Raw genomic sequence first — 144,179 nt, forward strand, 5'->3', positions numbered from 1 at the left:
TTTAGTGATGTTCATTGAGGGATAAATATTGCCCAGGACACCAGCAGTAACTCCCCTGCTCTTCTTCAAATAGTGACATGGGATATTTTTCATCCACCCGAGAGAGCAGACAGGGCCTTGGTTTAATGTTACATCTGAACAATGGCATTTATGACAGTGCCGCACTCGCTCACTACTGCAGTAGTGTCAACATAGATTTTTGTGCTCCAGTCTCGGAGTGGGACTTGAACCCACAACCTTTGGACTCGGAGACAAGAGTGCTACCTGCTAAGCCAAACTGAAATTTAAATTAGCTCAAAAAAACAGCATATTTGACAAATACAATTAGAAGTTTCAATGCTTTAAGTAAGCACAAGTACCAATAAGATTTTAATTAAATTACAGATATTATCTGAAGTTTCTTCCTGACCTGCAGGCAGTACATAATTTCCAGGACTGACAATATATGACATACAAGCAAATCTCTCATAAATGTCAATTAATTTGAAATGCACCATTTCCGAAAACTTATACATGGAGCTCCTCGTGCTTCATCTCTTAGCAGCAAGTATTATCTTTGAAATACATTCTTAAAATTTTAAAAATAATGCCAGAGTTGATGAGGATTAAACATCTGCAAACAACATCTTGCATTTATACATGGCCTTTAAGGTAGTAAAAGGTCTCAAGTGCTTTCAGGAGTGCAAGACAAGCATCATTTAAAAATTAGGAGGCAAATCAACGGGAATTACAATCCGACTTGCAAGTTCATGTCAGAGGCACAGCAACATCTGACCAGACAAGAGTCTCCAGAAAGAGATCATTTTCAATCCAACAAGGAATTTCACACACAGCTGAAATGAGAGGCACAATATATTCTCAGTATACATGGCAGAGATGAATGAACCAGGTGAGTTCACTAACTTGAAGACATTGCACTGCAATAACTGTGCAATCCCTTGTGCAAACATTAGTTTTAAGGGATTTGCGGATATTCTGCCAATGTCGCGGAAATAGTAGCAAGTGGCAGGTAATCCTGAAATATCCTTTAAAATACAAGGTTTAACAATCAATGTCTGGCAATGTCACAGAAGGAGATTCAAGAATGGAGAAGGACTGAAAAAAGCATTGTAGCTCCCACAAACCCCAGAAGCATTTCACTTCCTTCATCGTTTAATGGTCAGATGGGGAGATGGCGAGGAGAAAGCTTGCAGTCTGCAGAATAACTGTTTGCCAAGCACATTTCTAATTTTTGCCCTTGTTTGTGAATGTTATCATTTGATTCAGGTGTCTTCCCAATTCGTTTGTTCTCACAGTGGTTTATCATTTAACTCATCGGCATCTAGGTTTTTCAAACAAGGCATTACATTGGCATTCCAAGAATCCTTCAGGCCAGGGATGATTTTAAACAACAGAAACACCAGCACTTGCTGCGTAAAAACACACAAAAAAAACATCTGATTAATCTACATCTTTACAACAGAATAGAAATACAAAATGAATTAATGTCTCCTTTATTGGCATGTCCCAATTAAAGCATATTAACAGAGAAAATAATAACAATTTTAAGCAGCGCTGTTCAAAGCAACTTCATAGGCTGATTTTTAGAGAATAAATGTTTTTTCTTTATTCACATTCACGGGATGTGGGCATTGCTGGCAAGGCCAGTATTTATTGCCTATCCCTAAATTTCCTCAACTGAGTGGCTTGCAAGGCCATTTCAGCAGGCAGTTAAGAGTCAACCACATTGCTGTGGGCCAGGCATGACATATAGGCCAGACCGGCAGATTTCCTTCCCTAAATGACAGTTGGGTTTTTCCGACAATCTGGTAGTGACACGGGGCTCAATTTTCCCCAGTGATTTGTGCCGTATTTTTGGCACGCCTCACTTTTTTTGGCCTAAATTTAAAAATCCAAGTTTCCCCAAAGATCGTGCACCAGCGTAACCCAGTTAGTTACGATTTTTTTAGGTTAGCTTTTTTTTGCGTCATGGGGGCGTAACCTGATGTCTGCGGCAGTTTTTCACAATTATGCAAGTTTGGCCAACTTACATTTCTCCGAGGACAGCGTATGTGACCACTCCCAAAAAACCTTCGGGGCACTTGAGAAAAACCAGCGCACATCAAAAAATCAGCGCAGAGAGACGCCATTGTTTTTAGGCAAAGTTTTGGGAGAGTCAAGAACACATTAAATATGCATCATCAAGCTTAAATTTTTCCAACTGAAAATGCAGAAAATGGACGTTTCATGCAATTCTTTAATAAAGTTTGGATTTTTTTTAAAAAGTGCCATGCCACAACCGAACGTCTCCAAACCGGGCTCGAGGGTCAGAGTGTCAGCTGGCAGAATCGATCCCTCACCCGGACACAGGGGCTCGGCTTGAAAAGAAGCCCGGAGCCGGGGGGGGACGGACTGTGGAAGCCGAACTGAAGGCATGAGAACCCTTACACTATTCAGCAAGCAGCATCAAATGAAGCCCGGAGGGGTGGAAGCGAACTGAAGGGATGAGAACCCTTAAACTATGCCACTATGCATCAAATGAGACGTACAGGAAGAGAAAAGGCTTCCACTCCATTAATGTGCAGCTTTTGTGTGACGACATGAATCGCATCATGTCAGTTGATGCAAGATACCCTGGGAGCACCCATGATGCATTCATCCTATGCGAGAGCGCTATATCTGCCATCTTTCAGCAGCAGCCAGAAGGGCAGAGCTGGCTGCTGGGAGACAAAGGGTACAGCCTCGCCACCTGGCTCATGTTGCCCCTACGTGTAACCCGGACGGAAGCTGACCGGGAATACAACATGTCGCACATTGCGATGCGCAGCATAATGGAGAGAACATTGGCATCTTGAAACAGCGTTTCTGATGTCTGGACCATTCCGGAGACTACTTGCAATACTTGCCTGAGATTGTCGGTCAGTTCACTGTTGTGTGCTGCATGCTGCACAACTTAGCCATCATGAGGCAGCAGCAGCTGATAGTAGAAGACCCACCTGAGGTAAGAGTGGCTGATGATGAGGAGGAAGATGCAGATGAGGAGGAGGAGGAGGAAGCCGTGCAGCTACCTGAACCTGGAGCACGACGGTGGAGGAGGGCGGGTCGTCATGCCCCTTTTAACGATTGCTTGAACCATGCGCCAGCAGCCCTTCCGTGAACGCTTTGCTGCCTGAAGGCTCAGCGGTAACTATTCCAAAATGGACCACGTTTACTGTTTGGACATGTTCCGTAATGTTGTGTTGATGGAACAAATAATGGAAAGGATTCTTCTTTACTTCAAAAAGTTGTGTTAATAATGGAACAAGTAATGGAAATGATTCAGTTATAATTTAAAATATTTTATTCAAAAGTTTAATAAACATTTGTTTGTACTTAACTTTAATAAAAATATTTTTGGATCAAACTTTAAAGTTTTCAGTTAAGATCACTTAAAAACTTTTAAGTTTGTAAATTTACATAATTTACAAAAAACTTTTAATTTGAGAACAGTTACAACAGTAACAATAATAACAGCAGCAGCAGCAAAGAAAGGCTGCACCCATCACTCCTCCACCTTTTTCTAAGACCGCTCGCTGTGCTTGGTCTTGTTGACTCCACCCCTGTCCACAGGTGGCGGCGCAGCGTTTCTCAGGTTGGTACCAAACTTAATTCTTTCGAACATCTCGGGTAATGCGCACTTCTTGATGGGGGGGGGGGGGGGGGGGGACAGGCAGTAATGTGAAAGGCCTGGTTTGGGCCTCTTCGGAGGCTGGTCTGTGGATTGGAGTGGGAGTGGCAGTTGATTCTGTCAATGAGCGCGGGGTCTGGCCTTGTTCCCTTATTGCAGCAGCTAACTCCGACATTCCCTCCCTCATGTGCCCTGACAGTGTGTCAACTACCTGCAACATTCCCTCCCTCATGTGCCCGGACAGTCTTCCCATTTCTCGTGAGTGTTGTCACATCTCCCGACAGTCACTGATGTCCAGGAGTGATCGCGTAAGGTCAATGCTCTCCGCACTCATTGCCATCATCTGAACCACATCTGTTAGATCCTGCACCTCAGGAGCTCTCCTTCCCCTCCTCACCCTGGGTGTGCCTCGCTACATCTCACTGGGATCCACAGCCTCGGAGTGTGGGAAACCATGGAATGTCCCAGCAACAATCGGACCACTCAGGAAAGTGCTTGGCACCTCAATGGGCGGCACTTGCACCTCCTCCAGAGTGAGTACAACAGTGTGGGCTTCATCCATCACTTCTCTCCAGGCAGGATCCATCAAAGCAGCAACTCTGTCTTCCAAGGATGTCAGTGGGTGCAGCTTTGCCGGGCCTCCTTCTGTTAAGAGTTCTCTCTCTTTTGTTGTGTGCCACCTTCCTCTGCAAAGATGAAAACACAACTTTTTAGAGCGGGTGCCTTTCTGCTGGGTGGGATATATATACAGCTGGTCATATTTACAATTGCAATTCCATTGAATAAATTAAAATATTACTTACACTAACTACTTGACCAAGGTCCTGCCATTTCTTTTTGTACTGACCTCCAGACATCAGGGTGGTCACCCTGGAACAGTAATCTTCTGCAAGTTGGTTCCAGCGTTTCTTCATTTCTTTTGGTGGAACTTTTATGTGACCTCTGCTAGTGTCCAGCTTGTCCCATCTGGCCTCAATCACAGTAACTGTCATGTATTCCACTGTCATTGTAACCAATGTATAAACTGACCTAAGTTGTACACCATGAGAACATAGAAACATAGAAACATAGAAAATAGGTGCAGGAGTAGGCCATTCGGCCCTTCTAGCCTGCACCGCCATTCAATGAGTTCATGGCTGAACATGCAACTTCAGTACCCCATTCCTGCTTTCTCACCATACCCCTTGATTCCCCTAGTAGTAAGGACTTCATCTAACACCTTTTTGAATATATTTAGTGAATTGGCCTCAACAACTTTCTGTGGTAGAGAATTCCACAGGTTCACCACTCTCTGGGTGAAGAAATTCCTCCTCATCTCGGTCCTAAATGGCTTCCCCCTTATCCTTAGACTGTGTCCCCTGGTTCTGGACTTCCCCAACATTGGGAACATTCTTCCTGCATCTAACCTGTCTAACCCCGTCAGAATTTTAAACGTTTCTATGAGGTCCCCTCTCATTCTTCTGAACTCCAGTCAATACAAGCCCAGTTGATCCAGTCTTTCTTGATAGGTCAGTCCCGCCATCCCGGGAATCAGTCTCGTGAACCTTCGCTGCACTCCCTTCAATAGCAAGAATGTCCTTCCTCAGGTTAGGAGACCAAAACTGTACACAATACTCCAGGTGTGGCCTCGCCAAGGCCCTGTACAATTGTAGCAACACCTCCCTGCTCCTGTACTCAAATCCCCTCGCTATGAAGGCCAACATGCCATTTGCTTTCTTAACCGCCTGCTGTACCTGCATGCCAACCTTCAATGACTGATGTACCATGACACCCAGGTCTCTTTGCACCTCCCCTTTTCCTAATCTGTCACCATTCAGATAATAGTCTGTCTCTCTGTTTTTACCACCAAAGTGGATAACCTCACATTTATCCACATTATACTTCATCTGCCATGCATTTGCCCACTCACCTAACCTATCCAAGTCACTCTGCAGCATCATAGCATCCTCCTCGCAGCTCACACTGCCACCCAACTTAGTGTCATCCGCAAATTTGGAGATACTACATTTAATCCCCTCATCTAAATCATTAATGTACAGTGTAAACAGCTGGAGCCCCAGCACAGAACCTTACGGTACCCCACTAGTCACTGCCTGCCATTCTGAAAAGTCCCCATTTACTCCTACTCTTTGCTTCCTGTCTGACAACCAGTTCTCAATCCATGTCAGCACACTACCCCCAATCCCATGTGCTTTAACTTTGCACATTAATCTCTTGTGTGGGACCTTGTCGAAAGCCTTCTGAAAGTCCAAATATACCACATCAACTGGTTCTCCCTTGTCCACTCTACTGGAAACATCCTCAACAAATTCCAGAAGATTTGTCAAGCATGATTTCCCTTTCACAAATCCATGCTGACTTGGACCTATCATATTACCGCTTTCCAAATGCACTGCTATGACATCCTTAATAACTGATTCCATCATTTTACCCACTACCGATGTCAGGCTGACCGGTCTATAATTCCCTGTTTTCTCTCTCCCTCCTTTTTTAAAAAGTGGGGTTACATTGGCTACCCTCCACTCCATAGGAACTGATCCAGAGTCAATGGAATGTTGGAAAATGACTGTCAATGCATCCGCTATTTCCAAGGCCACCTCCTTAAGTACTCTGGGATGCAGTCCATCAGGCCCTGGGGATTTATCGGCCTTCAATCCCATCAATTTCCCCAACACAATTTCCCGACTAATAAGGATTTCCCTCAGTTCCTCCTCCTTACTAGACCCTCCGACCCCTTTTATATCCGGAAGGTTGTTTGTGTCCTCCTCAGTGAATACCGAACCAAAGTACTTGTTCAATTGGTCCGCCATTTCTTTGTTCCCCGTTATGACTTCCCCTGATTCTGACTGCAGAGGACCTACGTTTGTCTTTACTAACCTTTTTCTCTTTACATATCGATAGAAACTTTTGCAATCCGTCTTAATGTTCCCTGCAAGCTTCTTCTCGTACTCCATTTTCCCTGCCCTAATCAAACCCTTTGTCCTCCTCTGCTGAGTTCTAAATTTCTCCCAGTCCCCGGGTTCGCTGCTATTTCTGGCCAATTTGTATGCCACTTCCTTGGCTTCAATGCTATCCCTGATTTCCCTTGATAGCCACGGTTGAGCCACCTTCCCTTTTTTATTTTTACACCAGACAGGAATGTACAATTGTTGTAGTTCATCCATGCGGTCTCTAAACATTGACCACTAGGTGGTGAACTTGTGGGAGACACTCCTAACCTGGACTTTCAGGTATAAAAGGGGAAGCTCCACCCACCTTCATCACTTGAGTGCTGGCTAATAAAGGTTACTGGTCACAGAGTGACCTTCTCTCAAGTATGGGCCTCGTGTGCATTCATACTGTATAGTAAGGACATATTATTGGCGACGAGAAACTGGGATTTAAACCACGCGAGCATGGCCACTAGCAGCACAGACAAGAGGTACTGTGTTGGTGATGATTGGGACGATTTTATTGACAGACTACAGCAAAGTTTTGTCACCAAGAAATTGTTGGGACAGGAGTCGGCCAACAAACGCAGGGCTCATCTCCTGATGGTTTGGACGTACTCCCTGATGAAGGACCTTCCAGCGCCAGAGAAGCCGGCGGACAAAACTTTTAAAGAGCTCAGTAAGTTGATCGGGGAATACTTTAAACCGGCGAGTAGCATGCACATGGCAAGACAATGGTTTTACACACACCGGCGGCGAGAAGGGCAAAGCGTTCCAGACTTCGTGGCAGACCTTCGGCGACTGGCGAGCCTATGTAAGTTCCCAGAGGCATGCAGAGTGGAGATGCTGTGAGACTTTTTTATTGAGAGCATTGGGCACGCTGGGGTCTTCAGGAAACTGATTGAGACCAAAGACTTGACCCTGGAAATGGCGGCTTTGATGGCCCAGACATTTATCTCAGGGGAGGAACAGACCAGAATGATGTTTGACAAAAATCTTGGCTTAAATGCAGCAACTGGACAGGGAGCCAACATTGTTTACGTGGGACACAGTTCTCCAGGCAGGCTGGGGCACTCGGACATGCCCGAGCATGTAGTCGAACCCAAAGGGGGAATTCAACAGAGACAATTGTTAGCTGAATGGTGATTCATGCCATCGCAAGGGACAATGCAGCCATTAACTGGGCTATCAACACTGTTAATAGTGCGCTTAAGGACAGTTACAGAGACAGTCAGAGACGATCAACTGGTAATGGACCTTTTGTTTCCAACAACGGCTCATGCTGGAGGTGTGGAGGCAAACAACCAGCCAGAGTTTTCAGGTATCAGCAATATACTGCAGAAACTGCAACGTCAGCGGTTACTTGACTCGTATAGAAACATAGAAACATAGAAAATAGGTGCAGGAGTAGGCCATTCGGCCCTTCTAGCCTGCACCGCCATTCAATGAGTTCATGGCTGAACATTCAACTTCAGTACCCCATTCCTGCTTTCTCGCCATACCCCTTGATCCCCCTAGTAGTAAGGACCTCATCTAACTCCTTTTTGAATATATTTAGTGAATTGGCCTCAACAACTTTCTGTGGTAGAGAATTCCACAGGTTCACCACTCTCTGGGTGAAGAAGTTCCTCCGCATCTCGGTCCTAAATGGCTTACCCCTTATCCTTAGACTGTATGTACAGGAAGTCTGCAGCCTGGTTGATGTACGGGCCCAATGTAAGCCCTATGAGGCAAAATGAACACTGGGGAAATCGCTGGAAGCTGAAGTTCAGCGAGTTCCTGTGGAACACATATACAGTTCATACACCAGGACGCCACCGATAATGATGAAAGTGCTCCTCAATGGCATCCCAGTATCAATGGGGCTAGACACAGGGGCAAGCCAGTCCCTGATGAGTATCAAACAGTTCGACAAGTTGTGGGTGTCCAAGGCCAGGAGGCCAAAATTATTGCCGATTGACGCACAGCTACGGACATACACAAAGGAGATCATTCCAGTGCTAGGCAGCGCCACGGTAGTCGTGACCCACAAAGGTTCGGAGAACAGATTGCCACTCTGGATTATCCCGGGGGATGGTCCCGCACTACTGGGGAGGAGTTATCTTACTGTCATGAACTGGAAATGGGGCGATGTCATAGAAACATAGAAAATACGTGCAGGAGTAGGCCATTCAGCCCTTCTAGCCTGCACCGCCATTCAATGAGTTCATGACAATGCAATTTCTTCTGTGGAGCAAGTATCATGCTCACAGGTCCTGGACAAATTTGACTCATTATTTCAACCCAGCATTGGCACTTTCATGGAGACCAAGGTAGTGATTCACATAAACCCGGATGCCAGGCCAGTACACCACAAGGCCAGAGTGGTGCCGTACGTGATGCGGGAAAAGATGGAAGGCGAATTGGACCGCCTGCTGAGGGAAGGCATCATCTCACCAGTCGAATTCAGTGACTGGGCGAGCCCGATTGTGCCGGTGATCAAGGCCGGACGGGTCGGTCAGGATATGTGGTGATTACAAGGCCACTATCAATCGTGTGTCACTCCAAGACCAGTACCCACTACGGAGAGCGGAGGATCTCTTTGCGACGCTATCCGGTGGCAAACTTTTTTCAAAATTGGACCTGACCTCAGCTTACATGACCCAGGAGCTGGCAAGTGAGTGGAAGAAGCTGACCACCATCACGACACACAAGGGGTTGTTTGAGTACAACAGATGTCCGTTCGGGTTTCGCTCGGCCACCACGATCTTTCAACGAAACATGGAAAGCCTCCTCAAGTCGATTCCAAGGACGATGGTTTTTCAAGACGACATCCTCATCACGGGTTGCAATACTGAAGAACACCTCCACAACCTGGAGGAGGTGCTACGCAGACTGGACTGGGTAGGTCTGCGACTGAAAAAGGCGAAGTGTGTCTTCCTAGCCCCAGAGGTAGAATTCCTGGGGATGAGGGTAGCAGCAGACGGGATCAGACCTACTGCGTCCAAAACGGAAGCGATCCAGAGAGCACCCAGACCCCGTAACACGATGGAGCTGCATTCGTTCCTGGGGCTCTTGAACTATTTTGGTAACTTTCTTCCCAAATTGAGCACGCTGTTATATGTGCTCCTACGCAAAGGTCGTGATTGGGTCTGGGGGGGGGCAGCCAGGAAAGGACTTTTGATAGAGCACACAATTTGTTATGCTCCAACAATCTGTTAATGCTATATGACCCATGTAAGAAATTTGTTTTAACACGTGATGCGTCGTCCTATGGGGTCAGGTGTGTGTTGCAGCATGTTAATGCCAAGGGTCAGTTACAGCCGGTAGCTTATGCCTCCAGAGGTCTGTCCCAGGCAGAAAGAGGCTACAGGATGGTAGAAAAGGAAGCACTTGCATGTGTATATGCAGTAAAAAAAATGCACCAGTACCTGTTTGGCAGGAAATTTGAGCTGGAGACAGATCACAAACCCCTAACGTCCCTTTTGGCCGACAACAAGGCCATAAATGCAAATGCGTCGGCCCGCATACAGAGGTGGGCACTCACATTAGCCGCCTGTGAGTAAACAATTCGGCACAGACCGGGCACTGAAAACTGCGCCGATGCACTCAGCAGACTCCCACTAGCCACCACTGAGGTGCTGAGATGGTCATGGTTGTTGAAGCTTTCAAAAGCGAAGGTTCACCCGTGACAGCCCGTCAGATCAAAGTCTGGACAAAGAGACCCGCTACTGTCTTTAGTCAAGAAATGTATCTTGAATAGGGACTGGGCAGCCACGTACGGGGCATGCCCTGAGGAATTTAAACCATTTCACAGGCGCAAGGATGAACTCTCGATTCAGGCCGATTGCCTACTATGGGGAAACTGAGTAGTCATGCCCCAGATGGGCAGAGAGGTGTTCATCAGAGAACTCCACAATGAGCACCCGGGCATTGTCATGATGAAGGCAATTGCCAGGTCACACGTTTGGTGGCCAGGGATAGATGCAGACCTGGAACTTTGTGTTCGCAGGTGCAACACATGTGCCCAGCTGGGCAATGCGCCCAGGGAAGCCCCCCTTAGCCCCTGGTCCCGGCCCGCCAAGCCATGGTCACGCATCCATGTGGACTACGCATGTTCTTTCATGGGAAAAATGTTTTTGGTTGTAGTTGACGCCTATTCCAAATGGATCGAGTGTGACATTCTTAATTCAAGCACATCCTCTGCCACGGTAGAAAGTCTATGGGCAATGTTCACCGCCCATGGTCTACCAGACGTCTTGGTCAGCGACAATGGCCAGTGCTTTACAAGCATTGAATTCCAGGACTTCATGGCAGGAAATGGCATCAACTATGTCAGAACGGCACCGTTCAAGCCGGCCTCAAACAGCCAGGCGGAACGAGCAGTGCAGATAATCAAACGGGATGCTCAGAATCTAAGGGGGTTCCCTACAAAGCCGCTTATCATGCCTCCTTTTGGCCAATAGATCCCGACCACACTCACTCACAGGGGTTCCACCCGCAGAGCTACTAATGAAAAAGACGCTCAAAACCAGGTTATCCCTTATACACCCCACCATGAAAGAAATTGTTGGGAGTAGGTGCCAGTTACAATGTGACTACCATGACAGGAATGCGAGGGCGCAATGTATTGATATCAATGACCCTGTCTTTGTCCTCAACTACGCTGCAGGGCCCAAATAGCTCGCAGGCACTGTGGTTGCCAAAGAGGGGAATAGGATTCTGGTAGTTAAACTTACCAATGGACAAATCTGCCGCAAACACGTGGATCAAACAAAAAGGAGGTTCAGCAACTCCATAGAAGAAGCAGAGGAAGAACACGATGTGGAGTTCATTCCACCACAGGTGACCGAACACTGGAACCAAGTGGAGGAGAACCCAGTCACGGTGGGCAGTCCGGACAGGCCTGAGGCACCGCAAACAGCAGACACTCAGGCCAGCGCCCAACAACCGGAACCCCAACTCAGATGCTCTACAAGGGAGCATAAACCACCAGAGAGACTTAACCTGTGATCCCACTAAGATTTTGGGGGGGGGGGTGATGTCATGTATTCCACTGTCATTGTAACCCATGTATAAACTGACCTAAGTTGTACACCGTGAGAACATTGACCACTAGGTGGTGAACTTGTGGGAGACACTCCTAACCTGGACTTTCAGGTATAAAAGGGGAAGCTCCACCCACTTTCATCACTTGAGTGCTGGCTAATAAAGGTTACTGGTCACAGAGTGACCTTCTCTCAAGTATGGGCCTCGTGTGCATTTATACTGTATAGTAAGGACATATTAGTAACTAGTGCCTCCACTTCATCCTATAAGAAATGCTTGGTCCTGGAGCCGTGTTGCATCTTGTATTGTAGCTCTGATTTTTCCACTGAGAATTAAAGTTCTCACACACAACTGACTCTTTAAAAATGGCCGAAAGCAGTCCGGGAGCTGTACTGGCCATGCGGACCCATAGCAGTCATGTCAAAAACGTCCTTTTTTTTTCTGCGCAGGCATGGGGGTGGGGGCGGGGGGGGCGGATCAATTTTTTGGTGCAGACATTAGGCTCCACCACCCCGAAGCTACAGGACAGGCTGCGCGGCGCCAATTTCAATAAATAGATTGGAGAAACCCGCTAGTTATTTTTTTGTAGTAATTGGGGCCAAAAAAAAAACAGGCATAACTCTGGCAATACGGCAAAAAATGGTATTGGGGAAAATTGAGCCCCAGATGGTCACCATTACTGATACTAGCTTTTTAATTTCAGATTTATTTAGTTAACTGAATTTAAATTCCCCAGCTGGTGGGATTTGAACTCACATCACCAGATTAATAGTCCAGGCCTCTGGATTACTAGTCCAGTAACATAACCACTATGCTACCATTCTGCTGTTATATGGTTAGTATGATGCTGTAATAAATGCACCTTAGGGATAAGCCTATGGAACTCAGAGTCCAAATGAAAATCGCTAGGGAGACAATGGGTTCACAATAGATTTCATGGAATCTCAACTGAGTAAAAAAAAATGTAAGATAAAAATCTTCTCCTGTTCAACATTTAGCTTCCTGTGGTCGAAACAGGACTCAACATGTGCCATAGAGCATTTGAGAGATAGGATGAGAAACAGATGTGTTGGGACCCAACAGTCTTTGATTTCTAAAAATTCTAATATTAACAAAAGAAATGTTAAACTTTCAACACTGTTACATATCGCAGTCAACCATTAATCTCCTGAGAGAAAATTCTGTAATAAATACTTCCCAATCCACACAGGTAATCATGTAAATCCTAAACAACACTCGTCCATACTTACATCTCTACCTTTCAGCCTTGAGTTACTGTGCTTGTTACAGTATTCCCAATCCCCTCCCTCTACCGGAGAGGCACTTGTTAGCCCATTCAATCTATTTTGCTTTGCTCTTGATTTGAGCCAAGTTGTAAAGGACTGTGAGTTTGCTGAAATTAATCTCGGTTATACTTTGCAATACCTCCAGGGTCAATGATTTTTAATTCAAGAATACAGTAAGTTTTTGAATTGATAGAAAAAATGATCACAAAGGAGATGGCAAAAGAGAGAAGGGAAGGGGGGAAATTGCATTTTAGCAGTTTTCATGACGAAAATGTGTCCCAAAGTGCTTCACAGTCAATTAATTACTTTTGAAGTAGTCACTGTTGAAATGTGGAAAATGCAGCAGCCAATTTGTGCACAGCAAGCTTCCACAAATAGCAATGAGATAAATACCAGATAATCTGTTTTAGGGATGCTGGCTAAGGGATAAATATTGGCCAGGACACCGGGGATAACTCCTCTGCTCTGTTTCGAAATAGTACTATGGGATCTTTTATGTCCACCTGTGAGGTTTAACATCTCATCTGAAATACAGCACCTCCGACAGTGCAGCACTCCCTCAGTAATGCTATGGAGTGTCAGGCTAGATTTTTTGTGTGCTCAAGTCTCTGGAGTGGGGACTTGAACCGACAACTGAGCCACGGCTGACAATCAAATTTAGCATGAAACAACAGTTTGAAGCTGTCCCGGTCAAAAACGACATGTTGTGCAAGAAACTATGGAACATTTTGTGGTACTTACATATACAAGTCTCTTATTGGTTTCTGCATCTTGAAATATGCGAAACAAAATTCTGGCATTGTCCTTTCCATGGGGAAGTAAACGGAAGAGAACTGAAAGAAAACAAAACACTGGTAAAGCTCAACCTGTTGACCTCGACTCGGTAAGGAAAAGGTCGCTCCAATATCACAATTTCATTATGATACGGAGCTCATTTTTTTTTGTATTTTTGTTACAAAAAACTCCCAATTTGTAATTCACAGGGCCAGATAAGGCCGTGCAACAACATTGCTGTGGAGAGCGCGAGCAGGAATTGTAAAGAGATTAGTAAATAGATTGAGCCCACAGTAATGGTCAATCGCCACAGTGCAGTGACAGAGCGGGCTGAATCTTAAACCCCAAAAACTGGCGGGTCGGGTTCGGGGGAGATGTTAAAACTTAAAAGAAAATCTCAAACCCGACCCCAACCCACCCACTTCTGGGTTTAATGGAGGCAGGGCAAAGGGGTGGACAGCCAACCCCCGTTCCCAGGAGGCAAGTTGGCCAATTAACTATTTTGATGAGACTGGCAGCCTCAGATTTATCCTGCCTCGGGAAACACGGCAGCTCAAGGGAGAAGAGGGCAGCTTCTGGGAAATAGATAAGTGCTTCCCCCAAGGCACCCCAAACTCCTCCCCAAATAATCCCCATTCCCCGAGGTTGGGAAAAGGCTCCACCCTCGGGGTCAAGGGTCACGTCCTCTGCCACCCCCCCCCCCCCAACCACCCAAGGACAGGATTAGACCCCCACCCCACTAGCAGCAGCAGGTAACTTACCTGCGGCCTCCTCTGGAGTGCTCCCCGCCCAACTGGAAGCCAAGCCCGTCAATCAGGCTGACTTCTGGGCAGGGATCCAGTCAAAGCAAAACCACGCATGGTGTGAAGTCAAAACTCCACAGCATGCGGGTAAACCTGAACCTGCAGGTTTTCCAACAGAAACTCCACCATGATAAACTGATCAGCCCTATAATAACCCGCTGAAGGCACTTCTCAGCCTTCTGCCAATTCTCGACTGTCCCTGTATCTTCAATTCTTCCTTGGCAGAGGGAGCAGTATGAGGAAGACTGAGTGAAGAACTTGAGTCCTACCACACAGCAATGCACCGAGTCCATCCAATAATCAGGGGTCCCTGGGCTGCATCAACAATTTGAGAATTTTAACAGATAAAATGAATCAGCTATGCAGCTACACTAGAAACTGATACCTGGCCTGCGCCAATAGTTTAGCAGGTTAAGGCACCGAACACGTGACAAAAATGGTCTGTCTGAATTTTTATCTTGTATTTTATTGTATTGCTACAACAGAATACGAGGGGTCACAATGTACTGATCTAGCAAAAAGCCATGAGCTCAGAGACCAGGCCGGCTGCCTTCACAAGGTGGAATACTTTACTGAAAATGCCATAGGAGGTTGAAGGTGCTAATTAGGCCATATAGGCAAGACAATCTCAACCTGCATTTATATAGCGCCTTTAACATAATAAAATGTCCCAAGGCGCTTCACAGGAGCGATTATCAAACAAAATTTGACACTGAGCTACTTAAGGGGATATAGCAATGAATCAATATCCCATAAAAATAAATTGCATATATATATAAAGCATGTATAACACATTTTATATTATTTGGTTGTCCCAAAGCAGTTCACCACCAATTACAACAACAACTTGTATTTATATCGTGCCTTTAACATAATGAAATATCCCAAGGCGCACATAAGGAGAAATTAGGGCAGGTTACCAAAAGCTTGGTCAAAGAGATAAGTTTAAAGGAATGTCTTAAAGGAGGAAAGAGGTGTAGAGGGGCGGAGAGGACTAGGCAGGGAATCCAAGAGCTTAGGGTCTAGGCAATAGAAGAAATAGGAAATAGGAGCAGGAGTAGGCCATTTGGCCCCTCGAGCCTGCTCCGCCATTCAATAAGATCATGGCTGATCTGATCTTGGCCTCAACTCCACTTTCCTGCCCCCTCCCTATACCCCTTGACTCTCCTGGCACAGCCACCGATGGTTGAATGATTACAATCAGGGATGCTCAAGAGGACAGAATTAGAGGAGCGCAGATATCTAAGGAGGTTGTGGGAGTGGAAGAGATTACAGAGATAGGGAGGGGCAAGGCCATGGGAGGGATTTGAAAACAAAGATAAGAATTTTGAAATCAAGGTGTTGCTTAACCAGGAGCCAATGTAGGTCAGCGAGCACAGGGGTGATGGGTGAATGGAACTGCCAATTTGTGCACAGCCAGCTTCCACAAACAGCAGTGAGACAAATGACCAGATAATGTGTTTAATAATGTTGGTTGAGGAACAAATATAAGAATATAAGAACATAAGAAGTAGGAACAGGAGTAGGCCATATGGCCCCTCGAGCCTGCTCCGCCATTCAACATCATGGCTGATCTGATCATGGACTCAGCTCCACTTCCCCGCCCGCTCCCCATAACCCTTTATCAGTTAAGAAACTGTCTATTTCTGTCTTAAATTTATTCAATATCCCAGCTTCCACAGCTCTCCGAGGCAGCAAATTCCACAGATTTACAACCCTCAGAGAAGAAATTTCTCCTCATCTGTTTTAAATGGGTTTTATTTATCACAAATAATCTACATCAATGAAGGACAATTATTCAGATTATTTAGGTATGAGAGGTATCGTGTGATATGATATTTCCTAGACAGCAAGCCCAATTAGATGGACTGCAATGGTCTTTTCTGGTCATGTACATGTGCCCATCTACTTCCTGGAATGGCAGTTTTACTTGATGCCTCTGATCAAAATTGTTACTGGCTTCAAATATGATCAGTATGCACTAATGGCACTTGGCAGTGGGGTATCATTCCATTATGGGTCTGACTATGTTGCCGGTTTGATCTCTCAGCCTGTCCGTACAAGCCAGTGATTCAATTTTGCGACAGCTGTATCAACCTCTTCCCCAACATTGAAAGGTCCCAGGCCAATTGGCAAAGTTGCAGCGATGATTCAATTTCCAACACTGCTGAATCAGCCCCATAGTATAGAGAGAGATTTTTGATAGCAGGGAAACTGGCCCATAATCAGATAGTGTCCTTGGTGCATCAGGCAAGAACCATTGGCTCCAAGACCAATGAGGTAATATTGACTCATTTTAATGCCTGTTTAAATAATTCATCCCACTCTTAATGTTCAGAAATAAAGTAACAAATATTTATACGAACAAAAGATGTAGTTTTTTTTTCCACCAGTCAATCATATGAAAATGACGGGCGGAAAACGATCAGCAGGTCCATCAAGCCTGCCCCACACTCATGATGGCCGCAGCATTTCCTACCCCCATCCCCAACTCCCAGGGGAGGCTATGTCGCCACCTGAGACAGGCAAAAAGACAGTGAAAAATCCAGGGCCAATAAGGGAAAATTCCTCTTTGACCCCCTCAGTCTAGATCATCGCATTGACCATGAGTAATTAACAAGAGAATGTTATGTTGTGATTTAATTCAACTGCAAGATTGGTAGCATCTTGGAGAAGGTCAGGGGCTTTCTCCCTTGGTCAAGAAAGAGGTTGAATAGGAGGATTTGAACAAAGGGGGTGGGGGGGGGAACGGGACAGTTCTGGATCACTGAACTTTACCTGTTGCGTTCTGCAGTAATTTTTCAGCTTTTTCTTTAGCAGACGTCTTTTCTTCATTTGATCTTTCTGGCGGTGGCTCTGCAGGCTTTCCATTAGGCCACAAAATCTCCCTGAGACAGTCAATGTACACAGACATCTGTTCTTTACTGAAGAACTGGTTTAGCTTTTTCTCTAAAAAGCTATAAAAGAAATACAATTCGATGCGTCAATAAATTAACTCACCCAGAGAGAGTCAGGGCAAAAAAGTTGAAACTACAGTTTAATCAACAAAAGAGTAGACACATTAGGACCGAAGTTGCCCCATGCCCGGTATTGGGGCGTGCAGATCGAATAATCCGGAAATGTAGCACCCAGCGAGACGGGTGGCTAAATCTCCTGGAATTGGCCTCTTTTTTAAAAAAAATTTAAAATTGTTGGGGGCTAGAACATTGTTGCGACGCTCAGCACATCAGCGCTGCACTGATGATGTCACCATGGATGTGCCACTTCATGCTGACACGTCACAACGTCCCTCCCCTTCTTTTAAAGGGGAGGACCGCTGCGAGTTCTGCGGCCACTTTAGTGGCGCCCACTGGGCCACCAGGGAGGGTTTCTGCCGGGCCAGCAGCCTGGCACCCAGGAGAGGGTAGCAGTCGGCCCGGCTGAACCTGCGGCCGCCATTGTCGTGCCGACTGCAAAGTCGGCCAACCAAAAAATAAATGGCGGCCACAATGCAAACCCGTTTTTCGCCGCCGGCATCCAGGCAGGTCGCTTCCGACATCTTCGCCCAAACAAAATTACCCCTCTCAAGGCGCTGACGGGCCTTTGAGAGGGGCAATTTTGGCCCCATTGCGTTGCTAGGTATAGTCCTTACAGGAGTTTGCCTACTTTGAACATTTGGATAGGTTTTGTCTCTACATGTGACTTTATTTAGGATGCACATATTTTCATCTGCTTTATTATAACAGCTTTAGTTCATTCAGTTCCACTAATTAGGGAAAAGTTAATGTGACATAACTAGTAGCTGGAAATACATCTCACCATGAAACCTAGCATTTACATTTAAAATGCATCACCCACAATTACAGAGTTATATTAGTTTAATTCCAGAATCCCCCAAAAATAAATATATTTAAAGCTACACAACAGAAAAACACACAGGGCTTTCATTTTTTATTTTGAATGAAGTGAAATTATTAAGCTTGCTTATTTCAAGAATGTTTTTTGTGAAGAAATTGACATGAATACTGTTATGTATGTAAACATTATAACTGTGTAAGACTTGCCACCAGAGGGCGCACCTGTTGGAGGCCCAAGGGTCACCTGCACACCTCATGCAAGCGAGTATAAAAGGTCGTCTGCCATGCTGCTTTGGCACTCTGGAGTTTTACGAAAGAGACTAAGGTCACATCAGTTTTAGCTCACAGTACTCAGTCTTGTGGAGTTATTCTAAACATAACAAATACTAATGTTGTTGTTAAAATGTAAAAGTTCATCAAATATAGACCATCAAAACTGGAGCAGAACTTCAATTTCACTGCACCAACATCTACTCCAGTTATTTAAACACTGAATTCAAATCATCAATCTCATTTTATAGCGCAATCTATCTTTGCCAAGGAATTGCATTTGAAAATAGAATTATATAGTATCTTGAAGTCGGGGACCATTTTGCATATTCCAAGGTTGCTTTTCATTTTATCCTCCTGCGATGTGGAGAATGACTCCGTGACTAGCCTTTTGTTTTTCCTACCTCCCTCTGTTAGGAGGTGTTCAGCCTCCTTTGGGACCTCCCGTGACTGAGAGTGGACACACACCGTTAAAGGATTTGCAAGCACAAATCTTATGGGCTATAATTTGCTGTCAAAATAGCGGTGAGGCTAATGACGCTCGTCGTTATTTATGCGCAAATGGTGCAACAACTTCAGACGAGGGGCCGATGCGTGGTTAGAGGCGGAAACCCAGATGTTGCTGTCGGAGATACGCTGCTCCGCCGTTAGTTTCGCAAAAACAGCATCTCGCTGTCTGCCTCACTATTGAAATGCATTGAGTGATGTGAAGTTGCTGTATATGTGCGGTAGATATGAACTAAACTCGCTGCAGAAAGTTGGAGCTGGTCTGAAGTAACGCAAGGAGCCTGTCTTGGAACCATTTACGGGGCACGTATATTTAATTATGCCTGGAATGGCTGTCAGAGATTCGTTTAACAATGTGCTAAGTGTTACTTACTGCCAATCAGCCTCTGTGGCATTGTGTGGAGTTTCATTCCTTCAGCTTTTAATTGTTGTGGGAGATTTTAAAAGTGTAAAATTTTAAATTTAAACGTTTTAAAAAAATGTTTCCTTTCTGTATCTTTTTATCTGGGCTAGAATTTCCTATCAGCCCGCCAGCGCCCGATTGCCGCCCAAAAGTCCGCTAAGGCTGGGAAGATTATTGCCGGCGAAAACTTCCCTCAAAAAATGTAAATATCCGCTGAGTGAAAAACATGGGCCTTGCACCCCCATTCTGGGCAAAAGAGTGAAATTTAGGGTCGATTGGGTGGTTCCTAAGCAAAATGGTCGATAAATTAAAAAAATCTATAAAAATTTATCCCAAGGCTGCAGGTTGGGCCTAACAGCAGAAAAACAATAAAAATAACGTTTCAAAAAACATCATCTACAAAATCAAAAGAACATTCCCAAGACACTTTTAAACTAAATCACCACAACAAATATTTAAAATAATTAGTAAAAATCCAATCACTAACCTTTTTCTTGGAGAGCTACTCACCTACCCCCCAACTACACTGATCCTCGTGGGCGGTTAAAAAAAAAAACGTACTTATGGGCCACCGCTGACCCAAATATCGCGCCAGGGCGATCTCGAAACTGCCGGCGTAACTCAGGTAAGGAATTTCTCGCTTACCTGATTACCGCCCATAATGGCCAATACCGCCCAGAAATCGGGCGGTAAGCCATAGGAAATTCTGGCCTGCTGTCTCTTAATCCAATCTAGTTCCCTCTCTTTATTTCTCTATGTACCTGATTTGACATTGAATTCACCCATTCTAATTTACACTTCCTTCTCAGTCCTTGCGCTGTTAATTTCACAATCCTTCAATCTGATTGGTTAAGGAGATGCGCAGCTGTTTCCCGCGTTGCGACGTTATCAGCTCGCACTTTCAGCAACATTCCCCACAAAATATCGCCATTAAATGGGCACGGGCAAATTTAATTAACAGCAGACAGTATTTGCCACAGCAAATGATGGCCCTGTATCGCGCACAGCACATTGGAGCTCTGACATGGTGGATCACTGAGTCATAGAAACATAGAAACAGAGAAAATAGGTGCAGGAGTAGGCCATTCAGCCCTTCGAGCCTGCACCGCCATTCAATGAGTTCATGGCTGAACATGCAACCTCAGCACCCCATTCCTGCTTTCTCACCATACCCCTTGATCCCCCTAGTAGTCAGGGCTACATCTAACTCCTTTTTGAATATATTTAGTGAATTGGCCTCAACAACTTTCTGTGGTAGAGAATTCCACAGGTTCACCACTCTCTGGGTGAAGAAGTTTCTCCTCATCTCAGTCCTAAATGGCTTACCCCTTATCCTTAGACTGTGACCCCTGGTTGTGGACTTCCCCAACATTGGGAACATTCTTCCTGCATCTAACCTGTCGAAGCCCGTCAGAATTTTAAACGTTTCTATGAGATCCCCTCTCATTCTTCTGAACTCCAGTGAATACAAGCCCAGTTGATCCAGTCTTTCTTGATATGTCAGTCCCGCCATCCCGGGAATCAGTCTCGTGAACCTTCGCTGCACTCCCTCAATAGCAAGAATGTCCTTCCTCAAGTTAGGAGACCAAAACTGTACACAATACTCCAGGGTGTGGCCTCACCAAGGCCCTGTACAACTGTAACAATACCTCCCTGCCCCTGTACTCAAATCCCCTCGCTATGAAGGCCAACATGCCATTTGCTTTCTTAACCGCCTGCTGTACCTGCATGCCAACCTTCAATGAGTGATGTACCATGACACCCAGGTCTCGTTGCACCTCCCCTTTTCCTAATCTGTCACCATTCAGATAATAGTCTGTCTCTCTGTTTTTACCACCAAAGTGGATAACCTCACATTTATCCACATTATACTTCATGTGCCATGCATTTGCCCTCTCACCTAACCTGTCCAAGTCACTCTGCAGCATCATAGCATCCTCCTCGCAGCTCACACTGCCACCCAACTTAGTGTCATCCGCAAATTTGGAGATACTACATTTAATCCCCTCGTCTAAATCATTAATGTACAATGTAAACAGCTGGGGCCCCAGCACAGAACCTTGCGGTACCCCACTAGTCACTGCCTGCCATTCTGAAAAGTACCCATTTACTCCTACTCTCTGCTTCCTGTCTGACAACCAGTTCTCAATCCACATCAGCACACTGCCCCCAATCCCATGTGCTTTAACTTTGCACATTAATCTCTTGTGTGGGACCTTGTCGAAAGCCTTCTGAAAGTCCAAATATACCACATCAACTGGTTCTCCCTTGTCCACTCTACTGGAAACATCCTCAAAAAATTCCAGAAGATTTGTCAAGCATGATTTCCCTTTTACAAATCCATGCTGACTTGGACCTATCATGTCACCTCTTTCCAAATGTGCTGCTATGACATCCTTAATAATTGATTCCATCACTTTACCCACTACCGATGTCAGGCTGACCGGTCTATAATTCCCTGTTTTCTCTCTCCTTCCTTTTTTAAAAAGTGGGGTTACATTGGCTACCCTCCACTCGATAGGAACTGATCCAGAGTCTATGGAATGTTGGAAAATGACTGTTAATGCATCCACTATTTCCAAGGCCACCTCCTTAAGTACTCTGGGATGCAGTCCATCAGGCCCTGGTGATTTATCGGCCTTCAATCCCATCAATTTCCCCAACACAATTTCCCGACTAATAAGGATTTCCCTCAGTTCCTCCTTCTTACTAGACCCTCTGACCCCTTTTATATCCGGAAGGTTGTTTGTGTCCTCCTTAGTGAATACTGAACCAAAGTACTTGTTCAATTGGTCTGCCATTTCTTTGTTCCCCATTATGACTTCCCCTGATTCTGACTGCAGGGGACCTACATTTGTCTTTACTAACCTTTTTCTTTTTACATATCTATAGAAACTTTTGCAGTCTGTCTTGATGTTCCCTGCAAGCTTCCTCTCGTACTCTATTTTCCCTGCCCTAATCAAACCCTTTGTCTTCCTCTGCTGAGTTCTAAATTTCTCCCAGTCCCCAGGTTCGCTGCTATTTCTGGCCAATTTGTATGCCACTTCGTTGGCTTTAATACTATCCCTGATTTCGCTTGATAGCCACGGTTGAGCCATCTTCCCTTTTTTATTTTTACGCCAGACAGGGATGTACAATTGTTGTAGTTCATCCATGCGGTCTCTAAATGTCTGCCATTGCCCATCCACTGTCAACCCCTTAAGTATCATTCGCCAATCTATCCTTGCCAATTCACGCCTCATACCTTCAAAGTTACCCTTCTTTAAGTTCTGGACCATGGTCTCTGAATTAACTGTTTCATTCTCCATCCTAATGTAGAATTCCACCATATTATGGTCACTCTGCCCCAAGGGGCCTCGCACAACGAGATTGCTAATTAATCCTCTCTCATTACACAACACCCAGTCGAAGATTGCCTCCCCCCTAGTTGGTTCCTCGACATATTGGTCTGGAAAACCATGGCTGAACATGCAACTTCAGTACCCCATTCCTGCTTTCTCGCCATACCCCTTGATCCCCCTAGTAGTAAGGACTACATCTAATTCCTTTTTGAATATATTTAGTGAATTGGCCTCAATTCAGTGCAATACTGAGGGTGTGCTGCACTGCTAGAGGTGCCATCTTTCAAATGCGATGTAAAATCTGTGCTCTCAGATGGATGTAAAAGATTCAATTTCACTATTGAAGAGCAGGGCAATTGTCCTGTCCAACATTTATCTTTTAACTAACATCACTGGAAGAAGATGCTGTTTGTGGGACATTGTTGTGCGTAATTTAGCTGCCACATTTCCCTACATTACAGCAATGACGACACTTCAAAAGTACTTAATTGGCCATGAAGCACTTTGGGGCTTCTTGAAGCTGTGAAAGGCACCATGACTGCAATCTATTGATTTTCTGATACTCCAGTCACCCAGCATAGATATCACTCAGAGGCTAGATTTTCCATGTATTCATAAATAATAGGTGGAAAGTCTAGCTTTAAAATTCATCTTAGTTTTTTGTCAGTTAAAAGGGAACAATAGTGATACAGGTAAGGAATGATATATATCCTTCGCTATCGAGTCTTTTACTATGTTGTAAACATACAATTTACATGCATAAAAAAAGTTGGTTAAAATAGCTGTGAATTAATTGTGGCACGGAACTATTCCAAAGTATCTCGAGTTTTTTTGGTGTGGTCAACCATGTCGAATGCTGCAGGGAGGTCAAAGAGGGCAGAAAGTAATTGGTGACTTTGTCCAGGGACTGGTGTGTGCAGAGTTAAGTAACAATGACACATTCTGGAATGGGAGATAGAGTGGTGGTTGAAGAGCACAAAGGGGTCAATGGCGAGCTTTGTAAATGTGCAGCAGCAAGGACAGTCGTTTTAAAGAAGTGAAAAAAAAACAGTGCCTGAGGAAAGTGAGCAGTTGAGATGAGAGAACTTTGGGCCCAGGAAGGGTAGCTAAATGGTCAGGAAACGTATCATGGGCAGGGGTGGGAGGGTTAAGGGAGCAGGTGGTGGGTTTCATTGAGGAGATTACGTTATTGAGAGCTGAGGCAGTGAGAAGTGAAATGTAACAGAGTATTGTGGAGTAGTCGGAATTACCCTATATAGCAAAAGGACATGTGCACTTCTAATACAAAGAGGGAAGACCAAAGGAGTATCAGGAATGTTATTACAATATTGTTGAAATTACTGCACTATCAGAGTGAAGCTTTTGAGTGCAATCATGCCCACATGAATCAAAATCACAATTTCTAAATTTGCGGATGACACCAAATTGGGGGGGGAATAATCAATACTGAGGAGGTCTGCAACAAATTACAAGACAACTTGCAGAATGGGCATATAACTGGCAAATGAAGTTCAACACAGATAAGAGTACAAATACACAAAATCACTAAAAGTAGCGATGCAGGTTAATAATGCCATAAAGAAAGAAAACTAAGCACTAGGGTTTATTTCTAGAAGGACAGAATTGAAAAGTAGAGAAGTTATCCTAAACTTGTATGGAGCCTTGGTTAGACCACACTTGATATACCGCGTACAGTTCTGGTCGCCACATTATAAAAAGCATATAGAGGCATTGGAGAGGGTGCAGAGAAGATTTACAAGGATGATTCCATAAATGTGAGGTTATACCCATCAGGAAAAGATAAACAGACTGGCTCTCTTTTCTCTTGAAAAGAGAAGGCTGAGGGGTGACCGAATAGAGGTCTAGAAAATTATGAAAGATTTTGATAGAGTGGATACAGAAAAAAAAAATTCTACTTGCAGGGAAGAACAAAACTAGAGGCCATCCATTTAAGATAGTCACCAAGAAATCCAATAGGAAATTCAGAAGAAACTTCTTTACCCAAAGAGTGGTGAGAATGTGGAACTCGCTGCCACAGAGAGTGGTTGAAGCGAATAGGATAGATGCATTTAAGGGGAGGCAAGACAATCATATGAAGGAGAAGGAAATAGAGGGTTATGCTGATAGATTTAGATGAGAAAAAATGGGAGGAGGCTCGAGTGGAGCATAAACGCCGGCATGGACTGGTTGGGCCGAATGGCCTGTTTCTGTGCCGTATATCCTGTGTAATCCTATGTAAGTGAGTAACAACTTTAAAGATAGGCTAATGTATGGTTGCAATTAGAAGGTTTTAAAAAAATAAAATGTTGGGTGTGATGCTGATCAATAACTTTGGTGAAGCAAGAAAATTACCAATAATTAATGGAAAGTAAGGATAAGCTCTATCAAGTTAAGACTGTTCTGGGAACCAGAATCCAATGAACTACAGGAGTCTGCATTTTGAAATATTTTGTTTGCATCATTATTAATCAGAACCTACTGTTGGCCAACTTTGAAATACATTAATTGCAAGCCACTTACCTCCTCATGAATGGCAGGACACATTTTAGTAGTTGTAGAATACTTTTGTTCCAATTGAAACGCTCTGCAACAGAAAGATACATTTATCACAAAAATGACTGGGGATTACATTCATGCAATATCACAAATAGGCTGATATATAGAAACATAGAAATTTACAGCGCAGAAGGAGGCCATTTCGGCCCATCGTGTCTGCGCTGGCCGACAAAGAGCCGTACGGCCCTTCACCAGCAGCTCTAAAGGTTACATACAAACCCATAACAATGACGGAAAGGCAAAGAGCACCCAGCCCAACCAGTCCGCCCCACACCACTGCAACATCCCTTATACTAAAAACATCTACACACTAACCCAACCGGAGCCATGTGATCCTGGGAGAGACAAAAAAAAACAGATAAAAACCCAGGCCAATTTCGGGAGAAAAAAATCTGGGAAAAAATATTAAACATGGTTAATCATAGATTCGTACAACACAGGAAGAGGCCACTCAGCCCATTGTGCTGGGCTAATTCTTTGAAAGAGCTATACAATTAGTCCCACTCCCCCGCTCTTTCCCCAGAGCCCTGCAACTCTTCCCAAAACAAGTACATATCCAATTCCCTTCTGAAAGTCACTATTGAATCTGCTTGCAGCACCTTTCCAGGTCATGCATTTCAGATCAAATATTGCTGAAACCTTATCCTTCTATCATAAGAACTGTAACAGTGTTAACTGTAATATGTCTTCATAATACAAAAAGGATATAGAGGCACTGGAGAAGGTGCAAAAGAGATTTACAAGGATGATATAAGAACGGAGACTACTGTCAGGAAAGACTGAACAGGTTGGGATCCTTTTCTCCAGAAAAGAGAAGACTGAGGGGTGACCTGATAGAGATCTTTAAAATTAAGAAAGGGCTTGATAGGGTAGACGTAGAGAAAATGTTTCCACTTGTGGGGGAGATCAAATCGAGAGGTCCATAAATATAAGATTGTCACTAATAAATCCAATAGGGAATTCAGGAGAAACTTCTTTACCCAGAGAGTGGTGAGAATGTGGAACTCACTACCTCGGAGTAGTTGAGGCGAATAGTATTTTTTTATTCCTTCACAGGATGTGGGCGTCGTTGGCAAGGACAGCACTTATTGTCCATCTCGCATTGTCCTCGAGAAGGTGGTGGTGAGCCGCCCTCTTGAATCGCTGCAGTCCATGTGGTGAAGGTACATAACCAAATCAGAGAGATCCGATTGTAACGCGGGCCTGGAAATGTACACTAGGTGTACGTAGCAGTTTGATACAACTGAGTGGCTTGCTAGGCCATTTCAGAGGGCAGTTAAAATTCAACCACACTGCTGTGGGTCTGGATGCATTTAAGGTGAAGTTGGACAAGCATAGGGTGGGACAAGGCTCGCGTGTAATGTGTAATGTGAAACAAGTCATAACAGAGCACCAACAAAGAATGTGACAGAAGAGTAGGGGGTGGGTTTAGTTTTCCTGCATTACCATATTCTGAAAGATACTGTTGGTGGGTGTGGGCATGGAGAAAGAGTAACCATCATCGGTGGCCAACATTGTCCACCTGAACAATGGGTCTAAAAGGAGCTTGGAGAGGACACAGGGGGTCTAGTGAGACCACTAAAGAGAGGAGACAAAGGGATATAAATTGACCCCACCCTAAACGGGTAACGTTTTTTACCGCAGTTGTGGTTCAGGTCAACTCTTTCGGGAAATTCCGCTCTTTGTTTCTTTTTGTTTTCATCCGGAAGTTGGTCATAATGGGGGGGGGGGGGTGGGGGGGCGGTGACTATACCCAAGGGGCAAAACGCGGCGGTGACAACAACTGAGGGGCGGAAGTTGGGGTGGGGGCTGCGGAGTCACCACCGCGATGACATCATTGCGATGCCGTGTTACCACAGCTCTCCCCTTCACTTAAAGGGGAGAGCCTCTGTGCTTTTTAAACTTCGGTCCACTGGGCCACCAGGGAGGGGATGCCAGGCTGCCTGTTGGTGGCCCGGCCGAACCCGGAGGCATAATTGTCGGGTCGACCTGGCAGTCGGCCGACAAAATAAACATGGCGGCAGCGGCAGTGCGTCCTCCCCTTTAAGGGAAGCCGCACCGCTGCTGCAAAAGGCCACAGCCCCACTAAACCACCAGGGAAAAGGTTGTTTTGGCACTGTCGGGCGGGCTGAAGATTTTCTGAGGGGAATGTCGCTGTCGGGGGGTTAGATTGGAAGTGCGCACAATGATGACGGGCTTAACACCGATTGGCAGCAGAGGAGCGGTAAGGGGGGGGGAGGGGGGGGGGGGGAAATCGGGGCACCGCCAGGAAAACGCGGGAAGGCAATTGGGCTAGCAGCGGCCATTCCACCAAAAGTCAGCGGCCATTCCACTCCGCAGCGTGGCCGGCGATTTGTGGTGGTAACCGGCCTTAAGGAAAGGGGCAATTTCGGCCCCAAAGAGTGATTGCAAACCTTTAACTAAATAACCCAACAGCAATTTGACAAACCTTCCACACTTTCAAGTCACACACCATCCTGACTTGGAAATATATCGCCGTTCCTTCATTGTTGCTCCCTCCCTAACAGCACTGGGGGAGCACCTTCACCACACGGACTGCAGCAGTTCAAGAAACATAGAAACATAGAAAATAGGTGCAGGAGTAGGCCATTCGGCCCTTCTAGCCTGCACCGCCATTCAATGAGTTCATGGCTGAACATTCAACTTCAGTACCCCATTCCTGCTTTCTCGCCATACCCCTTGATCCCCCTAGTAGTAAGGACCTCATCTAACTCCTTTTTGAATATATTTAGTGAATTGGCCTCAACAACTTTCTGTGGTAGAGAATTCCACAGGTTCACCACTCTCTGGGTGAAGAAGTTCCTCCGCATCTCAGTCCTAAATGGCTTACCCCTTATCCTTAGACTGTGACCTCTGGTTCTGGACTTCCCCAACATTGGGAACATTCTTCCTGCATCTAACCTGTCTAAACCCGTCAGAATTTTAAATGTTTCTATGAGGTCCCCTCTCATTCTTCTGAACTCCAGTGAATACAAGCCCAGTTGATCCAGTCTTTCTTGATAGGTCAGTCAGGCAGCTCACCACCACCTTCTCAAGGGCAAGGTGAGATGGGCAATAAATGCTGGCCTCGCCAACTACACCCACATCCCAGAACCAAATTTTTTTTTAAATCATTGGTTACGCTCCCTAAGGTAGGGATTTAATCCTCGTCAACTAAGGGATTTAAATGGGAAATTGATTTGTTCCAATTTAGAATGATTGGAGCATGTTTTAGACACATGAAGATTGCTTTGAGTATATTCAAATGTATTAGGTTAATTGTAAAAGTCTGTGGTTAAGGTAGTCCAATGCTTGTTTAAACAGTGTATTGTATTTGGAGAATAATTATATAATAATTAAAAATACTTGCATTTCTATAGTCGGGGAATCCAAGTTAACGCATATTCGAAATAATTTAGATATAGTAGAGTAGCTAATGCAAGGTGTTGGCTGGATGTTACAGAAAGACGACATCTGCTAACGTAACAGGTGAAAGACATGCCTGCAGATGGCTTGCTGCAGACACACCCCAGGATTTGGGACCCGAGCACCACGCAGGATGACTTAACTTCAATACAGCGCCTAAACTGCCAACTGGCCCGAGGGCTTTACATGTCTTCATGTCACCATTACCCAGACTATAGACTTGATACTGAAAGCACATGGTTGTTCCCTTTTAACTTACTATACACACTCCATGAGCAGTCTTTGTATTACCCATTTATTGCCAAATACCAGGCAGTAAAAAGGTAGCGTATTCTTTCTGTAATAATACCATATTTTCAGCCTATCTGTACAGAGAACAGCCTCTTCTGAAATACACAAAGGTCAGCTCTCCTACTCAGGAACTTAAGTATACAACAGTACTATCCATTGTGACAGATACAGGCTCCATCGTGCTCTTCGTTATAAAATTGTCCGCATGCCAGACACGAGACTCCCAAAGCAAGCGCTCTACTCGGAACTCCTTCACGGCAAACAAGCCAAAGGTGGGCAGAGGAACTGTTTTAAGAACACACTCAAAGCCTCCATGATAAAGTGCGACATCCCCACCGATACCTGGGAGTCCCTGGCCAAAGACCGCCCTAAGAGGAGGAAGTGCATCCAGGAGGGCGCTGAGCACCTAGCGTCTCATCGGCGAGAGCATGCAGAAATCAAGCGCAGGCAGCGGAAAGAGTGTGTGGCAAATCTGTCCCACCCTCCCTTACCCTCAACGACTATCTGCCCCCACCTGTGACAGGGACTGTGGTTCTCGTATGTGGCTGTGGACTGTTCAACCACCTAAGGACTCATTTTAAGAGTGGAAGCAAGTCTTCCTCGATTCCAAGAAACTGCCTATGATGATGATAAAATGTGTGTTATATCTTTTCCATTTGAATTTTAGCACTAAGAACTTTTAAAATAGCTGCCTTTGTCTGACGTTTACTTTAGGTGTTCCTTTGTTCCTTCATTAAGCACTTGTGGGTGGAGCAAATATTAAAATCGGGAAGGGGTAGAAATGAGCTAATTGTCTGCAACTGCTGCAGCCCTTAAAGAAAAGTGTGAGCCCGACATAAATTTCGAATGGAACACATCTTTAGCCTGATCTAATAAAAGGAAGAATGAATTTATATAGCGCCTCTCATGACCTCAGGATGTCCCAAAGCGCTTTACAGCCAATTTGAACTTTTACAATGTAATCACTGTCATAATGTACAGAAACACAGCAACCGAGTTGTGCACAGCAAGGTCCCATAAACAGCAATGCGATGACCAAAGAATCAATTTTTATTGATGCTGGTTGAGTGATAAATATTGGCTCTTCTTTGAAATAGTGCCGAAAGATTGTTTATGGTTACCCGAGAGGATTTTTTTTAACGTCTCAACCAAAAGACGGCACCTCCGACAGTGCAACACTCCCTCAGTACGAGACTGTACTGTCAGCCTAGATCTTGTGCTCAAATCTCTGGAGTGAGACTTGAACCTAGGCCTTCTGACTCAGAGGCGAGAGTGCTGCCCACTGAGCCACGGCTGACTCGTGGCATCAGAAAGCCAGATGAGTTTTCTTCCACCTCCCAACCACCTGGACTAATAAAACTGATTGAGAAAAAATAACTGGGCTTCTTCAAAGAAACTTGCTTACTGAGTAAGAGTGAATTGATCTTAAGTGCAAAAAATTCCCTGGGACAGGTACAACTACCCCATTGTCTTCAGTTAATTCAGTTCTACCATACCGTGTGGCAACTGTGGAGAGACATAAAATGTGACCTCAGAGATACATGGTTATTTAAGAAGCTCATCAAAAGAGTCTGCTTAAACAAGGCCTGCAGTGAGCATAGAACAAATAGTGTTTAGGGGAGAGCTCTGAATTGCAACATCGTAGTCTTATTCAGAAAATTCATGCAATTCTGCTTCAAAAGAGAAAAAATAGAGTTCACCTGTACAAGTTAATTCTCCCAAAAGATCATGAAGTTGGTTTGTGATGCATTCTGGCTGTTTGGTAGATCTTTCAACCTTTTTCTGAGACGCCCGCTTTCTTGTCTTTCTGCGGCCAAATCTGGCTGCATCTGCACCTTCAGTTTCAGAAGCGCCCGGTATACATCTGAAGCTGGAGTCTGACTTCGAGTTTTCACGATATATTTCAGAAGGTCGGGACTTGGCAGAGTCCAAATCCTGGGTCTCTCGGTTTTCTGGATTTGTTTCACGAGGCTCAACATCTTCCACATCATCTAAATCCACGTCACATGGGCCCTCTGAAATATCACTGTCTGCATCAGTTTCCTAGGCCATATACAGATATGTGAAAAATCAGACCACTGAAATTATCATATGCAGATTCTAATGAAGGTTTTACATTTCTTTTTACAGAAATTTGAATAGTAAATTAAGCAGATATCTCTAGTTCTGCAGTATCAAAGACATTCCCTCCTTATCTATCTAACCTCCCCCAGCCCTGCAAACCACAGCTCCGCCACCCCCCCCCCCACCCAAGATCACTGTGCTCCTCCAATTCTGGACTCTTGTACATCCCCGATTTTCATTACTCCACCATCCGTACCTTTAGCTGCCTGGGCCCTAAGCTCTGGAATTCCCTCCCGACACTCCAGTGCAGTACTGAGGGATTGCTGCACTGTCGGAGGTGCTGTCTTTCGGATGAAATGTTAAACCGAGGCCCCGTCTGCCCTCTCTGGTGGACGTAAAAGATCCCATGGCACTATTTCGAAGAAGAGCAGAGGGAGTTATCTATGGTGTCCTGGCCGATATTTAACCCTCAATTAACATCACTAAAAAATACAGATTATCTGGTCATTATCACATTGCTGTTTGTGGGGGCTTGCTGTGTGTGAATTGGCTGCTGCATTTCCAACATTGCAACAGTGATTACATGTCAAAAAAGTGCTTCATTGGCTGTAAAGTGCTTTGGGATGTCCCGAGGTCGTGAAAGGTGCTATATAAATGCAAGTCTTTGTTTTTCTTTTCCTGTCAGACTGAAGGAGCTGGGCTGGTGGAAAACATTCTGAACAACTGATTTCACAGACAAGTTTTTCCTCACAGACAGGTGTTGTAAGTTAAGAGAGTTATTGGAAGTTCGAGGCAATTCTTATCATAGAGAAGTTTAAATCCCATTCCTCCAATATAGTAAAATCTGTATTTACTCTTGCTCCTGTCAAATGCTAATTCTTAACAAACCTGATTCATAGTTTACAGCCTGTCAAAAGTACTATTTGTCCATCTGTCGATGAGAATCGGAGCGTACAATGCTCCTCATTTCACATTAAGTGAGGTAAATCAGCAGCATAACTGTTTAATTGTCCATCCCGGGGATACTACCTCCCCCCAATCACTTCACCCAATAAGAATGTCATAGGAAGTGTAGACTTGTCTGTGGAAGGAGTCCATTGCATTTGAAAACGTATCGACCGTAACAGTGATAATGATCAACTATTGATTTTCACACAAAAAAGAATTGTAGCTGCAGTTTAAGTCTTTTTTGAAAACTTGTTCACACAGTAAACCTAGTTCAGAACATAAAGAGAAACAACTGCCAGCATCATGTGTTCGTACCTCACCCTCCTCGGTGAATAGAGATGTTAATAACTGCTGGAAGTCTCGAATCTGATTATTGGCAGAGAAGAAGTCAAGTATAATTGCATCACACAAAATGGAGTCTTCAGACACCAGCTTCTGCAAGAGAAATAGCACCTGGTTTTAATTCAAGGGGTATGGTAGCAGAGTGATTATGTTACTGGACTAATGATCCGGAGACATGAGTTCAAATCCCACCATAGGCAGCGGGGGAATTTAAATTCAATAAATCTGGAATAAAAAGCTAGCATCAGTATTGGTGACCATGAAACTACTGGATTGTGGTAAAAACCCATCTGGTTCGCTAATGTCTTTCAGGGAAGGAAATCTGCTGCCCTGACCCGGTCTCGGCTATGTGACTCCAGACCCACAGCAATCTGTGTTCTGCCTCTGAAATGGCCTAGTAAGACACTCAGTTGTATAAGGTGGCTCACCACCACCTTCTCAAGGCCAATTAGAGATGGGCAATAAATGCTGGCCTTTGCCAGCGATGCCCACATCCTGTGAATGAATATTAAAAAAATGTTTTTTTTTTATATTAAAATGTTTTACTTATTAAAAAAAATCTTTAGAAGGGCGTCCCACAAAGACGGATTGCCTTCCACACTGTAGAACCCAAATGGGAGTACAGAAGGTCACAACACTGCAACTGACCTGTCCCTAAAGGGCAACATTCGTGTGAAACATGCATATGGAAACTATACGCTTCAGTCACCAATGGGTGGTTTCTTTTAGGAGAAGCCAAGGGAAGAGGAAAAGGCAAGAGAATTTCTGTTCTCTGCCAGTCACTTGTACCACATCCTCTGGTTCCAGTCGAGAGGGGAGGGATGGTCTAGGCGAATGGTTCAGAGTCGGTGGCTTCAAACCCCTCTGTGGAGTCAGTGCTGCTCTGCTCCCCGAGATGCCGTTCCTAACATCCCGAAAACCTGTCGCAGAGATCCCGGCTCCAACTCATTTTATTTAAAGAGGAGTGGACTCTTGGACTAATGGGCATGGATTCCAGACTTAAGATTGTTTTTTCCCCCAGTTATTGCCAGGTTAGGAATGACTGCACCCAGCATCAGACACCTGTCTGCTCCTGGAACAACAACAACTTGAATTTGTACCGCGCTGTTAAAAGAGTAAGGCATTCCAAGGCGCTTTTCACAGGAGCATTATCAAACAAACTTTTGACACTGAGCCACATAAGGGGATATTAGGACAGGTAATCAAAAGCTGGATAAAAGTTAGGCTTTAAGGAGCATCTTAAAGCGACTCCGTTAGGTAGAAACTTGGACCTACAAAAGAAGCAATCAGGAAGGGAAGGGGATCAACTTTTTCATAGGCCTATGATCCTGCCTTTGGGATAAGGGAGCGGGATTTAGCAATGCAGGCATTAGAAGTGGGCACGCAGAGGCCACATTCCTTGATCAGAACTACAGAAGCGATCAAAGTAAGAACATAAGAAATAGGAGCAGGACAAGGCCATTTGGCCCTTCGAGCCTGCTCCGCCAATCAATTAGACCATGGCTGATCTGATCTTGGCCTTAACTCCACTTTCCTGCCTGTTCCCCATAACCCTTGACTCCCCTATAATTCAAGAATCTGTCTATCTCCACCTTGAATATATTCAATGACCCAGCTTCCACAGCTCTTTGGGGGGAGAGAATTCCAAAGATTCACGACCCTTTGAGAGAAGAAATTCCTCCTCTTCTCAGTTTTACCTGTGCGACCCCTTATTTTGAAACTATGCCCCCAGTTTTAGATTGCCCCACAAGGGGAAACATCCTCTCTGCATCTACCCTGTCAAACCCCCTCAGAATCTTATGGGCCGAAAATTGCAGCCTCGCTTGGTGCGTACAAAGTGCGCATGGACCCGGCGAGGCCTCGCAAAAGCCGATTTTCGGGGTGAAAACCTGCTTTTCCAATCTGTCAAAATTAATTTTAAATATGTGAGGTGTTTTTTAAATTTATTATGCCGTGTTCCTTGTTTTAGGAGGGTTTTCTCATCGATAATAATGGGAACTCGCAAAAACAGAGTTCCCATTCTTATCAATGGGAATACTACCTAGCGATTGGTGGTCCAGGCCCACATCACTCCAGCATCTCCCCGCACGCTGCTCAGTGACTGAAGGCCTCTGCCCACAATCATACGTTCCTCAGTGACCACCAGGTATTTTCGTAAAAAATGTTCAGGTTGGAGGCGTTCGTCCGAAGGAAACCTCCAACCGCAATTTCCCCCCCTATATGTTTCAATAAAAGTACCTCTCATTCTGCTAAACTCCAATGAGCATAGACCCAACCTGCTCAACCTTTCCTCATAAGACAATCCCTTCATCCCAGGAATCAACCTCGTGAACCTTCTCTGAACTGCCTCCAAAGCAAGTGTATCGCTCCTTAAATAAGGAGACCAAAACTGTAAAAGCAACGCAAGCTGCTTGTAACACTGCCACCAGTTTAATTCAGATTCCAGGAGACCGGCATCCATTAGTAGATGCCCAGCATTCACACTACTGAATCTGGTTCCACTATCCCACTTTGTTGTAGCTCTCCAGTTCTACCATCAGGATAAGGGAGCCAACTTAAGACATCTTTTACATAAGAACATAAGAATTAGGAACAGGAGTAGGCCATCTAGCCCCTCGAGCCTGCTCCGCCATTCAACAAGATCATGGCTGATCTGGCCGTGGACTCCGCTCCACTTACCTGCCCACTCCCCGTAACCCTTAATTCCCTTATTGGTTAAAAATCTATCCATCTGTGATTTGAATACATTCAATGAGCTAGCCTCAACTGCTTCCTTGGGCAGAGAATTCCACAGATTCACAACCCTCTGGGAGAAGAAATTTCTTCTCAACTCGGTTTTAAATTGGCTCCCCTGTATTTTGAGGCTGTGTCCCCTAGTTCTAGTCTCCCCGACCAGTGGAAACAACCTCTCTGCCTCTATCTTGTCTATCCCTTTCATAATTTTAAATGTTTCTATAAGATCACCCCTCATCCTTCTGAACTCCAACGAGTAAAGACCCAGTCTACTCAATCTATCATCATAAGGTAACCCCCTCATCTCCGGAATCAGCCTAGTGAATTGTCTCTGTACCCCCTCCAAAGCTACTATATCCTTCCTTAAATAAAGTGACCAAAACTGCACACAGTACTCCAGGTGCGGCCTCACCAATACCCAATACAGTTGCAGCAGGACCTCCCTGCTTTTGTACTCCATCCCTCTCGCAATGAAGGCCAACATTCCATTTGCCTTCCTGATTACCTGCTGCACCTGCAAACTAACTTTTTGGGATTCATGCACAAGGATCCCCAGGTCCTTCTGCACCGCAGCATGTTGTAATTTCTCCCCATTCAAATAATATTCCCTTTTACTGTTTTTTTTTTCCCCCCCAAGGTGGATGACCTCACACTTTCCGACATTGTATTCCATCTGCCAAACCTTAGCCCATTCGCTTAACCTATCTAAATCTCTTTGCAGCCTCTCTGTGTCCTCTACACAACCCGCTTTCCCACTAATCTTTGTGTCATCTGCAAATTTTGTTACACTACACTCTGTCCCCTCTTCCAGGTCATCTATGTATATTGTAAACAGTTATGGTCCCAGCACCGATCCCTGTGGCACACCACTAACCACCGATTTCCAACCCGAAAAGGACCCAGTTATCCCGACTCTCTGCTTTCTGTTAGCCAGCCAATTCTCTATCCATGCTAATACATTTCCTCTGACTCCGCGTACCTTTATCTTCTGCAGTAACCTTTTGTGTGGCACCTTATCGAATGCCTTTTGGAAATCTAAATACGCCACATCCATCGGTACACCTTTATCCACCATGCTCGTTATATCCTCAAAGAATTCCAGTACATTAGTTAAACATGATTTCCCCTTCATGAATCCATGTTGCATCTGCTTGATTGCACTATTCCTATCTAGATGTCCCGCTATTTCTTCCTTAATGATAGTTTCAAGCATTTTCCCCACTACAGATGTTAAACTAACCGGCCTAAAGTTACCTGCCTTTTGTCTGCCCCCTATTTTAAACAGAGGCGTTACATTGGCTGCTTTCCAATCCGCTGGTACCTCCCCAGAGTCCAGAGAATTTTGGTAGATTATAACGAATGCATCTGCTATAACTTCCACCATCTCTTTTAATACCCTGGGATGCATTTCATCAGGACCAGGGGGCTTGTCTACCTTGAGATTTTTAACCAAGAAGGGAATTAAGGTTTACGGGGAGCGGGCGGGTAAGTGGAGCTGAGTCCACGGCCAGATCAGCCATGATCTTGTTGAATGGCAGAGCAGGCTCGAGGGGCTAGATGGCCTACTCCTGCTCCTAATTCTTATGTTCTTATCAGTATCCCAGAAACCATACTAAAATGGTGGAAATATAAAACGGCTTTACATTGCTTATAATGGCCAGAGGCAAAAGGTGACGATTGGCATCAGCTGGAGTTTTAAGATGTGAAAGTATCTCATGGCGTTTGATGCTGTTGTGCTTTATTTAATTAATATTAATCATGCAGTTACTTCAATACATCGCTACCACTTCAAATAAGCTAATCATGACGGAGTTCAGCTTCTGATAATGATACAATTCATTTAATACAATCTGGAAAATTGAGTGTCATAAAAAAAAAGGATTTGAGCAGCAAGATTATTCTTATAACGCAGACTGTTCAGATCAGATATTTAAGTATCCATGTCATACAGAATTGAAGAATCACTGAACATATTTGGCTCTCTAACCTCTAAAAAATCATTCAGTTGATGTTTAACGTCTTCCTTGAATTCATTGTTGATCTTGTCACATGACATCCAATTGACTGAAGGGATCTTTGCTTCAACCAAAGAGCTGAATGTCTGAAAAACAGGAACAGCAGATTTAGTGGAATAATGGGTCAGAATATCATCCTTTCAGTTCTGCAACCTGGGTTCAATTGCAGCCCAAACAAATGAAATGAAAGTCTGCGATAGCTGAAAGAATATGGATTCAATTCAAGAATTCCTAGTGAGAAATTGGTCCACAACACAAAGGCCCATGAGCCCATAACCACCTCCATAACATCGCCCGTCTCTACCCTTGCCTCAGGTCATCCGCTGCGGAAACCCTCATCCATGCCTTTGTTACCTCTGGACTTGACTATTCCAACACACTCCTGGCTGGCCTCCTATGTTCCACTCTATGGAAACTTGAGGTAATCCAAAAGTCAGCAGCCCATGTCCTAACTCGCACCAAGTCCCGCTCACCCATCACACCTGTGCTCGCCGAACTACATTGGCTCCCGGTTAAGAAATGCCTCGATTTCAAAATTCTCATTCTGGTTTACAAATCCCTCCATGGCCTCGCCCCTCCCGATCTCTGTAATCTCCTTCAGCCCCACAACATGTCCGCGCTCCTCTAATTCTGCCCTCTTGAGCATCCCTGATTATAACTGCTCAACCATCGGTGGCCGTGCCTTCAGCTGCTTGGGCCCTAAACTCTGGAATTCCCTCCCTAAACCTCTCCGCCTCTCTATCTTCCTTTAAGACACTCCTCAAAACCTACCTCTTTGACCAAGCTTTTGGCCATCTGACCTAACTTTTGTCTTATAATATCCCAGTGAAGTGCCTTGGGACGTTTTACTACGTTTAAGGTGCTACATAAATACCAGTTGTTATTGTTGTTGTGGCTTGTGTGGGATCTAAATTAACTCTGCCACAAGAGGGGAGCTCGTCTGAATCTGGAGTCAATGCTGCCAATGTTGAAGCAGTGGGATTCCATTCACGCTGCATATGGGGCTAAATTTTCACCTTCACTACATTAAGCCCCGGGGATTGCCACCCACTGCCGTCCGTAATCCATTCCATACGGGTGGGCGATCCAGTCCGCCAGATTAGTACCCATGTGGTGAAGACAAAGATCTACCCCCACAAGTTCAGTGTCAGTGTGAAGCTGAAACCGTGTCGCACTGGCGCTAGAGTCGGAGCACAAATTGGCCCAAACTGACTGACGAGACTTCATCCTCCAGGAAATCACACTCTGCTGTCAGATCATGCTCCAACTCCAGCTTCAGGCTGCAGTCAGATTATAGCTACACTGACGCCACTTTGCAGTTGTAGTGTGGGTGCACCCTCCTCTCCGCACCCAGTGCACCCTCCTCTCCGCACCCAGTGCACCCTCCTCTCCGCGCTCTCCTCTCTGTACCTGGAACATGATGGTCTCCTGGCATGGGGAGCCTTATAACAAGCTTCATCTCAAGGAGCATAAAAAGTAGAATTATGGAGAAAGCCAACACAATTTAGAGTGGAGTAGCTACAAATGATATTTGAATTACTAAAGAAGGGATTTTTTTCAAAAAAAAACCCACTTTAGTTTAACCATTCAAAGATCATGCACAAACAGAACTGGAAACATTTAACAATTAACTGTCCACTTGTAAAATTTTGAATTGTAAAATTCTTAGATTTTTTTTAAACAGGAGAGAGAAAAATCACGTTGGTTTTTACACCGTACAATAGTGGCATATCCAATTTTTTTAGCATTGGTTTGGGTTGGGATCTAGAACTAGCCGAACAGAGTGTACTCTAACCTGATCACTCCAGTTAAGAATGGTGGACAACCAGGCAACTAACAGGATGCAACAGCTCCATGAACATCCCCATCTTCAATCATGGAGGTTCCCAGCATGCGAGTGCAAGACTCAAGGCTGACTGGCGTCCATTATGCAGTTTTTAATTTACTAAAGTGAAATGCAAATACCTGCATCTGGATTCCCAGTTTGTCATATATACACAACTCTGGTTAGGCCTCAGATTCAATGGTAACTTTCAAAAAGGAATTGGATAAATACTTGAAGGGGAAACATTTACATGGTTACAGAGAAGAGCAGGGGACTAATTGGATAGCCCTGCCAAGGAGCTGGCATGGGCATGATGGGCCGAATGGCCCTTTTCTGTGCAGTATCAATCTACGATACTACGTGGCTATTGGCCAACAATGGTCTACATGGCAGTTGGAAGATGTAATTATGGCCGTGCCAAATCGCCCAAATCTGGACTTCGACACGCCCTTCCATCCTTCGACCCTTAGCTCCGCCCCTGTAGCCTGCCAACATTCACTGCCTATGCTCATGAAGATTGGCCAGAGGACATTGTCAGAGGAGATGCTAAAGAGGCCACCAACATTCATGGACCTGCAGCTCAGCATGAAATCAGTGCCCTCAGGAGAAAATGGGAGAAATGTGGAGAAAAGGTGAAATAGCAAAAAAAAGGACCAGAGCAACACATGGGTACAGGGAAGCTGAAAACTGCTTTGATTCTCTGCTTCAAAACGGCAAGTAGCTCATCGAACACCAATTGGAGAAATTTCTGCGCTGGCCACAGAGTTGTGCAGCTTTATTTAACGATATCACAAAATTTCGAAGTTTTAACTTGATTTTCAATTTGCAGAAATTTTTCTGAAAACGAAATGATCTACTCGCGCGAGTTCTGTACACAAGAAGCTGATTACCTTACTAAGCTCTTTCTGAAGGGCCTCAAATTCATGGTATTTTCTTGGAACAGACCAGCAATCCTCGGCAACTTGGCAGTTTTCTATGTCTATTGTACAAGATAGATCCCCCATTTCATCCCAGAATACCTGCAAAAAGTATAACATCATCACTCAAAAATTACCTCACCTGTCCTAAAAAGAAACCAGCCAAGGTTCCCACTCTTCAATGGTCATGTTGGTTAAGGACAGGATTAGCTCAGCTGTGATACCTCCATAGAATCAAATAACCTGCAGACACTCACTGCCTAGGTTCAGATGTGAAGAATGACCATTGAAGTGAATTACAAAGTGCTACAGAGGCCAGTTAAATCATTACCCAACATGTCAGTCAGCACTCTCCCGCAGCTCTTTAAAAGGTATGGAGTCATGCAGTGAAATTATATAGTATTGCCAAGGCAGATTTTTAATACAAGAATAAATTGTATTTATATTGCGCCTTTAACGTAGTAAAACCTCCCAAGGCGCTTCACAGGAGCGTTATCAAACAAAATTTGACACCGAGCCACTTCAAGATATCAGGGCAGATGACCAAAAACTTGGTCAAAGAGGTAGGTCTTAAGGAGTGTCTTAAAGGAGGAAAGAGAAGTAGAGACCTGGAAAGATTGAGAGAGAAAATTCTGAAGGCATGGCCACCAATGATGGCACGATTCAAATTGGGAATGCGCAAGAGGCCAAAATTGGAGGAGCGCAAATATCTTGGGAGAGTTGTAGGAGATTACAGAGAAAGGGAGAGGTGAGGGCATGGAGGGATTTGAAAACGGGGATTTTGAAATTGAGGCATTGCTTAACTTGGAGCCAATGTAGGTCAGCGGGCACAGGGGTGATGGGTGAATGGGACTTGGTGCGAGTGAGGATACGGGCAACAAGAGTTTTCGATAAGCTTAAGTTTATGGAGGGTGGAAGATGGGAGTCCAACCAGGAGTGCATTGGAATAGTCAAGTCTAGAGGTAACAAAGGCATGGGTGAGGGTTTCAGCAGAAGATGAGCTGAGGTGGTGGGAAGTCAGGTGATACTGAGGTCGTAAGCTCTGGAATTCCCTCCCTAAACCTCTCCGCCTCTCTTTCCTCCTTTAAGACGCTCCTTAAAAGCGACCTCTTTGACCAAGTTATCTGCCCTAATATCCCCTTATGCAGTTCAGTGTCAAATTTTATTTGATAATACTCCTGTGAAGCGCCTTAGGATGTTTTACTACGTTAAAGGTGCTATATAAATGCCAATTTGTCCTTGTATTGAAAATAGGCGGTTTTAGTGATGGCACGGATATGTGGTCGGAAGCTCATCTTTGGTTCAAATACAACACCCATGTTGCGAACAGTTTGGTTCAGACTCAGGCAGATGCTAGGAGAGGGAAGGGGTTGATGGTTAGGGAGCGGAGTTTGGTCGAGGACCGAAGACCATGGCTTTGGTCTTCCCAATATTTTGTTGGAGGAAATTTCTGCTCATCCAGTACTGAATGTCGGACAAGCAGTCTGACAATTTAGAGATAGTGGAGAGGGTGAGAGAGGTGGTGGTGAGTTAGAGCAGGGTGTCATCAGCATACATGTGCAACCAGATGTTGTGTTTTTGGATGATGTCGTCGAGGGGCAGCATGTAGATGAGGATCCTTGGTGGACTCCAGCGGTAATGGTGTGGGAGCGGGAAGAGAAGCTATTGCAGGTGTGGAAACTGGGACATTGAATAAATTTAAGACAGAAATAGACAGTTTCTTAAACGATAAGGGGATAAGGGGTTATGGGAAGCCGGCAGGGAAGTGGAGTTGAGTCCATGATCAGATCAGCCACGATCTTATTGAATGGCTGGAGCAGGCTCGAGGGGCCGTATGGCCTACTCCTATTCCTATTTCTCATGTTCTTATGTAGGTGATTCTCTGGTTACGATTAGATAGATAAGAATGGAACCAGGTGAGTGCAGTCCCACCCAGCTGGACGATGGAGGAGAGATATTGGAGGAGGATGGAGTGGTCAACTGTGTCAAAGGTTACAGACAGGTCGAGAAGGTCGAGGAGGGATAGTTTACCACAATCACAGTCACAAAGGATGTTATTTGTGATTTTGATAGGAGCCATTTTGGTACTGTGGCAGAGACGGAAACCAGATTGGAGGGATTCAAACATGGAGTTCTGCAAGGTTATTCTAAAAAAAAGTGAACTTAACCTAATCCATTTGCCCAGCACCCAAGGTTCCCTCCTCCTGCCCTTTCAATATCTCAAAGATGTCCACTCCGCAAGGCACCCTCCCTTCTCAGCAGCTCGGGGACAGGAACACACCTTTCAAGGTGCAGGAAAGATTCACAAGCGTGTTACCTGAACTGAGAGGATAAACTTATCAGGAAAGGCTGAGCAGGCTGGGGCTCGTATCTAAAAAAAGGTTGAGGGGTGAGCTGATAGAAGTCTTTCAGATAATGAAAGGGTTTGAAAGGGTAGATGTAAAGGAAATGTTTCCACTTGTGGGAGAGAACAAAACTAGGGGTCATAAATATAAGACAGTCACTAATAAATTCAATGTGGAATTCAGGAGAAACTTCTTTAGCCAAAGAATGGCAAGAATGCAGAATGTACTATCATAAGGAATAGTTGAGGCAAATAGCATAGAAGCATTTAAGGGGAAGCTAGATAAACACACGAGGGAGAAAGGAATAGTAGGATATGCTGATGGGGTTAGATGAAGACGGGTGGGAGGAGGCTTGATAGAGCATAAATGCTGGTATAGACCAGTTAGGTCGAATGCCTGTTTCCGTGCTGTAGGCTCGATGCAACACCTTTTAAATATGAACCGCCTAGTAGTAGAGCTAAGGCTACAGGGCTGGAGACCAAGGTTAAACAAAGGAGAGAAGACAAGACCAAGTATTAATTATTAGATAACGCATGGGTTTCAAATGCTTCAAGATTCTAGGAAGTAATGAAAGGCCGAGGGGGACAAGGTATTACAGTCTTAAGATCCTGGGAAAAGACAAGTTAGAGAATGAGATTATGGCATGAGTTTCAAGTTCAACACATGTTGATATAGAAAGGAGAAGAGGGTGTAGTTGGGCACATTTGGAGTTCAGTAGAACATTTATAAGGAAGCTCAGAGGAGTATCAACCACAGCAATATTGATAAAAGTGAAAGAAAGGTTGTAAAAGCATGAGCATGGTTAGAAGCTAGAGGTGAAAGGGGGGATCAGTGATCAGAAAGCAAGTTTTTTCTTGCATCGTCTCCAGGAGTGCAAGAGATGTGTTAAAAGAGACGCCGCAGCTGTGGGAGCAGTTTCCAAGTAATGGAGGCACTTGGGCTTTATGGAGAGTTAAGAGTTGTTGAGGGGACCGGAAGTGCTTGACACAAGAGAGTCGACAGCTTTAGTTATGGAGAAGTTGTGGGAGTTCCCTTTGGGATTAGACGAGACATTAGAGACCCTATGCTATTCAAGTGGATGCAAAAGATCCGATGTCACCATTTGAAGAAGAGCAAGGAAATTCTCGCAGTGTTTTGGCCAATATATATCCCAATATTTATCAACAGAAAAAAAGTTAATTTGTCAGTTATCTCATTACATTTTGTGGATTGTGCCGTGCACAATTTGACTGTTGCTTTTGCCCAACAGTGACTGCGCTTCCTCTAATAATTCATTGGCTGTGAAGTGCTTTGGGGCATCCTGAGGATGTGAAAGCAGCTATATAAATGCAAGTTTTTCAGAAGAGATATTAAAAAGAAAAGAAAAAAATAAATAACAAGAATGTCTATAGATGAAGAAGGACTCAGTGAAAGTTGTTCATTAGACATGTAAAAGGCATGAAGAAACTGTGCCTTTGAAGAATTAGACGGGAATGAACATTCTTTACATTATCCCATGAGAGCAGGAGGAGATTTCTCCCAATATCAGCTTGCATTATTACCACTTCCAAAATAAATTATATATTTATACCTTCAATTTCTTACATTAAACTCTAAAATGGCACAGAAGTTCTTTTCATTTTAATTTACAGCACAAATGAAACCACATTAGTGCACAGTAACAACTGATCAGATAGATTATAGAGAATGTGATTTAACACCACTTCTGGAATGGAGTTTGAATTCAACCCAGGCTAGTGAGATGGAAGGACATTTATAGCCAGCAGAAAGAGGGGACTAAGTGAATTTTGACAATCCACCAACTTTCTCGTGGGTACAAGTTTGTGGACCACAAATTCACAATCTCACCAAGCTGGGCCTTAAAAGATGGCTGAGGTGAGAAATGTTAAAATTTGCACTGATGGAGTAGGGGGCAAGTTGCTAGATTGAGGCCAGGATTATTAAGAGCAGAGCATACTTCACTCTGCATCTGACTGTGTAATACTGTACCTCATATTCGGTCTCCAATGTAGGAAGTTGCTCTATTCCACAGCACTGACATACCATTCCTTTGAGGGTAAAGAATTTTAGAAAATGACAGCGATTCTATGATATTACAATAGAAGCAGGGATATCAAAGAGCACTACAAAAAGGATGAGGTTACCAAACAACCAAGTGTATGGGCAGCCTTCAGGCCCTGATTTTAAATCCAGGTGGATTCTCGCTCAGGCCAGAATTAAAATTACAGTCGGGTCTCAATGATGTCATCGGGCCGCAGCGTACATATATAAAGAAGGACCCTGTTGGCTCCGGGCACATGGCCTTGCTGCCCGCAGGTTTTGCAGATGTTGCAATCATGGCGGCTTTTGGACAGGTAAGAACCATCACCATCATCATCACAGGGTGTTTTTAACTACCCACCCACTTGGTTTCCGCTGAGCGAGTAGGGTTAAAATCACCCCAAGTGTTTCAAAACAACAATTAATACCATACCTCTGAAATGGTGATCTTACAATTTCTTAGTGACGATTTTTCATTTTCAGTTGGGGTAAAAATATATTGTTTCATCCATTCAATCATCTAAAATGAAAACATAAAGCACCATAAACAACATTTGCGTTAAGATATCATTGCCATAAACAGTACTTGTCTTTTGGATTCATTGATGACGGATCGTCTGGTTTGTGTTGAGATGGCTTTTAAACAAACAGTTTATTTTATTAATGGGAAGGAAAACCCCGTCACGCTGAAAGTGGCTAAAATAAAACTAAAGAGCGCAAGATGGGCGAGGGTATTAACCGGAAATAAGTGTGAGTAGCCTAGTGTCACAGCTTGGTGAAGTGCCAATATGCTGAGCACAACATCACCAATACACTGAGGGACTTGTTTGAGATGGCCATCAGCTGGTCCTTGTGTAGCACAAACATTAAACGCCACTTGTCAGCCCAAGCCTGGATGTTATTCTTGCTGTTTTCTGGCATGGGCTACTTCATAATCAAGGAGTGGTGGATGTAGTTGAACACTGTGGAATTGTCAATGGACAGCTCCACCACTGACCTTTGGATGGAGGGAAGGTATTTAATGAAGCAGAGGTTTGTTCGCCAAGGATACATCATCATGAGGAGGACTGAACAGAGATCATGCACCCCACCACAGGAAGGCCGTGAACACATAACTAGGACAATGTTTTTCTAGGCTGCCCTCAACTACCTCTTAGCCAGTGGATTCAAGGTCAGAAAGACTAAGACCATCCACTCAGCCAAAGTTGGTGGTTGGTGGGTAGACCAAGAAATGTAAGGGAATATATCTTAATTAGGAAGCCGGGACATGGTAAAACCAGAAATGGAATTACCTGCTTAGCCCCCCAATAAAATAATTGGGATTAGCCATTATGTGAATCCACTCACCACTGCTCATCAGCCAGCTATCATCTAGCAGCCAAACTGAATTTGCTTTGTGTATTAGATAACATAACAAGGTGTAACCAAATATAATAACAAGGTCAAGCACACCCTGGTGGTTTGCTTGGGATTGCAGAATGATTTGGAAATGTTCCTGGAGCACCAAGGGGTAAATCAGAAATTTCCCATAACTCAATTTATCTTTCTACAAGCTTGGCTCAGCTGGTGATTAACTCTGCATTTAAATGTCCATGTGTCTAGAGGCAGAGTTCTAGATCACAACATTGTCTGGGAAAGTCTGTAGAGGTGGCGTGATGCTTCGCCATTGATATTTTGTACCATTGTCTTTCTAGTACAGGTCCAGATCTAAGTTATCTAGTTTAAGCAGCAGCAATCACTCTTGTAGTGCTGCCCTGTCCATCTTTTATTTGGCAGACAGCTTCTCTGCTGCTGGGTAAAGCTATTCTCATTGAATTCACTGCTTTGCATGACGTCCAGAGTGGTGGGTTTTCTGCACCTTGGGTGCAACTAGGGCTGGAATATTCCATCACTGGCCACTTTAAAGGTTTGGAGAACATTGAAGTGGCAAATAGTGGCAAGCTTTCTTGAATGATTCGCTCCAGTAACAGTTCATACTCGATGGTGCAGAGAGAAGAAAACCAGAACGAGTACACAATTGCTTTGCAATGTGAAGAATGGTCACTCAAAATAAACCATCATCCTGGCTAAACAGGTCTCAAGGAGCCCTTCTTTCCAAAGGAACTCAGGATAAAGTTGGGGGCCCTTTTAATACATTGACATTTTGACACAAACACACCCCCGACAGGAACATTTTACAACACAATTTTTTTACATTTCTAAATTTAAGTACTTTAAAAATCTAGCCAAAGAAACAATGGTTGTCCTGTTGCTCATTATTGTGCACAGCCACTGTTTAAAATAGACTTTTGACTCTACAACTACTTTTAAAAGGGATTTCCAACAGACCTCTTGGGAGGAATTGAAATCCTGCTCTTCAGCAGAATCGCTGACTCTGTCGTCCACCTCACTGGAAGAAGAAAGTGATTTAAATTGTGGGACATCATTTCTAAATCCAGGACAACCCTGTCCATCAACTTCATCTGCGTCGTCTACCGTTGAACCAGTTTCAGCATCCGCCTTCTTTTTGGATATCTTGAAGATTTTTTTAAGATAATTTGGAACTTTGAACAGAACAAATACTCCAATCAAAACCAAACATCAATAAAACTGGTGAACAATTTCACACCAGAACAAGAGCATTGGCAGCCTAGACTGAAAACAGTACAGTGCAACCGGAGTTGAATTGATTTGCGAAAGACACAAAGAAACTGTGTTGCAACATATAAGATTTCCATTGTCCCAAAGGGCATGGAGAAGATCAAGACGTAGTGAGGGAAGTGAAACTGGTGTGTGTCGAAAGCATAAAGTCTGAAGGAAATTGGTGCATGTACAAAGGAATCACCAGCAAAAAAAGAGTTGATAGGGTTGAAAAAGGAGCAGAGAAGGTTTTTGATAGAGAAGAATGGGAGGGAATACTGAGGCCAGGGGAACCCCTGAATTAATGGCAGAGTCAGAGGAGCAACATATATAGGGCAATGAGAGTGTAAATTAGATAACCATAGTTTTTGGGTAAGATCATATGATGGTTACTTGTTTATACGTTTATGGCCCCAGACTCCATCAAAGGTTTGGAGATGTCTAAAGTGACGACAAATGTATCACTGAACTGTTTTACGATCAACTTCCCCAATGCATAAAAAACAGTCAAGTTGAACACTAGTGGAATGGCCATGGCAAAAACCAGAGAGGTGATTATCGAGTGTCAAGTTTTTCTCAAATTGTGCTCAGGATTTGGATAACAATGGCATGGTCACATTTATTGCTCGTTCCTGGTTGCCCTGCAAAGGTGGTGTGCCTTCTCTTTGAACCACTAAAGTTGTTGTGATGATGATAATGCTGCTTCCACAATGGTGCTAGGTAGGAAATTTCAGGTGGTAGAGGTCACAGGCGAGAGAGGTGCTGTCAAAGCAACCTCGGTTAATTGCTGCAGTGCATCCTGTAGATAGTAAATACTGCAACCACAGTGCATCAATAGCGAAGGAAGCAGACAATGAACCTGGACACAATTTGTTCTGTTTTGGATACTACAAGCCTTTTAAGTATCATTGCAACTGCATCCATCCAGTGTTGAGTATAATGGCTATCATACTCCTGACTTGAATGTTTTAGATAGTGGATCAGCTTTGAGGGGTCAAGAGGTGAGCCTATGCTCTGCTCTTAGAACCACGTTGTTGATATGGTGGGTCTATTCAAGCCTCTGGTCAATGATAAACCCCAAGATATTGCCTCAGCAATGATGGTATTATTGAAGATCAAGAAAAGACTGTTGGGTTTCTCTTGTTTGAGATGGCCATCACTTGGTACTTATGTGGCACTAATGTTATATGCCATTTGCCTGCCCAAGCCTGGATTTTATCCTGCTACTTACTGGCATGGGCTACTTCATTATCAGAGGATTTGTGGATGTTGTTGAATACTGTAGGATTGTCAATGAACTATTCCACCACTGACCTTTTGATGGAGTGAAGATCATAATGGAGCCAAGGTTTGTGGGCCAGGGATACACCTTTTAGGAAAGCCTGCAACAACGTCCTGGGCTGTAAAGTAGCCGCTGACAGCCACAACCATCCTCCTTATATCAGGCATGTCACAAGCCCTTGGAGGGTTTTTCCTTTGAAGCCTATTGACCTCAAGTTTTGTTAAGGCTCCTTGGTGCCATACTCGATCAAATGTTGCCTTGATGCCAAGGGCCTCTTTTCAACTCTTATACCCATGTCTGGGACAAAGCTGTGATGAGCCGAGTGGTTCTGGTAGAACCTGAACCAAGCGTTGTTGAGCAGGTTACTGGGTCGTAGGTGTCGCTTAATTACATTATTGATTACTACTTTGATAATTTTACTGATGGCTGGGAGGAGGCCAATAGGGCAGTAGTTCAACTAGTTAGATTTAGCCTGTTTTTATGTGGATAGGCCAAATTAAGGCAATCTTCCACATTGTCGATTAGATACCACTGGAACAGCTTAACTAGAGGAGTCACTAACTCTGGTATGTGGGCTTTCAGTGATACTGCTGGGATGTTGTCAGGGCCCATAGTCTATGTTGTATCCAGTGCACTCAGCCACTTAACGTCCTGTAGAATGCAATGAATTGGCTTTACACTAGGAACTATGATGATGGGAATTTGGAAGGAGACCAAGTAGGATCATCCACTTGGCACCTTAACCATTGTTGAGGATGGGGATGTTCATGGAGCCTTCTGTTAGTTGCTTGGATACAATATGGCTACAGAACTTTGCTTTGATCGTTTGGTTGTGGAACCATCTATCTTTGTCTATAGCTGACCGCTTTTGGTGATTACCTGCAGGTGTCCCCATGTAGTCACTGCACTAGGTTAGTGCTGCTCCTCACATGCCTGCATTGAACCAGGATTGCTCTGCTGGATGGATAGTTTGATCAAGGAACAAGAGATGTGCTGGACTATGAGTCTTCAGCTGTCTAGCCCATGCTCTGGAAATCCCTCTATAAACTCTTTCAGCTCTCCACCTGCCTCGCCTCCGTTAAGACTCTCCTTAAAACCCATCTCTTTGACTAGGCTTTTGGTATCCCCCTCCCAATATTTCCTTCTCTGGCTTGGAGTTCATTTTTATTTGAAGTGCCTTGGGAGATTTGTCTATGTTAATGGTGTTGTATAAATGCAAGCTGTTGTTGATATATAATTCTGCTGCTGCTGAAATCCTGCAGTGCCACATGATGCCCAGTTTTGGGTAGCTAGATCTGTCTTTAGTCTGTTTCACGTATCACTGTGATAACACCACACTACGCAATGGAGGACATCCTCATAATGAAGGCGAGACTTTATCTTCACAAGGTTATGCAGTGGTCAATTCTACCAATGCTATTGTGGACAGACATATCTGCAATATGTAGGTTGGCACAGATGAGGTCAAGTAAGTAATCTTCTTGTTGGTTCCTCACCACCTGACACAGGCCCAGACTGGCAGCTATGTCCTACATGGCCTGATCAGTTTGGTAAGTGGTAGTATTACTGAGCCAGTCTTAGTGGTAGATATTGAAATCCCCCAATCTGAGCAATTCTGTGGCCTTGCATCCCTGACTTTTTCGCCATATGATGTTCAACATGGATTCGTCAGTTGAGGGGGAGCGGGCAAGGGGATTGGAGGGGAGGCTGTAGGTGCTGAACAGCAGGAGGCTTGCTTGACCCTGTTTGACCTCAAGACTTCCATCAGGTCTGGAGTCAATTTTGAGGACTTCAAAGGCCACTCACCTGACTGTATAATACTGCGCTCCCACCTCTGCCCTGCCAGTGGAACAGGCCTAACCCAGGAATGGTGATGGAGGAGTCTGGGATATTGGATGATAGAGATGATTCTGTAAGGCTTTTGCTTGACTAGTCCGTGGAACAGGTCTACCACCTTGGGTACTACTACCTCCGCCGCCCGCCTCCCCCCCCCCCCACCACACCACCCATCAAGTAATAGATCATTTGAAAGTTTATATAGAAGCATAGCATTTTATAGCACAGAGGGAGGCGATCATGTGTGTGCTGGGCCTTTGCCAGTGACTCCCATAACTCCAGAAAGTAGAAAAGAATTGAAATAACGAGCTAAAATAGATCATACAAGATGCACAACAGGGCAAAGTTGAAAAAAGAAAATGCATAAAGCTGTTTGTTTGGAGAATCACTCACTTTTGTTTGATTTCTTTTTCTTCTTTCTCTTGTCTATATTACGTTCACTGCAAGAACAGAACAATAAAATCTCAACTTTGCAGGCAAGACTGATGAGAAATCGGAAACAACTTCTCCAGACTGTCTCACCCACCAGCATGATAATGGTCTTTTGAATGAGATGTAAAAGACCCCATGGCACTATTTCGAAGAAGAGCAGGGGAGTTATCCCCGGTATCCCAGCCATTATTCATCCCTCACAAGAACACAAGAAATAGGAGCAGGCCGTTTGACCACTCGAGCCTGCTCTGCCATTTAATATCATGGACTCAGTCCCACTTCCCTGCCCGCTCTCCATAACCCTTTACTCCTTATTGCTCAAAAATCTGTCCATCTTCGCCTTAAATATATTCAATGACCCAGCCTCCACAGCTCTCTGGGGCTGAGAATTCCACAGATTTACAACCCTCAGAAGAAATTCCTTCTCATCTCAGTTTTAAATGGGCAGCCCCTTATTCTGAGACTATGCCCTCTAGTTCTAGTTTCCCCTATGAGTGGAAATATCCTCTCTGTATCCAACTTGTCGAGCCCTCCAATTATCTTCCAATTTTCGATAAGATCACCTCTCATTTTTCTGAACTCCAATTAAGTATAGGCCCATCCTGCTCACATTTTCCTATATTGTACTCCATCTGCCAAATTTTTGCCCACTCACTTAGCCTGTCTACATCCCTCAATCAACATCAGTAAAAACAGGCTGCCGAGTTTCCTACATTACAACAGTGACTACACTTTAGTAGTACTTCATTGGCCGTAAGGTGCCTCAGGATGTCCTGAGGTTGTGCAAGTTCTTTCTTTTCACCATCGAGTTTATCCATTGAGTCGCGGAGTTAAACACATTAGGAAGGACATCGCTCAATCCTCAGGATGCATGGAATTGTCTGATCCAGCCGGCTACAACTGGCCTCACTGCTCCTGAATTAAGGAGGAGAAGGAAACAAAATCTGCCAAGGATCCCTCCTCCTGATTACTATCCAGTAACTCTGCTGGGTGTGTGTGCATGGGAACCTTCCTGTGATGCCTTCCCCAGTTGTAGAGTCTGCTGACTATCAGGGGTATAACATATTTGCTTCTTGGTTTCTTTGCTTAAGAATTCATAGCAACGCATTGCTATTAAAAACTAGTTGGTTTATTAACAAAGGTTTAACAATCACACTACACATTACCAGTTCATCCACTCGGCTCACAACCGCATACCTCATCATGGATGACCGAGACCCAACTGGCTGGAGTTTTATTGAGTCTTGTGAACATCACGTGACTGGCTAAGCCACTCACAATGCAACAAGCTCTACAACTATTTTAAGTTGTAACTTAAATCAAGTGCCCCCTGATTAAAGGGGGAGGTACACTCCAAAAACTTTTCAAGTGCCCCCTTGTTTTTTTTTGAGGGCACTAAAACACAAATTATACAAGTGCCCCCTGGCTAAAAGGGGAGGGGGGGGCGGGGCGGACAAAAAAACGGCAATTAAACAAATTAAACTTTAAACACTAATAATCAAATTAAAATTTGGTTGCCAGGGGTGATGATGCACTCTAGTCCCTCCGGCGCCCAACTCTCGCGGAAGGCTTCGAGCGTACCGGTGGACACCGTGTGCTCCATCTCCAGGGACACCCTGCAACGAGCTCTACAAACCTGTGAGCATACTCGCAGGTGCATATATTACAAAGGGGTCCGATTTTAAGTCCCGGGCGGAAACGCGGCATTGCGAGTGGGTTGGAGTTCGAGGCGGCCTCACTAAAAACAAATGCTTTTAATTCCAGAGGGAGGAAGATAGAAACTGCATCCTGCATTACAATGCCTCTACTCACATATCGATTCCATCATTCCTCTCAGTTTTAGGGGCAGCATCTGAAATGACTTCCTCTTCCTTAATCTCAGGCGCGTCTTTATCCAAAAATTTGATCAACATCTGATTGATAAAGTCCGAGTCACAAACCTTATGTATCACTTCCTCCAAACCTGTTGAGCGACAGGAAAAAGTAGGAGCATAAAACGAATGTTTTGACAATAAATGTTCCTTACATCACTATTTTCAGTGCATCATAACAATAGTAATACATTTTAAAATTAATAATGCTTCATATACAATATTATTACCTATAGTTTATTTATCAGTTTTCCCCCTCCTCCTGAATGGGCTGACGCATGCTGGAGTGCCGTTCCATGGACCCTCTATTATCTTGCCTACTGCGCACGCGTGAACCAACACGATGAATTGTGCCTGGTTGTTCAACCATAGGGAGTCCCCACAAGTAAGCCTGGTCTTGCGCGTATTCCCACGTCAGGATACTCACGCATTTTTCCCCACAGGACATTTCTCGTCTGAGGCATTCTAGGAATATTTTCTATTATTTTGTACAAGTTCAAATTCAAACTTTAAAAATCCACCAGTTCTAACCCCACGTCTCTCAATTCAACATCTAAACACAAAGCGGATTGGAAAATCGCAAATCCCATGCCCCTATTGAAGAAAGGAGGGAGATAGAAAGCAGGAAACTATAGACCAGTTAGGCTAATATCGGGAATTGGGAAAATGCTGGAAACTATTATTATGGACGTAATAGCAGGACATTTAGAAAATCATAATAGAGTCAAACAGAGTCAGCATGGTTTTATGAAAGGGAAATCATGTTTGACAAATTTGCTGGAGTTCTTTGAGGATGTAACGAGCAGGGTGGATAAAGGGGAGCCAGTAGATGTAGTGTATTTGGATTTCCAGAAGGCATTCGATAAGGTGCCACATAAAAGGTTACTGCACAAGTTAAGAGCTCACGGGGTTGGGGGTAATATATTAGCATGGATAGAGGATTGGCTAACGAACAGAAAACAGAGACTCGGGATAAATGGGTCATTTTCAGGGTGGCAAACTGGTCACTAGTGGGGTGCCACAGGGATCAGTGCTGAGGCCTCACCTATTTACAATCTATGTTAATGACTTGGATGAAGGGACCGAGTGTAATGTAGCCAAATTTGCTGATGATACAAAGTTAGGTGGGAAAGCAAGTTGTGAGGAGAATGCAAAGAATCTGCAAAGGGATATAGGGCCCAAGTTTACGGTTCTGGCAAAAACGGGCACCTCCGAGACTTACGTGACCTGACTGCGCTCGAAGGTGCGCCTGAATCTTCTTGAGCAATCCTCCGGTCCTCCTGGAGCGTGGCGTGGCGCAGCGTAGTCTCCCTGGGGCTGAGCAAGCCTATCGCAGTCTGCAGAGGGGCGGGGTTAAGCCCCTGCGTGTCTTTCACAGCTGGCTTCCTTGCGCGTGCGCATTGCAACGTGTGTGCCTGTGCAATGGCTCAGCAGGGCGTTTTTCTCCAGTCTGTTTCAGAATGGTTTGGGTACCGGGGAGGGATGGAGGTGATCGGTGGGGACGGGAGAAACGTGGGGAGGGGACGGGAGAAACGTGGGGAGGGGACGGGAGAAACGTGGGGAGGGGACGGGAGAAACGTGGGGAGGGGACGGGAGAAACGTGGGGAGGGGACGGGAGAAACGAGGGGAGGGGACGGGAGAAACGTGGGGAGGGGACGGGAGAAACGTGGGGAGGGGACGGGAGAAACGTGGGGAGGGGACGGGAGAAACGTGGGGAGGGGACGGGAGAAACGTGGGGAGGGGACGGGAGAAACGTGGGGAGGGGACGGGAGAAACGTGGGGAGGGGACGGGAGAAACGTGGGGAGGGGACGGGAGAAACGTGGGGAGGGGACGGGAGAAACGTGGGGAGGGGACGGGAGAAACGTGGGGAGGGGACGGGAGAAACGTGGGGAGGGGACGGGAGAAACGTGGGGAGGGGACGGGAGAAACGTGGGGAGGGGACGGGAGAAACGTGGGGAGGGGACGGGAGAAACGTGGGGAGGGGACGGGAGAAACGTGGGGAGGGGACGGGAGAAACGTGGGGAGGGGACGGGAGAAACGTGGGGAGGGGACGGGAGAAACGTGGGGATGGGGGAAGAGGGGATGGGGGAAGAGGGGATGGGGGAAGAGGGAGAGGGGAGGAGCGTAGGTTGGGGGGCACTCGAAATGATCGAAGGGCGGAGGAGGGAGCAGGGATGCCTCTGTCCAGCCTCTCCCCCGCCCCCAGCGCGTTCACCCCCCCACACCTCCCCGCGTTCAGCTCCCCCACCACCCCACCCCCCCCCACACACACTCCCACCCACCCCCACAACCCCACCCCACACACACCCCCCCCACCCACAACCCCAACCCCACACACACCCCCCCCCACCCACAACCCCAACCCCACACACCACCCCCACCCACAACCCCACCCCCACCACACCCCCCCCACCCACAACCCCACCCCCACACACCCCCCCCACCCCACCCACACACACATCCCCACCCTACCCCCATACCTACCCCCTCTGTCAGATAGATAGAGAGAGAGAGAGAGAGAGAGAGAGAGAGAGTGACAGAAACATCTTCCCTTCACATAAAGATAGGACTTCTATTTTTTTTTTATTTGTTATTGATTGGTTGCTTATTACTTTGGTCTTGGTGCTTTAGGTGCAGGGTTCCTTCTATTTTTCATTCATTAATTGCTTTTTACTTTTTGTGCTTCATAAATGTCCTGCTTTGTTTTGTGCTTACTGCTTTAAATGTATTTTGCTTCTTTAATGATGTTGTGAAGGTGTTTATGGAAAATCCTCTAACTTCCCTTACCCCCCGTTGTTGTGATGTCGATGTGTCCTTTGTGTTTAATGCTTCCCACCTGCCGTCTCTGGCTGTGCCTGCACTAAACTTAACTCTAGGTAAGATTTTTCAGAACTTACAAACGTGGACACTTACTCCATCCTAAGTTAGTTTGTAGTAAGTTTTCACTGCCAAAGCTTGCAAAATAGGCCTGAGTGGCTGGACACACCCCCTTTTTTTGAAAAAAAAAGTACCTTACCTAAAGCCAACCTAAACTAACTCACTAGAACTGGAGCAAACTAATATCCGAGAATTGTAATTTCTAACATACTCCAAACTAAACTAGTTGCTCCAAAAAATTAGGAGCAACTCCACCCGAAACTTGGGCCCATAGGTAGGTAGGGCAAAAAATTGGCAGATGGAGTATAATATGGGAAAATGTGAGGTTATTCACTTTGGTAGGAAAAGAAGAAAAGCAAATTATTATTTAAATGGAGAGAGATTACAAAATGCTGCAGTACAAAGGGATCTGGGGGTCCTTGTACATGAAACACAAAAAATAGCATGCAGATACAGCAAGTAATTAGGAAGGCAAATGGAAGGTTGGCCTTTATTGCAAGGGGGATAGAGTATAAAAGCAGAGTAATCCTGCTATCACTGTACAGGGTATTGGTGAGGCCACACCTAGAGTACTGCAACAGTTTTGGTCTCCTTATTTAAAGGAAGAATATACTTGCATTGGAGGCTGTTCAGAAGGTTCACTCGGTTGATTCTTGAGATGAAGGGGTTGACTTATGAAGATAGGTTGAGTAGGTTGGGACTATACTCAGAGTTTCGAAGAATGAGGAGTGATCTTATTGAAATGTATAAGATTATGAGGGGGCATGACAGGGTAGATGCAGAGAGGATGTTTCCCCTCGTGGGGGAATCTAGAACTAGGGGACATATTCTCAAAATAAGGAGTCGCCCATTTAAAATGGAGATGAGGAGAAATTTCTTCCCTCAGAGGGTTGTGAAACTATGGAATTCTCTACCCCAGAGAGCTGTGGAGGCTGGGTCATTGAATATATTTAAGATGGAGATAGACAAATTTTTGAACGATGAGAGAGTCAAGGGTTTTGGGGAGCGGGCTGGAAAGTGGAGTTGAGTCCATGATCATATCAGCCATGATCTTATTGAATGGTGGAGCAGGCTCGAGGGGTCATATGGCCTACTCCTGCTCCTATTTCTTATGTTCTTATGCTGTCGAGCTCAGATGGTTGAAATCAACAAACATTTACATTTTACTTAAGTTGCAGTTCTCCTATTCCAAGAAGCTTCTATGGAAATTTGACTTCACTGCACCGCACCTCTCCGCCCCGACCCATTATAAAGAGATTTGGGAGGAAAAAAACAAGTTAATATATGCATGTGATAATATGCTTATTAGCATTTGGTCTGCCCTATCCTATAGCATATAATGGACTGCACTTACGGCAGTACATTGGACTTAATGAACACAGAACATACGAAAAAGGAGCAGGAGTAGGCCATTTGGCCCTTCGAGCCTGCTCTGCCATTCAGTAACATTACGAGTGATCTTCTACCTCAACACCACCTTCCCACACTATCCCCAAATCCCTCAATTCTCTGAGTTCCCAAAGATTTATCAACCTCAGTGTTGAATATACTCAACGACTGAGCATCAAGAAAGACTGGATCAACTGGGCTTGTATTCACTGGAGTTCAGAAGAATGAGAGGGGACCTCATAGAAACATTTAAAATTCTGACGGGGTTAGACAGGTTAGATGCAGGAAGAATGTTCCCAATGTTGGGGAAGTCCAGAACCAGAGGTCACAGTCTAAGGATAAGGGGTAAGCCATTTAGGACCGAGATGCGGAGGAACTTCTTCACCCAGAGAGTGGTGAACCTGTGGAATTCTCTACCACAGAAAGTTGTTGAGGCCAATTCACTAAATATATTCAAAAAGGAGTTAGATGAGGTCCTTACTACTAGGGGGATCAAGGGGTATGGCGAGAAAGCAGGAATGGGGTACTGAAGTTGAATGTTCAGCCATGAACTCATTGAATGGCGGTGCAGGCTAGAAGGGCCGAATGGCCTACTCCTGCACCTATTTTCTATGTTTCTATGTTTCTATGTTTCATCCACAGCTCTCTGGGATAGATAATTCCAAAGATACACAATCCTTTGAGTAAAGAAATTTCCCCTCGTCTCAGTCCTAAATGGCCGAGCCCTTATTCTGAGACTGTGACCCCGTGTTCTAGATTCCCCAGCCAGGGGTGTTATGTGTATTCCGACATGTGCCAGCGGCAACCCCAGAGTAAACCTGCTGGATTCCCTAAGGGCCATTGCAGAGAAGATCTAGCTTAAAAAACTGGTCCTTCAAGTGGCCAATCTGGCAAGTTTACTCTTGGACTGGGCAATACCAGTGTGTCAGGAGTTAACTAAGCACAATATAAAAGCAGCTACAGCAAAAAGGAAATAATACAGTTCATTTCATTGTGGACAATTACCATTTTAGACCATTCGAGACAGCTAAAATGAAAAGCTCACAAAAATCTTTTTCAAGATGATCGACAATTCAAGAACAACAACTTGTGTTTATATAACACCGTTAACATAATAAAACATCCCAGAAGTGTTTTCAGACAAAATTTGACACCGAGCCACATCGAGATATTTGGAGAGATGACCAAAAGCTTGATCAAAGAGGTAGGTTTTAAGAAGCATCTTAATAGGAGGCGGCGAGAGGGGCGGAAAGGTTCAGGGAGGGATTTCCAGAGCTCAGGGCCTAGACAGCTGAAGGCACGGCCACCAATGGTGAGGTGAAGGAATCAGGGAGGCACAAGAGGCCAGAACTGGAAGAATGCTGAGTTCTCAGATGGTTGCAGTGCTGGAGAAGGTTGCAGAGATACGGAGGTGCAAAGGCATAGAGGGATTTGAACACAAGGATGATAATTTTAAATTTGAGGCATTGCTGGACCGGGAGCCAATGCAGGTCATCGAACAAAGGGGCGATGGGTGAACGGGACTTGGTGTGAGTTAGGATATGGGCAGCAGAGCTTTGGATGAGCTGAAGTTTATGGAGGTCAGAAGATAGTACGGCAATGTACATTTTCACAAAGCACATTAACAATAACCTCATAAGTTTCTTTCCAGGCTTTAGCTCAGCCAGTGGCGGTACCTGCCTTTCAGTGCAATAACTTCTCTCAGTAAGTGTCGGTTACAGTCTAAGCGCCATACTGACTCCGGAAGTAGATAGCATATCAGGGCTTCTGAAGTCCTCCTCAGAAAAATCATCTCCTCTTCTCGAGTCTGGAAAATCTTCTCTCTACAACAATACACGTTTACAAATTTAATTTAAAAAAGATTTTGTAACACTTCAAAATAGATATTTAAAGCATTTAACTTCAGTTAGTACCAAGCAACTAATTAATACCTTAAGGAAAAGCTAACATTAAATCTATGTCATGTTTAAGAATTACTCCATTGAGGCCTCGGTGTATTCAATGCATTGAATCCTGTGGTATTGCTCTGAACAGACCCAACAAAGTCCCACTTCCGTCTCTGGCCTGTGCTGATTTAGCTGGTCTCACCCAGAGGACATCAGAAACCCACAATTGGGTTCAGTGCCCGCGGGTTGGGGGTAGTTTAAAAATACAGTCAGAACTTCTGTTCAAGAACATCCAGCAAACACTAAGGATATCTTACTACAATTGTACAGGGCTTTGGTGAGACCACACCTGGAGTACTGTGCACAGTTTTTGTCTCCTTATCTGAGGAAGGACATACTTGCCTTTGGGGCGGTGCAACAAAGGTTCACTAGATTGATTTGTGGGATGAGAGAGTTGTCCTATGAGGAGAGATTGAGTAGATTGGGCCTATACTCTCTGGAGTTTAGATGAATGAGAGGTGATCGCATGGTTCCGGGTGGGTGGAGTGTAAAATGTTGCGGAGTAAGGGGTGTCGCAGTTGTGTGGGGCGGACTGGTTGGGATGGTTGCTCTTTACCTTTCCGCCATTGTTCATTGGTTTATATGTAACCTTCAGGGTTGCTGACCGAGGGCTGTGTGGCTCTTTGTCGCCCGGCGTGGACACGATGGGCCAAAATGGCCTCCTTCTGCGCTGTAAATTTCTATGTTTCTATCTAATTGAAACATAAGATTGTGAGGGTGATTGATAGGGTAGATGCTGAGAGGTTGTTTCTATTGTGTTACTAACACAGATGAGACTGCACACAGGGAGGTTAAAGTAACAGTGACCTCAGTCTTTATTAAGACACTCCAGAATGAGGAACAGGCCTTAGGGGCCGGTTTATATATAGTGCTCCCAAGGGATGCTGGGATCCCTTGGACTTCAAGGGATGCACTCCCTGGTGGCGGAACATGGGAGTGCATGCTTTACAGATACACAACATCACTCCGCCACCCCCCCCCCCCCCAAAGTCAAAGTGAAAACTATTTACAAGTTGGGGTGGTCGGGAGCCTTTCTTTCCCTGGTGGACCGCCTCGGTACAAATGTCTGTTCTGGCGTGTTGTTGGCCCTGCAGGGCTGCTGGGTGAGCCTGGCCTTGTTGGGCGTGATGGGTTCGATTTCCTGGTCTGGAGTGGTGTCGTTGATCCTTTGGGTGTGTGTTGTGGGCTCGAAAAAGGTGGTGTCTGCTGTGGGTCGTTCAGGGCAGTCTGTGAACCGCAGCCTCGTTTGGTCCAGGTGCTTTCTGCAAATTTGTCCATTGTCTAGTTTGACTACAAACACCCTACTCCCTTCTTTAGCTATCACTGTGCCCGCGATCCACTTGGGACTATGTCCATAGTTTAGCACATACACAGGGTCATTCAGATCAATTTCCCTTGACACAATGGCGCGACCATCGTTTACATTTTGTTGCTGCCACCTGCACTCTACCTGATCATGCAGGTTGGGGTGAACCAGCGAGAGTCTGGTTTCAAGTATCCTTTTCATGAGTAGCTCAGCCAGGGGCACCCCTGTGAGCGAGTGGGGTCTCGTGCGGTAGCTGAGCAGTACTCGGGACAGGCGGGTTTGGAGTGAGCCTTCTGTGACTCATTTGAGGCTTTGTTTGATTGTTTGTACTGCCCGCTCTGCCTGCCCATTGGAGGCTGGTTTAAACGAGGTGGCATGCTTGATCCCATTGTGGGTCATGAATTCTTTAAATTCGGCACTGGTGAAACATGGCCCGTTGTCAATGACCAGTATGTTAGGCAGGCCTTGGGTGGCAAACATGGCCCTCAGGCTTTCAATGGTGGCGGTGGCGGTGCTTCCCGACATTTTTTCACATTCAATCCATTTTGAAAAAGCATCCACCACCACCAGGAACATTTTACCGAGAAACGGGCCTGCATAGTCGACATGGATCCTCGACCATGGTCTGGAGGGCCAGGACCACAAACTTAGTGGTGCCTCTCTGGGCGCGTTGCTCAACTGAGCACACACGCTGCAGTGCCGTACACAGGACTCTAAGTCAGAGTCGATACCGGGCCACCACACGTGGGATCTGGCTATCGCTTTCATCATTACTATACCCAGGTGTGTGCTGTGGAGATCTGAGATGAACGTCTCCCTGCCCTTTTTGGGTAGCACTACGCGGTTACCCAACAGGCAGTCTGCCTGAATGGACAGCACATCCTTTTGCCGCTGGAACGGCTTGATTAGCTTTGCATTTAAACGGTGATGCTGGCCCAGCTCCCATGCAGTACATAGTTTTTCACTCGGGACAGCAGAGGATCTTGGCTGGTCCAAGTCCTAATCTGGAGGGACGTGACAGGTGATTTATCATTTTCAAGCAAATGAGACTGCACACAGGAAGGTTAAAGTAACAGTGACCTCAGTCTTTATTAAGACACTCCAGAGTGAGGAACAGGCCTTAGGGGCCGGTTTATATACAGTGCTCCCAAGGGATGCTGGGATCAATTGGGACTTCAGGGGATGTGCTCCCTGATGGTGGAACATGGGGGTGCATGCTTTACAGATACACAACAATTTCCCCTGGCTGAAGCGTCTAGAACTAGGGGGCACAGTCTCAGGATAAGGGGATGGCCATTTAAGACAGATGTGGAATTTATTCACTCAGAGGGTTGTGAATATTTGGAATTCTCTACCCCAAAGCGCTGTGAATGCTGAGTCATTGAATATATTCAAGGCTGAGTTAGATAGATTTTTAGACTCTAGGGGAATCAAGGGATATGGGGATCAGGTGGGAAAGAAGAGTTGAGATCAAAGATCAGCCATCGTCTTTATTGAATGGCTGAGCAGGCTCGAGGGGCTGTATGGCCTCCTCCTGCTCCTAATTCTTATGTTCTTCTTCAAGTCTACGACTGTTGACTTTGGGTGAGGATAGGACGTGCAGGCTCTTGTAGTTGCATAGCTTGTCGATGAGCTGACCTATCAAATGTAACTACTGGGACAGGGTACTACAATCACCTGTAGAACTGCACTCCCATGTCAGTTGCCATTTTTTGCCTTCCAAGGACCACTGAGGCATAAGAACATTCAACAAGATCATGGCTGATCTGATCTTGGCCTCAACTCCACTTCCCTGCCCGCTCCCCATAACCCTTGCCTCCCTTATCATTCAAAAATCTGTCTATCTCTGCCTTAAATATATTCACTGACCCAGCCTCCATACCTCTCTGGGGGCAGAGAATGCCAAAGATTCACAACTCTGAGAAGAAATTCCTCCTCATTTCCGTTTTAAATGGGCAACCCCTTATTCTGAAACTATGCCCCCTATGAAAATAGCTGTGATGCTGCAATCAGCAGGGGATGTGGCAGCTGCCATTTCAGCACAGGCGCGAGGGAACGAGTGTATCAGTGCTGGATTGGAGAGGATGGCCACGGCCCTGGAAGCTCAATGTTCTTGTGCACGCTGGACAACAGGTCATGGAGCGTCAAACTGCTGCCATGTCTGCTGATTTTGAGACTCTGGCTGCTCTCATGCAGGCTCAGCTTGATGCCACCCGACACCTCAGTGTTGCGTTCGTGGCTGGGTCCACCACGGGCCACGGGGGACCTACCGGTGTGGCGCCACCGCACCGACCCGACCTCCCTCAGCTTGGTGCTGGTGGTAGTGTGCTGCCCCCGTTGAGTGTCTAAGGCTCCTCGGATGATGCGCTCTCAGGATCACAACATTCCTGACCCCAGACCTGCCACTCCACCAGTGCCAGGTTGTGCAGCATGAATATGGAGACCCGTTCAGGACAGTACTGCAAGGCATCACCAGACCAGTCCAGGCAACAGAACCTCTGCATGAGCCAGAATGAGCGTCGTTGTAGGCATGCTCTGCCGCTGTCCTGGGGTTCCACAATGGAGTGAGCAGCCAAGTGGACAGGGGATATCCCTTGTCGCCAAGCAACCAACCACAATCATCATGCCGGTGAAGAGGGCAGGCACACTGGTCTGGCGCAGAATGAACAAATCATGGCTGCTGCCTGGGTACCTCGCATCAACTGCCAGGATCCGACGCTGGTGGTCACACACGAGCTGCACATTCAGGGAGTGGAAGCCCTTGTGATTGACAAAGATCTCGGGGTGATGTTATGACACACTCAGCCCAACGTGTTTGAAGTCAATCGCACCCTGCACCCCCGGGAACTCTACAATGCAAATCCGGCCTGCCACTCTTCCTGCTTATCCCTCGTCATCAGAAATGAGATGTAGTTCACACTTCTCCTGTACAGTGCATCGGTAAGCTGCCGGATGGAGCGATGTGCAGAGCATTGAGAAATGTTGCTGATATCTGCAGTGGCAGGCTGGAAAGACCATGTAGCATAGAAGTTCAAAGCTATAGTGATCTTGGTCTCAACGGTCAGGGCAGTCCTGAGCCTTGTGCAAGGCTCCAGATCTTGGCGCAACACATTGCAGAGCTCCCTCAGTACCTCCTTTCTGAATCTCAGCCTTCGCAGGCATAGCTCATCACTGAGCTGGAGGAAGGAGAACTGAGGTCTGTAGACCCTTTGAGGGCAAGGCTTCCTTCCCCCAGCTCTGTGTTGGCCACCTCCCATGGCAGCTGGATGATAGTCATCTCCCTGGTCTTCCTCATGGTCACGCGCCTCTGCAGGCTGTTGCTGGCAAGGCTCCTGGCCCAGTATGTGGGGGGCGGTCAGCATACCTGACCCTCCTCCTGATGCCATCTCCCTCCTGGACACCCTCTCTACATGCAGGTCTGTGCACATCTGCAGGTCCTTCTTGATGTTTGGCAGGCAGGGCTGCTGCCTCCCTTGCCTGCTGCCTCTCTGCACGTTGCTGATGGCGCTGCCTTCTCCTGAGTGCTGCCCTACATCTGACAAGGTGTACCAGGCGTTCCCCTGCCAACACTGTTCCCATTGTGCTTGATGGCTGCACCCTGACAAGCAGGCCCTTGGAACACAGAATGAGGCCTACAGGCCTCCACTATTGAGTCAGAGCTCAAAGACCTGAAAACTCTGCCAAAAATTCTAAATAGCACTCAGCAGTTTCAACAAAAACAAAAAAACAAACGCAAAAGTTTGCAGGAAAAATACCACTGGTCGCAGGAATACTCCGTTGTCCTCCTCCAGCAGTGTCATCTATCACAGCAAAGTTTACTGACCCAAAAAGCTGGTTGGGGTACTGTTCAAAAAATCCCCTCCCTTTTTAAACCTCAATGCAGGTGGTTTGGCAGAAAACGTTAGTGGGAGTTGTGTACAAACCATCAAACAGTAGTAGTGAGGTTGGGGACAGCATCAAACAAGAAATTAGGGACGTGTGCAATAAAGGTACAGCAGTTATCATGGGTGACTTTAATCTACATATTGATTGGGCTAACCAAACTGGTAGCAATACAGTGGAGGAGGATTTCCTGGAATGTATTAGGGATGGTTTTCTAGACCAATGTGTCGAGGAACCAACTAGAGGGCTGGCCATCCGAGACTGGGTGATGTGTAATGAGAAAGGACTAATTAGCAATCTTGTTGTGCGAGGCCCCTTGAGGAAGAGTGACCATAGTATGGTAGAATTCTTTATTAAGATGGAGAGTAACAAAGTTAATTCAGAGACTAGGGTCCTGAACTTAAGGAAAGGTAACTTCGATGGTATGAGGCGTGAATTGGCTAGAATAGACTGACAAATGATACTTAAAGGCTTGACGGTGGATAGGCAATGGCAAACATTTAAAGATCACATGGATGAACTTCAACAATTGTACATCCTTGTCTGGAGTAAAAATAAAATGGGGAAAGTGGCTCAACCATGGCTAACAAGGGAAATTAAGGATAGTGTTAAATCCAAGGAAGAGGCATATAAATTGGCCAGAAAAAGCAGAAAATCTGAGGACTGGGAGAATTTTGTAATACAGCAGAGGAGGATAAAGATTTTAATTAGGAGGGGGAAAATAGAGTATGAGAGGAAGCTTGCTGGGAACATAAAAATTGACTGCAAGCGCTTCTACAGATATGTGAAGAGAAAAAGGTTAGTGAAAACAAACGTAGGTCCCTTGCAGTCAGATTCAGGTGAATTTATAATGGGGAACAAAGAAATGGCAGACCAGTTAAACAAATACTTTGGTTCTGTTTTCACAAAGAAAGACACAAATAATCTTCCGGAAATACTAAGGGACCGAGGGTTTAGTGAGAAGGAAGAACTGAAGGATATCCTTATTAAGCGGGAAATTGTGTTAGGGAAATTGATGGGATTGATGGCTGATAAATCCCCAGGACCTGATCGTCTGCATCACAGAGTACTTAAGGAAGTGGCCATAGAAATAGTGGATGCATTGGTGATCATTTTCCAACAGTCTATCGACTCTTGATCAGTTCCTATGGACTGGAGGGTAGCTAATGTAACACCATTGTTTAAAAAAGGAGGGAGAGAGAAAATGGGGAATTATAGACTGGTTAGCCTGACATCAGTAGTGGGGAAAATGTTGGAATCAATTATTAAAGATGAAATAGCAGCGCATTTGGAAAGCAGTGACAGGATCGGTCCAAGTCAGCATGGATTTATGAAAGGGAAATCATGCTTGACACATCTGGAATTTTTTGAGGATGTAACTAGTAGAGTGGACAAGGGAGAACCAGTGGATGTGGTGTATTTGGACTTTCAAAAGGCTTTTGACAAGGTCCCACACAAGAGATTGGAGTGCAAAATCAAAGCACATGGTATTGGGAGTAATGTACTGACGTGGATAGAGAACTGGTGGCAGACAAGAAGCAGAGAGTCGGAATAAACGGGTCCTTTTCAGAATGGCAGGCAGTGACTAGTGGGGTGCCTCAGGGCTCAGTGCTGGGACCCCAGCTATTTACAATATACATTCATGATTTAAATTAAGGAATTGAGTGTAATATCTCCAAGTTTGCAGATGACACTAAACTTGGTGGCGGTGTGAGCTGTGAGGAGGACGCTAAAAGGCTGCAGGGTGACTTGGACATGTCAGGTGAGTGGGCAAATACATGGCAGATGCAGTATAATGTGGATAAATGTGAGGTTATCCACTTTGGGGGCAAAAACACGAAGGCAAAATATTATCTGAATGGCGGCAGATTATGAAAGGGGGAGGTGCAACGAGACCTGGGGGTCATGGTTCATCAGTCATTGATAGTTGGCACACAGGTACAGCAGGCTGTGAAGAAGGCAAATGGCATGTTGGCCTTCATAACTAGGGGATTTGAGTGTAGGAGCAGGGAGGTCTTACTGCAGTTGTACAGGGCCTTGGTGAGGCCTCACCTGGAATAGTGTGCGCAGTTTTGGTCTCCTAATCTGAGGAAGGACGTTCTTGCTATTGAGGGAGTGCAGCAAAGGTTCACCAAACTGATTCCCGGGATGGCGGGACTGACATATGAGGAGAGACTGGATCAACTGGGCCTTTATGCATTGGAGTTTAGAAGGATGAGAGGGGATCTCATAGAAACGTACAGGATTCTGACAGGACTGGACAGGTTAGATGCGGGATGAATGTTCCTGATGATGGGGAAGTTCAGAACCAAGGGACACAGTCTTAGGATAAGGGGTAGGCCATTTAGGACTGAGATGAGGAGAAACTTCTTCACTCAGAGAGTTGTTAACCTGTGGAATTCCCGACCGCAGAGAGTTGTTAATGCCAGTTCATTGGATATATTCAAGAGGGAGTTAGATATGGCCCTTACGGCTAAAGGGATCAAGGGGTATGGAGAGAAAGCAGGAAAGAGGTACTGAGGGAATGATCAGCCATGATCTTATTGAATGGTGGTGCAGGCTTGAAGGGCTGAATGGGCTACTCCTGCACCTATTTTCTATGTTTCTATGTAGCAGCGGTGCGCACCCTGATGTTGTCACTGCGGCCGCAAGCCCCTTACCGCGGTTTCAGTCGGCCAATACCGGCGGAAGTGCTCACAGCTGAAAAAACCCCGGCATTGATTACGAGTCAGAGGGTCCAATAGGGCAGAATGCATCGGCCAATCGATTTTGACGAGTGGCCGTCGAAAATCCATGGTACCGGTCGCTCCCAGGACCCTGAATTTTGGTCCCATTATGTTTAGTTGCTATTTATACCTTAGTACCAAATAGGAAGAGAGCATCCTCAGTATATCGGAAACTACACCCCTCTCCACGTACTTACGGGGCTGGAAAAGCTCCAGTGCCTAATAACCAAATGAGCCAAAGTTAACACTGTGATGTAGACAAATGCGGCAACTCTTTTGTGGCAACAGAACCTTTGGGGGGTGGGGGGGGGGGGGGGGGGCGGGCAGAAGAGATGAGGAGTTTTTTTTAAATAAACGCCGTGAGTTGTCACTGGAATGCACTGCCTGAAAGGTTAGTGGAAGCAGATTTAATAGTAACTTTCAAAAGCAGTACAGAAGGAGGCCATTCGGCCCATTGTGCCTGTGAAGGAGCTATCCACTTCGTCCCACTCCCCCTGCTTTTTCCCCCCACAGTCCTACAAATCTTTCCTTTTCAAGTATATATCCAGTTCCCTTTGGAAAGTTACTATTGAGTCTGCTTCCAACACCCTTTGATGCAGATCATAACAACTTGAAAAGGAAAAATGTGCAGGGCTACAGGGAAAGAGCATGTGAGTGGGACTAAATGGATAGCTCATACAAAGAGCTGGCACAGGCACGATGGACTGTATTTTGCTGTATGATTCTACAAGAAGTCAGAAACACTCGGAGAATTCCTTGCTCTTCTTCAAATAGTGCCAAAGGTCCATCTGCACCACTGAAACAGGCAGACGGAGCCTCAGTTTACTATCTCATTCAAATGCTGGCACCTCAGACAGTCCAGTGCCACTGACGTGTCAGTTCAGATTATAAACTCCAGTCCTGGAGTGTGGCATGAACTCATAACCTACTGATCTCAGGGGCAACAGAGCTGCCAAAGAGCCAATCAGGCACACGCTGAACCAAACGGAATCAACAGCCAGGTGGGTTGCGGAGTGCTGGAGCGCTGGGCCCTGGAACATTGTGGGCCACCCCGACCTACGAGAGAACACCATTGCAGCTTGGGGCTATAAAAAGAGCTGGAGAATGCCACTGCAGCTTCCAGCATGAGTCACCCCAGGTGTGCGACAGCTTCGAGGCAACGTCACCAGGACCCAGGTCGCCATTTGGAGCATGGGCAGGAGCATCGGCGGAGCTCTGGTAAAGCAGAGGAGCATGGAAGGTCGTGGCTGACTTGCCACGAGTGAACGGGGCAGAGGAGTTATGAGTGGCCATGGCCGAACTTTGATGGGTGATTGTGACGGAGGTTCGGCGGGAGATCGTGGCGGAGGTGCGGCGAATGTTTGCGGCAGAGGAGCGACGAATGAGGGTACGGGGCCTAGAAGAGCCGAGCACCCAGGGGCAGCACGGGCTTGCCCACACTGCGATATGTTTGCACATTAGGTCCATGCAGCAGAGCTGGTCTCCAGTCGTTCTGTTTAACCCTCGCCACTGGATAAATGCCTAGCTCTGACAAGCCCCTGTGGTGGCTGATGTGCAACGGTCACCACACGTTAAAAAAATCCACGCACAGGCATCTTCCAACCCTTCAATTGGGGTTCAGGACTGGAACATCGGGTCCTTCATTGAAACATCTGTGAACTCTTGTGGAAGCAAGTCATCCTCGTTCTAGGGACCGCCTATGATGATGATGGGCTTGCGGAACAAGTTACCTGAGCATTGGTACCTTTCCTGCCTGCATACAATTCCACTTGCACGCAACTTTCTGCTTGGCAAATTAGAGTCTATATGACTGGGCTTAGAAACATAGAAAATAGGTGCAGGAGTAGGCCATTCGGCCCTTCGAGCCTGCACCACCATTCAATAAGATCATGGCTGATCATTGCCTCAGTACCCCTTTCCTGCTTTCTCTCCATACCCCTTGATCTCTTTAGCTGTAAGGGCCATATCCAACTCCCTTTTGAATATATTCAATGAACTGGCATCAACAACTCTCTGCGGCAGGGAATTCCACAGGTTAACTACTCTGAGTGAAGAAGTTTCTCCTCATCTCAGTCCTAAATGGCCTACCCCTTGTCCCAAGACTGTGTCCCCTGGTTTTGGACTTCCCCAACATCGAGAACATTCTTCCTGCATCTAACCTGTTCTGTCCCGTCATGATTTTATACGTTTCTATGAGATCCCCTCTCATCCTTCTAAACTCCAGTGTATAAAGGCCCAGTTGATCCAGTCTCTCCTCATGTCAATCCAACCATCCCAGGAATCAGTCTGGTGAACCTTCGCTGCACTCACTCAATAGCAAGAACATCCTTCCTCAGATTAGGAGATTTCAATTGAAAAGTTGTAATTTCTTTTAAGCTCTTTTCATCTCTAAAAGTTGGTTTGTGGTACAGTACATGAACAAAGAGAAATAAAAACCAGTTTCTGAATGTACGGTTCAGTCACATGTCAGAACTTGCAACAAACTCTTATAAAAGGCACTATTTGTTTGACTAAAACTGGGACGGAAACAAAGCTTGAAATTCAGTGGCAATAAGGAGCACTGGTAGTTACAAAGGCAGCACTTTATATAATAGACAGGACACATATTAAGGAAGGGAGACTTCTTGATTCCTTCAGTGCTCTTTCTGGAGCCACCTCACTTCTCAGAATGAAGAAATACCACCTCAGGCTAAATGTCTCAATGTGACGATCGGCAGCATTCACCCAACAGAATTCCCTAAATAGAAATGGGGAAGGGAAAGAGGTGGGGATACAGACAGAAGGAGCTTCATGCAGATTGAGTTTAGAGATGACAGAAAGTTTAAGCAATGCTGAAGAAAATCCAACAGTTTCAGTTGATTAGGATCCGAGGTTCGTACTAAGCGGCAGGAAGCTTGGTAGATTTAAACTCACTGATGCATGAATCATTACAGGGACAAGTCATTTGCAAAATCACATGGTGAGGTTCATTGCAGAAATAGTATTCCCCCGGAGCGAACAACTGTTGAGGTTTAGAATGTATTGACAAATAAGCAGCCATTGTAATGCTACAATGCAACAAAACAAAATAAAATAAAGAAATTGTCTGTCTTTTAAAATCTCCAGACCATTTCCACTCTGTCCTTAGCCTCCTACACTGTTCCAACGAAGCTCAACGCAAGCCTGAGAAACATCATCTTTCAATTAGGCACTTTACAGCCTTCCGGACTCAACATCGAGTTCAACAATTTCCAATCATAACCTCAGCCCCCATTCTTACAGACAGTAGCTGTTGGCTGATGATTCTGATGTTTCCATTTACACCTCCTCTAGACCCATCTTTTCTTTCTTTACTTGTCCCATTGCCATTTTCTTTCACCTTGCACCGTCATCCCGTTTGTCATTTAATCTTTCCTGCCTTCCACCCTATCACAGCTCTTCCCTTTTGTTCTTTCCTCTCCTCCCCCCTTTCCCTGCCCCTGCTCTTGCTGAAAACCTGTTACATCTCGAATTTTCTGATGAAAGGTCACCAACCTGAAACCTTAACTCTGTGGCTTCAATTTTCCCTAGTTACCTGTGCCGAAGCACATGGGAAAACCACTATCTAAGGGAAGCCTGGCAGCCTTCAATAGCATTGGCATCACCAAGTTTACCTTATGATGGTACGCCCACCATTAAAAGCAACCCTCAAAAGTGAATAGGGAAGAAAAGCACGGATTAAGAATATAAGAATTCGGAGCAGGAGGAGGCCATTAAGCCCCTTGAGCCTGTTCCGACATTCAATGAGATCATGGCTGATCTGCAACCTAACTCCATATACCTGCCTTTGCCCCATATCCCTTAATACCTTTGGTTAACAAAAAGCTATCAATTGCCGATATAAAATTAACAATTGATCTAGCATCAATTGCTGTTTGCGGAAGAGAGTTCCAAACTTCAACCACCCTTTGTGTGTAGAAGTGTTTCCTAATTTTGCACTTGAAAAATCTGACTCTAGTTTTCAGACTATGCCCCCTAGACCTAGACTCCCCAACCAGCGGAAATAGTTTCTCTCTGTCTACCCTATCTGTTCCCCTTAATATCTTGAAAACTTCGATCAGATCATCCCTTAACCTTCTAAATTCTAAGGAATACAACACTAATTTGTGTAATCTCTCCTCGTAACTTAATCCTTGAAGTCTGGGTATCATTCTGGTAAACCTACACTGCACTCCCTCCAAGACCAATATATCCTTCCTAAGGTGTGGTGCCCAGAACTGCTCTCAGTGCTCCAGGTGTGGTCTAACCAGGGCTTTGTATAGCTACAGCATAACTTCTACCCCTTTTGACCTCAACTCCACTTTCCTGCCTGATCCCCATCTGCCTAGATTCCCCTATAGTCCAAAAATCTATCCATCTCAGCCTTGATTATACTCAACGACTCAGCATCCACAGCCCTCTGAGTGAAGAAATTCCTCCTAATCTCAGTCTTAAATGGCCGCCCCTTATCCTGAGATTATACCCCCTACTTCTAGACTCTCCAGCCAGGGTAAACAACCTCTCAGCATCTACCCTGTCAATTTCCCTCAGAATCTTGGATGGTTCAATTAATGAATTGATGGGTTACTACATACAAACATTACACTAGTCATTAGGAGATTGATGCTGATTAAGTATCAAGATGATAGGGGTAATTAAGAGCCAAACAACAATAGTACAATATTAATGCGGTACTAGAATGGACCTGCGTGGCGGCCCCGACCTGTGAGAGACCACCAGTGGCAGGTCAGGGCCATAAAAGGAGCAGCGAGCAGCCCCTGGAGCAGCGCAGCAGCCCCAACCTTCGAGAGACCACCAGTGGAAGGTTGGGACCACTGCAAGGTACAGCGTGAGCTGGTGCAGGAGGGCGATGGCAGCGAAGAGGGCGACTGGATTGGACATCATCAAGGTCCAGGTCGGTGATTGGAGCATGGGCAGGTACAGCAGGAGCGGTGAGGTCAGGGCGAAGGAGCGGCGAGTGATCGTGGAGTGACGTGATCTGGGCTCAGGAAAGGTGTGAGTTCGGGGCTAAGAAGAGGCGAGGGCCCAGGGGCAGCATGGACCAGCCCACACTGCGATATGTGCGCGCACTAGATCCGTGCAGCAGAGCAGGTCTCCAGTCGTCTTGGTTAATCTTTGCCACTGGACCAAGACTTAGCTCCATCAAGCCCGTGTGGTGACTGGTGTGCAACGGCCACCACACGTTAAAAAAATCCACGCACAGGCATCTTCCACCCTTCAGGATGTAGTTCGGGACCTGGAATATTAGGTGCTTCATTGAAACACCTGTGAACTCATCCCTTTTTGGCGTGGAAGCAAGTCATCCTCTGTTATGTCTTGAATAAAGAGTCAGACGAGATAATGCAAGCTCAAAGTAAGTGTGACTGTAGTCCTTTATTACAGATCTCAGAGTGCCTCTCCAGCCTGAGGCCTCCTTTACAGGTGCTCCCAAGGGATTGTGGGATCCCTTGGGACTCCAGGGGATAAGCCCACTGGTGGTTTGAAATTGGTATTTATAGGTTTACATACATAACATCCTCGATAAGAGGGGCCGCCTATGATGATGATTAGAATGGAGAGCATTATAATGGACCTCCAACAACATACATTTACTCAGCACCTACCACTGAACAAAGCATCACATGCTGCTTTATAGGAGAGAGTTTAGAGGAAAAGTTGTGTTTTGGAAGAGGATTTTGAAGGAGACGAGAGATAGTGAAATGAGACGTTAAACCAAGGCCTCTCTCTCAGTTGGACATAAAAGATCCCATAACACGATTTCAAAGAGCAGGGCAGTTCTCCCCATTGTCCTGGCCAATATTTATCCCTCAATCAACATCACAAACAGATTATCTGGCCATTATCACATTGCTGTTTGTGGGAGCTTGCAGTGTGCAAATTGACTACCACGTTTCCTACCTTTCATAAATCGGGCCTCGATTTCGAAATTCTCATCCTCATTTTCAAATCAATCCATGGCCTCGCCCCTCCCTATCTCTGTTAGCTCCTCCAGCTCCTCCCCCCCCCCCCTTTTTTTGGTCTTGTAACACTCCTGAGAAGCGCCTTGGGATGTTTTACTATGTTAAAAGTGCTATATAAATACACGTTATTGCCACTGACACCTGGGAGTCCTTGGCCATAGACCGCCCTAAGTGGAGAAAGTACATCCGGGAGGGTGCTGAGCTCAGAGTATCTTCGCCAAGAGCATGCAGAAATCAAGAGCAGGCAGCGGAAAGAGCGTGCGGCAAACCAGGCTCCCTGTCCACCCTTTATTTCAACGACTATCTGTCCCACCTGTGACAGAGACTGTGGTCCTCGTATTGGACTGTTCAGCCACTTAAGAACTCATGTTAAGAGTGGAAGTAAGTCTTCCTCGATCCCGAGGGACTGCCTATGATGATGACGATGATGAAAACTGTGACTACACTTCAAAAGTACTTAATTGTCCTGAAAATGTGAACGGCGCTTTGTAAATGTAAGTGTTTTTAACTGAAGAGGTTTCGGGAGAGTATTGCAGAGGGCAGTGGCTGAAGACTGGGATTATGGGTGTGCAGGAATTCATGCATGATAGGATAGAGGCTGCAGAGTTCTGGATGAAATGAATGTTTTTGTACAGAGTGAATCTAGGTAGGCAGTTGACGACAGCACTGGAGAAATTGAATTTTGAGGTGACAATGGCAGTGCAAGTGAGGTAGGCATGTAACGTTATAAAGATGGAAGGAAGTGGTCTTGGTGATGAATACCATGATTGATGCTCAGTGCAGTTCAGGATCAAGCAGGGTGCCATTGCAATTCTAGACCTGCTAAAAAAATACTACATTTTCCCAGTGACCAATCTTCATGAATCCAACTAGTTTACCTTGAGTTTACTGCTGGTTTCAAAAGTCCCACACATCAGAGCCAGTGATCCTAGCCCACCATTAAATGCATTAAAAAATCGTTCCAGATGGACACTTCAGTGAACTCCCCCAAATAACAATGCATTCCACATGATGACGTAGAATAGAATTTACAGCACAGAAACAGGCCACTCTGCCCAACTGGTCCATGCCAGTATTTCTGCTCCACCTCCTCCCACCCTACTTCATCTAACCCTATCAGCATACCCTTACTTTGATTTCTGCTTCATGTGTTCATCGAGTTTCCACTTAAATGCATCCATGCTATTTGGCTTGTGGTAGTGAGTTTCGCATTCTAACCACTCTCTGGATAAAGAACTTTCTCCTAAATTCTCTTCTGGATTTATTAGTGACTATCTTATATTTATGGCCTGTAGTTTTGGACTCCTCACAAGTGTAAATGTCTTCTCTATGTCTACCCTATCAAACCCTTTCACAATCTTAAAGACCTCTATCAGGTCACCTGTTCAGGCTTTCTGTTTTCTAGAGAAAAAAACCCGCACCTGTTCAGACTTTGCCAATAGGTATAACCTCTCAGTTATGGTACCATCTTTGTAAATCTTTTTTGTACTTTTGCCAGTGCCTCTATGTCCCTTTTTATAATGTTAATACAAACCCTAAAGATTACTGAAACAACTTTGTGGGATGAAAGGGGGCTTTTTCTCTAAGTTAAATCCTCAAAAATCAAACAACAGCTTGTTTATTTTTTGCTTAAGTGTCAGAATATTCAGTTTGCACATAGATGAGCTGATCAGAAGCTACATATGACATAGGAACAGGAGTAGGCCATCCAGCTCTTCTAGTCTGTTCCACCGTTCAATGAGATCATGGCAGATCTGCGACCTTACTCCACATAATTTAAAATTAACTGATCTAGCATCAGTTGCCATTTGCAAAGGAGAGTTCCAAACTTCTACCGCCCTTTGTGTGTAGAAGTGTTTCCTAATTTCACTCCTGAAAGGTCTGGCTCGAATTTTTAACTATTTTTAGACTATGCCCCCCAGTCCTAGACTGCCCAAACAGTTTCTCTCTGTCTACCCTATCTGCTCCCCTTAATATTTTGAAAACTCATGTGGAGCATAAACACCAGCATGGATTAGTTGAATGGCCTGTGTGAAATAAATTACCTCGATACCATGAATACATATCACTGTAATGAAAACAGTTTCCATCCTGTATTAAACAGGGAAAATATTTCTATTTTATGTTATATTGTAAATAGAATTACAATCGTTGTCTTTCCACACTGAAAAGCAAAATGAAGAGCTGGGCCAAGCTAGTCAGTGGGGACAACAGGCCAGATTGATTGATCTGGTAATGAAGCAGATAAAGGTGGGCAGGTTACAGAAGAAGTTTAATTTTGCATTGGTTAAGGTCTTAGAAGGTGCCAGACCAAGATCATGAGTGTCAAAGTGTACGTTAGGATACTGTACGAGTCCTTGGTCTTTGATCTTGGATTATGCGACCTGCTTTAGGAAATTGAAAATTACATATATTTGCGGATTTTTCTGAGAATTCAGTTTCGTTTCGCTTCTGTCTGATTGAAAGTTGGGACTCCACAAATAGGGTAGAAATGCTGTCTCAACCATTTAGAAACATTGCTGTGGGAAGTCTGTGAAAGACTGTTTCCTGTAAAAGTCCTATTGATTATCGGAGTAAGAAATGTATTTCTGAAGAAGACACTTTAACCCCTTGTGGATGAATTTAATTGATAGTTTTGTAAGTATTTATACTACCAATGTCTGTAATGATCTTACTTAGAAATAAACCAACTATTAGCCTGAAAGCACTAGTGTGACGGTGTGGTATTTACTGCCTTTCAGAGTGGACAAGAAAACACGGAGGGTAATTATCATGTTTTGCAATGTTTGATCATTTTTCCACAGAAAGCATTTGGGGTGGGGGGGGGGGGGAAATCACATTTAAGTGTGTGGCTTTGAAGCAAAGTGTATTCGCACATGTTTTAAATGGCAGAGACACAAAAGGCAGCTCCTATTTCTTATGTTCTTATGTAAAATGATAATAAGTTAAGCTTTGATATTGCTTCCCCAAAGACTGTGAACAAGAAGCTATTTATTATGTGTCTTGGTAATCTGTAAACATTTCACAACCAGTGTGGTGGGAAGTTTCTGGTCTCGGGCAATGCCTTCCCCTTCTGGCTGTGAGGATACGGTGAAAAAAAAGAGAGACAGAGACAATAATACAGGCAGTCAAGACAAGTTTTTAAACAGAAACTACAGGGGCTAGCTTCAGCTCAGAAGGACTCGACAGTAGAGTAGTTAAGAACTATTTTATTTAAGTCAAGCAGGATGACCCACTAATGTGGGGAAATGTAACATGTGCAGAATTTTAGTATTTTTAAAATATTTGTTCCTGGGATGTGGGTGTTGCTGGCAAGGCCAGCATTTATTGCTCATTCTTAACACCCTTGAGAAGGTGGTGATGAGCTGCCTTCTTGAACCGCTGCAGTCCGTATGGTGAAGGTACTCCCATAGTGCTGTTAGGGAGGGTGTTCCAGAATTTTGACCCAGCGACTATGAAGGAATGGCGATATATTTCCAAGTCAGGATGGTGTGTGACTTGGAGGGGGCACGTGGAGGTGATAGAGTTCCCATGCACCTGTCCTTCTAGGTGGTAGAGGTTGTGGGTTTGGGAGGCGCTGCCGAAGAAGCCTTGGCGAGTTGCTGCAGTGAATCTTGTAGATGGTACAAACTGCACCGACAGTGGCTGTTTACAGGGAGATTCCTCTGTAGTTGCTGCAGTCGGACTTGTTCCCTTTTTTAAAGATGGTCACGATTACTGCATCTGAGATCTCCCGGCATACTCTCCTCCTTCCAGATGAGAGAGATGAGGTCATGCATCTGCGCCACAGCGCCATACTTTAGTGCCTCAGCGGGGATTCCATCCGCTCCCATAGCATTGTTGTTCTTAAGCTGGCACATGGCTTTTTCTACCTCATGCAGGGCTGGAGTTTTGTTGAGATGGTGGTGGGTAGCATGTTGCGGGATGGAGTCAAGGACACTCGAGTCAAAGGCAGAGTCGCGGTTGAGAACTTCGAAGTGCTCCTTCCATCGGGCCCTGACAGCCTTGGTGTCCTTGATAATTCTTGACCAGCAGTGGGGTGGGCCTTGGGTGTTTGGGCCGTAGGTGGCCTTGACTGCGGTGAAGAATCCTCGCACATCATGGCTGTCAGCCAACTGCTGAATCTCCTGTGCTTTCTCTACCCACCATCTGTTCTTTAGGTCGCGGATTTTTTGTTGGACCTCGGCCTTAAGCCGTCTGAAATGCTGCTTTGCTGCTCCCGAGTTGGGTTGTTGTTTTAGGATCAGAAATGCCCTGCGCTTGTGATCTATTAGCTCTTGGATCTCCTGGTCATTCTCATCAAACCAGTCCTGGTGTTTCCTAGTTGAGTGACCAAGCGTCTCTTCGCAGGCACTGATTCAGTATGGCTCAGAGACATGGACCATATACAGTAGACACCTTAAATCACTAGAGAAATACCACCAACGATGTCTCTGCAAGATCCTGCAAATCCCCTGGGAGGACAGATGCACCAACGTTAGCGTCCTCGACCAGGCCAACATCTCCAGTAGTGAAGCACTGACCACACTCGACCAGCTCCGCTGGGCGGGCCACATTGTTCGCATGCTTGACTCAAGACTCCCAAAGCAAGCGCTCTACTCGGAACTCCTTCATGGCAAACGAGCCGAAGGTGGCAGAGGAAACATTTCAAGGACACCCTCAAAGCCTCCTTGATAAAATGCAACATCCCCACCGACACCTGGGAGTCCCTGGCCAAAGACTGCCCTGGGTGGAGGAAGTGCATCCGGGATGATGCTGAGCACCTCGAGTCTCATCGCCAACAGCATGCAGAAACCAAGTGCAGGCAGCGGAAGGTATGTGTGGCAAACCAGTCCCACCCATCCTTTCCTTAGACGACTGTCTGTCCCCACCTGTGACAGAGACTGTAATTCTCATATTGGACTGTTCAGTCACCGGAGAACTCATTTTTAGAGTGGAAGCAAGTGTTCCTCGATACTGAGGGACTGCCTATGATGATGGTGGTGGAGGGAGTGAATGTTTAAGGTGATGGATGGTGTGCCAATCAAGTGGGCTGTTTTGTCTTTTATGGTGTCGAGCTTCTTGAGTGTTGTTGGAGCTGCACTCATCCAGGCAAGTGGAGAGCCTTCCATCACACTCCTGACTTGTGCCTTGTAGTTGGTGGAAAGAGACACTCGCCGCAGAATACCCAGCCTCTGACCTGCTCTTGTAGCCACAGTATTTATGTGGCTGGTCCAGTTAAGTTTCTGGTCAATGGTGAACCAGCCCCATAAATACTGTAGCTACAAGAGGAAATGATAGGCTGGATATTCTATGGCGAGTGTCTCACCTCCTGACTCCCCAAAGACAAGTTGTACAGACTGTATTAAGGGAATCCAATCAGAACTGTTGGTCTGCATGTTCACTTGCTGTGAAATAAAGTGGACTAATGATTCTTATCTGGGTTCACTTTATTAAGTGCCTTCTTAGTCACCTTCGAAGAATCTGCAGAAGCATGTGAGACATGTGTAAAGGTACAACTGTCTGGTTCAGATCACAAAGGAGCGACGCCTCTGGGATGGCAGGACTGACAGAGGAAGAAAGACTGGATCGACTAGGCTTATATTCACTGGAATTTAGAAGAATGAGAGGGGATCTCGTAGAAACATATGAAATTCTGACAGGATTGGACAGGTTAGATGCAGGAAAAATGTTCCTGATGTTGGGGCAGTCCAGAACCAGGGGTCACAGTCTAAGGATAAGGGGTAAGCCATTTAGGACCAAGATGAGGAGAAACTTCTTCACCCAGAGAATTGTGAACCTGTGGAATTCTCTACCGCAGAAAGTTGTTGAGGCCAGCTCGTTAGATATATTCAAAAGCAAGTTAGATGTGGCCCTTACGGCTAAAGGGATCAAGGGGTATGGAGAGAAAGCAGGAATAGGATACTGAAGTTGCATGATCAGCCATGATAATATTGAATGGTGGTGCAGGCTCAAATGGCCTACTCCTGCACCTATTTTCTATGTATAGTTAGATACTGGGCCATTTGGATACACGCTTAGCTGCATGACGCTCAGACTGCTTACAGGAATGACTAGTATGGCTGTAGCCAAGAGAATATCTAAAGCAAGACCACGAACCTGTATCGGCAACCAACAAGGTCTCCAGTGTATTATACTGTAATTAAGGGGTAATTGTTAATCCTGTTGCACTCTATCCCTCACACAGTACACAAAATGTACAGGTTGTGGTTCATAGAACATTCTGTGCGTCAATGCAAGCTACCATTTCCTGTGAACACGAGTTAGTAATGTTGGGAGTGAGTCTGAATCCTAACAAGCACCTATCACTGAAGAACACAGAATGCAGGATTTCAAACACAAGTGGTTAGAATGGACAAAATTCTCGGTGATGTTGGATTTACTCTTATCCAGAGCTCCATTCTTAAACATTGGATTTAAAAAAAAACACATCATACCTCTTCTTTTCCTTCTTGGCAGTTCGCAAATGGACAGTAAGGATTCGAATCAACCCTAGTCCTATCCTGGTGGAGTCCAGATTCCTGATTTTCCCCACTGCATGATCTACTGTCGTGTTAAACTCATGAAGCAGGACTTGGTAGAGCGGCTGATCTTCTGTGGGCTCCGGCGGATTGTACCACAACAAGATGAATTGTGAGTAACTGCAGTCAAACACTAGAAGAAGAAAAAGAATACACTAAGAACATGACTGATACCAGCTTTTTAATTCCAGATGTATTTGGTTAAATTAAAATTCGCACAGCTGCTAAGGTGGGATTTTGAACTCACGTCTTGACAAGGTGGATGCAGAGAGGATGTTTTCACTGACAGGGGAGATGGGGTATAATCTTAGAATAATGGGCCGCCGATTTAAAACTGAGATGAGGAAGAATTACTTCTCTGAGGTTTGTAAATCTGTGGAATTTGCTGCCTCAGAGAGCTGTGGAAGCTGGGACATTGACTAACTTTAAGACAGAGATAGACAGTTTCTTAACAGAGAAGGGGATAAGGGGTTATGGGGAGCAGGCAGGGAAGTGGAGCCGAGTCCATGATCGGATCAGCCATGATCGTATTAAATGGCGGAGCAGGCTTGAGGGACCGTATGGCCTACTCCTGTTCCTATTTCTTTATGTTCTTATGTCTGCAGATAATTAGTCCAGGCCTCTGGATTACTAGTCCAGTAACATAGGGCCCAAGTTTCCACATGATTCGCGCCTGATTTTTAGGAGCAACTGGTGGAGAACGGACTATTTTAGAAATCGCAATTCTCCACATTTTTTTTTCTGCAGTTCTAGTCAGGTAGAACAGTTCTAGTTTAGAACAGAATTTTTTCTTCAAAAGGGGGCGTGTCCGGCCACTGACACCTGATTTGAAAGCTTCCACAGTGAAAACGTACTCCAAACTAAAGTAGAATGGCGCCAGTGAAGATTTTTGTAGAACTGAAAAAACCTGTTCTACACATTAAAAAATCAGGCGCAGGTTACAAATTAGGCGCCCAGAACGAGGTGGGGGGGGGAAGGGAACTCATTAAATTTGACAATAAATCCTTATTTATACTTCTACAAATATTATACAAATAAATCCAACCTGAATAAACATTTATAAGCCAAGAAAAGATTAAATAAACCATCTTCCTACCTGTGTGAAAGTGCTTCAGCCAGGGAGAATTCTGCAGCTGTTCGTGCCGCTGAGCGAGAGAGGGAGGGAGGGAGGGAGGAAGAGAGAGAGAGAGAGAGGGGGGGGGGGGAAGCGGGTCTCGGGTGTCGGGTCTGGGGCGGGGGGGGGGGGGAAGCGGGTGGCGGGTCGGGTCTGGTCGGCGGGGGGGGCGGGGGGGGGGGGGAGAGGGAGCGAGTGTCGGGTCTGGTCGGGCAGGGAGCAGGGAGCAGGAGCTGGCCGTGGGAGGAGCCTCATTCACGCAGCCCCAGTGAGGCCATTGGGCCAGGGCTAGGGGCTGCGTGCTTCGGGCCCCTCCTACACAGTTCGGCGCCTGGAGCTACTGCACTTGCATGCCGACTGTAGCGCGCATGTGCAGAGGTCCCGGCACTGTTTTCAGCGCAGGGACCTGGCTCCGCCCCCCCCACAACTCGTGCCGGCTGCGCCGAGTGCCACAGGACCTGTAAGTCGATGGAGACTACCGAGGATTTTTTTAGGCGCTGTTTTAGGCGCGAAAAACGGGCGCCCAGCTCGGAGGGGCACCCGTTTTTTTCTTGTGGAAACTTGGGCCCATAATCACTATGCTACCGTTCCCACAATTAAATATTTGGAACAGCTGTCTCATCCCTTTAAAAAAAAAATTCCAGATCAGAAAGATTGTTTTTATATAAATTGAAAAATGTTGGCTCTTGTTCTTGTAGTTTTTTTTTAATTGCCAGCGTTTAATGATATGCAATGTACTAGGGGGCTGGAATAGCATGTCAGCCTTCGCCCTGAATTCTGGTTTGGTTGCCACTACACAAGATTTGCTCAGTGTGAATTACCAAAGTACAGTCAAGCCTGCAGAGTTTTGTACATGGATGAAGACAGTGCAGAGAAAACGAAACAAACCTTGGCAGCAGATAAATTGGCAAGGGCATAGATGGATCATGTGAGGGCACATTCTATATCTTTGTCAATCTGGGTTAAATATTGTTGACAAAAAGAGAATCAAGCAACAAAAAAGTGACTAAACGCCTTTCACAACCACCAGTCGTCCCAAAGTGCTTTACAGCTGTAGTGTATTTGCTTCATGGGATCTTTGCTTAAGAATTCACAGCTACACATTTGCTGTAAAGAACTAGCTGGTTTATTGGCAAAAATCTAACAATCAAACTGAACCCAGCAGTTCATCCAGGTTCACAACGGCACGCCTCATCGTGGAGGACCTAAACTCAATTAACTGGGGTTTTATTGAGTCTTGTGAACACCACGTGACTGGCTAAGCCACTCACAGTGTAACAGCTCCACAGGCATGTGAGCATACATTACAACAGCCAATGAAGTACTTTTGAAGTAGAGTCACTGTTGTAATGTAGGAAATGCTGCAGCCAATTTGTACACAGCAAGCTTCCACAAACAGCAATGTGATAATGAACAGATAATCTGGTTTAGTGATGTTGATGACTATACTTTTAATGCATGGCTCAAATTTCTATACAGTTTTCATAAAGAGCCATTAAAAAAATTTAAACACCCTATTTTTGTGGAATTCCTGCACTAGAATAATCACAATTTCTGCTGGCTGAAAAGGGAAGGTGACATTTAAAGCTGCTTTTAAAAGCGACCATCGCCATCAATTCCCAACACACGAGTCTCCAGCTACAACTCCAATTAAACTTGCCAGATTTGGAAATCTGCCGAATGGGAAGACAAATTAAAATAATCTTCCAATGCTTCTTCCCACCTCCCACTCGAAACCCCGCCTCAGTGACGGACTCCCAAAAGAGGCTGCATGGGACTCCGAAACGCTGGGAGCTTGCTCATAATATTACACTGCTGCCCCCCCGCCCCCCTCCCTCCCCACAAACCCAGAAAAGCAGGACGGAATCAGGCTGGTGGGCAGATATCTGGGCTCAACCCAGTTCCAGCAGCAACCTCAGGCCAGGATGAGGATAAAATCCTTAGGTTTTCAAACCACGATTTCTTGGAAGTGCTGGGTAACACTATGGTCAAATAGAGAGCTTGAGCAGAGCTTGGAAACAGAGGTCAGTAATATCGCAATCGAAGTGGATCGCAAGCAGGATTTGGTGATGGTAGGAATCGGTGGAGAGGAGGAAAGTGATAAGTTATTTAGTTATTACAGACCTGGTATTAAGTGTACAGGGTATTGTTTCCATTTTCTCATTTTTTTCCCCCCTCTTCCTCTCTTTGAGGTAGGCTTCATGGGCTTTGGTGACTCTCAGTATCCTGCCCCAGATGGGGCTGGGGGAACAAGAGTGTCGAGTGAGAGGGTGTGTGTTCAACAACAAGAGCCTCACAGCCTGGACTGATTCTGTTCATTACCAACAGTCACATGCGTACATTTAACTTAGAAGCAGAGGAGCCATTGACTCGTGAGGACAGTCAGGATATCTGGCTGACTTTTTGCTTCCCGCAGCCCAGAGGTCAGTTGTTCCATCCCCATGGCTTCCCCACCACAGGCCACTGATTGAACCTGGGACTTCCCCAAAATATATCAGTCACCACTACGCTTTCCCACCAAGCCACTGCAGATATTCCCCTCCCACCTCACCACCAGATTTTGGTAACTGCTTGCTTGCTTTTGGTGCACAGGGACTATTTTGCATGGCTAGCACTTCTGATTTCTATATCGCAAGTTCTAAAATCGCATGCTTCACTGCATAAAACAGAAAATTCAACAAATACACAGCAGAGTAGATCATTTGCCTCATGCATTACAGTTAGTGCATGTCATTAAGGTGTTGTCATTTTGTGTATTAGCTGGGGGAGGCATGCACTTGGACTGGGGTAAGACACTTCATCTGGGGGAAGGATGTACTTGCACCGGAGTAAGGCACTTTGGCTGGGGGAGGCATGCACTTGGGCTGGCCCTTGCTGTCCTCTGTCGCTTCAGGAAGTCAAAGTGGATCGAATTACAATTTGCAAAGTCAGTGAGACCTTGGGCTGGGCGGTTCCAGTTACACATTCCAGTGAAACTTCAGGGTGTAACTTATCCTCCAAGGGGACCAACCATAGACAAAGCGTAGAGCATGGCGACCATTTTGGAAGTACAAATAAGCACATCCATAAATAAAAGGCAGTTTACTGTGCATTACAAACCAACTAGCATGCGACAAATGCAACTACTGAATTCCATACTTTGAATATTTACCTTTCCTTAGGGACTGACGAATGGACGGATCAAGTACTGTTGAACTCTGCACTTCTCCATCAATCATATCCACAGGATTGTTTGGTTGGTTTATTCCCTGGGTAGAAATTTGTTAGGAAGTTAGAATCCTAATATTGCATGTTATTTGATTAGGAGTAATTAATATGTGCAGGGTACTTCAAAAAGTTATACTTTGCATCATCAATAGGTACTGGAGGTTTAATGAATAGTTATTCATTAAACCTCCAGTACCTATTGATGATGCAAAGTATTACAGTATTTTGTGAATGGCTTAATCAACCCATCCAATAATCTTTTGGAAAATTAAGAGCCAAAAATAATTCACCTTTTCTTTTAATTAAAAGATACTGCATGTTTTAAATAGGAAAGGTTTAATTGATAAGTTCACCAAAAATCCCTTTTTAAATTAAATAAACACATCTATCCATTTATTTAAAAATCTTGAGTCTCATCTACACCTGTAGAATCACATTGTTCAAAGGCATCACACCTGAAAGTGTGGCCTCAAAAGATGTCTCACCTTCAGTAACTTTACTGGAGTCAAAAAAATATCCAATTGAAGAATGTGAATAAATCAAAAGTGTCAAAAAGGTGCAATGAGAAACCAGCATAAAACTGAGCAATCAAATTCCTTTGTCTCTCCCCCCCAAAGCTACCATTCAGGAACCAGCAAGTACTATAAAATGGATCAATCAAATCGCTGCCATTTTGCTTCTGCATTTCAGCTAGAAATATTTTAAAAATTAAATAATTCTTCAACAACATGAAAACAAATTAGTAAGCTTAACCAGCGACTGCATTATTAGATGCTAAAAATGGCTGCAGGAATCTCCCCTGCTCTTCTGTTTGGAGCTGGAGTTCAACATTTCAGCTAGGTCTTAGTGGGGGAAGTCCAACAGCTGTGGACACATTTGGTGTATAAGAGATGCATCAGAGGAATTTATAGTCATCACCCAGCTCCTGTGGTAATACTATAAGTCAGAGTACACCAACACAAACCTTGCCACATGAAAAGAGGCAGTAAATCTATAAACATCAAACAAAATATATATTTTTTTTAGCATTTCAGACTGCTTAAGCTATTCAAAAAATTTGTGGCGTTTAGGATTTTTCTTGTCGCTGAGAGGGATGTTCACGAGATCCTTTAATGTTGACCTTGGACCTCCTTGATAAAATGCAACATCCCCACCGACACCTGGGAGTCCCTGGCCAAAGACCGTCCTAAGTGGAGGAAGAGCATCCGGGAGGGCGCTGAGCACCTCGAATCTCGTCAGAAAGCAAGCACAGGCAGCGAAGGAGCATGCGGCAAACCAGACCCCCCACCCACCCTTTCCTTTAACGACTGTCTGTCCCACTTGTGACAGAGACTGTAATTCTCATATTGGACTGTTCACTTTTAGAGTGGAAGCAAGTCTTCCTCGATTTCGAGGGACTGTCTATGATGATGATGGACTTTGCAGCTGGGGTATTTATCCAAGTCTGGACAAGCATAGGTCTTGGCAAGTGACCACCTGTTCATGTGTTGGAAACTTGATGTCGGGGGGAAAACAACTCCCGCATTAATGCAATAAGGGAAGTAAAACGAAGGCTTGCATTTCTATAGTGTCTTGCACGACCAGCCAATGAAGTACTTTCGAAGTGTAGTCACTGTTGTAATGGAGGGAAACCTAGCAGTTTAACAAGAACTGCAAATCTGGAGTGATAAAGGCAAGAAAGAAACCTTTCTAATCATGTAAATAACAGACAAAAACTGAGGGGAAAAAAAAGAGGATGGTTTGGAGAGGAAAGGTGAAGAACAAATAAAGAACTTGCATCTTAAGTGAACACTGGAGCAACAAAAAAAAACTATTTTTCATGTAAATAACTGGGAAGAAGTTGTTTTGGGGATGGCAAATCTTGAAAATTGGTAGGTAAGTGGTGTATCTGTGAGGTCCCATCTTTTGATATCGGTAAGGTGTATATTGTGGTGCTTGTTATATATGTATACTTGTATTTACTCTGTATAGCCCCCAGAGGGCTCATCCCTTGGGGTCCCAAGGGATCCCATAATCCTTTGGGAGCACAGGTATTTAAGGAGGCTTCACAGGTTGGAGACACACTCTGGAGATTTGCAATAAAAGACTACAGTCACATTTTACTTTGAGCTCACAGTGTTCAGTCTGACTCTTTCTCCATACACAACAGTGCTAATAACGGATAAGCTGTCAATGTTCGTCATCATTACTATTCTGAAAATGACAGCAATTTCAGGAGTTAGTACAGGCGCAGATAAACGTGGAAATCGAGAAGTTGCGGTCAGTCATTCCCTACTCTGCCACAAGTTATGCTGTGGAGCTCCCCCGAGCCGGCAATCAATTCACATCACACCGAGGGAAGAAAACTTCCCTATTACGCTGGAATATTGCTGTTAACACTACGCCCAGCACTGTTGCCCTAGAAAAGTTAAGTCTTATTGAAAGAGGTTTAACTTGGTTTTTAAATGGTGAATTTACTGCTAAACAACCATCCTGAACAAACAATTTTAATATTTGTGGAATGTCAAATTTTTCCATTAATGTGTTTTTTTAATGTAAAGTTTCTTTATGATATTTCAGCTTCTACCTTAATCCTGTGTGCATATCCCAATCCTTATTGCGCTCTCTAAAATTTATAAAAAGTAAATTAGAATCTGTGCGTTTTACTTCCTGGTTTGCTGTCTGTGAGAATTCTTCAATGTGATTGGCTGCTCAGTCTGCTTGATGACATCATTGTTGCTGGACTCTGGAGATTCGCTTGATTTTGCCCCAGATTCAAATTAGGGTTAGGAGAGCTGAAATTCCGATACTGCGATTGTTATTAGTGGGCAGCTTTCTTTGAGGTCAGCGGCAAACGCAGTCGCTTCAATCCCTGACCGCAATTTCCAGCCCATTGTCTTTATTCTGAATCAATTGTGCGATACGTTGCATCAGTAAATTTGCTACAAGATAGCGACGGTAAACGTCAGACACTGCACTACAGGAGCTGGGAGCAATGTCATAGCTGTAGTAATGCAACGTTAGGTAATGCTCAGAATGTAATATCAGAAAAAAGTGCAGTAAAGAAATTAAGATACAATAATTATATACCGGAAATTTGATTTTATACCCCCTCCTCTCCAAGGGCAGTGACTGATACTGGGATACGAGATTCTGAGCAATAAAGATCAACAGCTATTCCGCCACAACAGGCATCATAACTCAGCCACGCTGTCCATTAATGACATGTGCATATGAATTGTAGTGTTAAAACCACATGTGCAACTTTATGACAAGCATGACTGTGCAGTTTTCTGTTATGCCGAGTCCTCCCACAGAATAAATGGGGCAGGTTAGGTACAGAAAGTGAAACCCATTACTGAACCGAGTCAATGGAAGGAGCTCCCTAATATAAAAGGGGCATTACCATTATCAGCCCAGGCTGCTTCAATTGCACTCACGTTAATTCAGCACCGGCATATTATCCTCAAATCATTCCCCTCGCAGATAAGGCTGAGCAAGGAGATGAATGTTGAAGTTGGTCCTAACTTTTGTTTTCATTCGAATAAATGAGGGAGAGGGGAAAGCCTGAAGGAAGGGCTCCACTTTAAAATAAAATAGGAAAAAAACATGACGAGAATACAGCAACTTCTCCCAGCAAGGATTGGTCAGTGCTAAAGTCTGCTACCAATATAATGTTGCGAAAATAGTCAGCCCTCGGGAGTAGGGCTTTCACAACTGTCTTGATCAGATTAGAATTTAAATATGTTGCAAGAATGGTACCACACTATAAAAGCATTTTTGGATACCTAGTGCGCACTAGGTCCGTGCAGCAGAGCTGATCTCCAGTTGTCTTGGGTAATCCTTGCCACTGGACCAAGACCTAGCTCTGTCAAGCCATCACACGTTAAAAAAATCCACGCACAGGCATCTTCCACCCTTCAACATGTAGTTCGGGATCTGGAATTTTAGGTCCTTCATTGAAGTACCTGTGAACTCATTCCTTTTTGGCGTGGAAGCAAATCATCCTCGTTTCGAGGGACTGCCTATGATGATGTATGCATATAGTGCCTTTCTCTCTCCCCAACTCATCAATAATGGATCTTTCACACTATGCATTAAACATGTTGCAAAAGTCCAGTCAGTCAAATTACCGCACTTAAAGTCAAAAAAGTTGATTACAATACAGCGGTATAGGAGCATCTCGCCAATCATGTACAACTGGGCGAAGGAACAGAAATAGGGCAAATGCAAAGAACACTAAAGGCAACCCCAAGAGTGCATCAGTTGCAGGGCAGCAGATTACGTCTCCCTTGAGGGATTTGTGCACCTTTATCCCGGCTTAGCCGCTGCCAGATTTGGGGTAGGTAAGATATCGCTTGTTAAATGCATTTTGAAAAAGCGCACAAATTACTACTTGGAATGATGGTAACTGACATACTTTGTGTGAAATTGTCAGCCTCTGTAGGAACTATGCAGAATAAAGGAAGTGACTAGACTCTGCAACCCTATTTCACAGTGCCCACTCATTCCGATACAGTACCAGCGAAGGCCATAAAAACTAATAGATACTACTCTGAACCAATAACAGGAAAACAGGTTAAAACTCTTTTGGTCTTCAGAACAGAAACTGTAAGAGTTTAAACATCAGATCAACAAATGCATCATAAATGAATAAAAGAATGCTAAATCCTTCAATCAAGTGGGAGATGTACTGCATCCCTCAAGTTAAGTTACTTTGACCTAATACTGTCCTTAATACAGTTTAACCAACATTTTTATAGTATTTCTCTTGGTCCCGACTATTATACTTATGGGTGCCACAACAATCATAAGACAACCAGTCATTCCCTCCATATTTGAACCATTTGACATAGAAGCAGAATGAGGAATAACAGATTCAATCGACAGCTGTACAACCATTTTTGCCCAAATTCCTTTTGTATTGTGTCATTTCTAAATTTGCAGATCCGAGAAACGTGTCTCAAGTAAGCCATTTCAGCGACTAACAATCTTTGTTCATCTTGCGTCCCAAGGCAAGGGTATTTAGGAGTGCTTTCCTCATTGGTCACTTAGCATATCTCATGCAGTCTCAGTGACCACAGGAAGACTACATCCCCATTACTTTGCATATACCTCAGGGTGCTGATAGGAATAGATATTGGTATTCTGATTAAGGATTTAAGGGAATTAAGAACGACCTTTTCCAAATCTCCAGGCACACGAATTTCAAAACAGAAATATAGGTGTAAATTGAACAGCGTCACCTGGGGTTTATGGATGACTTGCACATGGCCCACTGGTCATGTAGCCCTGCCTTACAGGGCCATTTTTGACTACCATTCAGAACAGACGAGACCAAACATTTCAGTTAAGCATGAAGTTGAGACAGATCTAGAGTTATGAGTAGGCACTTAACATGGCCAGTCACTGTGGAACAACAATCAACAAAGCAAACAGAAGAGTGACCGAGTTAACAGTGATTACTGGCACAGTTGCAACACTCTCAGGTCTAGATCAGAAGATTAAGATTTCAAGCTGCACTTTAAGATTTAAGTGAATAATATAAGCTGACACTCCAGTACTGTACTGAGAAATTGCTACATTGCCATCCTTCAGATGAGATTCTTAAACTAATTTCCTGCCTGCCTGTTCAAGTGGGTGTTAAAAAGCTGTGCGGGTTTGGTATTCTGGAAGGAGGTTATCAAATTAACCTAGGATCCTCTTCATTCAAACTTTTCCAATCTTACTTTAGTACAGTACAAGTCTTGCTCTGTTCAGACTGCATCTTGAGAACTGCGTTCAGTTTTGCTCCCAAGACAGAAGGGAAAGACTTAAGCTGGTGGTGATGCAGAGAAGAATCACTCCCTCACATCAGAGGACAGGGTTATAATGAAAGATTGAAAAAGCTTGGGGGGGGGGGGGGGTTTCAGTCTTGAAAGGAAATAGCAGAGGGGAATTCATGGAGTTACAGAAGTTAGTAAGCAATACAGTACGGAAGTGGGAATTTTGGAACACTTCAAAATTAAATCCTGGCAATGGCTTCATAATTTAAAATTGGTGCTTGTGTCATCTATTGAGATCTTGATAAATGCATCCAACGTTGCATTAAAGAATATTAGAGGAGAACATAGCCTTGCCGCACTCATGTGTGTATTTTAAACCAGTTGGATTGCTCACTATTTATGTGGACATAACGCTTGGAATGTCTGTGCATGCTCTCGAGAATGTTGACCATTTTCTCGCCCAGTCCATAACATCAAAAGATTTAGACGGACGAGATGGCTGGGAGCTGGTGGCTTTGTCAACACAGATTAAATGAACGATTCATTTAGGACAAAAAGATATCATCAAGCAAGAGGTTGTGGCTTTTGTTCAGTTTAAAAATAATAGCCACTGGAGCAGATAAATTCTGAAACAATAACTTCAATTATAAAAACATTGCAACAAAGTTGGGTAGATCAAATGTTATCTTAATACGTACCACATCAGTTGCTAAAATGGGTGACTTGGACATTTTTTAAACTCAACTGCTATTGTCCACTCTGGCCACTGAAAACCGAGAGTCATATTTTAGAGATTTAAACTACTAAAATGGGAAGGGAGTAAAGAAAGAAAAGGAACAATAGTTACATTCTACTATGGGTTGAAAATAGGGTTACTAATAAACTTCTGCCAGATGAACAGCTGTGGTAAGTAGCGTAAACAAGAATCACCAGCTGGATCAAATGGTTAACTTTCCAGTAAATAGAAAATAAAAGTCAAGATTCAAATTGTCGGGTATAATCAAGTGCTGACACCCTTGGCTAGTAACTGGCAAAAGCCTTTGAACTAGAACAAGTTGTATTTATTTAGCCTTATTCACAGAATATCTCAGAGCATTTTAAAAGGAGCGGGAACAATAAAGGGTGGGGACAAGAAAACGGTTCACGCGTCAGATTATCAAGAGGAATGGATAGACGTGGCAAGAAAGTGGATTTAGGGGAGTTTCAAAGAGCAGGAGTGGAATGACTGAAAGATTACTTTCTGATGGGGGAGAGCAAGAGGATGAGCAGCAATCCAGAGTCAGGGGAGGGAAAAATGCAAGGTGAGACATAAAGCTGTAGATCATTCAGACATGACAACTGGAGGCCGCAAAGGGATTTGAAGATGAAGGGAATGGGGAACCAGCGGATGTTGGCATGGGTAGGGATATGGGACTATGGGCAAAAACAAATTCAAGCCACTGTGTTCTGCAATAACTGAAAGTTATGAATGGCGGTGGAAGGGGTTTGAGTGAGTACAGCAATAAGAAATAAAAATAATTCCTCAAGGTGATTAATGATGGGTTTTGTAGAAGAAGAATGGAGGTAGGGTGCAAGTGGGCAATACATCAAGATGTGGAAATGCCATCTTGGCAACTGACTAGATGTAGAAAGGAAAGCAAGGAAATAATTGCATTTATATAGTGCCTTTCACGACCTCAGGACGTCCCAAAGTGCTTTGCACCAATGAAGTACATTTGTCACTCTTGTAATGTAGGAAACGTGGCAGCCAGTTTGTGCACAGCAAGCTCCCACAAACATTGTCATCATTAGAGGTAGTCCCTCAAAATCGAGGAAGACTTGCTTCCATTCTAAGTGAGTTCTCAGATGGCTGTACAGTCCAATGTGGGAATTACAGTCTCTCAACAGATGGGGCAGACAGTGGTTGAAGGAAAGGGTGGGTGGGGAGCCTGGTTTGCCACACGCTTCTTCTGCTGTCTGCGCTTGGTTTTTGCATACTCTTGCCGATGAGACTCAAGGTGCTCAGCGCCCTCTCAGATGCTCTTCCTCCACTTTGGGCTGTCTTGGGCCAGGGATTCATAGGTGGAGATGTTACACTTTATCTAGGAGGCTTTGAGGGTGTCCCTGAAGCGTTTCCTCTGTCCACCTGGGCTCGCTTGCAGTAAGGAACAATGTGTTTGAAGACCAGGACCTCAAATCTGCCACCAAGCTTATGGTCTACAGGGCAGTAGTGATACCTGCTCTCTTGTATGGCTCAGTGACTTGGACTATATACAGCAGACACCTCAAATGCTGGAGAAGTACCACCACAAACAGCAATATGATAATGATCAGTTAATCTGTTCTAATGATGTAGATTGAAAGATAAATATTGGCTAGCACACCGGGGATAACTTCCCTGCTCTTCTTTGAAATAGTGCCACGGGATCTTTTCCATCCACTTGAGAGAGCAGATTTAAGCAATTCTGAATTGAGAAGTAGACAGTAAAACCGAGTGTAATAACTCAAACAATAATCATCATCATAGGGGGTCCCTCGTATCGAGGATGACTTGCTTCCACGCCAAAATGGGATGAATCCACAGGTATTTCAATGAAGGACCTAATATTCCAGGTGCCGAACTACAGCCTGAAGGGTGGAAGATGCCTGTGCGTGGATTTTTTTTTTTTTAAAAACGTGTGGTGGCCATTGCACACCAGCCACCATAGGGGCTTGACAGAGCTAGGTCTTGGTCCAGAGCAAGGATTACCCAGGACGACTGGAGACCAGCTCTGCTGCACGGACCTAGTGCATGCACAATCGCAGTGCGGGCTGGCCCGTGCTGAAGTAGAGGCCATGTCAACATTTAGGAATAAGTTAGATGGGTGAATGAACAAAAGGAAAATAAAGGGATATTGGAAAAAGGCAGGCACATGGGATTAGGGCTGCACTGCTTGAGCGGAGGATAATCACAGATTGGTTGGGCATGTACTGCCTGTTTCCAAGTTGCAAATACAACATAATTTTATGTAAACATAGGACAGAATTCTTCACCTACCGTTGTCAGAATTGGATCTTTTGTTATTTGCGCTCCCAGGAACTAACTCACATGATCCTAGGTCACCTTCTGCCATTTGAAAGATCCTTTTAAAAAGGTCTGGGCTGTATCTGCAGCCCAGGAAGACGTGGTTGCTCCACACCATGCACAGGGCGAGCAGCTGCTCTGTCCGGCTGCCAGGGTAGTCGCGGAGGTGGCGGACGATGAATTGCCGGCGGGTCCGCCAGTGCTTGTCGCTCTCGGGACAGGCCGCGGTACTGCTCCACCGACTCGGCCAGCTGCAGCTTGGGCCCGGCCTAGGAGCCGATGGGGAGGGCGGTGTGGGCCCAGCCCGGGAGGAGAGAGAGAGAGAGAGGGTGGTTTGGGGGTTGTGGGGGGCGGGGGAAAGAGCTCGGCCTCCCGCAAACTCGATTTAAAACACACACTCTCCTCCACTGCCTCTGTGCTGTCAGGCTGCTTATCTGGCATCCACTCCTGGATAAGCCACAATTTCCAGCAGCTAAACAGTAGAAAGATAAATGTATTGTCGATGGACCCCACCACTGAAAGCACCCCTCTTTCCCGGCTATTGTCTCCGGTTAAAGCAGACTGCTTGTAATGTCGCCATCCTATCTGACCCCACATCCACTCCATCACAAAAAACACCTCTAACACCGCCCATCTCCGCCCCTGTCTCAGCCCATTTGCCGCCGAAATCCTCAGCCATTCATTATCCCTGGACTGGACTGTTCCAGTGGTCCCTTGGCTGGCCTCCCATCCTGCCCCTCCATAAAATTCAGCTCAGCTAAAACTCTGCTGCCTATCTCGCCCAGTCTCTATAACCTTCTACAGCTCTGCAAACCTCCAATTCTGGCCCTTTTGTGCGTCTCCCACTCCCTCCATCCACCATGGTGGCCGTGTCTTCAGCCAAAAGCTCTCGAACTCCCTCCCCACACCTCTCCGCCTCCTTCTGCTCGTTAAAGTCCTCTCCTTAAAACCCATCTTTTGGACCAAGCTTTTAGTCACCCCCTTGCTAATAACTTCTTTTCCTCTGCGCCCAAATTTACTGTCTGAATACCCTTCTAAGAAGAGCCCTTTGGCGTTTTTCTACATTAAAAGGCACTGTACAAATGGCCAGTTGCTGGAGCAAAAGGAAAACAGCAAATCTTAGCTTTTAATTTTAAATTCTGATGTTAACTGGCCATTTCACTTCATGGATGTTGAGTGACCGGCCATGTATTCCCAAAGTTTTGTGTCTTTGTATCTGAAAAAAAACGAACAAAAGTACAAAACCCCTCCAAACAGTGCAGATGTTTAGACAAGTTTCTAACCCTAAACCTCCCCACCCACCCCAATCTCCTCGCTAGCCCTAATAATAACCTTATTCCCTAATCCGGAACCCTAATCTCAACCCCTAGTCTTAACCCCAACCCTTCGATCTAAACCCTAAATGGCCTGCAGAAACAGACTAGAGACAATGAAAGTGACAAGGTACCCGGCACCACCACACCCAGGTCACAATCATTCTCCACACTGGCCCATGTTTTGGCAGCACAGATTCTGACCTTGCCCCCCCCGCCGTCCGTTTTCTGTTGCTCCGGCTGGCGCTGTGTTTGCGCAATGGATCGCCGCTCTCTGAACTTACCGCCGTCCCCGCCGGGAGTTGCTGGTTGCCGGGATCAGTGCCGAGGTCCTGCTCGTCCCAGCTCTCCTCGACCACCGGAGGAGCGAGCAGCCACCACAGGAGCCCTAGCACCAGCAGGTTGGCCGAGGCGAGGTCCCAATAAATGAGAGGGCAGACGAAAATCAGCCCGAACAGCAGTTCTTTCAACAACATGATTGTCAGAGAGGAGAAGGAGATCGAGAGAGGAAATGGAGATGAGATAGGGGAGGAGTTAGGGGCAGTGCCTTCTTCAAAAAAAGCGTAACCATTGGCTGACGCTTATAAAATGCTAATAAGGATGACAGGCGTCATCACAAATTCACAAGAGTGCTCCTTTTTAGAGGGACACAAACAATGATTATAAATAAAACAGGAAACGTATCAAATTAAAGTATTACAACAGTGACTACACTTCAATTGGCTGTAAAGCACTTTGGAGCAGGCGGGTCGGAGGGTCTCCTCGCGGGACTGCTCCGGGCATGGCCAAGTGGGCCATTAACCGGTCCAGGCAGCAGGCGGTCGAGGGGGTCATTAACCGGTCCAGGCAGTGGGCAGTCGAGTGGGTCATTCAGCCTGACTGCCTGCCTCTCTTCCGCGGCTATGTTCGAGCCAGGATGTCCCTGAAGATGGAGCACACGGTGTCCACCGGTACGCTCGCAGCCTTCCGCGAGAGGTAGGCGCCGGAGGGACTGGAGTGCATCATCACCAATGGGAACAACATTTTAATTTGATTTATTAAGGTTCCTTTAAATGTTTTAAAATTTACAGGTTTGTCGGTTGTTGACTTAATTGCCAGTATTTAAAAAGAGTTGTAAAGCACATTGGGACCTCTGGTGGTCGGGAAAGGCACTACGTAATTGCAAGTCTTTCTTTTAAATTGCTTTGTACCTTCAAAACTATGCACCACTGCAATATTGCCAGCTCTGTATCCTTTGGCAAGCTCTTGTCTGTTAGGGCACAATTCTGGCAAGTGTGAGCTGCCTCCATTGTCTGGTGCACAATCCATCAATGAAGTCAAATGAAACATAGAAACATAGAAAATAGGTGCAGGAGCAGGCCATTCGGCCCTTCGAGCCTGCACCACCATTCAATAAGATCATGGCTGATCATTCCCTCAGTACCTCTTTCCTGCTTTTTCTCCATACCCCTTGATCCCTTTAGCCGTAAGGGCCATCTCTAACTCCCTCTTGAATATATCCAATGAACTGGCATCAACAACTCTCTGCGGTAGGGAATTCCACAGGTTAACAACTCTCTGAGTGAAGAAGTTTTTCCTCATCTCAGTCCTAAATGGCTTACCCCTTACCTTAGACTATGTCCCCTGGTTCTGGACTTCTCCAACATCGGGAACATTCTTCCTGCATCTAACCTGTCCAGTCCCGTCAGAATTTTATATGTTTCTATGAGATCCCCTCTCATCCTTCTAAACTCCAGTGAATAAAGGCCCAGTCGATCCAGTCTCTCCTCACATGTCAGTCCTGCCATCCCAGGAATCAGTCTGGTGAACCTTCGCTGCACTCCCTCAATAGCAAGAACGTCCTTCCTCAGATTAGGAGACCAAAACTGAACACAATATTCCAGGTGATGCCTCACCATGCCCTATACAACTGCAGTAAGACCTCCCTGCTCCTATACTCAAATCTGTGAGTAGCTATGAAGGCCAACATGTCATTTGCCTTCTTCACCGCCAGGTCCAGGTTAGCATTAACCGTACTACACACCAGAGGGTCAATTCCCTGACTGCATTCTCACTATAAATCTGGGCCAATCCATTTCAGCTTTGCGGCAACACCCAGCTTCACGTTGACCCTAAACTTGTCTCATGTAAATGAGGCATCAACAACAACAACTTGTATTTATATAGCACCTTTATCATGGTGAAACATCCCAAGGCACTTCATAGGAGTATTATGAGACAAAAAATATGACACTGAGCTGCACAAGGAGAAATTGGGCAGATGACCAAAGAAGTAGGTTTTAAAGAGCGTCTTGAAGGAGGAAAGAGAGGTGGAGACGTCTAGGCAGGGAATTCCAGAGCTTGGGGCCTAGGCAACAGAAGGCACGGCCACCAATGGTTGAGCGATTATAATCAGGGATGCTGAAGAGGGCAGAATTAGAAGAGCGCAGATATCTCGGGGGGCTGTGGGGCCGAAGGTGATTAAACAAGGAGGGGGCGAGGCCATGGAGGGATTTGAAAACAAGAATGAAAGTTTTGAAATCAAGGTGTTGCTTAACCGGAAGCTAATGTAGGTCAGCGAGTACAGGGGTGATGGGTGAACGGAACTTGGTGCGAGTTAGGACACGGGCAGCCGAGTTTTGGATCATCTCTAGTTTACATAGGGTAGAATGTGGGAGGCCAGCCAGGAGTGCATTGGAATAGTCAAGTCTAGAGGTAACAAAGGCATCTACAAGGGATTCGGCAGCAGATGAGCTGAGGTAAGGGCGGAGACGGACGATGTTACAGAGGTGGAAATAGGCGGTCTTAGTTATGCAGCGAATATGTGGTCGAAAGCTAATTTAAGGGTCAAATATGACACCAAGGTTGCGAATAGTCTGGTTCAGCCTCAGACAGAAGTTGGGGAGAGAGATGGAGTCAGTGTCTAGGGAACGGAGTTTGTGGCAGGGACCGAAAACAATGGCTTCGGTCTTCCCAATATTTATTGGAGAAAATTTCTGCTCATCTAGAACTGGACGTCGGACAAGCAGTTGGACAATCTAGAGACCGTGGAGGGGGTCAAGCAAAGTGGTCATGAGGTAGAGCTGGGTGTCATCAGTGTACATGTGGAAACTGACGCTGTGTTTACGGATTATGTCGCCAAGGGGCAACATGCAGATGAGAAATAAGAGGGAGCCAAGGATAGATCCTTGGGGGACACCAGAGGTAACGATGCAGAGGCGGGAAGAGATGCCATTGCAGGTGATTCTTGGCTGGGATTAGATAGGTAAGAATGGAACCAGGTGAGTGCAGTCCCACCCAGCTGGATGATGGTGGAGAGGCAGTGGAGGAGGATGGAGGGGTCAACTGTGTCAAAGGCTGCAGACGGGTCCAGGAGGACGAGGAGGGATAGTTTGCCTTTATCACAGTCACAAAGGATGTAATTTGTGACTTTGATGAGAGCGGTTTCGGTACTGTGGCAGGCGCGAAAACTGGATTGGAGGGATTCAAACATGGAGTTGCGGGAAAGATGGGCACAGATTTGGGAGGCGACAACACGTTCAAGGACTTTGAAGGGAGGTTGGAGAGGGGGCAGTAGTTTGCAAGGACGGAGGAGGTCCTGGGTTAATTTTTGAGGAGAGGGGTGATGACGGCAGATTTGAGGGAGAGGGGGACAGTACCTGAGGAGAGAGAACCGTTAACAATGTCAGCTAACATGTGAGCCTGAAAAGGAAGTTGGGTGGTCAGCGGTTTGATGGGAATAGGGTCAAGGGAACAGTAAGTGGGTCTCATTGACAGGATGAGCTCGGAGAGGTCATGAGGGGAGATTGGAGAGAAACTGGAGAAAGATGTGAGGTCAGGGCTTGGGCAGGAGATGATCCTTAGAGGAAGTTTGGCCCGGTGGGCTAGGGGAAGGAAGGGAAGAGACAGAGGCCGCCAAACGGAAGGTCTCAATCTTAGAGACAAAGAAGTCCATGAGCTCCTCACACTTATTGTCAGACTTGAGGGTGGAGACTGGGGAGCGGGGTTTAAGAACACGGTCTTAAGACTGTTTTTGACGTACAAACTGACTCCGAAGTGAAGAGAAGTGAGGCTATCTCCTCCAGAAAGTCTTAAGGGCTAGACTTTCGGCTTATATCTGCCCATTTAGCGCCGGTATAACCATCGAGATTCTGTTTACCGCCCATATTTGTTTATAAATGAAAACTAACACCCGATTATCGGCCATTTATCGCCGGCAGCACTTTCCGCATACAACTACTACCGGGAATGAGCTGAACAGCCCGCCCATATTCCTTTAATAAAATCTGACGTCATCACTCGTGCTCCGCCCAGAAGACTGTTTGTAATGGAAACTAACGCCCAAATATTGCCCAGATTATCGCCGAGTGCTCCTTTCAGCATCTTGCCCATATAACGGCCAAATGATCGCTCGCCCAAAAAAATAGCTCACGAAAAGCTGCGCTCACCTGACCTTAACCCAGCGGTATGGACGCCATTTTGTAAATCGGAGGAAGTTTAAGAAAAGGCTGCTTCAAGTTGATGGGAGTATTGAAGTAATTCGTGAGTGATTTTAAGGACATTTTAAAATCTTGCCAATCATCTAATCACATTGTGGTCAATTTTGAGTTTATATTGTGTTTGTTGAGGACAATTTAAGAATTTTGAAGACAGATTAGGGCATTTATAGTGATGGGACCTGTAATTTCTCAGCCAATATTGATGACTACTCACATGCTGCAGAATAGAGATGGGAGAAGGTTCATTGAAGAGCATTATGTGCCCAATCAAAGAGATGGCAGACTGCTGAGGAGGAGGAGACCTTACACTGAAAGCATTTACAGGGATTAAGCGGTCATACCTGAACTTGTCTGATAACACGTGCGTGAGAAGATTGCGCTTCTGAAAGGAGGTCATCAGTGAGATATGCCAGCTAATTAAGGGAGATCTGCAGCCTACCAGCACCATCAGGACCGCACTGCCCGTTGAGGTTAAGGTTACTGCGGCACTTTCCTTCTAGGCATCAAGCTCCTTTGAGGCCTCAGCTGGCGACATTTGCAGTATCTCTCAGCACACCACACATTGCTGCATTCGACAGGTGATTGAAGCCCTTTACTTATGCAGGATGGACTTTATAAACTTCCCTATGACCAGGGAGGCACAGACTGAGAGGGCTTTGGGGTTCATGAGAATAGCAAACTTCCCCAAGGTGCAGGGAGCAATAGACTGTGCGCACATCGCCCTGAGAGCCCCTTTACAGAACACGGAGGTGTTTCGTAACCGAAAGGGATTTCACTCCCTGAATGTGCAGCTGGTTGTTGACCACAAGCAAATAATCATGGCAGTAAATGCTAATTTTTTAGATAACATCCATGATGCACACATCGTGCGTGAAAGCACTGTGTCTGACCTGTTTAAGAGTCAGCCACAAAGTCTCGGTTGGATGCTGGGGGATAAAGGATATGGCCTTGCCAGCTGGCTCATGAACCCCCTGCGTAAGCCCCAGACGGAAGCCGAGAACCGCTACAATGAAAGCCATATAGCCACACGCAATATCGTCGAAAAGACAATGGGAGTTCTGAAGCATGCCTGGACCACTCAGGAGGCAACATACAATACCATCCTGAGCAGGTCGCTGAGTTCATTGTGGTGTGCTGCATGTTGCATATCTAGCGATCGGGAGGGGACAAGAATTGCCAGATGGGACCGCCAGTCCACCTCAGGAGAGAGGGGAGGCGGAAGAGGAGGAGGACGAGGATCTCGGGGAGGACAATCAGCCTGACGATGAACCCATGCCCCCCCCCCACACCACAGGAAAAGTCCTGTGGTAGTTACGCAGCTGCAAGACTGTTGCATCAGCAGCTCATAAATGAACGCTTTACGTGAAGTTACTTTGGTGACAGTTATAGTTGCGATACGTTACGTTTCATCCTTGCCTGGCCTGACCATTGCTTGCAAATCTTGTATTGATGTTTAACCCTATGTTATTAGAATACACTGCACAACAATTGTAAGTTAAATAAAAATCTTTAATAATTTAACACTTAAAATGTTTTTTAATACAAACTATAAAAGTAAAAAACCAAACCTATACATTAAATAAATAATTGAATAGAAACACCCATCTCGCACCCCCCCCCCACCCCAACAGTCAACAAATTTTTAATAATAACTCCCACAACAATAATTTTCAATAACAATTAAAATATAACAGGACACAAACACTCACCCACCCCCTCCCCAGCAGTCAACAAATTTTTAATAACAATTATAACACCAACAACAACAACCCTGCCAACAGTCAACAATGTTATAACAATAACAAGAATAAGGACCCCCGCCCCACCCAACCATGCAAAATATCTTACCTGCGGCCTCACTTCCCCCCCGTGGTCTTAACCCCCTCTTTTCCACTTACGCTTCCCCTTCTGCCCATGTTAACACCAAGCCGTCTTGCAGCAGGGCACCTCGAGTGCTGCCGCTGGGGGTGGGGGGCGGCGGGGGTGCGGGTGACAGTGCCAGAGTCAAATCTTGGGAAGCTGGAGAAGAAGTTTCAGAAGAAACATCTTCCGAGTCAGAAGCAACTCCTGACTCGCATCTGTCGGCATGGGTGGTACGGCACCTTGGGGTGCAGTGCCATATCCCGAGACCATCGTCTGCCGCATGGCATCGACAGAATCGGCCATTCTGCAACCATCTGTGCCATGTCCTCCGAAGTACGCGCAGAGAGTGCGGCAATGTTACCGGTCAACCCACCTATCGCTTGGAGGAGCTCTCGACCAATATCGACGCTCGCCCTCGACAGAGAGACCATGTCCAGGTTGACATCCACCTGTCGTTGCGCATGCCTACCTTGCCGAACCAACCTCTGCAGGGTCGGCGTAGGCGCTGGACCACGCGGGATGCCCTGCTGCAAGATGCTTGGCCCGCTACTTCCTCAGTTGATGAGGACGTGGCCGCAGGTACATTAGACCCTTGAGTTGCTGACTTAACCTGTGCTGAGCAGCATGGTTGAGGTTCATCATCCTCCTCCGTGGTCTCATCACCTGTAGTTAGGAGGACCTGTACTAAAAGAGGCGATGCTCCAGCGGCCTCCATGTTCCTGCAATGCGCCTGGGGAACTAGAAAACATAATTGAGGTTTATAGAAGAGAAGGAGTGGCCAGGATGACATGAGAATGCTTACGCTGCGCAAGCATATGTATGAGGGGCAACACTACTGCAATAAATATCACCGACAAATGTTACACATAATTAACATGAGAATACAGAAGCTGCATGGCATTACAATAAGATTTCATGATCCCAGCATTAATTACATAACATTACATCATTCACATATTATATTCCAGTTCTCCAGTGGTCCTGTTTCCAGTTCCCCTGTTCCCACTGTAAGCACTTGGGAAGGTCAGGAGCAAAATAGCAAGCAACATCTCTTCTTCAAGAAGAGGACACTGCAAATTGAGGAGGAGAAGCTGCCATGACGACCAGCGTCCAGCTGGCGGCGCAAGGGAGATGCGTACGGCTCTAATGACTGTTGAACAGTTGTTATGCGGGGAAATGGCCACCAGTAGGCAGCAACAGAGCAAGAACGAAGCCTGCAAAGCCTAGAAATACTTTCGTGCAGCCACTAACTGTTTGAAAGGTTACAAGCACCCTTATATTGAATGATTGATAGCAGACACAGGAGCTCCAGCAACTGAATCAAAACATGACGTGACAATCTGTGATTCATAAGAACTATATTGACTTTTAATCTTGACAGTGTGTCTCCGCAAGATCCTGCAAATCCCCTGAGAGGATAGACACACCAATGTCAGTGTTCTCGATCAGGCCAACATCCCCAGCATCGAAGCACTGACCACACTCGACCAGCTCCGTTGGGCGGGCCACATTGTTTGCATGCCCGACACAAGACTCCCAAAGCAAGCGCTCCACTCGGAACTCCTTCATGGCAAGCGATCCCCAGGTGAGCAGAGGAAATGTTATAAGGACACCCTCAAAGCCTCCTTGATAAAGTGCAACATCCCCACCGACACCTGGGAGTCCCTGGCCAAAGAACGCCCTAAGTGGAGGAAGTGCATCCAGGAGGGCGCTGAGCACCTCGGGTCTCGTCGCCGAGAGCATGCAGAAAACAAGCGCAGACAGCAGAAGGAGTAGCAAACCAGGCTCCCCACCCACCCTTTCCTTCAATGATTGTCTGTCCCACCTGTGACAGGGACTGTAATTCACATATTAGACTGTTCAGTCACCTGAGAACTCACTTTTAGAGTGGAAGCAAGTCTTCCTTGATTTCGAGGAACTGCCTACGATGATGACGATTATTATCAACGGGAATCATAGAATCATAGAAATTTACAGCACGGAAGGAGGCCATTCGGCCCATCGTGTCCGCACTGGCCAGCAAAGAGCTATCCAGCCGAATTATTGCACTTTCATAACATTTTGCAGCCTTAGTTAATTTAGTTTTAATAAATCACTGACAGTTCATTCCACCATCCTTTGAATTTTGATCTTGTCTGTGCAAGATTAAAGGTCAATATTGGCTGAGTTGATTGATGTCTCGTTACACAGAATTAAAGAAGGAAAAGAAAGACTTGCATTTATATAGCGCCTTTCACAACCACCGGATGTCTCAAAGCACTTTACAGCCAATTAAGTACTTTTGGAGTGTAGTCACTGTTGTAATATGGGAAACGCAGCAGCCAGTTTGCGCACAGCAAACTCCCACAAACAGCAATGTAAAAATGACCAGATAATCTGTTTTTTTGTTGTGCTAATTGAGGGATAAATATTGGCCAGGACACCGGGGATAACTTCCCTGCTCTTTCTTCTTCGAAATAGTGCCATGGGATCTTTTACGTCCACCTGAGAGAGCAGATGGGGCCTCGGTTTAACGTCTCATCCGAAAGACAGCACTTCCAACAGTGCAGCACTCCCACAGCACTGCACTGGAGTGTCAGCCTAGATTTTTGTGCTCAAGACTCTGGAGTGGGACTTGAACCCATAACCTTCTGACTTAGGGTGAGAGTGCGGCCCACTGAGTCACAGCTGACTGTGAGCACAATTACATAGACTATACAGCACAGAAACAGGCCCTTCAGCCCAACTTGTCTGTGCTGGTGTTTATACTCAACTCGAGTCTCCTCCCATTCCATCTGCCTCATCTCAGCCTTTCTGCACATTTTTCTGTTATATATGCAGACTATAGTTATACTCTCTGTGTAGTCACTGTATAGTTGCATAAGATGGAGACGTGTTACCTGATGTACTATCAATAAGGTTTACACTGTGTATATATACTATGCTGGCAACACTAGAGGGTACAACTGGTGGAGACCAGGATTTCCTGCATAGGTGTGCAGGGCCCAGTATAAAAGACGGCCCAGAATGTTTGTGCCTCACTTTGGAGTTACAAATAAAGGACCAAGGTCACTACAGTTTGAGTACAACACATTGCCTCGTGGAGTCATTCATAGGTACATTACAGACATAACTGTATAAGGTATTAGTGAGGCCGCACCTGGAGTACTGCGTGCAGTTTTGGTCACCTTACTTAAGGAAGGATATACTAGCTTTGGAGGGGGTACAGAGACGATTCACTAGGCTGATTCCGGAGATGAGAGGGCTAACTTATGGTGATAGATTGAGCAGACTGGGTCTTTACTCATTGGAGTTCAGAAGGATGAGGGGTGATCTTATAGAAACATTTAAAATAATGAAAGGGATAGACAAGATCGAGGCAGAGAGGTTGTTTCCACTGGTCGGGGAGACTAGAACTAGGGGGCACAGCCTCAAAATACGGGGGAGCCAATTTAAAACCGAGTTGAGAAGGAATTTCTTCTCCCAGAGGGTTGTGAATCTGTGGAATTCTCTGCCCAAGGAAGCAGTTGAGGCTAGCTCATTGAATGTATTCAAATCACAGATAGATAGATTTTTAATCAATAAGGGAATTAAGGGTTACGGGGAGCGGGCGGGTAAGTGGAGCTGAGTCCACGGCCAGATCAGCCATGATCTTGTTGAATGGCGGAGCAGGCTCGAGGGGCTAGATGGCCTACTCCTGTTCCTAATTCTTATGTTCTTATGTTCTTATTCCCTTTTCTCTCACGTACTCGTCTAGTTTTCTTTTGACAGGATCTACGCTATTTGCCTCAATCACTTTCTGTGGTAGCGAGTTCCACATTCTGAGTTTAAAAAGTGCTCCTTATTTCCCTATTGGATTTATTGGTAATTAGTTTGTATTTATGGCCCCTACTTTTGGATTCCTCCACAAGTGGAAAAATTCTCTTCACATTTACCCTGTCCAATCCATTCTAAAGAAAAAAAAATCCCCAACCTGTTCACTCTTTCCTGATGGTTGTAATCTTTCAGTTCTGGTCCCATCCTGTAAATCATTTTTGCACCCTCTCCAGTGCTCCTGCGGCCTTTTTATCATATGGAGACCAGAACTGTGCACAGTACTCTAAGACCAGGATCCTAGACAAGTTTAACATAACTTCACTACTTTTGAATTCTATACCCCTAGAAATAAATCCCAGTGCTTCATTAGCCTTTTTAATTGTTTTGCTGACCTGCGATGCTGCTTTTAATGATTTGTTCACCTGTATCCCTAGACCCTCAACTTCTACCTCATTCACTTTCTTATTTTCTAAGGTGCAGGTGATGTTTCTATTCTTCCTACCAAAGTTATTACCTCACAATGTAATGTCTTCTTGTTCCTCAGTGTTCCCCACACCCCGGAGTTTGGTATCATCTGAAAATGTTGATACTGAGTTCCTTATTCCTACATCCAAATCATTAATGTAAATAATGACTAACCTTGTCCCAGCAGTGATGATCCTTGTGGAACACCTCTTTCTACCTTCCTCCAATCTGAATAACTACCCCTTACCCCTGTAAGATGTGTAGAGTTACCCGTCGCCCCATCCAACAGTTTATAGAGTTCTGACCCATGGAACAGACAGGACAAAGATTTCTGGAATAAATTTTCTTTACTTAAAATAAGAGATTACCAGTAAGCATCTAATAGTACTGTTACACACGGTAACCCTGGATAGTAATAAGCGGAGGCTGCATGCTCTACCATGTCGTAAGGGCAAATGAATGTGCCCCGAGTATGAGCACACCCGGTAAGATCCTGGGTCACCCATGTGGTTCCATCCAACTGGGTCACATACTTCGGGGCTTCACTATACTCTACTAAATGGTCTCCCTGACGTACTCCTATGTTCTCCACGTGGAACAGAGGGTTTGGGGTCGCCTTTTCAGGCTGGATGGGATAATATACAATACCATCCCTAACAGGGTGATGCTGATCTGTTCCTGTAGATGGCACTCGTGTTTCCCTGGGTACACCTGTACCAACCCTTTGACTTGGCACATAGTCATCTTCCTTATTTGGCAGTCCCTCGGAGTCGAGGATGACCTGCTTCCACACGATAAATGAGTTCTCAGGTGACTGATGAGTCCAATGCGGAACCTCCAGTCTCTCTCACAGATGGGGCAGACGGTGGTTGAAGGGACGTTGGTTGAAGGGATGGGTGGGTGGGGTGCTTGGGTTGTTGTGCGCTCCTTCCACTGTTTGCGCTTGGCCTCCCCTTGCCCCCAGCAAAGAGACTCGAGGTGTTCGGCGCCTTCCCGGATGCTGCTCCTCCACTTTGAGTGGTCTTGGGCCAGGGATTCCCAGGTGTTGGTGGGGATGTTGCACTTTTTCAAGAAGGCTTTGAGTGTGCCCACCTGGGGCTCGCTTGGTATGTTGGAGCTCCAAGTAGAGCACTTGTTTTTGGAAGTCTCGTATCGGGCATGCGGACAATGTGGCCCGTCCATCGGAGCTGATCGAGTGTGGTCAATGCTTCGATGCTGGGGATGTTGGCCTGAGTGAGAACACTGACGTTAGTGCACCTATCCTGCCAATGGATTTGCAGGATCTTGCAGAAGCAGCATTGGTGATACTTCTCCAGTGTTTTGAGGTGCCTGCTGTACATAGTCCATGTCACTGAGCCATATAGGAGACAGGGTATCACTACTGCTCTGTAGACCATGAGCTTGGTGTCGGGTTTGAGGTCCTGGACTTCAAACACTCTCTTCCTCAGGTGACCGAAGGCTGCTCTGGCACACTGAAGGCGGCATTGGACTTCGTCATCGATGTCTGTCCTTGCTGATAGTAGGCTCCCGAGATATGGAAAATGGTCCAAGGCCTCATTGTGGATTTTGATAATCGAGGGCAGGTTGGTAGAGGACTTTTGTTTTACAGATGTTTAGTGTAAGGCCCATGCTCTCGTACGCTTCAGTGAAGGTGTTGACAATGGTTTGGAGTTCGGCCTCGGAGTGTGCGCAGACGCAAGTGTCGTCTGCTTACTGTAGTTCAATGACAGAGGATGGGATGACCTTGGATCTGGACTGGAGGTGACAGAGGTTGAACAGTTTCCCGTTTTTTCTGTAGATTTGCTCCACTCCAGTGGAGCTTACTGAGCATGAGATGGAGTATTTCAGCGAGGAAGATCGAGAAGAGCGTTGGTGCGATGACACAGCCTTGCTTGACCTCGGTCCAGACTTGAATTGGGTCTGTGGTGGATCCATCGGTCAGGATCATGGCTTGCATGTCATCGTGAAGCAGGTGGAGGATGGTGACAAACTTTTGAGGACTGCCGAATTTGAGGAGGACGTTCGCTAATTCTTCACAGTTGACAGCGTCGAAGGCCTTTGTGAGGTCAAAGAAAGCCATGTACAGAGGTTGGTGCTGCTCCCTTCATTTCTCTTGAATTTGAAGCACGGTGAAGATCATGTCCATTGTGCTCCTTAGTGGGAGGAATCCGCATTGCGACTCTGGGAGGAGCTCTTCAGAAAAGGCGATTGAGAAGTATTCTTGTGATGACTTTCCCTGTGGCAGACAGCAGAAAAACTCTTCTCTAATTACCACAATCGGGCTTGTCCCTTTGCTTGAAGATGGTCACTATTACGGCGTCGTTGAGATCCCCTGGCATGCTCTCTTCCTTTCAAATAAGAGAAATAAGTTCATGTATTCGCACCAATAGTGCTTTTCCGCCATGTTTTAGTGCTTCGGTGGGGATTCCATCTGCTCCTGAGGCCTTGTTGTTCTTCAGTTGTCGGATGGCCTTTTCAAGCTCATGCCGGACTGGGGTTGTGCTGAGGTGGTGGCGGGTGGCATGCTGCGGGATGGAGTCGAGGATACTCGTGGTAAGTTGATAAGTGGACATTGCCCTCAGATGCCGATCAGTCACCTAGGAGGGGAGCTCCCCCCCTCAGCAATCCACCGCAGGTTTTCTCAGGCTTGTTCCACTGACCAGGATCCATACATTACACATATATCATTTTGCGTGACCTCGTTAGGGGCTTTCCCATTCTCCTTTATAATCTGATTTATCTTTTTAACATGGGATTCTAAGCATCCTGCAGATGGATGGTTATAATTTGGCCCTCCCTTAATTCCCCATTTTTCAAATCATTCATTTTGTACAGAATTTCTCTTGGATGTTTTCTGACCACCTTCACAGATTGATCTAAACTAGCTGAATGACGACTATTAAAATAATATTAACAAGGGAGGTTCTGGTGTTAAAAACAGTTGCAGCATCGTTCATTAGTTCCCATTGTCTTCTGACATGATTTTCTTTAATCCCATAATCGACATCATTCTCTCTAATGATGTATTATTGAACCCTTGGGTCCATGCAATATAACGGCTCTAATTCCCACTCTGCAAAAGTTGCGCTGGCCCTTTCCCAAAATCCCTCTATTCATTCTCGCATCATTCTCCCATAGAGCTGCATTGTCACCGGTTTGCACCAGTTTGGCAGTCCCCCCCTCTGTCAAATTCAGCACTACAGGCACTATCTCGTGACGCACATCATGCTACAATATCATCCACGTTGAAATTACCATTAGTCCATTTGTTGGCCCCAGGGTATGTTTGGGGCAGACAACCTGGGTTTCCTGTTGTCTTTCCCGTGTCCTATTCAAAGGGTCGGGGTGGTGGTGGGGGGTTTGAAGCGGACTCTCAACTCCACTGCATGTGTAACTGAACTTGCACTGTCGTGTCCCCACACAGGATAGGTATTAGTACAGGGGGGGCATGTCCTTCCTGCCGTATACACATATATCTGCACCAGGTTCATACCATTGGTAGGGATGCTCATCATTGAGCATGTCACGCTGACCCTGACCCACACCTCACGAGAGCCCACGCACCGGAGATCCCATCATGTCTTACCACCACCGTGGCCAGCATAACCTGTTCTCTCCAATGCCTTCCGATTGAGTTAGACTCCCTGTATTTCCCCGAGGGTCCCCAGAAAAATTGCAAAGTACTGCAGTTCAGCGGGACCTGGGGGTACTAATGCATGAAACACAAAAGAATAGTATGCAGGTACAACAAATGATCAGGATCTATTCCTTTTCTGAGCAATCCCAGCAGGTGAGCTCCCGTGGCTGCATAATCCTCGATAAATTCTCCACAGACCCAGGAATGACGGGAGGGCAGGTAACGAAACTGGATGAAGCAATTCATGGACCGCCTTATGCTTTGTCGTGTTTATTGCGTGCTCTCCCGGTCGAAAGGTCAGTTTGAGAAACTGAACTTCCTCTTGCCCAATCTGCGCCTTCTTGGGGTTGATCTTAAAAACCTGCTGCTTTAAGCAGTTCTAACAACTCCCACAGTAGTTCCTCATGTTCCCTTTCATTATCTAAAAACAGCGGTAAGTCATCCACATATTGTACAACTATTTTGTTGATACTTAAATCAAATGCCCAGTTTTGACAAGGACACAAGAACCCAAAAATTAACAATTTAAAGCTTGTAACAAAAACCTTTAATCAAATTAGCATTTGGTTGCCGGGGGTGATGACGCACTCCAGTCCCTCCACTTCGCGAGCGTACCAATGGACACCACGTGTTCCATCTCCAGGGACACCCTGGCTCGAATGTAACCATGGAAGAGAGGCAGGCATATTGTACAAGCTGACCTGGCTGACTGAATTCTGATAGGCAGTTTGCCATACACTGATGGAAAATAGATGGGCTGTTGTGAAATCCCTGGAGCAAGTCCATGCGTACTGCTGTCACTTAAATGTGAAAGCAAACTTGCCCTTCAGATGTAAGGGAACCGATCAAAATCTGTTTGATTTGTCAGTACCGTGAACACAGAGGCTGAGCTGGGGATATTGCCAATCAAATCAGCCACAGCTGCTACCATGGGAGCACAGGCCAGGATGTTCTTATTTAGCACTCTATCATCTCATCATCATAGGTAGTCCCTCGAAATCGAGGGAGACTTGCTTCCACTCTAAAAATTAGTTCTTAGGTGACTGAACAATCCAATGCAGGAATCTCTGTCACAGGTGGAACAGACAGTCGTTGAGGGAAAGGGTGGGTGGGACTGGTTTGCCGCACACTCTTTCTGCTGCCTGCACTTGGTTTCTGCATGCTCTTGGTGAAGAGACTCGAGGTGCTCAGCGCCCTCCCGGATGCACTTCCTCCACTTAGGGTGGTCTTTGGCCAGGGACTCCCAGGTGTCGGTGGGGATGTTGCATTTTATCAAGGAGGCTTTGAGAGTGTTCTTGAAACGTTTCCTCTGCCCACCTGGGGCTCGCTTGCTGTGCAGGAGTTCCGAGTAGAGCGCTTGCCTTGGGAGTCTTGTGTCAGGCATGCGAACAATGTGGCCTGCCCAGCGGAGCTGGTCGAGTGTGGTCAGTGCTTCGATGCTGGGGATCTTGGCCTGGTCGAGGACGTTAATGTTCCATCATCTACAGTCATTGTGACACCCAATAGCAACTCTATACATGGATGGGATGGGTGCTTCTAGATTTAAAAGTAAAATATAAAACCCGGGTACTTTTTAAACCTTAGGAACCAGCAGGTCAATGGGAAAGGGTAATCAATGTAATTTCAGTCAATGTATGCCTCTAATGTAAGGTGCGTTTACAGCACACCTCCCACTGCTTACATTGGGCTCACTGGCGTTAACGCAGTTTGCCTGCTATATGAGGTGGTCGGTGAATTGAGTTGTACTTCTCAAGCCATAATCTCATAGTTAAACTGCTCCCAAATCACCAGTGAATAAATTGCTCAGTGAATAAATTAAACAGTGATTTCTGCACAACAACAGAAAAATGCACTTGTTTTAGCATATTTAACGTAATAAAGTCCCAGGACAGTTCACAAATAGATAGGGAATGGATGCTGAACCCTGTAGTGAGAGATTGGGAGGGGCGACTGAATGTTTGGTTGAAACAAATAGATTTGAGGAGGTTTTGAGAACACCCCTGTGCTCGCTGACCTACATTGGCTCCTGGTCTGGCAATGCCTCGATTTTAAAATTTTCATCCTTGTGTTCAGATTCCTCCATGGTCTTGCCCCTCCCTATCTCTGTAATCTCCTCCAGGCCTACAATCCTCCACGATCTCTGTGATTCTCCAATTCTGGCCTCTTGTGCATCCCCAGTTTTAATCGCTCCACTACTGGTGGCCGTGCCTTCAGCTGCCTAGGCCTTAGCTCTGGAAACCCCTCCTTAAACCTCTCCGCCTCTCTACCTCTCTTTCCGTCTTTAAGTCGCTCCTTAAAACCTACCTCCATGACCAAGCTTTTGGTCACCTGTCTTGAAAACTCCTTATGTGGCTCGGTGTCAATTTTTTTTTTCTGATAACGATCCTGTGCAATGCCTTGGGACAGTTTAACTACATTAAAGGTGCTAAAAAATGCAAGTTTAAAGAGAAGTAGAGAGGTGGAGGGGTTCTATTGAGAGAGTTTCTGAGGGCATGGCCAATCAAGATGGCTCTACTGCCCATGGACAGGGCAAAGCGAGGGGTCATGCACAAAAGGCCAGAATCAGCAGACCTCAGTGTGCGGGGGCGGGGTGGGGGAAATATGGAAGGAGGAGGTTACCGAGAGATGATAAGGCAAGGTCATGCAGGGATTTGAAGGTGAGAATGAGGAGTTTAAATGAAATACATTGGTGGCAGGGAGACAGTGTAGGTCAGCAATGAGGGAAGTGATGAGTGAACGGGACTTAATTGGGGAAAGGACACAGCTGGCTGCATGTCTGACAAGTTAGAGCTCACGGGGGAGAGGAGGCCAGCCAGAAGTGCATTGCTGTCATCGAGTCTAGACAACAGCACGTGTAAGGATTTCCGTGGTGCAGGGGCTGAGGAAGGGGTGAAGGGTGGGTAATATCACGGTAGTGTTGGTGATGGAAATGATGTGAGGTTCTATCCATCGCTCAGACCTCTCAGTTCTGGGTCAAACAACACTCCAGAGGTTTTTACACGATCGGTTTTAGTCTGAAGGAGTGACTGGGGAATCAGTGGCAAGGGAGCAGAGTTTATGTTCGGGCTCAAAAATGCTGTGTCCAATCTTACCGATGTTTAATTGGAGGATGTTGTGACTCACACATGACTTATTGCTGCAGCAGAACTGACAGAAAATAGAATTCACAAACTCAAAAGGAAAAATCATCCAAATGAAATAGGTGAAGACAGGATTAGGCTTAACTGCAAAGCTCCCTGTAACCAAATAGCCTGCTGACACTTACACTCTATTGGAGGGTGTCCAAGATCTACAGAACTGTATCCCAGTCTGAGTGAGTCACAGAATTTACAGCACACAAACAGACCATTCGACCCAACTGCTTTATGCTTCACACAAGCCTCCTCCCACTTTACTTCATCTAACCCTATCAACATATTCTTCTATTCCTTTCTCCATCGTCTGCTTATCTTGCTTCCCCTTAAATACATCCATCCTATTTGCCTCAACTACTCTTTGTGGTAGCGTGTTCCACATTCAAATCACTCTCTAAGGTAAAGAATTTTCTCCTGAATTCCTTATTGGATTTATTAGTGACAATCTTGTATTTATGACCTCTAGTTTTGGTCTCCCCCACGAATGGAAATGTCTTCTCTACATCTACCCTATCAAACCCCTTCATAATTTTAAAGACCTCTATCGGGTCACCCCTCAGCCTTCTCTTTTTGAGAAAAAAGAGCCCCAGCCAGTTCAGTCTTTCCTGACAGTTATAACTTCTCAGTTCTGTTGGCATCCTTGTAAATCTTTGTTGCACCCTCTCCAGTGCCTCTGTTGTAATATGAACTTGCATGATCAGCCATGATCATATTGAATGGTGGTGCAGGCTTGGAGGGCCAAATGGCCTACTCCTGCATCTATTTTCTATGTTTCTATGGAGACCCTGTGGTCTAAATGTGGTCTAACCAAGATTCGATACAAGTTTAACATCACTTCTCTTCAATTCTAGGGGAGGGGAGAAATAGCATGAAATAGTCACAGAAATACCAGCAGAGAAGGGTGTATGTTCTCTGAAATCAGGATTGATTTTCGACTGATTCGATAACAGGAGAATGGAACCAAGTTTGGCAATTCCTCCTGCCAGAACACGAGAGCAGTCAGCTGATTGCACAACTGGTTGCCATGTCAACAATGACAAATGCTGGTGGTTCAGCTTTCCAGAGGAGGAGCCAAAGCTTCACTGAAGTGACTGTTGTGCTTTCCTTATAAGGGAATGCTGCATCTACTGTCCACCCACATTCTCAGGGTGACCTTAAAGCAAGTGAAATGATCAGAGAAAGGTTTCCCAGTCTTTGTCCCTTTTAGAGCAAATTAGTTCCCATTATTTTGCTAAACTCCTCCATTATATCTAATAGCAGATATAAAAATGTTTTAAATCACGAGACTCCCAAAGCAAGTGCTCTACTCGGAGCTCTTTCACGGTAAACGAGCCAAAGGTGGGCAGCAGAAATGCTACAAGGACATCCTCAAAGCCTCCCTGATAAAGTGCGACATCCCCACTGACACCTGGGAGTCCTTGGCCCAAGACTGCCCCTAAGTGGCGGAAGTGCATCCGAGAGGGCGCTGAGCACCTCGCGTCTCAAGGCCGAGTGCATGCAGAAATCAAGCGCAGGCAGCGGAAAGAGCGTGCGGCAAACCAGTCCCACCCACCCCTTCCCTCAACGAGTATCTGTCCCACCTATGACAGAGTCTGTGGCTCTTGTATTGGACCGTTCAGCCACCAAAGAACTCACTTTAGGAGTGGAAGCAAGTCTTTCTCGATTCCAAGGGACTGCCTATGATGATGATGACTCCTGTGAAGCACCTTGGAACGTTTCACTATATTAAAAGCGCTATATAAATACACGTTGTTGTTGTTGTTATTCAAGGTTGTAGGTTCAAGTCCCACTCCAGGAATGTGAGCACGTGAATCTAGGCTGACAGTGCAGTGCTGAGGGAGCACTGCACAGCCAGAGGTGTCGTCTTTAAACTGAGGCCCCATCTGCTCTCTCAAGTGGACGTAAAAGATCCCACGGTACTATTTCAAAGAAGAGCAGGGGAGTTCTCCCCGGTGTCCTGGCCCTCAATCAACATAACAAAAACAGATTATCTGGTCATTATCACATTGCTGTTTGTAGGAGTTTGCTGTGTGCAAGTTGGCTGCTGCGTTTCCTACATTACAACAGTGGCTACACTCCAGAAGTACTTAATTGGCTGTAAAGTGCTTTGAGACGTCCGGTGGTCGTGAAAGGCGCTATATGCAAATCTTTCTTTTTGTTGTCGCAGCAGCTGAAAGGGAGCCCCAGCTCCTGTCCCTGGTGGCTCAGTGTGTGCATGCATCACCCACGTGGGTTATAGTTCAATCAATGATCAATTATCTGATCCCAGTCTGGTTAGCTGTGCGCACTACAAGTAGCTTGCGTGTCCCTGGGCTAGGAGAAGGAAAAATCTGACAGGGTTACTGCCGCTTTTACCTTGTTGATAACAACTTGACATAAAAATAAATAAATAAATAAATAAAAAATCTTCTCGGCCTTTTGGCTAAGATCATGCGTAACTGACCTGACAGGGGAGTAACCACCATAACCCCAAGGTGGTTCTCCCTGGATCAGGAAGGTATATGCTTGCTTTTTTGGAAATAGGAGGTGGGTGGGGTGGCTTGACCCATCCACCTCCACGGAGGTGTGTGGGGGGCCTGACCCATCCACCTCCATGGCACAAACCTGGTATTGCAGTACTTCCAGGAATGGTGCAGTGGCTCTAGGCCTTTTGGCTAAGAGCATTGGCGCAGAGTGATCCTTGATGTGTGCAAGGTGACCTCTGGCGTTTGTGATTTGACAAAGAATTGGAACGATTGGCTACGAATTTCAAAAAAAAAAAAAAATCTTTTCACTGGTCGAGAGCTGGATCAGGGGCATGCCCCATTCACTCCATGCACCGACCTGGTATTGCAATATTTCCAGGAACGGTGCAACTTCGCCTCTCGGCCTTTTGGCCTAAGATCAAACACATTGGCGCAAAGTGATCTTTGGCGTTAGAGTTGATCTGGAACGAAATTGGATTAAAAAAATTAAAAAAATCTTTTCACTGGTCGATACTCACACAACGGATTCTACACTGCTACAATACTTTCTAATCCTCGGTATCAACACACCTCATGAAAGGCTTCATTAGTTATTCAAAAGTCTACAATGTATGTTTGTAGGCTTAAACACATATAACATCTGAACAAGTGTCACCTTCCCTATTACAATAGTCACTTGCATTTATATAGCACCTTTAACATAGTAAAATGCCCCAAGGTGCCCCACAGGCGTATAGAATCACAGAATGGTTACAGCACAAAAGGAGGCCATTTGGCCCGTCGAGCCTGTGCCGGCTCTCTGCAAGAGCACTTCACCTAGTCCCACTCCCCCGTCCTTTCCCTGTAGCCCTGCAAATTTTTTTCCTTCAGGTACTTATCCAATTCCATTTTGAAAGCCAAGATTGAATCTGCCTCCACCACCCTTTCAGGCAGTGCATTCTAGATCCTAACCAGATTTGGCCTAGAATCTCAGGAGCTCATTAACTTTAATTACAGTATGTGAATACATTCAGCTGAGATGACAATGATTGGACTGCAACACTCACATGTCCTCCAGTGGCTAGTATTTATCATAAACTCATAGAATGGTTACAGCACAGAAGGAGGCCATTCAGCCCATGCCGGCTCTCTGCAAAAGCACTTCAGCTAGTCCCACTCCCCTTCCCTTTCCCTGTAGCCCTACGATTTGTTTTGCCTTATGTACTTATCCAATTCTCTTTTGAAAGCCATGATTGAATCTGCCTCCGTTCAGGCAGTACATTCCAGATCCTAACCACTCACTGTGTAAAAAGGTTTTTCCTCATGTCGCCTTTGGTTCTTCTGCCAATCACCTTAACTCTGTGACCTCTGGTTCTCAACCCTTCTGCCAATCTCTCTATCTACTCTGTCCAGACCCCTCATGATTTTGAACATCTCGATCAAATCTTCTCTCAATCTTCTCTGTTCTAAGGAGAGCAACCCCAGCTTTTCCAACTGAAGTCCCTCATCCCTGGAATCATTCTCGTAGATCTTTTCTGCACCCTCTCTAAGGCCTTCACATCCTTCCTAAAGTGTGGTGCCCAGAATTGGACTCAATACTCCAATTGAGGTCGAACCAGAGTATTATAAAGGTTCATCATAACTTCCTTGCTTTTGTACTCTGTGCCTCTATTTATGAAGGCCAGGATCTTGCATGCTTTTTTAAATCTCTTTCTCAACTTACCCTGCCACAGTCAATGATTTGTTCACATATACCCCAGGTCTCTATGTTCATGTACCCCCCTTAGAATTGTACCCTTTAGGTTATATTGCTTCTCCTTATTTCTCCTACCAAAATATAGTGTAATCAGAAAAACACTGACATTGAACCAAATAATGGGACATTGGGATAGATGACGAAAAGTTTGTTTAAAGAAACAGGTTTTAAGGAATGTCTTGAAGGCGGAGAGAGAGCTGGAGAGGCAAACAGGTTTAGCAAGGGAATTCCAGAATTTGGGGCCGAGTCGACTGAAGGCACGGCTGCCCAACGGTGGGACGACGGAAAGCAGGATGCGCAAGAGGCCAGAATTGGAGGAACGCAGAGTTCTCAGAAGGCTGTAGTGGGCACAAATTGCGTTTCTTACATTACAACAGCAACTACACTTCAAAAGTACTTCATTGGGTGTCAGCATCATCATCATCATCATCATAGGCAGTCCCTCGGAATCGAGGAAGACTTGCTTCCGCTGTTAAAATGAGTCCTTAGGTGGCTGAACAGTCCAATACGAGAGCCACAGTCCCTGTCACAGGTGGGACAGATAGTCGTTGAGGGAAAGGGTGGATGAGACAGGTTTGCCGCTGCCTGCACTTGATTTCTGCATCCTGTCGGCGATGAGACTCGAGGTGTTCAGTGCCCTCCCGGATGCACTTCCTCCACTTAGTGCGGTCTTTGGCCAGGGACTCCCAGGTGTCAGTGGGGATGTTACACTTTTTCAGGGAGGCTTTGAGGGTGTCCCTGTAACGTTTCCTCTGCCCACCTTTGGCTCGTTTGCCGTGAAGGAATTCTGAGTAGAGCGCTTGCTTTGGGAGTCTCGTGTCTGGAATGCAAACGATGTCGCCCGCCCAGCGGAGCTGGTCAAGTGTGGTCAGTGCTTCAATGCTGGGGATGTTGGCCTGGTGGAGGACGCTAATCTTGGTGCGTCTGTAACGTGCTTAGGGATGACCTGAGGTCATGAAAGGCGCTATACAATTGCAAGTCTGTTGTTCTTCCTTCGTCATGAATCCGTTCCTAAAAATTGATTGGGCTCTTTAAATCCTCCTGCTTTCACACTGGCACCTAGCAACGCAGGTCACCCACTTTCCCGAGCATGATTTGCGTCCAGCAGTAGTGAGGCCTTACCACATCACCATTAAAATAACCCAGCACATTTCTGCCCAAGTGCTTCCGACTTTGTATGGAATTTGAGAAAAATAAAATGGTCTGCAATCCACCGATAAGGGTCGCCAATTCCTGCCTGAAAATGAGGTGGTGTGAAGAGGAAGGAGCGAGCAATAAACTGCAGGCTCTAACAGCTGTCACAATACATTATCATCTCTGGTCTATCCAAGGTCAACAGGAGGCCAAAAAAGTGTAGTTAAAAATGAGTACCGCGTAGAATCTGACTGAGATTAAAATAACACCACAGCTGAAAATCTGGGATAAAAATAAGTCAAAGGCTGAAAATACTCAGCTAAATGGGTCAAACAGCGGTTGGCAAACAGTAACTATTGCGGTGCTTCAACTATTTACAATCTATATTAATGACTTGGATGTAGGGACCGAGTGTAATGTAGCCAAGTTTGCTGATGATACAAAGGTGGGTGGGAAAGTGAATTGTGAGGACACAAAAAATCTGCAAAGGGATATAGACTCGCTAAGTGAGTGGGCAAAAATTTGGCAGATGGAGTACAATGTGGGAAAATGTGAGGTTATCCACTTTTTGGCAGAAATAATAGAAAAGCAAATTATAATTTAAATGGAGAAAATTGCAAAGTGCTGCAGTACAGAGGATCCTTGTGCATGAAACACAAAAAGTTAGTATGCAGGTACAGTATGTAATCAGAAAGGCAAATGGAATGTTAGCCTTTATTGAAGGGGATAGAGTATAAAAGCAGAGAAGTCCTGCTACAACTGTACAGTGTATTGGTGAGGCCACACCTGGAGTACTGCGTACAGTTTTGGTCTCCGTATCTGAGGAAGGATATACGTGCATTAAAGGCTGTTCAGAGAAGGTTCACTAGGTTGATTCCGGAGATGAGGAGGTTGACTTATGAGGATAGGTTGAGTAGGTTGGGCCTATATACATTGCAGTTCAGAAGAATGAGAGGTGATCTTATTGAAACTTATAAGTTCATAGGGGAAATTAAAACTAGGGGACATAGTCTCAGAATAAGGGGCCGTCCATTTAAAAGTGAGATGAGAAATTTCTTCTCTCAGAGGGTTGTAAATCTGTTGAATTCACTGCCCCAAGGAGCTGTGGAGGCTGGGTCATTGAATATATTTAAGGCGGAGGTAGACAAACTTTTGAGCGATAAGGGAGTAAAGGGTTATGGGAAGCGGGCAAGGAAGTGGAGCTGAGTCCATGATCAGATCAGTCATGATCGTATTAAATGGCAGAGCAGGCTCAAGGGGCCAAATGGCCTACTCCTGCTCCTATTTCCTATATTCTTACGTAGAAACACCAGGTCAACATTTAAGCATTGATAAAGGGACAGTACTCTAAAGGTTAACTTATTTTGGGTTGCTGATGAACTAGTGGTGGATTTCTGTTTTTATTTTACAATCTGATCGAGAGTTTTCTTATTAAAATCACAGTTGTGTCTGAAGTTAAAGAAACAAAGAAAGAAATTGCATTTCTACAGCACCTTCCATGACCTCAGGACGTCCCAACGCTCTTTACAGCCAATGATGTACTTTCTGACATATAGCCACTGTTGTAATGTAGAAAACGTGGCAGCCAATCCGTTGGCAGTGCAGAAGCAGATTCAGTCATCATGCTATTTAATGGCAAGTAAATAATTAAAGAAATAACTTGCATTCAAATGGATCCTTTCATGGCCTCAGGACATCCCAAAAAGCTTCACAGCCAAGGAAGTACTTTGGAAGCGTAGTCACTGTTGTTACGTTGGCAAACCTGCAACCCAATATGTGTACAGCAATTGGATAAATGACCAGAAAATCTGCTTTTAGTAGTGTTGGTTGAGGGATAAATTGTCCAGGACACTTGTTTTCCTTTGAATGGTGCTATGGCATCTTTTACATCGAACCTGAGAGGGCAGATAAGGTATAGAATCATAGAATGGTTACAGTGCGGAAGAAGGCCATTCGGCCCGTCGATCCCGTGCTGGTTCTCTGCAAGAGCACCTCAACTAGTCCCACTCCCCCACCTTTTCCTTGTAGCCCTGCAACTTTTTTTCTTTCAGGTGCTTATCCAACACCCTTTTGAAAGCAGTGATTGAGTCTGCCTCCACCACCCTTTCAGGCTGTGCATTCCAAATCCTAACCGCTTACTGCGTACATTATGTTTTCTTATGTTGGTTCTTTTGCCAATTACCTTAAATCTGTGTCCTCTGGTTCTTGACCCCTCTGCCAAAGGGAACAGTTGCTCTCTATCTACTCTGTCTAAACCCTCATGATTTTGAACTCCTCTATCAAATCTCCTTAACCTTCTCTGCTCTAAGGAGAACAACCCCAGCTTCTCCAATAACTGAAGTCCCTCATCCCTGGAATAATTCTCATAAATCTTTTCTGCACCCTCTTTAAGGCCTTCATATCCTTCCTAAGATGCGGTGCCAAGAATTGGACACAATACTCCAGTTGGGGCCAAACCAGTGTTTTATAAAGGTTCATCATAATTTCCACACTTTTGTACTCTATACTGTTATTTATGAAGCCTAGGATCCTGTAAGCCTTTTTAACCGCTTTCTCAACCTGCCCTGCCACCTTCAATGATTTGTGTACACATATCTCCAGGTCTCTCTGTTCATCCACCCCTTTAGGATTGTATCCTTTAGTTTATATGTCCTCGCCTCATTCTTTCTACCAAAATGTATCACTTCACACTTTTCTGTGTGAAATTTCATCTGCCACGTGTCGGCCCATTCCACCAGCCTGTCTATGTCTTCCTGAAGTCTATCACTATCCTCTTCACTGTTCACTATACTTCCAAGTTTTGTGTCATCTGCAAATGTTGAAATTGTGCCCTGTATACACATATCCAAGTCATTAATATGGATCAAGAAAAGCAGTGGTCCTGGTACTGACCCTTGGGGAATACCGCTGTATACCTTCCTCCAGTCCAAAAAACAATCGTTCATCACTACTCAGTGTTTCCTGTCACTTAGCAAATTTCGTATCCATGCTGCCACTGTCTCTTTTATTGCATGGACTTCAACTTTGCTGGCAAACCTATTATGAGGCACGTTGTCAAATTCCTTTTGGCGTTTATTTTATTACCTCATCTAAGAGCCAGTACACCCAACACTGCTACCCTCTCCCAGGGCTGCACTGAAACGCTAACCTAGATTGGGAAAGTCTCTGGAGTGGGGCTTGAACCCACAACCACTGAGCCAAAGTTGGCATTTCTTTTTATGACAGCCCTCGTGACCACTGCAAAATAAATTTTACAGTCATGAAGTTAGAATAGAATTATATTCTTTATTAGATAAGTAATGGCAATCGCATGTGGTGCGGAACTAAAGAAAGGATCCTTTGTAGTGCTGGATTTTTAAGCTCCCCCTCCAAAAGGCATCAGGCTGGATTTTCGGGTCTTCTCCGCCAGTGAGGTGTTCTGGGCGGGCAGTCAGCCTCCAGCGGCCCGCAGCGATCCCCGGGTCCGGTTTTGTGGCGCGCGGAGCAGCGCCCGGTGTGCAGCACCCTGATTATGGCACTGGCGCGAGTTTTAACTATTGCCTGACCCGTCTGGGCTGCCTCGCACTGGCCCTGGGAAATCAGGGCGGTCCAACCATCCCGTTGGCGAAGAGGGAAGTAATGGACTCCTAAGGTAAGTGTGATTGTTTTTTCTTTTAATTTTTTTGCGATTTGTGTTGTGGTGGTGTGGGCAATGTTTTGGGAATGTTTTTGTGGTATTTCTTTTAGTTTCCCCTCCCCAGGCCTCTCTCCGAATGCTCCCGGCCCGGCTCTTTAGCTCGGGAGTTTCCCATGCTATCACCCAGGAGAGGTGTACAACGCCTCCCTTAGCGCTGCGCCCCCTGACTCAGAGCCCAGCTGCCCAAACTTAATTACTGAGGCGCTAACTTTCCAGCCCCGCCGCCATTATCGCCCCAAAAACATCAAAGCTGGAAATCCAGCCCAATATTTATTGCGCTAGGGATTGGGCCTCTCTCAGTGATAAATCATCTATTAGACCCAAAGTGGAGATTTCCCGTCTCCCTTTCTCAAGTGCTAAAATATTGGCATCTAATGTTAGGTAATCAAATGACATAAACATTCGGCCAGGGGAGATTATGATAGAGGTCACCATGCTCATTTTGTCATCTTTACCTGTCAGTCATGGCAGACAAGGAAGCTTTAAAGGATTAAAGTATTAGAAGGAATGAACTGAGCAAAGTACTTGCCAGAGCAGGTGTTTAAAAAAAAATATAACCCTAATCAGACGCAGTTGTAAAAGCCTCCATTTTGGCTCGGTGTTGCAGACCAGCAAGGTTATCCTAACTCAATCATTGCTGCTGATGTGTCATTGAAACTGTGCCCTTGGCACAAGTACAATCTGTTTCGGTGTAAAGCAGCCTGAAATGACATCTCAGTCCCCTTCCTGTCACTGCGGATTATTTACAGAGGCTATTTTGATGTGCAGGGTGAATGGAGAACCCCGTGGAGTGCACTGTGCGTCTGCTGTGATAGGAGCCCCAGTGCACAAGCACAGGCTGCTTCACGTTTCTCTGGCACTGACACCTTCCAGCTTAGCATTCCAGACTCCTGACAGCTGATCCTGACGTCCTTGGTCATGTGACCTGTGTCACATGACCCGGCCACTGTGTGTGTCTCTCTCTCTCTCTATCATCCTTCAGCATGCCAAGGCTGATTATTAACTGTTGGCGCCAAAGAAGGATTAGATATAGATGGACAATAAGGTTGCCCGATTAATAATGATCACATTTTAAATTGCTTTCCATAACTAAGTTGAAGTAAACTTTACACTAGACAAAACTGGAATATGCAAAGGAGAATGAGGGGAGAGGGGGAGGGTGAGTCCTGGAGGACTATTGAAGGACACTCTGCCATATGACTTTTACTGGTATTCACCTGTTCTGAGATACAGTGCAGATTGCATGTTGCAATATTGCTGTTCAGTTTTCTTTTTACCTTACATGGAAGATTACAGGGTTATAGACCAAAGAGGAATTTTGAATGGAGTCATTCATTCAACAAGGACAGAAGGCACAAGGAGATTCTTAACTCCAGCCACTGAAGCTGATGCTGAAAACTGCTTGGGTTAGTTTATACTCCAGGGCAAAGGCTTCCTCTCTATTTCTTGACTAAAACCAGGATAATTTATAATCAACTTTCAAGCTGCACAGTAGCAGTTTTTGTTCCATCTGTGGTCAAAATAATTAATTAAAATCGGGAGGCTCAAGCAAAGGAACGATTAGGACCCTATAATAAATTAATATAAGGGTAAATTCAACAATCCCGCATTCCCACCAGGCATCCATGTTTGAAGGGAGCATGGGTTGGAGACAGGGCTACAATAGATAGATAGATTGGATTTATATCGCGCCATTCACGACCACCGGACATCTCAAAGTGCTTTACAGCTAATGAAGTACTTTTGGAGTGTAATCACTGTTGTAATATAGGAAACGCGGCAGCCAATTTGCGCACAGCAAGCTTCCACAAACAGCAATGTGATAATGACCAGCTAATTTTTTTTGGTATGTTGATTAAGGGATAAATATTGGCCAGGACACCGGGGATAACTCCCCTGCATTTCTTTGAAATACTGCCATGGGATCTTTTACGTACACTTGAGAGAGCAGACAGGGCCTCAGTTTAATGTCTCATCTGAAAAACGGCAACTCCGACAGTGCAGTCCAGCCTCAGCACTGCACTGGAATGTCAGCCTGGATTTATGTGCTCAAGTTCCTGGAGTGGGACTTGAACTCACAACCTTCTGACAGTGGCGAGAGGGCCACTGTATTGGTGGTGGCAAGGGCTGTTCCTTCATAATGCTGAGGTTGTGCAGCATACCACTACAAATTTTGATACTGCTCAGTTGTGTAGTGCGAGGCTCCTCCAGAGCAGTCCAGGCAGCAGAAGTGTTGCTTCCAATGGTGCCACTGGTGTGCTCTATAATGTTCCTTGTGGCAGTATGGTTCCCATTGTAGGCTTGCTGTGCATATCTGTGGTTATCAAATGTATTTGTTTTGTCTTATAACACTCCTGTGAAGCACCTGGGATGTTTTACTATGTTAAAGGTGCTATATAAATACAAGTTATTGTTGTTGTTCTGGACCTGAGTCATGAGCGATGTCATGCGTGGGTACCCCTTGTCATCCAGTAGCCGGCCTTTGACTTGCCATAGTGGATCACAAATATCGCAGAGAACTGCCGCAGAATCTCTCTCTCTCTCTCTCTTAGGCAGTCCCTCGGAGTCGAGGATGACTGAACTAATCATGATTGCTGCCAGGATAACGGGCATTCACCTGCATGATGCAATGCTCGTGATTGCACATTGAGGAAGTGAAATCCCTTTTGGTTCATGAAAATGGCCAAGTTTCACAAGGCAATGTGCATGCAGATAACGGCACCCTGCACCATGGGGAAGCCTATAATCCATGCAAACACTTGTCTTTGTTCTGCCTGCTTGTCTCTGGCAAGAGGGAATGAGATGAAGCTGTCTCTCTCTGTATAGAGAGCCTCAGTGACGTCCCTTGTGCAACTGTGCACTGAAAACTGAGAGATATTGCTTATATCGCCAGCAACAGCCTGGAAGGAGCCAGACGCATAAAAGTTAAGTGCCACGGTCAGCTTAACAGCCACAAGCAATACTGATTTGCACTCCCTTCAATTGTAATTCCCCACTGAGATTGGTGAACTTACCCTATAATAAATAATGGTAGTTGAATTTATATCAAGTGTTTCACCACGTCAAAATGTCGCAAAGCTCTTCCTGCTTGAAATCGAGGTGTTGCTGGACCGGGTTCAATGTAGGTCAGCGAACACAGGGATAATGGTGAACTGAATTTGGTGCAAGTTAGGAGATGGGGAGCTGAGTTTTGGATGAATTTTGGCATCACTGAATACCACATGACATGGTATATTTACATAGAAAGCCAGGAGGGCAGACATCCTGTAAACATTTTTATAGAAATGAATAGATATATGTGCTTCCTGCAATTAATTGCTTTGAAGTGTGCTGACTATTGTTATGTAGCCAAATGCAGCAGCCATTCTGCACCAGTAATCTCCCGCAAACTGTAATGAGATGAATGACTGTAATTTTTTTGTTGGTATTGCGTGTGGGAGGAACGCTGAGCACACACCCAGAGAGCTTCCTGCTCTGTTTTAAATAGTTCATCTGAACCATCCAAACAGATCTCCTTTTCAAACCTCATCCAAAGGACACGCCCTGGAATGACTGTTCACTTGCTGGTTGGTTTTATATACATCGTTGGAAAATTTAAAGCTGAACCCTGACATAAGGTTCTGGGTTCAAATCCCACTCCAGGGACTTGAGGACATAAATCTAGGCTGATACTCCAGTGCAGTGCTGAAGGAGTGCTGCACTATCGGAGATGCCATCTTTCGGATGTGACGTTAAACTGAGGCCCCATCTGCTCTCTCAGGTAAATGTAAAAGATCCCCCGCTACTATTTCGAAGAGTTATCCCCGGTGTCCTGGCCAATATTTATCCCTCAATTAGCATACCAAAAACAGATTATCTGGTCATTATCATATTCTGATTGTGGGAGCTTGCTGTGCACAAATGGCTGCTGCGTTTCCCACATTACAAAAGTGAGACACTCCAAAAGTACTTCATTGGCTGTAAAGTGCTTTGAGACGTCTAGTGGTCGTGAAAGGCGCTATATAAATGCAAGTCTTTCTTACACATCCTGACAAGTCTCAATATTTCCAATTTGTGTATAGCCCAGCAATAGGGAATTAGATATCCTTTAACACAGTTTGGTAAGATTTTACGGTGCTAAAGCAAATACACATATATCTATTCCTTTTTTTAAAGGATTTACAGGATGCCTGCTTTCCTGGTTTTCTATTTAAATGTACCATGTCGTGTGGTATTGACTGATGCCAAAACTCATCGAAAACTCGGCTGCCCATGTACTAACTTGCACCAAGTTCGTTTCACCCATCACTCGTGTGCTCGCTGACCTACATTGACTCCCGATCCAGTAAGGCCTCGATTTAAAAATTCTCATCCTTGTGTTCAAATCCCTCTATGGCCTCGTCCCTCTCTATCTCTGTGACTTTTTCTGGTCCTACAACCCTCCGATATATCCGCACTCCTCCAATTCTGGCCTCTTGTGCATCCCCAATTTCCATCGCTCCACCATTGGTGGCCATGCTTTCAGCTGCCATGGCCTAAGCTCTGGAATTCCCTCCCTAAAGCTCTCCGCTCTCTCTCCTCCATCAAGGTGCTCCTTAAAACACCCCTTGACCAAGCTTTTGGTCACTTGTCCTAATATCTCTTTATGTGGCTGGGTGTCAAATTTTGTCTAACAATGCTCCTGTGAAGCGCCGTGGTACGTTTTACTACTTTAAAGGCCCTATATACATGCAAGTTGTTGATGCAGACTAAAGGGGCATTTACATTTGCCACTTCTGACCAAACTCCATTAATTGTCTGCCCGCAATTGCATGGTTAAAACCAACTCGTTGATCCCGATGGCAGGCTTGTGAAGCAAGGGTTGAGTAACTCCATGTGTAGGCTGAATTGGGTCAGGTACGAGAAAAATACCAGCATCCGTGGAAACAAACCTCAGCAGGAGTTCACTGCCAGCGCATTGGGGATTGGAGGGGAGAAAAGGGGGAAAGTTATGGGGGGGGTGGAATTTGACCATGCCTGGGGTCTGGCTGGAGCAGTCCAAAAGCACATTGTTTTGTTACCTATAGATCCTGATTTTAATCTAGCCCAGACTGAATGGCTGAAAGTCTTGTCTCTCTGCCAGCTGTAAAGTTGCTGAGTGAAATGAACTTTGACCGTATCATTCAAATTGCAAGTGGGCCGTTGGACCAATCTCACTCGAGAAAAGCTACAAAATTGGCTAGGAATGGAAATATAAGTATACTTAAAAAGGACACATTTTCAGGGCTATGGGGAAAGAGCAGGAGTAATGGGACTAATTGGATAGCTCTTTCAAAGAGCCGGCACAGGCACGGTGGGCCAGATGGCCTCCTTCTCCGCTGTATCATTCTATGAAGTGCCACACTGCTGCAATAGGGGTTGATCCTGTGAGGTTCGGGCTAAGGCCATTTTTAGGGGGCACAGTGCATGGAACAATGGCTCTGCAGCTAGCTGAGCTATTCCAGATCTGGGAATGATTGATCCTGAATTTAGGTACAGGTACCTGAAATGAACAAATGTTCGGTTCTCCAGTGATAACATTGCTCACCTTGGTGTCAGCTGTGTCTCAATGTCACCTCTGAGTCAGAAGGTTGTGGGTTCAAGTCCCACTCCAGAGATTTGAGTACAAAAAAATCTAGGCTCACACTCCAATGTAGTGCTGAGGGAGCGCTGCACTGTCACAGGTGACGTCTTTCCAATGAGACATTAAACTGAGGCCCTGTCTGCTGTCTCAGGTAGACGATAAAGATCCCATGGCACTATGTCGAAGAAGAGCATGGGAATTATCCCCAGTGTCCTGGTTAATATTTTTCCCTCAATCAACATAACAAAAACAGATTATCTGGTCATTATCACATTGCTGTTTGTGAGAGCTCGCTGTGCGCAAATTGGGAACCGCGTTTCCTACATTACAACAGTGACTACACTTCAAAAAAGTACTTCATTGGCTGTAAAGCCCTTATGAAATGTCCTGAGGTCGTGAAAGGTGATATATAATTGCGGCTTTTTTTGCTAAACAAAATAAAATTGATATAAAAAAATTATTTTAGAAAGGGTAAATGTCTATGTGATCCTGTCCACTGGTGACTCATAATTCTCCTAGTCGTATATGTAGAATGCGATTGTAAATTTTATTTACAGTACATTCCTGCTTTGGGAACAGCTAATCCTGAGTAGAGGAAAATATCAAAGACAATCCCAAGAAACAGGATATTCCAGTCCAGGTTGAAATCCAGTTCAAATCGTTTTGGCCTTAGGGCAACTAGTAACACAGGTATGAATTTTTAAAATGAAGTTGGACTAAAGTGAATACTGACATAATTGTCTAATTCTTTCTTTTTTTTTGTTTAGGTAGCCAAGAATATTTTTTCTTTGCAAAACTACAGGAGGACTACAGTTGCTTAGTTCAAACATGTAATTAAATATGATTCATATATAAAGCATTTCTAGAGAGAATCACACACCCAATCTGTGTCAACACTGGCTCCCTTACAGCAATCTCCATGTAACAAACTAATACTGGATTTTGAAATGTACTGATTATAAAGACATGCCTTAAGCTCAGACACACCATTTCAAAACAACACCCTAAGTTTTCTAATAAATGGTGAGGATAAATTAAACCTGGTCAGTTAAGTAAAAAGACATTCTATATGTTTACCACAATAAATACCCCATCAGCATTATTAATGGAAAAAATGAATTTATTGGATATTCCTGTGTGGGGTGAGGTTACTACACTGAATGAGTATGTTACTACTGCTAGTAATAATACAACTATGGTCATTACCATTACTCCTCATTATTCTCTCAGGCTTTCCATGAGTTTGAAGAATGCCCCACATTGACTAGAACATTAAAAAATGTACTGTAGGGAAGTGTGGGTGGGAGAGACATAGACATAGACATAGAAAATAGGTGCAGGAGTAGGCCATTCGGCCCTTCGAGCCTGCACCGCCATTTAATGAGTTCATGGCTGAACATGCAACTTCAGTACCCCATTCCTGCTTTCTCGCCATACCCCTTGATTCCCCCTAGTAGTAAGGACTACATCTAACTCCTTTTTGAATATATTTAGTGAATTGGCCTCAACAACTTTCTGTGGTAGAGAATTCCACAGGTTCACCACTCTCTGGGTTAAGAAGTTTCTCCTCATCTCGGTCCTAAATGGCTTACCCCTTATCCTTAGACTGTGACCCCTGGTTGTGGACTTCCCCAACATTGGGAACATTTTTCTTGCATCGAACCTGTCTAAACCCATCAGAATTTTAAACGTTTCTATGAGATCCCCTCTCATTCTTCTGAACTCCAGTGAATACAAGCCCAGTTGATCCAGTCTTTCTTGATATGTCAGTCCCGCCATCCCGGGAATCAGTCTATTGAACCTTCGCTGCACTCCCTCAATAGCAAGAATGTCCTTCCTCAAGTTAGGAGACCAAAACTGTACACAATACTCCAGGTGTGGCCTCACAAAGGCCCTGTACAACTGTAGTAACACCTCCCTGCCCCTGTACTCAAATCCCCTCGCTATGAAGGCCAACATGCCACTTGCTTTCTTAACCGCCTGCTGTACCTGCATGCCAACCTTCAATGACTGATGTACCATGACACCCAGGTCTCGTTGCACTTTCCCTTTTCCTAATCTGTCACCATTCAGATAATAGTCTGTCTCTCTGTTTTTACCACCAAAGTGGATAACCTCACATTTATCCACATTATACTTCATCTGCCATGCATTTGCCCACTCACCTAACCTATCCAAGTCACTCTGCAGCCTCATAGCATCCTCCTCGCAGCTCACACTGCCACCCAACTTAATGCCATCCGCAAATTTGGAGATACTACATTTAATCCCCTCGTCAAAATAATTAATGTACAATGTAAACAGCTGGGGCCCCAGCACAGAACCTTGCGGTACCCCACTAGTCACTGCCTGCCATTCTGAAAAGTACCCATTTACTCCTACTCTTTGCTTCCTGTCTGACAACCAGTTCTCAATCCATGTCAGCACACTACCCCCAATCCTATGTGCTTTAACTTTGCACATTAATCTCTTGTGTGGGACTTTGTCGAAAGCCTTCTGAAAGTCCAAATACACCACATCAACTGATTCCCCCTTGTCCACTCTACTGGAAACATCCTCAAAAAATTCCAGAAGATTTGTCAAGCATGATTTCCCTTTCACAAATCCATGCTGACTTGGACCTATCATGTCACCTCCTTCCAAATGCTCTGCTATGGCATCCTTAATAATTGATTCCATCATTTTACCCACTACCGATATCACGCTGACCGGTCTATAATTCCCTGTTTTCTCTCTCCCTCCTTTTTAAAAAAGTGGGGTTACATTGGCTACCCTCCACTCCATAGGAACTGATCCAGAGTCTATGGAATGTTGGAAAATGACTGTCAATGCATCCGCTATTTCCAAGGCCACCTCCTTAAGTACTATGGGATGCAGTCCATCAGGCCCTGGGGATTTATCAGCCTTCAATCTCATCAATTTTCCCAACACAATTTGCCGACTAGTAAGGATTTCCCTCAGTTCCTCCTTCTTACTAGATCCTCTGACCCCTTCTATATCCGGAAGATTGTTTATGTCCTCCTTAGTGAATACCGAACCAAAGTACTTGTTCAATTGGTCTGCCATTTCTTTGTTCCCCGTTATGACTTCCCCTGATTCTGACTGCAGGGGACCTACGTTTGTCTTTACTAACTTTTTTCTCTTTACATATCTATAGAAGCTTTTGCAATCCATCTTAATGTTCCCTGCAAGCTTCCTCTCGTACTCTATATTCCCTGCCCTAATCAAACCCTTTGTCCTCCTCTGCTGAGTTCTAAATTTCTCCCAGTCCCCACGTTCGCTGTTATTTCTGGCCAATTTGTATGCCACTTCCTTGGCTTTAAAACTATCCCTGATTTCCCTTGATAGCCATGGTTGAGCCACCTTCCCTTTTTTATTTTTACGCCAGACAGGGATGTACAATTGTTGTAGTTCATCCATGCGGATCTGACTAAATAGGGTAGGGTAGAGTAAAGTAATGCTGTGGTCATGGTACTAGACTCGCAACTCTCTGAATTGGCTTAGCTGTAAAAAAAACTAATTGGTACCAAGAACATAAGAACATAAGAGCAGGAGTAGACCATTTGACCCCTCGAGCCTGCTCCGCAATTCAATAAGATCTTGGCTGATTTTCAACTCAACTCCATTTGCCTGCACTATCCCCGTATCCCTTGATTCTCTTAATATCCAAAATTCTATCGACCCCTGTCTTGAATATGCTCAACGACTGAGCTTCCTCAGCCCTCTGGGGTAGAGAATTCCAAAGATTCACAACCCACTAAGTGAAGAAATTTCTCCTCATCTCAGTCCTAAATGGCCGATCCCTTACTCTGAGACTGTGACCCCTGGTTCTAGACTCTCCAGTCAGGCGAAACATCCTCCCTGTATCTACCATGTCAAGTCCTGTAAGTATTTTGTATGTTTCAATGAGATCACTTCTCATTATTCTAAACTCCAGAGAATTTAGGCCTAGTCTACTCAATCTCTCCTCAGAGAATAATTGCCCCATCCCGGGAATCAGTCTGGTGAACCTTCGTTGCACTCCCTCTATAACAAGTATATCCTTCCTTAGGTAAGACCAAAACTGTACACAATACTCCAGGTGTGGTCTCACCAGGGCCCTATATACTCACCGTCATCATCCCAAAGCAAACTGGGAAATGCAGTCTTCCTAGCAGCACTCACATATCAAGAATAAGAATACAGATTAAGTAAATTCTGTTGTGCAATTTTAAATTTAATTCCAAATATGCTATTTAGCCTTAATTGAAGTTGATTAAATAAAATATTTGAAATCGAAGAAACAGAAGACATAGTGAGAGAGCAGGGCAATGGGATTAGTTTTGGATTTGCTACAGTAAAGCCCTAGCACAAACATGATGGGTCAAATGATCTCTCTGTGTGCGGTGAACTTCTAAGATTCTATGGTACATGTTGTTACCCGGACGACAACTGAGGTTTAAAGAAGTCTCCTGAAGCACAATAAATTTGTACTATTAAATAAATGTTTAAATGGCTGGAGTGTTGGCTTTGCATACTGCTATTAGGCCCTAAATAGACAATCAAGGAGTTGACCTCGAGAATGCTTCCTTGAGGAACTCCTGTAATAATGTCCAGGCGCTGCAATGGTTAGCATCCACAACCACAGCCAGCTTCAGATATTGGCCCGGAATTCGTTATCGCTGGCCCCGAAGTTCGCTCTGCACAAGAATCTTGTGATCCCTGTGTCGAGAACTTCGGGTTTTCTGACCTTCAATTCAAATCAAATCAATGGACTGTAGTGGGGATTCCCTTGTTCGAACTGCTGCGATGTCATCAAGCTGTCTAAGCAGCCAATCAAAACACAAAATTCTCATAGACAACGAACAAGGAAGCGAGTAAACTGTTAAAATTTGAACTTTTTAAAATAGAGAGCAAAACAAAGATTGGGGCTCTCATATGGAGAAAAGGCAAACCTGAAATAAAGATGGACAACTTTTAAAAATATATATATTTTGAAAAGTTTCTTAAAAATGTTAATTTTTATTAAAAGTGACAAATTTCACACAGCACAAAATTACAATTCGTTTTCCAGACCATTAATATTTGTTTAACAGTAATAACGCTGTCAAAACCTAATCTCTTTGGGTCTAACTTTTAGTGAGGAATTTGACAGCATACTTACTGCGGAGAGTCAAAGTTTTTGTCAGTTTCAGTGATTTAGCTGATTGCACAGATTGCTACATGTGTGGTGGCAGGGGCGGGGCTGGTTGGGGCACAGTGCAGCTTGTTCCCAATGACAGAACGTAACTTCGGAATTTCAACATGTGCCTGCGCCAAATCCTGAAGTTGCGGTCAGTTTCAAAAGTGGATTGATGGTGAATGCTGCCAATTCACCATCATCCCAATCGCAAATTCTAGACCATTACTCCAGCCACTGAAAGGTTTTCCCTTTCATCTCCAGTTTTGCTCGGGCTCCTTGGCACCACACTCGTTTGAATGCTGTGTTGGTTTAGAGGGCAACTATTTTCATCGTTCCTCTGCCATTCATCTCTTGCACCCATGTCTGGATCAAGCTCGTAATGAGGTCTGGAGCCGTGTGATTCTGTTGTGCACCTCGATGATCCAGCGGTGCATCGATGCCAGAATTTGCTGGGGAACTGATTAGAACACGCTGCAGCGAGCAGCACAGCCAATCGGAACTGGGGCACAGCCAACGACCATTCCTGGGTCAGTGATGGTAAAATGGAGAAAGCCTCTCATCTCCCTTCAACATGCTAATATCCTGCTTATATAAAAATATAGAGCATCACGTAGGTTAAGTTTGACTTACAAGTTTGACTGACATATAAAGAAAGACTGGATCGACTAGGCTTATATTCACTAGAATTTAGAAGAATGAGAGGGGATCTCATAGAAACATATAAAATTCTGACAAGATTGGACAGGTTAGATGCAGGAAGAATGTTCCCGATGTTGGGGAAGTCCAGAACCAGGGGTCACAGTCTAAGGATAAGGGGTAAGCCATTTAGGACCGAGATGAGGAGAAACTTCTTCACTCAGAGAATTGTGAACCTGTGGAATTCTCTACCAGTTGAGGCCAGTTCGTTAGATATATTCAAAAGGGAGATAAATGTGGCCCTTATGGCTAAAGGGATCAAGGGGGTATGGAGAGAAAGCAGGAAAGGGGTACTGAAGTTGCATGATCAGCCATGATCATATTGAATGGTGGTGCAGGCTCGAAGGGCCGAATGGCCTATTCCTGCAACTACTTTCTACGTTTCTATGTTTACAAGGGACGCGGGCGTAAGCCATCAGAAGAATCTTCCATTGTGCACAATAATGGTTTGCTTTCCGCGAGCCAATCACGGCAACCTTAAGCCCTGCAGATGCTAAGGTCATTCTGGTTGTAAAGGGTCTGCGGCAATTTCCAGAAAACCGAAAGTGGCTGCCAATGTTCCTGCTTACATTAAGCAGATATAAAACTGCCTCCGTGTTATAAAACATACAAGTTAATCCAAGAAAAAGAACAAAATTGGGCATTTGTAATAAATGTGTGAGATTTTGATTTCCTTCTTGTAGGTTAATCAAAAGCATGAGCATGATTGACCTGTGGGGCTCCCTTTACCTGTGGCTCCAACTGTCTTTAGAAGCATGTTAGAAAAAGCTGAAGTCATTCTGTTCATGTAAATTATGTCTTATCACAATGACCTATATCTGACCTACTTGCACAACCACCCTCTGCACTCTGAATTTACTAGGACTTCATTACTGGTGGTTTCTGGAATTTAAGGTAGAAAGCCCACCAGCGCCATTTGTTGAAGGTCTAATTGGCTGCGGCGATCATAGTAGCGTTCATTCAACAAATTTGTGACTGACATTGATTTTAATTAGGGAAGTGGAGCTATGATAAGTAATTGTTCACTGTTTCAGCGAGGGAAACAGCAAAGTGCTGCAGAAATCCCAGGAAATGATGGCCTGGCGTAAATAATGGCGTGAGTTGCTGATGCCATAATTTTCATAGAATCATAGAAATTTACAGCATGGAAGGAGGCCATTTCGGCCGACAAAGAGCTATCCAACCTAATCCCATTTTCCAGATCTTTGTCCGTAGCGTTGTAGGTTACGGCACTTCAAGTGTATATCCAAGTACTTTTTAAATGTGGTGAGGGTTTCTGCCTCTACCACCCTCACCACCCTCTGGGTGAAAACATTTCCCTTCAAATCCACTCTAAACCTCCTACCAATTACTTTAAATCTATGCACCCTGGTTGTTGACTCCTCTGCTAAGGGAAATAGGCCCCTCATCATTTTATACACCTCAATTAAATCTCCCCTCAGCCTCCTCTGTTCCAAAGAAAACAACCCCAGCCTATCCAATCTTTCCTCATAGCTAAAATTCTCCAGTCCTGGCAACATCCTCGTAAATCTCCTCTGTACCCTCTCTAGTACAATCACATCTTTCCTGTAATATGGTGACCAGAACTGCACACAGTACTCTAGCTGTGGCCTATCTAGTGCTTTATAAGTTCAAGCATAACCTCCCTGCTCTTTATTCTATGCCTTGGCTAATAAAGCAAGTATTCCGTATGCCTTCTTAACCACCTTACCTACCTGTCCTGCTACCTTCAGGGATCTGTGGACATGCACTCCAAGGTCCCTTTGTTTGTCCACAGTTTTCAGTGACCTACCATTTATTGTGTACCATTTTCTGCGAATTGTTTTCATAAAACAACTTAAAATGCCATTATAATGGCACAAGTCTCCAAGAAACTCTGGACCAAGAATTCACTGCCAATTTAATAGTGAGTTTAACGGTGCTCACTATTATTAATGTGTAAATCATCCAATATCTTGTGGTGAGGATGAGATACCCCATAAATTGTGAATTGCCACAGTGTGCTGGATGATTTGCACCGCTCCGCCGATAGCTTCACGAAAATAACAGCTCGCCCTCAACCTCCCCATGAGTTTCATGAACTTGCTGCACTGCAATGCCACTCAGTATCTCTGGCCCAGAAAAGGAACAATTTAAACTGCAGTCTCATTCCTACAGGTAGTAAATTGCTCATGGAGATTTTTTTTACATTTTTAAAAAATTTTACTTTTCCTCTTTCTTTTAATCCAATCTTTCTTTCCCTCGCTTTATTTCTCTTTCTGCACCTGAATTGACTCTAAATCACACAAATTCCTTCTCGGTCATTCCTTTCTTTCTCCATCCTAAAATCTCATTGGTTAAGGAGATACACTGTTGGCCCTGTAGTTCACCAAGATCCCAGATGCCCTGTTGCCCACTGCCAGCAAGTTACAGGGAAAAATTGTTTCAAGCTGAAAGGTGAGAGAAAAAGTCTAACTAATGGGGCATGCGGACTGGTTGAGCTGGGTGCTCTTTACCTTTCTGTCATTGTTCATAGGTTTATATGTAACCTTTAGGGCTGCTGACCAATGACCGTATGGCTCTTTGTCGGCTGGCGCGGACACGATGGGCCGAAATGGCCGCCTTCTGCGCTGTAAATTTCTATGCTGCGAGATGGTCCGCTGCAGCAAAATCTGGGCCATCGTTTTCTGGGAATTATTTGGCGCAAGTCTCCTGTGGATTCTGGGACACGACATGCAGCACTAAAGGAGGCCATTCGGCCCGTTGTGCCTGTGCTGGCTCTTTGAAAGAGCTGTCATGCTTTGCTCCACAACCCTCCACTTTTTGCCCTGTAAGTTCCTCATCCTCAAGTATCTGTCCACTCCCTTTTAAAATAATGATAAGTGAGATTATAATTGTTTTAATTAAAGGTACCAAAGATAAATACTGAGGTATTTAAGTGGGAAAGAACTGGTTTCAACCCCTTAAGATGTGGAACCTACACACAGCACAAATTCATTGTCATAATTGAGGGGGCGGGAAGTGAAAGCATTAGTCATTATTTCCTGGTGTTGCAATCACTCTCCAGCTCAAGCCCTGGTCGTCATTTCCATTCTGGATGAGTGCATCGAAGGGTGCGCGAGGGTTGTGTCTCACGAAAGCCGGTGCCGAGGGAAATACAATGCTTGGGGGATGACTCATTCTGCAGTAACACTTCCCCATTTTCATTTGAAATTCCGCAGTCGCTGCTTCCTGGGCATGCTCAGTCAGCTCTTGCGGATTTAGAACTTGCTGAACAGCTGCAAGAGGCAAATTTTACGACAGCTTTCGCTTGGGAAAGCGGCGGAAGTGTTTTTTTTTTGCTCATTAAATAACACCTTGGAAACGACCTTAGCTCCAGCTGCACATCCGTATGTGGGTGAGGCAAGCACAGTCACGCAGGACACAGCAACAGTCTGATTCATACTGTGAATGGTGAATTACCGCACCGAGAGAGAGAGAGAGAGAGAGCAGGAAATGTGTATCAGACAAAATTGCAGCATGTTTACCCCGAGTCAGGAATCACCCTTTGGACATAAGTTATCACAAGCTATATCAATCCCATCACAGTCAAAAAGGCTTATGGAATGCTGGCTTTTATATCGAGAGGACTAAGATAGGGTGAAGTAGAAGTTATGCTGCAGCTTTGCAAAACCCTGGTTAGACCCCTCCTGGAGTACTGTGAGCAATTCTGCTGGACACCAGACCTTAGGAATCGAATCATAGAAAAATTACGACACAGAAGGAGGCCATTCGGTCCATTGTGTCCGCCGGTCGGAAAAGAGCTACCCAGCCTAATCCAACATTCCAGCACTAGGTCTGTAGCCCTGTACATTATGGCTCTTTAAGTGCACATCCAAGTACTTTTTAAATGTGATGAGGGTTTCTACCTCTGCCACCCTTTCAGGCATTGAGTTCCATACCCCCACCACTCTCTGGGTGAAGACATTTTTCCTAATCTCTCCTCTAATCCTTCTACCAACTACTTTAAATCTATGCCCCCTGGTTATTGACCCCTCTGCTAAGGGGAAAAAAAGGCCCTTCCTATCCACTCTATCTAGGTTTCCCATAATTTTATGCACCTCAATTAAATCTCCCCTAAGCCTCCTCTGTTCCAAGGAAAACAACCCCAGCCTGTCCAATCTTTCCTCATAGCTAAGGTTTTACAGTCCTGGCAACATCCTCATAAATCTCCTCTGCACCCTTTCTAGTGTAATCACTTCCTGTAATGTGACCAGAACTGCACGCAGTACCCAAGCTGTGGCCCAACTAGTGTTGTATACAGTTCTGGCATAACTTTCTTGCTCTTGATTTCTATGTCTTCAGGTGAGGCTGAGGGGAGATTTAATTGAAGTGTATTAAATTATGAGAAGCCTAGATAGAGTGGACAGGAAGGATCTATTTCCCTCAGCAGAGATATCAATAACCAGGGGGCACAGATTTAAAGTAGTTGGTAGAAGGATTAGAGGGGAGATGAGGAAACATTCTTCACCCAGAGGGTGGTGGAACTCACTGCCCGAAAGGGTGGTAGAGGCAGAAACCCTCATCACATTTAAAAAGTATTTGGATATGTACTGAAAGAGCCATAATCTACAGGGCTACGGACCTAGTGCTGGAAGGTGGGATTAGGCTGGGTATCTCTTTTTCAACCAGCACGGACACGATGGGATGAATGGTCTCTTTCTGTGTAGTAATTTTTTAATGATTCTATACCTGGACTTCAAGGGTTATATAACAAGGAGAGATTACACAAATTGAGGTTGTATTCCCTAGAATTTAGAAGTTTCAGGGGTGATGTGATCGAAATTTTCAAGATATTAAGGGGAACAGAGTAGATAGAGATAAACTATTTCCGCAGGTTGGGGATTCCAGGGCTTAGGGAACACAGTTAAAAAATACAGCCAGACCTTTCAGGAGTGAAATTAGGAAACACTTCTATACACAAAGGGTGGTAGAAATTTGGAACTCTCTTCCGCAAATTGCAACTGATGCTAGATCAGTTGATAATTTTAAAGCTGAGACTGATTGCTTTATGTTAACCAAAGGTAGTAAGGGAAATGGGCCAAAGAGGGGTATATGGAGTTAGGTTGCAGATCAGCCATGATCTCGTTGAATCGCGGAACAGGCTCGAGGGGCTGAATGGCCTACTCCTTATTCCTATGATTCAGCTTCTTTTGGCAACAAATCAGTCAGTGAGTGAGCCTCTAAAATAAAAGACTTGCATTTATATAGCGCCTATCACGACCTTAAGACATCTCAAAGTGCTTTACAGCCAATGAAGTACTTTTTGAAGTGTAGTCACTGTTACAATGTAGGGAACACAGCAGCCAATTTTATGCACAGCAAGCTCCCACAAACAACAATGTGATAATGACCAGATAATCTGTTTTTTAGTGATGTTGGTTGAGGGGTACACACTGGGGAGAATTCCCCTGCTCTTCTTCGAAATAGTGCCATGGGAACTTTTACGCCCACCTGAGAGAACAGACCTCGGTTTAACATCCCATCTGAAAGACAGCACCTCCAACAGTGCAGCACTCCCTCAGTACTGCACTGAATGCATTATATGCTCAAGTCGCCGAGTGGGACATGAACACACGACCTTCTGGCTCAGAGTCAGAAAGTGCTATAACTGAGCCACGGCTGACACTTGTAGATACATGTCCTATTTTTCCCTCAGTCTATGTATTGTGCACATTCCCATTGCAATAATGGGTTATTCACATGAACTGTGTACTACACAGCAGTCGGATTAATGAATGGCTCTGATTCAGTCAGCAAGAATCTCAAACATTTTTTGTCAGCTTCTAGCTTGCAGAGTGGCTGCCAAATATTGTAACTCATTATGTTGTGAGCTGAATCTCATTGACAGCCACTTAGTAAGCAACCATTCTCGTCTCCCATTCCCATTTCTGTTAGCCCACTTATCAACTGTTAAAAATGTGTAAATTCTTCCACATATTAGGGTGTTCATTTGTACCAAATTGGTGACTACTGTAAAAACTATGAATCAACAATGATTTATTTACCACTATATACATTGCAAATTTAAATAAAAGAACCCCATCATGTTATAATGGTTCAAATCCCACTCTTAGGCCTCAGCACGTGATCGAAACTGTTATTTCAGAAGAGTATTGCACTGAGTGCTGCATTTTTGGAGGTCCCATCTGCCTGTTCAGGTGAATGTTAAATATTTCATTGCATTATTTGAAAGAGATCTCCCAGTGTTCAGATTAATATGCTATCCTCAGTCACTGCCAACAAAAAAGAACATATCATTTGGCTGTTGATCTCATTGTTGTTTGTGGGAACTTCCAGTGCACAAAAATGACAGTCATGTTTACCTATATAACAGTTCCTGCACTTCCATGTATTTCATTGTTGTGAAAACACTTTTGAGTCATTTCTGAGAGACTTGGTAAGCTGCTATAATAAATACGTGACATCCTTTTCTCAGTCTGGAATTAAGTCTCCTTAGAGTTCCCTTCTGTATAGATGCTGGCAGGTCATGAACTTAAACTTCAGGTAGGGGAATGTCAAGATCACCCTTCAATATTTGTATTGGCAGTTCTTCAGTGTCAGCTGTGGCTCAGTGGGTAGCACACTTGCCTCTGGGTCAGAAGGTTGTGGGTCCCACTCCAGGAGCTTGAGCACAAAAATATAGGCTGACACTCCAGTGCAGTACTGAGGGAGTGCTGCACTGTCGGAGGTGCTGTCTTTTGGATGAGGCATTAAACTGAGGCCCTGTCTGCTCTCTCAAGTGTACGTAAAAGATCCCATGGCACTATCTTGAAGAAAAGCGGGGGAATTATCCCTGGTGTCCTGGCGAATATTTATCTCTCAATCAACATAACAAAAACAGATTATCTGGTCATTATCACATTGTTTGTGGGAGCTTGTGCACAAATTGACTGCCACGTTTCCTACATTACAACAGTGGCTACACTTCAAAAGTACTTCATTGGCTGTAAAGCACTTTCAGACGACCGGTGGTCGTGAAAGGTGCTATATAAATACATGTCTTTCTTTCATTTTCAAATGTACAAGCAATTTCTCCAACTGAGTTATGCTGGAGTATGTGTCTCCTGGTGCTCGCCCTTCATGTATTAGCCTAGACACTGAACATCTATAGATTATTCAACCTTAGGGGGCATCACAATCAAATCCAATACTGCCCTCAGCTGACCTACACACATTGCAGCAAGAGCCACTGTAGAATGAACAGAAAGAAGCAAGAACTCCGGCTGATTATTTTCCTCCGCCCTGGCCTATTTACTTTAGGCCCAATTGGTGTTTTTGCGACTGGAAGGATGTTTCCAGTGGGGTTCCGCAGGGCTCAGTACTAGGTCCCTTGCTTTTTGTGATATACATCAATGATCTAGACTTGAATACAGGGGGTATGAATAAGAAGTGTGCAGATTATACTAAAATCGTCTGTGCGGTTGATAATGAAGAAGAAAGCTGTGGACTGCAGGAAGATATCAATGAACTGGTCAGGTGGGCAGAACAGTGGCAAATGAAATTTAATCCAGAGAAGTGTGAGGTAATACATTTGGGGAGGGCTAATAAGGAAAGGGAATACACAGTAAATGGTAGGATCCTGAGAAGTGGAGAGGAACAAAGGGACTTGGGAGTGCATGTCCACAGATCCCTGAAGGTAGCAGGTAGAAGGTAGATAAGGTGGTTAAGAAGGCATACAGAATGCTTGCCTTTATTAGTCGAGGCATAGAATACAAGAGTAGGGAGTTTATGCTTGAACTGTATAAAACACTGGTTAGGCCACAGCTGGAGAACTGCGTGCAGTTCTGGTCACTGCATTACAGGAAGGACGTGATTGCACCTGAGAGGGTTCAGAGGAGATTTACGAGGATGTTGCCGGGAGTGGAGAATCTAAGCTATGAGGACAGATAGGTTGGGTTTGTTTTCATTGGAACAGGGGAGGCTGAGGGGAGACCTGATTGAGGTGTATAAAATTAGGGGCCTAGATATAGTGGATAGAAAGGGCCTATTTCCCTTAGCAGATGGGTCAACCAGGGGGAATAAATTTAAAGTAATTGGTAGAAGGTTTAGAGGGGACATTTCTTCTTACAGAGGGTTGTGGGGGTCTGGAACTCATTGCCTGAAAAGGTGGTAGAGACAAACCCTCCATTTAAAAAGTACTTGGATGTGCACCTGAAGTGCTGTAACCTGCAAGGTTACGGACCTAGAACTAGAACGTGGGAGGGATTAGGCTGGATAGCCTCTTGTTGGCCGGCATGGACATGATGGGCAAAAATGGCCTCCTTCTGTGCTGTAAACTTTTATAATTCTATGAATTACAGCCCTGGTTGAAATCAGCTAACTCAGTAAAGACTACGAACAATTCGAAATTGATGGACCGGAGTCTCATGACTAAATGACCCAGGAACACTGTAATAACCATAAACTTGCTTGCAGTCTGTTCTGATGGTTGGTCGTTGACCAGAAATGTTAACTGTTTCTCGACGGATGCTGCCTGGCCTGCTGAGAATTTCCAGCATTTACTGTTTTTATAACTAAACACATCCTCGCTTCCTCCACCCATGTAATCTCCTTGGGGGCAAAAAAAAAAAGAGCAAAATCTGAAGGCCAATAATGGAAAATAAATCTCTGTAAAATGTCTCCAACTCACTGAGGTGATCGTAATCAACCCAGAACATCACATGGATCAAGTGTTTTCTGTAAAGATTAGGATTGAACCTAGGAATAACTCAACAGTTGGTGCATTCACCAACTCAGTAATCCATTAGTCCCATTTTACTTTTATTACATTTTTCATGTTTGCATTTGGGATGTAGGGTTATCACAGTAATAAACTTACCCCTGATATTTGAGTAATTACATTACTGTAATATTCATGTTTGTTTGTTTAAGCTCTATATTTTTTTTAAATGTCCCAAAAACTGTAACTTTCATAAACTTGCTTGTCGTCTGTTTAAATCTTTTTCCACATAGTCTCAGTGAGCTACCAAAATTCCACAAGCAAAAGCTACATTGGAACTCATCCACCACAAATACACTAATCCCACAAGAACTCGCTCTCTGATACAGATACAAGGAGTGCATTTTGGGCATAATCCACCAGACTGGATTCACAATCTCAGAATGTGAGGTGCCAAGTGCAAGAGAAAAGACCAAATGTTGAATGAGGTCAAAGGACAATCGTGCAACCTCAGCAGTAGGGAAGTGGTACTGATGGCTGCTTGGGTGGTCAGCCTCCTAGTCTTTCCTCAGTTGGTGCATGTTGCGATTCTCCCAAGATGGAAACCTCTCTCTGATATAACAATTATTAAAAGTTCTATTAATGGCAGAATCATTGATGGTGTCTTACTGTTCCCTTGTTATAGGTTTTCCAAAGACAATATTGCAACAAGTATTTTCTGTATATATTACCTGAACCTGACACATGGGTCTTCCTCTGAGCACTAGCCCTGATACTTTAAACAGAAAAGCCCTGACAGGATGTAAATGTCTGCACAGAAATAAAAATGTACCTATCAGACAGGCCATGTAGTACATATCTGTTGTCAGAAACCAAGTATTAGGTGAACATAAATAAATATATTCACCCTTGTCTCAATGATCGAATTTCCCCCAGTGGCTGAGCAAATTTATCCGTGAGTAATTGAACCATACAAACGGTGGGTTAGATCTGTGCTGAATCAGACAATTTCAGTTGGGATGGTGGACGATCCTAGAGGCCAAGCAGGAGGCATGGCCAAATCATTTGCCGTACTGTGGTAGGATGGGGTGAAAGATAACTTTCAAAATAGATCCATTAACTCAGTGGGCAGATACACTGCTCATCGTGGTACTCAGCTGCACAGAAAGGCCCCAGATTTGTTTCTTGGTCTGTGCTGAGTTATCTGACGTACCAATGTCCCAAGTTCCTGGAGCTAACAAATGGACACATTTGCCACAGTTCCCACTGCTAATCATGTTTCAGTATCTCTGCTGAAAGGTTGACATATGTGAAATGAAGACAGGAAAAAAACTGCTTTGTGCATCATGTTATCGTAAGGACTATGAAAGTAAATTAAAATCAAAATATAAGCTTAGTCAATCTGCATCTAAATGGTACAAATCAAGTGAACTTACTTCAAATTGGACTCAAAAACTGTCCACCATACCACTCTATATTGTCTACTGATCAGAAATAAATCTGTTCAAACTGGACTGAATCTAAACTCAGTGCCATCCTTCTGTCTGCTTCAATTTGCATCACATGTATGTGTTATCAGAGTTCAAAGACAGATGGTTGTAGGGGAGGAGAGAACTGATTTACAGTGTAGTAATGAGGTGTGGCTTGGATCCAACAGAATTGTGAACAAATTGACAGGTGACCATATTGAGCAATTTTGAACCATTGTTTGATATTGTGCTCAGGAAAATGAGCATCACGTAAACTACAAGTTGACCCTGTACAGAACAGTGACCAAACTAGTTTTTAGGTTTCAGGATAAAATACAGATGAATATTAAAATATGCCCATATTACTGGCTGTGCAAATCTGAATTAAGCAACAAAATAAATAGAAAAGACTTGGATTTATATAGTGCCTTTCACGACCACCGGATGTCTCAAAGCGTTTTTGGAGTGTAGACACTGTTGTAATGTAGGAAAAAGGGAGTCCTGCTTTAAACATTAATCACAGAAGGGAATAGGTACTATGTTATCTCTCCAGATTGCAAAGGGAAACAGTATTGGCATTGGAACTTCAGATTCTATATCTTGACTGGAAAAAGCAACTTCAAAACCAGTTAAACTTTTCAATTCCTTTGGATTCTTTGCCTGACAGATGGAATACTTTCCAAATGTTTCTGATGTATTCTAAAAATGTCATTTTATAGATTGATCAGGATGTGTCAGGTTCATTTAGCACCAACAGTAATACTATATATTTTGCATGCAGGCAAAGAATTGGTTTAAAAAAATGTATTTATAAATAAAAGTACCACTACCTTGTGTGAGTCATGTGAAGGCATGATAAAGAAATCATAGAATCTTACCATTCGCCCTATCGTACCTGTGCCAGCTCTTTGAGCTGTCATAGTCCCACTCACCTGTTCCTCCCCCAAACACCTGCAGACTTTTCCCCTTCGAATAATAATGTTCCAATATTATTGTAACATTTTCTCATCTCTGTGGATTGTAACTGAAACTTATATTCTCAACTGACAAAAGTTACCATCAATTCTTTGATGCAACGTTTATAATTTTATTTTGGATCATGTACCATATTGTAATTCCCATTGAAAGTAATGTTGGTGGAAAATGCTACATAACTTACTCCCGGTGACACTTTGAATGCTTTTCCCCCAGAGGACTGTGGATGCTCAGTCGTTGAGTATATTCAAGACTAGAGATCGATAAGATTTTTGGATTATAAGGGAATCAAGGGAGATGGGGATAGGGCGAGAAGGTGGAGTCGAGGTGGAAGATCAGCCGTGATCTTATTGAATGGCGGAGCATACTCGAAGGGCCGAATGTCCTACTCCTGCTATTTCTTGGTGCAACTTTAATTGAGAATTTGTACATATATACATCCATAAATACATACATCTGTAAGCAAATTACAGCATAAAATCTATTGATTGTTTTCATAGGTTCAGATCACACCATAAACTTACAGATGAACAGATTAGATTTGTGCTTTTAAAATTAATTGACATATCTATTGTTATTTATAAGATGAAATATGTTCCTTTTTTCTCCACTCATCTAGTATTGACTTTAATATAGAAACATAGAAATATGATCCTGTTCCAGTTAGCAGTGGCTCAGTGGATAGCACTCTCGCTTGAGTCGGAAGTTTCAAGTCCCACTCCAGAGACTGGTGCACAGAAATCCAGGCTGATGCTTCAGTGCAGTGCTGAGGGAGTGCTGCACTGTCAGAGATGTCGTCTGCTCTCAGGTGGATGCAAGAGATCCCATGGCACTATTTGCAATAAGAACTGGGGAATTCTCCCCGGTGTCCTGGCCAATATTTATCCCTCAATCAACACCATGAAGAGAGATTATCTGGTCGATCACATTGGTGTTTGAGAGTAAAATTAGCTGCTGTGTTCCCTACATTACTACAGTGATTACATTGGCTGTAAAGCACTTTGAGACATCTTAAGGTCATGATAGGTGCTATATAAAATGAAAGTATTTAACTCTTGCACTTAACTTAATTTCCATTATTCATGCATCAGCCTGGTTACTGACCATTGGCAGGCTAATTGACTACAAGTGGCATCAAATCCAATTCAATGCTGCCCTCACCTGGCTACTACACAAACACATTCCAGCTGTGGTCACTGAGCATCAATCGGGTGCAGGACCATAATTATTTCCCTTTCCCAGGCCATCTGTAGGATCCTGCATGCTATGCGACACCAGTTACCTCCCACATAATAAAATGTTGAATGATTTAATCACTCGCAATAAACCAGTGGTCTGACCCATGGCCTAGACATTAATCCTCTAAACAATCCTGATGGAATATGAATGAATTGTTAAATTGACAGCTTCTCAATGAAAATAAATCATCCAACTTAGAATGGAAATTAAACAATTCAATAGGACCTTTGATAGCCTATTCCTGTTAGAGCAACTGTAGACCTTGCATTATGAACTATCTAGCTGAAAGAAAGGATAGATACTAAACCATAGACTATCCATAATGCAAGTATATTGGCACAATGTATCTCAATTGTATAATGTTCACAACATTCTTGGTTCTAGCAGGATCATAACACTCGCTTCTCAGCACTCTCCCAGTAACTATTCCATATGTAGGGACCAGTAGGCAAATATTTGTAGAATCTACATGATAAATGTAGATGCATGGACATGGTCAACTGTGATAACTCATAGATACTAGAGGCCATAAGTGCCTACAACTGCTTCCAGGCACACGCCAAAACAAAATGGTTTTAGTTTG

The 144,179-nt window shown here is 44.9% G+C and overlaps 1 protein-coding gene, 1 non-coding gene and 1 pseudogene across 3 annotated transcripts; 2 read left to right on the forward strand and 1 right to left on the reverse strand.

Annotated features, from left to right (window-relative positions):
- Positions 1–340: 340 nt before the first annotated feature.
- LOC139265651 (uncharacterized) lies at positions 341–93,987 on the reverse strand. Of its 2 annotated transcripts, none has more exons than XM_070882834.1 (16): positions 93,698–93,987; positions 83,258–83,354; positions 78,909–79,125; positions 58,314–58,456; positions 52,308–52,458; positions 50,457–50,503; positions 46,655–46,869; positions 44,760–44,846; positions 39,915–40,043; positions 37,172–37,285; positions 32,425–32,544; positions 30,798–31,140; positions 25,345–25,408; positions 17,246–17,424; positions 13,632–13,723; positions 341–1,409 (listed from the first exon to the last, which is right to left on the reverse strand). In XM_070882834.1, exons 1-16 carry the CDS (start codon positions 93,887–93,889, stop codon positions 1,290–1,292), a joined length of 2,310 nt encoding a protein of 769 aa, XP_070738935.1. In that variant the 5' UTR covers positions 93,890–93,987; the 3' UTR covers positions 341–1,289. The 2 variants fall into 2 exon arrangements, with proteins under 2 accessions (XP_070738935.1, XP_070738934.1); XM_070882833.1 differs by having other exon boundaries at positions 32,425–32,541; positions 93,698–93,902.
- Positions 93,988–113,187: 19,200 nt separating this feature from the next.
- On the forward strand, positions 113,188–113,385 carry LOC139266447 (U2 spliceosomal RNA). The gene has a single exon (XR_011593712.1). It is a non-coding gene; the product is annotated as a U2 spliceosomal RNA (small nuclear RNA).
- A 34-nt stretch (positions 113,386–113,419) lies between these two features.
- LOC139266397 (U2 spliceosomal RNA) lies at positions 113,420–113,645 on the forward strand (annotated as a pseudogene).
- The last annotated feature ends 30,534 nt before the right edge of the window (positions 113,646–144,179 follow it).

Source organism: Pristiophorus japonicus, chromosome 6, assembly GCF_044704955.1.
Source record: "Pristiophorus japonicus isolate sPriJap1 chromosome 6, sPriJap1.hap1, whole genome shotgun sequence".
Classification (NCBI taxonomy): Eukaryota; Metazoa; Chordata; class Chondrichthyes; family Pristiophoridae; genus Pristiophorus; species Pristiophorus japonicus.

Bases quoted from the DNA above. Each gene is read 5' to 3' on its own strand.
- LOC139265651 (XM_070882834.1), bottom strand. From the start codon at position 93,889: ATGTTGTTGAAAGAACTGCTGTTCGGGCTGATTTTCGTCTGCCCTCTC. The intron at 44,847-46,654 runs GTCTGTTGGAAA...TTTTCATTTTAG, and splicing joins ATTTCAATTCCTCCCAAGAG to ATGATTGAATGGATGAAACA. The intron at 31,141-32,424 runs GTACGAACACAT...TATATGGCCTAG, and splicing joins TATTCACCGAGGAGGGTGAG to GAAACTGATGCAGACAGTGA.